The following is a 141,212-nucleotide window of genomic DNA, read 5'->3' as shown; positions in this document are numbered from 1 at the left end:
GCGCGCAGATATAGATACCCCCCTTCCAAATGGCACAATGACGCGCAGCCTATACACATAAGGACAGGGGCTCGCACTATACCCAAAACGGTTCAGCCCCTCCGCCCTTTCGGGTAACCTCTAACAAGCTAGAAAAGGTCTTCATACTGAGCTAAAGCCAGAGCCATTATAGCCCTCATGGTTGCACTGTTGTCCCGGTTATCACTTACAGATAAATCATCAAGTGGCTAAAAAGTCATTTTTATCATTTATTACTTAACATTAATCTAGTCACAGGATCATGGTCACAGAATATAAAACCCAAATGCTATACTTGCCTTAATCCAATTGCTCTTGCTGATCCTGCTGGTCTTACTAGTTGCCAAGGCTCTGATCTTGATCACTGAAGCACTCTTGATCACCACGAATTGCTCACCGACTAATTCCGACCATCGATCACAAACATACGACAACAAACATACACGAAGCAAACAAAGGCTACAATTAGAACAGTACAACAATCATATAAAAATAGTATGAAAAGTTTATAAAAAGATTCTACGCAGCGCTACGATCACACGGACGTAAAGATCACGAAAATCGGAGTTAAAACGGAGAAGATATGGCTTAAACAAGCTAGTGTATTTTCTTTGTATTCTAGATTTGTTTTTCTAAAAGAAAACAGCAAATATGTATGTGTGACATCATGATGAAATCATCAAGCTAGCAAAGATGACATGGCCGGCTGCTACTTCTGAACTGCATGGAGAATTAGTAGGCAGCGCCATATTGTTCGGTACGTATAAACAGATATCATTTTAAATTACAAAGCAAATTGCATATTAACCTTAATCAAGTTAATATTTAACATATAATTAACGTCAACAATCACACATACACTATATATATATATAACCATCACCTACACCCTACGGGTGATTCTTGAAGTAACTGAATACGTACAGAATACCAAATGAAAGAATATAGATTTAAATAATTAAATGGCTAAATCATCGTTAGCTGGAGGTAGGTGATCAGAAGAAAATCGACAATGGATGCAGGCACTAGATAGATCGTGCGTGCTGACCTGCTGCTGTTAGATGCCTTTGCTTGCTCGGACATAGATGATGATCGCACATACACAATAGCAAACTGGAGTTTTCTCCGATCAAGTCTGATGACGAATACATGGTGCCAAGGTAATGTCAACGAGATGAGGACTGGAGAAAGATTTAATTTACTACACTAGAGATTTTCCGAACTAGGGGCTTCTCATATGGTAGTTTTGGTGTGTTCAACCTAAGGGGTTGCTACATATATATATATAGGAAGAAAAACTCTCCACATCTACATCAAATAGCAATATGGTACTAATTGATGATACATCTTCCATCTTTACTAATAGGCCTAAATAAAATTAAAGCCCATTAATAAATAAAGACAAAGGCCTTTGATAGTTGGTGGAAAATAAGAGATTTATTATTTTCGAAATTAATTAATTTTGTGGATAAAATAATTCTAGAAAAGTCCAGAATTATTATTTAAACTATGAAAAATATTCTAAAAGCTCTGAAAATTCGGAGAAAATTCTCAGAGACATTATGGAATATGAGGAACTCAAATAACGTATTTGGACCTCATGATAAGATAATTTGGAGCATCTAAAAATTAGATTTATGCTCATAGAAAAGTGAGAATAGAAGATGGAAAAATTCCCGAAAAGTTTGTAGAGATTGCTTGATGGACGAGGAACTAAAAGAAGTGCTTTGAGTGACAAAGAAAAGATTTTAGGAAGCTCCTAATAAAAAATTGAGCTGAGAAACCAAAGAATTTGGTTATAGATAAAGATAAAGACGTACTGGTCAAGGAAGATCTACTAAACGCATTTTAAAACTTTGCTCACTCAACACATAAAGGAGCAACAAGTCAACATCACATCAAAACATATGCACCAGCATGTATGCACAACAATATTGCTAAGGCTTATGATAAATTTTAATTTAATGAAAATTATTATTTTCCTTATATTTTCGTGAGCACAAAATACAAAACTGAATAAATTTTCATCTATTTTGAAAAGAGCAAATTTTAGGGTGTTACAGCCTACTATTTATAATTATGCATTTTACGAGTTTAAACTTATTTGATCATTTATTTTAGAAAATAATAAAAAGGTAATAAACGATTTTGCATTGGAACCTAAACTATTTCTAAATCCACTCTGTTCTCTTTGCTCCCCATGTCCTTCTATTTTTCCGGTGGGAGGCCTTATGTAGTTGTGTGTACCAGCATCATCTTTTTCTTTTTCTTTTTTCTGATTTGTATCATTTTTCGTTCAGTCAAAGTGACGTTGAAATTCACGTTTTGCAGAAAGTGGTTTATCTTTTTTTTTAGGAATCTGAAGGGGTTTTACTCCCTACAGTTTATTTATTAAAAATGAGAAAAAGTTCTTCTACAAGAAGCAAAAGAAAACAAAAGACTCAAGAAACAAAAAAGGTAATGAAGAAAATCTGCTCTAAGCAGCCAATGATTCCAGGTGATTTATCCATGAGTCAAACTGTGGTTGTTGATCTTGTTTTAGCCTGAACCGAATATGGTTAAGCTCCTTGAAAAAGATTGTGATGTGGTCATCCCTGCTTGTTCCATTTTCTATGAATATCAGTTCATTTCGTGCAGTCCAGATTGCCCAGCATGTCATAATTATTGTCTCCATGAAGAACTAAGAGTTGATCTGGTATTTTAGAGTTGGGATTACGTCTGGGAAGGTGGTCATTAAGGGGATATCCACCCCCATTACATCCCAGCACATTCTTGCAACAATTTAAGAATAGGTGTTGTGTGTTTTCCTCCACCAGGAAACTACAGAGTGCACAGTGGTAGGAGTTGAGATCCATCTTCTTTCTTCTCAAGATGTTTTTGGTGTTGAGTTGTCCTTAAACAGCAACCAGAAGAACACCCTATGTTTGGGTTGTGCTTTACTTTTCCTGATCCATTTGTACACAGGGTGTTTATCAATATGTCCCATCAGGGATCTGTAGACTTTTGTAGACTAAGTATCTGAATTTTCACCACTAGTCCATTTATCAGGTTCATCATTATATTGGTTGGTCTGGTATATAGTAGGTTTTGAATGAACTGGAACTGTATGAATGCTTGTTCTGATAGAGGTAGCTGCATTAGCTGAGTTGTATTTGTAAGGCTGAGAACTTTGGAGGTATTGATATGTATGTTTCTTGCAAAGGAAAACAGTTCAGGGCAGCTTTGGGCCAAAGGAGATCCATTCCAAGGGTCTAGCCAGAAAAGGATGGTGGACCCATTGTTCATTTGAGGTTTTGCTATCTCTTTGAACTAGGAAACAGCTTTAGCACATCAGAAAGAATCATAAAGAAGCTTACAAATTTTTGTACGTATGCTTCTGTTGTCTTAATTTATACTGGTTGGATTCTAAAGTGTTAAATGAAACATTTCACAATCTAAGAATTAGTTGCATGAGTATGTTAGCTTAGGAAGATTTCATCGAATATATTACCTAGAGATGCACATGCCAGCAGTAACGTGGAAACCAGGCGAGGTGCAGTTCACCACCGTTTGCAAGAGAGGCGTCATGCACAGGTGACAAGCGACGCCTGGGGGCGTTTGTGAGGAGTAGGGCTGGATACTGAGCCAGCTTAATTTGTTACAGCTCAGCTCGTTATATTAATGAGCTAAAAACTCAACTTAGATCAGCTTGCTTGGTAACTCGAACTAGCTTCATGAGCTAACTTAATTTTTTTCTTCTTGATGAGGTTATACATACAACAAAAGACAAAGATGAGTACTAATTTGGGAAAAATAAAATAAATAAAAAGACGGATGATTTGATGCTAGTTTGGAAAAATTAAGGAAAAAACATAAGCTAATGCATGTTGTTGTGCGTTGGTTTGCTAGGGAAGGGAGTATTACAAAGCTGCAATTGCAAGACCCTAGCGAGCAGCAAGCGACGAGCGACTTACCGGTGGCTCAGGAAGGAAACAACCGAGCGTGCTTGCGTTATGACTAAGCCTGTGCGGAATGATGGATAGTCTAGGGTCTAGGGGTGAGAGTGTGGAAGTTGAGGGCTAGGGTTTTATCAATGGACCAATGGAGCTCGTTTTGGCTCACAAGCTAGTTTGAACTGATTTGTTAATTAATCGAGCTAAAGTACTTGCTCAGCTTATTTAAAAATTCAAATAAGCTGAGCTCAAGTCGAGCAACTAACGAACGAGTCGAGCGAGCTAATAAGTTATATATATTTTTTTTGTCTAGGCCTAGTGAGCGAGAAGAGCGGTCTCATCTTTATGACGATGGATAATGGCGCCGGCCAGCAGGTGGCACCGTACGTGCTGGACTCTTGGACCTCGAGAAGAAGAAGGTGCAGGCGACGCTGGTCCGCCATGCATGCCGCTGTTGCTTTTGCCATGCTAGGCATGTGGCTTTCATGGCTCTGACACCGATAGACTCGCTTGGTGTCTAACATAATCTCATGTAAAGAAAGCGTGTGCGTTATCAACCTAACTTTTGCACACACAAGAGCAGTGGCGGAGCCAGGATTTCAATCTTGGGTATTCCCACTTCCACAAAGTCAAATCTATAGGCTTAAAATATAGTCAATCGTACTGCGAGTCAGCAACTTTAAACTAATATTTTCTTTTTAGAATATAGACTTCTAAATGAAATGCTAGTTTTTTACATGTTTTGAGCTTAAATGTGCGAAAATACTATATATTATAGCATTATACATTTATATATATAAGTATATATACATATTTACATAAAAGTGTACCAAAATAGTTGGGTATTCCCAGGAATACTCGGGAATACCTCTAGATCCGCCCATGACATAGAGTCATTCTCGTATGTGACTTTTGCGTCATCAACCTTAACTTGCACGCAGAGTCGGTCTCGTATGTAACTTTTGCTCTGTTTTCTGTTATCAGTAGTACTAGCAAATATGCTCGTACGTTGCAACGGAAGAAAAACATCAAATGACCCTAGAAAATGATGACACAATGTTACATATCTATTTATATGTATCCTTTTTATAAAATTTAAAGTCCATAATTTATTTTATTGATAACCATAACATCTATGGTATTAGGTAGTTAATATTTATAATAATATGTAGCTTGAAGACATATTTATTTAATAATAAAAATAGAAATTAGTTAAATCTTATCTCACTCTAATATTACCTCTTAATATACTTCAGTATTATATTAAAACATGAGAAGTTTGATGCTAGCATTATTTTTTATTTAGATTAGGATTGCTATGAAATATGAATCAAGCATCACATTAAATAGGCTACCATAAAATTTTTATAATAATTGGAGCAAGATAACTACAATTTTAATTTTACACTAAAAAGCATTGGCAAACATTTCCAATAAAAAAAAGTATACTAAAATTTGTGATATTTTTGTTTACTGCATGGATCTACATATGTGGAGCTGAACAAAATTTGTTTTATAATTTTTAGATTTTTCTATGAATTACTACGCATTTATCAATTTTCAGCCGATTTTTTTATTTAGATTAGGATTGCTATGAAATATGAATCAAGCATCACATTAAATAGGCTACCATAAAATTTTTATAATAATTGGAGCAAGATAACTACAATTTTAATTTTACACTAAAAAGCATAGGCAAGCATTTTCAACAAAAAAAGTGTACTAAAATTTGTGATATTTTTTCTTTACTGTATGGATCTACATATGTGGAGCTGAACAAAATTTATTTTATAATTTTTAGAATTCTCTATGAATTACTACGCATTTATCAATTTTTAGCCGATTTAAAGAATAAAAGAAAAGTAAATTAGAGATTTTACATTGGGAACTTTAGGAAAATTTTTATTCTTTTTTTTTCTTCGAAATACCGATTCCGGGCTGATTGGGCTGACCGACAGCAGGAGAGGCGATGGACGGGAGTGATAGAAAAGTAATAGGAGATCTTGCATTAGGAACCCTAGAAAGTTTTTTATTTTTTTTTGCTCTTCTACAACGGAGGAGGCGACGGATTGGGTAACTCCAACGGCGACATGAGACGGAAGAAAATATCGGAGGCAGACTGAAATTTTAACTCTTTATAGATAAAAAAATATAGATTTTCTATTATAATAAATTAATAAATAATACTTTACTGTAACTTTTGAATAAACGAACCAGCATAATATCGCTGAACCAAGCAGGGCACGAGGCCGTACGAGGCAGACGCCGCTGGGTCGAAGGGCGCAGACGAGGTGTGGGGCAGCTTGCGCAGATGTACGTGGGCGTCTGCAGCAGCTGCCGCACCGACGCGATGTGCGCGTACGCGCGGGCGCGGCCACGAGCCGGCAGTGTGAGTCTAGCTAGGTACAGCAGCCGGCGGCTCAAGAATGAGGCGGAGCGAAGATATTTGATTCCGATTTGGATTGACACGTTGCTTAAGAGTTCTAACGGGGCTAGGGGCGTTCCATGCATGTTGGAGTTCACGTGAAGAGAAAACAAGCAAGGAAGGATTTTAGAGACGTGGATCTAAAGGATTTCACACCCAGACACAAACTCAGAATTTGCTTCAATATGGACTCGGTACACGTTTAGTATCATCAGATAAATCATTACTTTAGAGTCTTTTTAGGCATAGATAGATTGAGCAGGGACAATGTTTTTGATCCACAAAAAAATGTTGATCTTCACAAGACAAATATTATAAGTTTAGGAGAACATTCCAAATTTAAGGTTTAAAAATCAAAATTTAGATGAATGATATGATATTTTATGAATTATAATATCCGGTGATCTGGTCCGTGTCCAATATCAAGACATTTCAGAAAAAAAAAATGGAATAAACGGTTGTGAGTAGTCTTGAAGTTAATACTTGGTTCGGTCAGGTCAACATGTACGAATATAGTAGTATTAATTAAATAATATTAGTTTAAAATACTTGAAACGAATGGTTCAACACCAAAATTGTCAATAAGTTTTTGAAATTCTGCGATAAAGATGTATGCGGTACTTTCTAAGCTTATGTAGTTATGTGCAAGTCTATGGTGATGGCAACTAAAATCAAAGCATTTACCCATGTCTATGAATAAACATGCTTCATATGAGAAGAGTTATCATAGTTGACCACGCAGCTTGAGGCCCGTTGGCCCAGCCCGAGTACGCCCTGGCCCGACGGCTACCGGACCCGGGCCGGCCCGCCCCGAGGCACCAGGCTATGCCTGGGCTGCCACCATGACCCGTGGCACAGCTCACGCACGGCTCGACGACCCGGTGCTTAATGGCCTAATAAAAAAAATTAACCTGCTAATTCTAAAAAAGTAAAATATAGGCTTACTGGCCCATCCAGCCATCTTGAGTGGCCTAATAAGAAATGTAGCCTGCTATCTGTTGGCCTGCTGTAGCATCATGCACGAGCTTGGCCCGTCGTGCCTTCGGACCGACCCGACAGCCCACGGGCCGTGCCTTGGGCCGTACCCCCGACACGAGGCACGATGATGGCACGACACGATGACACGGTGCGGCACGATGCATGCACAGCACGGCACGGCACACTGTGTCGCCGGGTCGGGCCGGCACGGCCCGATGGCCATCTATATGAAGAGCTCCCTTTTTGAGTCTATGCAATTTGCTTGCGGAGGGGGTGGGGGTTTGTGCCCCCTCTCACCACCTTGCACGCGTCCCTATCTACAATCTCGGTCACTTCATATTTGATTGTCGTACAGCCAAGATGAGCTCATTGATGTAGGGGTGATGACGAGCATTTCCTTCCCGCCTCCTTTCCACGAAGCTCACCATTTCACATATTTGTGTCGAAAAACCAAAAAGGCCTTACCAAAGCTCAGTTCTCTCAACGTCAACGGTGCGGCGGATAAGGGAGGCGAGATATCCGTTCACCCTCACCCCAAACTCTGTCACACCCGGATGTAAAAGAGCATTCGGGTGCCAAATCACATGTGCGCCAGGATCTCAAATTCACACACATGGACCGACATCATCAATGGTACAAAACACAGTGTTCAAACGAATTACATAAATGAGAGTAAAAGAACCATTATTACAAGCCAAATGTTTATCAAAGTGCGGAGGGGAAACATAAACTAAACTGTTCCATAAATAAAGGGAAAACTAAACGCCGACGTAGCAGGACCACCTTGCCACAGGGAGGTCGACGGTAGAACCACACGAGCCTAACAACCAGGAGACTCAGGGTAGTCCTCAGGGAAATCGCAATTGTACTCCTGATCGTCCGAGCAACCTTTAATGATTATAGCAAGGGTGAGCTCATGTCGAACTCAGCAAGCACAGACGGAAAGTAATGACATGCAAAGCTTAAACAAGGTAAAGCTGACTTGGTTTGACTGCGGTAGCATTTTAGTTGATCACTTTCAATTATGACTATTATTAGAACAACCTACTACTACTCATGAGTAGCATACACCCAACCCTTATTAGTGTAAGTAGTAATTAGCATCTTTTAAATGACTATCCTAATAATTATAGAAGTCCAGGGATTAACCCCAATTATTAACACAGGATAGCAATCCTGCCAACACGGAATAGCCATTCCGCCAAAACACGAGGTAGCAACCTCGCCAAGGTCCATCTCCAAGTAACCAGTGAATCCAATTTGCTCATCAAGTGAGGGTCTGGGCCGCTCGTGACCGTGAGCACGGCTGATATATCAGTTTTACACTCTGCAGAGGTGTGCACGTTCACTCCAAGTCGTGATTCCCATTTGCCCGGGGTCGCGACTCCCCAAAACACTTCCAAGGTGAGCAGGCAGGGTCTCACTACGAGACCTTTCACAGGGTCCAACTAATAGGATGCCACTCGCAAGTTTTTGCCGGGGCGCTCGGCAGTCGATACCCATAGCCATGGCGTACCGATCAACCGACAACTTAATATTCATTACCCAAGTTACTTCCTCACGCCTACCCGGAAAGTAACACCCTACTAGTGGAGGTCCTGCTAATTAGTCAAGCCAGAGCCATATAGCTTGGAGCTGCACTGTAAGTCCCAGGGGGCCGCTCCCTGACTAAGTCCTTACGGAGAGCAGAGACGGGTACGCCCGGCAAACCGGACCACCAACGGTACCCGCTCCCCCTGTCACCACCATCATCACGATGCTCGCAAGCATCCAACATCGCTATCACCGCAGTGACCAAAGATTCAGCACAGTTTAAGCATCAAGTTAAGTAGAGAGTAATTCTTGTTTAGACATGTGTATAAGATGAGTAGAGCAGCTAAGCAGACCTAGTATAGCCTAGTCTACCCAAATACATAACCCCAGGTGAGCAAGGAATAATAAGTAACGCTAGTCATGTCCTTAGGGTTTGCATTCATTGGACACATGCATATAAAGTAAATGACATTAATGAGTAGGTTCAAAATGATCAAACGGTGTCTGCACTTGCCTTGATCGACGTCGGGTTGCTCAAACTCCGCGGGATCCTGAACCTCTTCCTTCACGAACGTCTCGTTGGCTAAACGCGACAATCATCAATCATAGGAACAATACATGCAAGCAAACAAACTTAATCAGAAACAGTACACCAAAGCATGCGAAAACAAAAAGCAACTGCACTACTGTATTCTACTCGACGAAACGAAACCATAGCGACCAGAATCACCTAAATCGGAGTTACGATGCAAAAGTTATGACTAAAACAAGTTGAATGGCATTTCTGTAGATAAACTGAACTATTTTTCGTAATTAAAACTAATTAAAACTGAATTAAAACTCATTTTGGATTAAATATATAAATTCTAACCGAACCAGGGGTTAAACTGCGAAAACTAAGGGCATAAACTTAAATATTTTTAAAATAACTGGACTGCGGGTTAATTTTGAATAAGCCCGAGGGCTTTTCTGCAAAAGCAGCAGGGGGCGCGCGGGACCGTGGCCGGCCTGGCCACGTGGCGGCGCGCGGTTGGCCGGTCCATGGCGCGGGCTGTGGACCGGGGGAGGGGCGGCGGTCCACCGGTCCATGGTGGACCGGAGGAGGCGCTGGGGCGGTGAGCCGGGTCCATGGTGGACCGGCCACGCGGGCGCTCAGCCGCGGTCCATCGTGGACCGCGCGCGGGGCAGGCGAGCAGCGGGCTGCGGCGGCGCGGCGAGCAGAGACGGTGGCGCCATGGCCGCCGGCGGCGAGGTAGCGGGCACGGCCCTATGGGGCGAGACGGGGCAAGCCGAGGGCACCACCGGGGTCGGCACGACGCGGCGAGGACGGGGCGCGGCTCACCTTCGCGAACCCGGCAGCACGAGGAGGAGCGCGACGGCGGCGAGCTCCGGCGGCGGCGCGAACTCGGCGAGAGCGGCGGCGCGAGTTAGGGTTTAGGACTTTAGGCGGCTCGGGGTGCGAAGGGGGGGCCCGCGAGGGCGAGTGGCGGCGCTATTTATAGGGCGAGCGAACTTCGGTTCGTGTGCGCGCGGAAACCGAGGCGGCGGCGCCGTCCGTTTCCGAAACGGCCGGAGGTGGAAGAAGACGGTGGGTCCCACTCGCGGGGCCCACGCGTCAGCGGCTGGGGGCGGCAGGCGGGCTGGGGCGCGCGCTGCGCGGGCGAGCTGGGCCGCGGCCCACTCGGTCAAGAGGAGAGGGGCGCGGGGTGCTGGGCCGGAAGTCGGCCCAGGCGGGGGCAGGGGCAGGGGCAGGGGAAGGGGGGAGCGGCTGGGCCGCGCGCGGTCGCGGGCCGAGGGGGAGGCGCTGCCCTTTTTCTTTTTTTTTTTTTTTATTTTCAGAAACAATTTGCGTCTCCTATTTAATTCTTTCTCCAACAAAATAAATACAAGCACCAGCAAACAAATCAAACAAAAATAGATGCAGCGGCATGAATGCATACGAACAAGTTTTCTACCTTATTTTTAATTTTATTTAATTTAATATTTCCCAAAAATTCAAATTGAGCCAAAATTAAATCAAATTTAAACTAAATTTGAAATTCAAAAATTTGGAGTGTTATAAACCTACCCCCCTTAAAAGAATCTCGTCCTCGAGATTAGGATGAACCAGGGAATAACTGAGGGTATTTGGATATTAGATCATCTTCTCTTTCCCAGGTTGCTTCTTCCTCGGAATGGTGTTTCCATTGTACTTTACACATCCTGATAGTTTTACTCCTGGTAATTCTCTCTGCTGTGTCCAGGACTTTGATAGGGCTCTCTTCATAAGTTAGGTCCTCTTGTAGATCCAGTTCCTCTAGTGGCAACTGTTCTTCAGGCACTCTCAAACATTTCTTGAATTGGGAGACATGGAAAACATTGTGCACGTTGGATAAACTAACAGGCAGTTCAAGCTCATAAGCCACTTCTCCTTTCCTCTCCAAAATCTTGAAAGGACCAACATATCTTGGAGCTAGCTTTCCCTTGACATTGAATCTCTTTAGACCTCTCATCGGAGACACTTTCAGGTATACATAATCACCTGCCTGAAATACAAGTTCCCTTCGTCTCACATCAGCATAACTCTTCTGTCTAGACTGAGCTGCCTTCAGAGTTTGTCGGATGAACTGAACTCTTTCTTCGGCTATTCTCAATGAATCAGGGCCGAACACTTGCCTTTCACCAGTCTGGTTCCAGAACAACGGAGTCCTACACTTCCTTCCATACAAGGCTTCAAAAGGAGTCATCTTAAGACTAGTCTGATAACTGTTGTTATAGGAGAACTCAGCGTAGGGCAAGCTAGTATCCCAACTATCTCCATACTGTAAAGCACAAGACCTAAGCATATCTTCTACTATCTGGTTGACTCTCTCTGTCTGACCATCGGACTGAGGGTGATAAGCAGTACTGAATCTGAGCTCGGTTCCCAAAGCATCATGTAACTTCTCCCAAAATTTTGATGTAAACTGTGTACCTCTATCAGACACAATCCTCTTAGGAACTCCATGCAGACACACAATCCGTTCCATATACTTTTCTGCTAACTGATCTCCACGGTAGTTAGTTCTGACCGGTATGAAATGAGCTACCTTGGTCAATCGATCTACTACAACCCATATTGAGTCATAACCTCGTTGAGTTTTCGGCAATCCCACTATGAAGTCCATGCTGATCTCATCCCACTTCCACTCAGGTATCTTCAACGGTTGCAACAACCCTGCTGGCCTCTGATGTTCCGCTTTCACTCTCTGACAGGTGTCACACAATGCCACATATTCACCAATATCTTTCTTCATACCAGGCCACCAATAGTTTTGCTTCAAGTCCTGATACATCTTAGTACCTCCTGGATGAATAGAGTAAGCAGATTCATGGCACTCCTTCAGTATCACATCCTTAATTCTCTGAATATCAGGGACACACAATCGGTCCTTGTGCCAAACAATCTCTTCTTGATCAACTTTGAATCCAGGTGCTCTACCTTCCTCTATCAGCTTAAGTATCTTTTTGATCTCTTCATCCTCTTTCTGACCTTTTCGGATCTCCTGCTCAAGAGTTGGTTCTATGTCCATGGAAGTACCTTGGGTATTAGCAACAAACCCCAAATTGAGATACTCAAATTCCGCCAGTAGTTCCATCGGTAACTCCGTGGCTTCCATCATATTCGCTTGACTTTTTCTACTCAGAGCATCAGCAACTACATTAGCCTTGCCAGGGTGATAATGAATCTCCAGTTCATAGTCCTTGATCAACTCTAACCATCTTCGCTGTCTCAGGTTCAAATCATTCTGAGTGAAGATGTATTTCAGACTCTTGTGATCCGTGTAGATATCACACTTATGACCCAGAATATAGTGTCTCCAGATCTTCAGTGAATGTACCACAGCTGCTAACTCAAGGTCATGAGTTGGATAATTCACCTCATGTTTCTTCAACTGCCTAGATGCATAGGCAATCACCTTTCCCTCTTGCATCAGTACACATCCCAAACCTTGCTTGGAAGCATCACAATAGATAGAAAAGCTTTTAGTCACATCTGGCAAAGTCAAAATTGGTGCAGTAGTCAACCTCTTCTTCAACTCCTCAAAACTAGCCTGACACTGTTCATTCCACTTGAATGGCTTACCCTTCTCTAACAAAGCAGTCATGGGCTTGGCAATACTGGAAAATCCTTCAATGAATCTCCGATAGTAACCGGCCATTCCAAGAAAACTTCTGATCTCTCCAACAGTCTGAGGCGGACTCCACTTAAGAATATCTGCCACATTCTTCGGACTGACAGCAACTCCACCATTTGAAATGACATGACCAAGAAAAGACACTTCCTTCAACCAGAAGTCACACTTACTCAGCTTGGCATAGAGCTGATGTTCCCTCAATTTCTGCAACACAAGTCTCAGGTGTTCCTCATGTTCTTCCTCAGTCTTGGAGTAGATCAAGATATCATCAATAAAGACGACCACGAACTTATCCAAATACTCCATAAAAACTTTATTCATCAGATACATAAAGTAAGCTGGAGCATTCGTCAATCCAAAAGACATAACTGTATACTCATAAAGTCCATATCTGGTGGTGAAAGCAGTCTTTGGAATATCACTAGGTTTAATCCTCAACTGGTGATAACCTGACCTCAGATCTATTTTGGAAAACACACAAGCTCCTTTCAACTGGTCAAACAAGTCCTCTATTCTAGGCAAAGGGTATTTATTCTTAATGGTGACCTCATTCAAAGATCTATAGTCTACACACATCCTCTGTGTCCCATCCTTCTTCTCTACAAAGATAACTGGAGCTCCCCAAGGTGAGGAACTAGGACGGATATAGCCCTTAGACTGTAACTCCCTTAGTTGTTTCTTAAGTTCTTCTAACTCATTAACAGCCATTCTATAAGGTCTCTTAGATATGGGTGCAGTACCAGGTAATAAATCAATAACAAATTCAATCTCACGTTCAGGTGGCATACCTGGCAAATCCTCTGGGAACACATCAGGGAACTCTTTCACAACTCGAATATCTTCTACTGACCCACTGCTCAGATGGTAAACTGTTCCTTCACTACTAGGTGACATAGAAACTCTGACCTCAATTCTGTTCCCACTAGGTGAGGTTAGAGCCACTGTCTTCTCAGCACACTGAATAGTACCCTTAAACTTGGACAACCATCTCATTCCCAATATCATATCTAAACCTTCTGAACCCAACACAATAGGATTGACAGGAAAATCTACTCCCCTTATTTTAATGCTCATTCCCGGACACAAAGTATTAGAATGCATCTTTCCCCCAGGTGATTTAACTATCATGGTGTTTTGCATGGTACAGGTGGCTATACTATGTTTCTCAACAAACTGTGCACTTATAAAAGTATGTGATGCTCCAGTATCAAACAAAACAGTAGCTGGGCAAGAGTTGACAAGAAACATACCAACTACCACATCTGGAGCCTCCTCCGCAGTTTCCAACTTCACATGATTCACCCTTCCATTGTTGTTGTTATTCCTCTGCCTCTGGGGGCACGCATTCGCGTAGTGTCCAAGCTGACCACACTTGAAGCAGGTATTTCCAGTGGGGGCGGGGTTGACATTGGGCTTCATTGGGACAGTGTTGGAGTTCTGGCGAGAGCCTGATGGTGCTGGGGCATTCTGGCGAGGCGCCTGACTAGCGGGGCGCTGCACTTGGTTGTTGTTGTAGCGCTGGCTCGTCTGCTGACTCTGGTTGCTGTCCTTGGTTGCCTGACTGATATGCAGGGCGAGACTGAGGGCCCTGCTGGTTGTTGTAACGGGGACGACTGGCACCAGCCTGCTGCTGAGAGGAATTATACTTCCTCTTCTTGTCTTCCATCTTGCGGCGCTTGCTCTCAAGCACCAATGCCCTGTCCACCATCTCCTGGAAACTGGCATACTTGACATTCGACATCATGTAGGACAGACCATCATTCAAACCTTCCAGGAAGTGGTCTTGCTTGTCTTCATCATTCTCCACTTCATTGGGACAATACCGCGACAACTGAGTGAACTTGTCACGGTACTCACAAACTGTCATGGAGCCCTGCTTCAGAGACAAAAACTCCTTCTTCTTCAGCTTCACCAATCCAGCAGGCACATGATGAGTCTTGAAGGCGACCTTGAACTCATCCCAAGTGATAGTATCCGGGTCCTGATGTGCAAAGCAGTATGAATCCCACCAGTCCTGTGCGGCTCCCTGAAGCTGCCCAGAGCCATACAGAACCTTCTCCCTGTCATTGCACTGAGCAATGACCAGCTGCTTCTCCACTGCCTTAAGCCAATCCTCAGCTTGCATAGGATCAGCTGAGTGGGAGAAGAACGGTGGACGTCCCTTCATGAACTCTCCACGCTTGTCCCTAGGTGGGGCAAACGCGTTGTTACCCCCTTGATGTTGGTTCTGATTCTGGTTTTGGTTCTGCTGCATGTGGTTCATAATATGAGCCATCCCTTGCATCAGTTGAGTCTGCATAGTCATCAACTGCTCTATGGTCATGGGCTGATTCCCAGGAGGAGGAGGGTTGGCATTAGTCCCGCTCTGATCATTGTTGTTGTTGTTGTTGGACTGTCCATTGTTTCCTCCATTGGTGTTGCTCCTGGTGTGGACAGGCATCTGATATATAGAAATAATAAAATCAGATGTAGTTCATATGTGTAAACCTGAGCTGTAATGTAAACTGCAATGCAATAATCTTTCCTCTCAGTATGAACCAGCTGATAATCACTTTCCTTTCTCAGTTGATAATCATAGTACTCACAACAGATGTAATATATAGATACTGAACTGATCATGATAAAGTAAGACTGATAAGATAAAGCGATTATGAAATACGATAAAGCACGAATAAAGGAGACCGATGATAACCCAAACTAACTATCTCAAATAAACTTAATACTTAATCTTGTTCGTGATGCGTTGTGGACATAACCCACAACTCATCGCACTCATTACAAAGAACCAAATCACACCATTAACACAATAATAAATCAAGTTCTCACACAGACCAAGCAAAGCACACTAAGCAAACCACTAAGCAATAGACTCGCATAACTAAGATCGTGCTAACGTTTCTAAGCGTGGCACTATTTATTACTAAGCTGGGAATAGCTCCTATTCTATAGTAGTACGAGCGCTGGCATCCCCATAGGCTGGATCTTCACGAGGCGGAGAGAAAGCAGGCCACTTAGGTGAAGGCGGTGGCACTCCAGTGATCTGAGCCTCCAGCTGCGCTATCCTCTTCCTGGCGTCGTCCAGCTCCTTCCTGACTTGCTTCAGCTCCACTAGTGAATTGTTGAGCTCGGTGTTAGTGACCGCCACCAGCTTGACAGTCCTGTGCACGCGAGGGTCTTGCTCATCAGTGGTGGAAGCAATAGTCATTGCCAACTCTCCACGGCGACGGCGAGGGTAGTAGCGACGCTCATCCTGGCTGATCTCCTCGAAGAAGTGATCACGGTATGCGTAGAAAGCCTGGCGAGCAGCATCATTAATGCCCGCCATCTGGGTAGACCTCTCAGCCACAGCCTCATGTATGGACATGATCCTCAGTGCCCTCAACGTCGGGTTAGGCCTGCCGACGTGTGCCCAGACCTTCCAGTACGCTGGGTAGTCTGGGTGACTCCAGTGCTCACTGCGGTACTCCACTGAGAACATGCCATGTCCCAGCTGCTGGTCAAGGAGACGCTTCAGCTCGCTGTGGAAGAAACACTCTCCACCATCCCTGGTACACACTGTCACAATCCACCCATCATCGGCAGCAAAAAGTCCATCTTGACCTCCAGGTCCTCCAGGTCCACCGGGTCCTCCGGGTCCTCCAGGTCCTCCAGGTGCATCCTCGTCATCATCATCCTCATCATCATCATCCATGTCATCATCACCGAAGGGATCATCTCCTCCAGGTGCCCAGCAAGGCGCTCTTCCATGCACCACCAGAGCTTGAGGTGGTTGCTGTCCTTCATAGGGTTCCGCGTCTTGGAGGTTAGCACCGTCATCAAGATGCTGGTTAGGCTGGAACACGATGTTATCCACGCGACCAGTCAACGAGAACTCCACAGCTTGAACGGGGCGGAAACGGATAACGCTCTTGCGGCAGGTCAGGTGGCGAGTCATCTACTTATGCATAAGATCATAGACATGCAGGAAACGGTTAATAGATCATGACAATGATAGGTAAATGAATAACATAAATGAAGGTAAAAGTGTATGTGTAATGAGGGTGAACCAAGATTATTCAATGGATGGACAATATGAACTTTGGTGGTATTTATGGTAAGATATAAAAGCAAGTAATGAAGGTATAAAGTGAAAACAAGGTAATGAAATTTATTGTCAAGGTAGAAATAAAACATAACTCAAGTAACAAATGAAAAACAAGGAACAAGAAGGTAATGTGAGTAAAATGATATTAAATGACAAGGTATAAAAGAAAGGTTCAAATAACAAGTAGTAAAAGTTGAAACAAAATTATAAATGCAATATGAGAAATAGAAAGCAATAAATGATAACAAGGTAATAAATGCAGGAAGTAAGTGAATAAACCTAGCTGTTATTAAAAGTAAGTAGATAAGGCCAATAGATAAAGTCTAATGAGACAGGTTAGTAAGGTAGTTAATAGATCCAATGGTGTATTCCACCCAAAAGGGACAATCTAAACGGCTGTTTCTAACTAGGCTGCGTGATCCTACGGTCAACACGGCTTTGATACCACTTCTGTCACACCCGGATGTAAAAGAGCATTCGGGTGCCAAATCACATGTGCGCCAGGATCTCAAATTCACACACATGGACCGACATCATCAATGGTACAAAACACAGTGTTCAAACGAATTACATAAATGAGAGTAAAAGAACCATTATTACAAGCCAAATGTTTATCAAAGTGCGGAGGGGAAACATAAACTAAACTGTTCCATAAATAAAGGGAAAACTAAACGCCGACGTAGCAGGACCACCTTGCCACAGGGAGGTCGACGGTAGAACCACACGAGCCTAACAACCAGGAGACTCAGGGTAGTCCTCAGGGAAATCGCAATTGTACTCCTGATCGTCCGAGCAACCTTTAATGATTATAGCAAGGGTGAGCTCATGTCGAACTCAGCAAGCACAGACGGAAAGTAATGACATGCAAAGCTTAAACAAGGTAAAGCTGACTTGGTTTGACTGCGGTAGCATTTTAGTTGATCACTTTCAATTATGACTATTATTAGAACAACCTACTACTACTCATGAGTAGCATACACCCAACCCTTATTAGTGTAAGTAGTAATTAGCATCTTTTAAATGACTATCCTAATAATTATAGAAGTCCAGGGATTAACCCCAATTATTAACACAGGATAGCAATCCTGCCAACACGGAATAGCCATTCCGCCAAAACACGAGGTAGCAACCTCGCCAAGGTCCATCTCCAAGTAACCAGTGAATCCAATTTGCTCATCAAGTGAGGGTCTGGGCCGCTCGTGACCGTGAGCACGGCTGATATATCAGTTTTACACTCTGCAGAGGTGTGCACGTTCACTCCAAGTCGTGATTCCCATTTGCCCGGGGTCGCGACTCCCCAAAACACTTCCAAGGTGAGCAGGCAGGGTCTCACTACGAGACCTTTCACAGGGTCCAACTAATAGGATGCCACTCGCAAGTTTTTGCCGGGGCGCTCGGCAGTCGATACCCATAGCCATGGCGTACCGATCAACCGACAACTTAATATTCATTACCCAAGTTACTTCCTCACGCCTACCCGGAAAGTAACACCCTACTAGTGGAGGTCCTGCTAATTAGTCAAGCCAGAGCCATATAGCTTGGAGCTGCACTGTAAGTCCCAGGGGGCCGCTCCCTGACTAAGTCCTTACGGAGAGCAGAGACGGGTACGCCCGGCAAACCGGACCACCAACGGTACCCGCTCCCCCTGTCACCACCATCATCACGATGCTCGCAAGCATCCAACATCGCTATCACCGCAGTGACCAAAGATTCAGCACAGTTTAAGCATCAAGTTAAGTAGAGAGTAATTCTTGTTTAGACATGTGTATAAGATGAGTAGAGCAGCTAAGCAGACCTAGTATAGCCTAGTCTACCCAAATACATAACCCCAGGTGAGCAAGGAATAATAAGTAACGCTAGTCATGTCCTTAGGGTTTGCATTCATTGGACACATGCATATAAAGTAAATGACATTAATGAGTAGGTTCAAAATGATCAAACGGTGTCTGCACTTGCCTTGATCGACGTCGGGTTGCTCAAACTCCGCGGGATCCTGAACCTCTTCCTTCACGAACGTCTCGTTGGCTAAACGCGACAATCATCAATCATAGGAACAATACATGCAAGCAAACAAACTTAATCAGAAACAGTACACCAAAGCATGCGAAAACAAAAAGCAACTGCACTACTGTATTCTACTCGACGAAACGAAACCATAGCGACCAGAATCACCTAAATCGGAGTTACGATGCAAAAGTTATGACTAAAACAAGTTGAATGGCATTTCTGTAGATAAACTGAACTATTTTTCGTAATTAAAACTAATTAAAACTGAATTAAAACTCATTTTGGATTAAATATATAAATTCTAACCGAACCAGGGGTTAAACTGCGAAAACTAAGGGCATAAACTTAAATATTTTTAAAATAACTGGACTGCGGGTTAATTTTGAATAAGCCCGAGGGCTTTTCTGCAAAAGCAGCAGGGGGCGCGCGGGACCGTGGCCGGCCTGGCCACGTGGCGGCGCGCGGTTGGCCGGTCCATGGCGCGGGCTGTGGACCGGGGGAGGGGCGGCGGTCCACCGGTCCATGGTGGACCGGAGGAGGCGCTGGGGCGGTGAGCCGGGTCCATGGTGGACCGGCCACGCGGGCGCTCAGCCGCGGTCCATCGTGGACCGCGCGCGGGGCAGGCGAGCAGCGGGCTGCGGCGGCGCGGCGAGCAGAGACGGTGGCGCCATGGCCGCCGGCGGCGAGGTAGCGGGCACGGCCCTATGGGGCGAGACGGGGCAAGCCGAGGGCACCACCGGGGTCGGCACGACGCGGCGAGGACGGGGCGCGGCTCACCTTCGCGAACCCGGCAGCACGAGGAGGAGCGCGACGGCGGCGAGCTCCGGCGGCGGCGCGAACTCGGCGAGAGCGGCGGCGCGAGTTAGGGTTTAGGACTTTAGGCGGCTCGGGGTGCGAAGGGGGGGCCCGCGAGGGCGAGTGGCGGCGCTATTTATAGGGCGAGCGAACTTCGGTTCGTGTGCGCGCGGAAACCGAGGCGGCGGCGCCGTCCGTTTCCGAAACGGCCGGAGGTGGAAGAAGACGGTGGGTCCCACTCGCGGGGCCCACGCGTCAGCGGCTGGGGGCGGCAGGCGGGCTGGGGCGCGCGCTGCGCGGGCGAGCTGGGCCGCGGCCCACTCGGTCAAGAGGAGAGGGGCGCGGGGTGCTGGGCCGGAAGTCGGCCCAGGCGGGGGCAGGGGCAGGGGCAGGGGAAGGGGGGAGCGGCTGGGCCGCGCGCGGTCGCGGGCCGAGGGGGAGGCGCTGCCCCTTTTCTTTTTTTTTTTTTTTTTTATTTTCAGAAACAATTTGCGTCTCCTATTTAATTCTTTCTCCAACAAAATAAATACAAGCACCAGCAAACAAATCAAACAAAAATAGATGCAGCGGCATGAATGCATACGAACAAGTTTTCTACCTTATTTTTAATTTTATTTAATTTAATATTTCCCAAAAATTCAAATTGAGCCAAAATTAAATCAAATTTAAACTAAATTTGAAATTCAAAAATTTGGAGTGTTATAAACTCAATAACAATCTACCCCTCACCCCTAACCCTCTCTCCCAACTGTCCTCTCACGAGCATACGCAACGCCCTCACCATGAAGTTCGGCGTGCTCGCTGCAGGCCTAGGTGCCACTTGGCCATTTCGAGCGGCATGCAGACACCTCATTATGAGTTAGCCTTCATCGCTGCAAGAAGGGGTAAGTTCATTAAGCTTCTCACTTGTGGATATGGCTCGAGGCTCAGCACAACCTAGAGGCTCTGATTCATCGAGTGTGTGCTACACCATCAACACCCCACGCCTTTCACCCTTTTTAGGCTATGCAATTTTCTTAGTGAGGGGGCTTGTGCCCTTGCCTACCACCCAATGCAGGATTATTTATTACTCATTAGATAACAAATTACTAGCAATGATTATATAGGTGCAATCAGGTATGGAGTCTAAAACGGTATCCTCACCCTCAATACACAAATTACCCAACCTAGCCATCTCTTGAGTGGTTTCATTACAAGTTTGAACTCATCAGAAACTTCATCTTCTCAATCAGATGACCTGCAACAGAATCAACATATACCACTGAATTCTGTTAGATAAATAGGCAATTTCTATGTCATTTTAATTTCATAAATTAACATTATGATGATGATATATAAAAGATTATTAATCATATAAATCATGATATCAAACATGTTCATAGTAATATGGAACATGTGATCAATTAACATATAGAACATGTGATTATTAAAAGCATGAATGCATAATATATGAAACATAATAACAAGACAAGACATATATCTCATAATAGTGATAAATATGAGACAACATGTGAAACGATAAAACAGAACTACTAAAACACAGATAGACAACTGTATACGAAACGACTTGACCGAACCAAAGAAACAAGTAGATAGAGCTTATATCTTATAGCAGAAGCAGACACAGGATATAAACAGAAATGATATGATTGAACATATGAAACATACTCAGGATAGAACGCGAAACAACATGGATGAACTGCTGAAACATGTATGATCTGGAAGACGAAACACAGGAGAAAGTTAAACATATCATACCCTTCTATGCGCTTCGAGGATCTCGATCCTTGTCTAACTTTCATGATGTAGACGATGAAGATGATCTCTCCACTGGAAAGGAGAAATTCGCCCGCGTCCGTGTGAGGAAGACGAAGACGGCCATCGAAGACGACCACAAACAATAGTGGTGGTTTGGGCAGTCGCGATGACGCTCTCCAAAAACCTAATTACCGATCCTCCGTGCAAGGTCTCGAACAGCAAGGGTTTCGGCGGCACCTGCCCTCTTGCTCCTTCGTGTGCGCAGAGTTACGAGATGGGAATACCTTCTTTGCTATGAAATTATGTTCTGAGTTGTTCTCTCTTGTTGTACCAAAGATATCAGAATCTTCTATTTATCCTTGTGGCTGGAGATGAGTGGAGGAGGGGAAGAGACTCCCTGTTAGCGCTGAGGAGACTGGCATCTGAAGGGTTTTCATGCGGAGTTAAAATTCCCTCAGTTATCTTTCAAAACACCCGCAGATAATAAGTTGAAACTCCCACATAACTAAGTTGAAACTCCCGCACCGCATGCCTACCCTCCAACTCTTGGATTTCCAATTCGATATAACAGATATTGTCCATAATTACACACTGTAGAATTTATTGATTTATTAAATCTAAATGGGTCTAACTGTAACATCCAAAAATTCTCATTCAAAAATCACTCGCATTAAAAATTATTTTCAAAATATAATTTAAAAACTATAAATCATTTGAGCTCTATAGTATCTTCATCTAATTCTTTTCTATCCATTCCAGTTATCTATCTTCAAATATATCCTGCACAATATGGCATCAGCGTCACTTGTCTGCTCATCTCTCTCTCGCTCGCTCGCTCGTTTTGCCTGATACTCGGCAACGGCGCATGCGCCGACCCCACCACCACTGCTGCCGCAGCGCACTCACGCCTGGGCCCCCTCGCCGAGTGCACTCGCTCGCACACGCACCGCGACATGTGGGCCCCACCTCCTGCCTTTTCCTCACTCCTATTTTGATGTATAAAAGATAGCAAGTCACAGTACATAACTTGAGGCTTAATAGGATACTCATATCAACAATTGCAACTTCTTTTTCGAAAGCCTATCTCCAAAAAAACTTTAAAGCTTTGCGTGCTTGGTCTAGAGAAATTTAGGATGGGTGACCGACCCGGCGCACGAGTGAGGACAAAGTGCGCATAAAAGACTGGTGTTAGCCTATGAGGACAGTCTATGTCTTAAAAAAGTTGTCAGATGTAAGTAGGTTCGGCCTCGTGGAGGCGGGACGTTACAGGTTGCCTGCTTCTAAATTTCTCTAAGACAAACACGCTTAACTTTAGAGTTCTTTGGAGATAGGTTTTCGAAAAAAAAGTTGTAACTTGTTGATATCCTATTAAGCCATAGACCAGAATGTTACGGAGCTCTACATGGTGCAGCCTAGCTAAACTTGTACATCAACCAAATAAGGTGTGTGTGTTGTATAAGCAAGGATCGATGTAGTTTGGCTTATTTTCTAGCCAGATTGGGGTTGGAGAAGTGAACTAAACAGGCCCTGCGTGTGGACAATGTAGAGTGATGTCTTCTGCTAGTGCTCTGCTAGGTAGCTAAACAACCTACTATCAGTGTTTTGCCACGTGGTGGCAGTGTAATAATCGTGTTTGATTTATGTTTCGAGAACATGCTGCTTCGATTCGTCGCAAGAACTCACGGACTAGAGATTCGGTACACGAATGTACTGTGAACATTCTGTGCTTCATTGTGTTTTTGAGGAAATTTGTGCTTTGATTGGTTCGAGGAAGAAATTGTGCAGCTTGAATGAGTACTGGGCCATGCCAAATGCTGCCATTTGACTTCAGGTTTCTCTAAAACAAATGGGCCTGTGCAAAACCAAAGGAAAAAGGTTGTGCTGGCTTCGCCGAGATGGGCCAGATTCTGTGCTGGGCGCTAGTGACAGACAAACACCTGTTGCGGCATTGGGACTCAGGAGCCGGGAATTTTACACTGACAGGTACTTGTCTCGGCATTACCGGTTTTTCTTGACAAAACTGTTTGCAATACCATTGGCCACATATCTATTAGAACCAATATTTTTAAAATTTATTTAAAAAAAATGAAACGAATATATGTGGCCAGGCAAATACGTGTGCACACTGCACAGTAACCACGGTGGCATGTCCTCCTCACGTACACCTCAACCAAGCTGGGACGGATCGACGACATTTCCCCCAACGGAAATAAATCCCGACGACGCATGCAAAAACCAACCAAAAACTCAAAACATTATCCTCATCGGCAGCACGGCCATCACCTCAAGAATTCAAGACTCCGTGGGTTCCAATCCAGAGTGATGAGAGTTCCAGGCACACAAGGCGCCCAAAAACCCATCGCATGAATGCCTCGGATCCGGTGGTGCCCGGTCCGGTGAATGGTGACCACGCACCGCCACAAGTCCAGAACAGCTGCTTGAGAAGCTCAGATCATCTCATATACCGCCCGTGATCAGTCAGCCACCAGCTGCTTCCAGCTCGATCGCATATCACACCACGAACGTATAGTACACACATGCACAGGAGGGGAGAGAATGAGATGGACTTGGACGTGCCGCCGGCTCCAGTTCCTGCGATGGATCGAGCTCTCGATCATCTGCATGCATGGTTGGTGCTAGGTCGGATCATTTACACGCGCGTACGTAGTACTACACGCATGCATCACCTCACACTCACAGGCGGATCGATATGCTTTAAGGCCTGATGATCTGTGAATCATCAGTGCAATGAGCACGACGTACCGCCCGATCGTAGGCCCGCCGCCGCCGCCGCCGCCGGCGTGGGCGACCACAATTCCACCTCCTCCGATCGATCATCTCGATTAGTTATTCGATTGTCGTCGTCGGGCGCCTCCGCGCGATATCCGGTGAACAGAAGAGAAAGAAAACCGAGACGATCGACAAGAAGAAGGCCGGGTGCCTGTCGGAGAGCGACGTCTTGCTTTATGGCGGGTTTTGGTTTCGTTCGGTACGTGGAGGTTTTCTAGCGCTTTCAAATGGCACTGAGGCCGACCGATCACCGATCGTGTATGCATGGATTCCGGGCTGTGCCGTCGTCTGTGTGACAACTGACATATGCAAGGTACCACACACATGGAGATGCCGCGGCACTATATTCCGATCCTGTGTGTGTCTGGCTCTTTCCTTGCACGCCTCATCGGTCTCAGACAAGGTCTGGTCCCTCTCCCTCGACGCGTGCGTGTATGCCACTGATATATATACTCTTACACTAGTGCTACACTAGTCCTGATGAGAAAGGGCCTGCAAGGGCACTCCAAATAATCATAGTTTCTATTGACATTAATTATATTGTTATCTAAGTATTTTGTTTATGTGATAATATAATTATTGAAGAGAGAGTAAAAATTATAGAAATCGAGTCTAAGTTAGAAATCTACATGAGCACCAAGACATGAAGAGATGTGATTGGTAGAGAATGGAGAAAGAATTAATATATGTGATTGAATAAATTATTCCATAAAAATTATCTATTGGGACCATAGTTTTTCTATATATAGTGTCTATAAAAATTAATAGGTATAGAAACTGCACGTGATTTTTAGCATTGGGACTACCCTAACTCGCCAGCTGAAATAAAAAACTCTATTTATGGTAAGTTGTTACAAAGGAATTTTACAGGTTATTGGCCGTACATATCTCCATCTCAAAAAAAAAAAAAACTTGTCATTCTTGAAATTTCAAACAGATTAGTTAATGTGGAACTCAAATGATCATGGTAGCTCCATTTAGTGTCGTTTGGCATCGCTCTACCTGACCACTCCTAAAACAACTCCAATGCTGACTCATCCGAAGAAACCACAAATCCTAGTTCCTTATAGGTTTCTGAACATTTTTCGAGCCTTGTGGACTCGGGACAAGCCAAAAATAAGTGCAGTTATTTCGGGCCAAAGAAGTTCTAACCACAACTGTCCCATGGACAAATCGGGTCAGTATTTTTTTAGGTTTGGGCCTAGACGGGCGGCTCACTGTTTTTTAGTTAGAAACAAATAAAATGAAAACTTCGGGTCAGGCATAGGTCGAGAAAACAAAAAAATTAGGCAGCTGGACCTTTGCCTTGGGCTTGTACATGTACAGACTTCATCTTGGGTCATCACTTAGGTTGGACTCTGTTCCAATGACAGTGGTCCCACATCAATGTTTCCTTAGAGTTAATAGGAATCTTCAACATGTGAACGGGTCTATCTAGTGGAATGCTACCCACAAGGTTGAACTCTGGTTGTCGCACCTTTTTCTGGAATTTTCTAGTAAATTTAGAGTACACGTGCGCATTCGGTAGTACTACGTATTTCCCACACATTTGAGGCTGAGCCTCCCAATCTCTTCTTTGCGTGTGTAGCATTTATCAGAGTGTTGTGTCATTATCCCTTGAGCCATTCGGTCATGCATATTGGAGTCTACATCAAGTTGTATTTCCTAATGAACCCCAACATGATACAAGTGTATTGTGATAAAAAAAAACTAAATCTTGTACTCCCTTTATTCTAAATTATAAGACTGTTTTTTTTCTAAATGCACAGCTTTTACTATATACATAATAAAGTAATGTATTTAGAAAAGCTAAAAGGGTCTTACAATTTAAAACGAAAGGAATAGTTATTAACCTAGCTATTTCTTTTCATGCTTGACCAACTTTGCTTTAGGCTTTATATTCCCACTCGTAAAAGCCTGGTACTCTCGTTATCCTCAAAAGAGTGTCATTACGGGGTTCATGTCGGTATTTTTTTAAAGTTTAATTAAGTTTATAGAAAAATTAGTAATATTTATATCTCTAGATAAATTTATTAAAAATATTTAATGATTAATATATTAATATAAATTATATTAGCAATTGTCTACTTCATCCCTCACCTATAAAACTAGGTATTTTACATCTTAAACTATTAAAAATCGTCTAAATAACTTATAAAGCGTTTTTAAAGGTGGTTTCGCTAATGTGACATATTAAAAGATCCACATAACCCCTTAACATATCAAGGGTTGACTAAATAATACCCTTAACTATAAACCAAATATTATAGCCCTTAAAGTATATCTAATAATGTTCAAACAACACTTCCATGATAATCTTTGTAGGGCCATTTGGACATTGTATCCCACCACACTAGCCTAAGCACCCATACATGCACAGAGGGCCATTGGTTGTCTTCCTCTCCCTACTCTTTCTAGGATTATTACACTGACCATTGAACACCACCCTGTCTTCGGCTCCACCTTATGACACTCCTCAACAGCATTGAGTTCATGCACTGTGCCTACATCCTTGTCATTCGACCCCTTCCACATCCTCATCTTGTCTCACTGTCTCCTCCTATAGCTATCTAAGTAACTGAATGACAACCTGATGAAGGATGTGGGAAGAGCCATATGATGAGGGTGTAGGCATGGTTCTTGAGCTCAATGTTATCGACGAGTGTCGAGAGGTGGAGCAACAGACAAGATGACATGTGCTTCTCGTTGGGTGGTGGGTTAGTCTAGAAAGAGTTGGAGGTGGAGGTACAAAATGTGGCATACAAATAAGCATAGGTACTTAGGCCAATATGTCGAGATAGGGTGTCCAAACGAACCTACAAGACCTTCCAAGGGAGTCATTTGAATATTATTGATACTTTAAAGGCTATAATATCTGATTTTATAGTTGAGGGGGTTATGTAGTCGACACTTGATATGTTAGGGGTTATGTAGACTTTTTAATATGTGAAAGCCCAAGTTTGGTTTTGGTAATTAATGACACCAAGTTGCTAATGCCTTGTGTTTAAGTGATTTGAGTTAGGCATAGCAACACATGTGATGAAGGTGCATGGTGGCATGAAAAGGTGGCCACACGATCACAAAGGGATGAAGCATGAAGTGGAGGTCATGGTGATAGACGAGGAGCAAAGTTATCAAGGCAAAGGTATAAACATAGAGTTTTACTTTTGCCGGTCTAAGATGAGTAGAGAAGTGATTGACCGGGTTTAGGATAGATAGCCGACTATCAAGAGGGGAAATCACGGTCATCTCTCTAATCAAGTGCTACTAGGTCCATATCTTGAGCATATGCATTAGGATCTAGTAAAGTGCTAAACTTAACTCCATTTGTGAAAATGTTTGTGAAAAGCTAACACACATTCACTTTGGTGGTAGACACTTGTTGGTGTTAGCACTTTTACAAAGGAGGTGGAGTTCCTAGGGTTGAGAGGGGTTTGGGTTCCTCTCTTTTGAGAAAATTAAGTGTATATTTTCTATTGCGCCGGTGGGAAATTTGGAGAAGTCGCGGGAGTGTTTTCTCTCTTTGAAACACTCACCGGACGCTGGCCTCAGCGTCCGGTGTGCTTGACCCTGCTAGGGTTAAGCACCGGACGCACTCTGAGAGCGTCCGGTGTTAAGCGTCCGGTGTAAGGGGTTTTTGCAACCCTCTCTGCGCACGAGTCCGGTGAGCACCGGACCGTCCGGTGCCCAGCGTCCGGTGAGGTCACGAGTTTGACATCCTCTCTGCGCACGAGTCCGGTGAGCACCGGTCCGTCCGGTGTGGACTTGCAGAGCGTCCGGTGTGTTGCAGGTAGCCGTTAGGATCTGACACGCGAGATTCAAAGAGGACACGTGGCCAACTCCAGTGCACCGAACGCAGGGAGTCGAGCGTCCGGTGCTCACTTAGTAGCGTCCGGTGCCCCCGTTTTCAGCCCAGTGAAATCTGCCAACGGCTAGTTTCTTTGAGGGGCTTATAAATAGTTGGTGGCCGGCTTTGGGGGGTTCTCTCTTGCACATTTGATTACTTGAGACATACATTGAGCTAGAGAACACTCCCTCCACTCATCTCCTTGCTTGATTGCTAATCCTAGTAAGATTGAGTGAGATTCAAGTGCATTGCTTTGAGAGTTGCATTTAGTGGCACTTGATTCTTGAGTTTGCTGCGGATTTCTTGTTACTCTTGGGTGTTTCCCGACGCCCTAGACGGCTTGGAGCAGCGGTGGTGTTGAGCTCGTGATTGGAGATTGTTTCGAGCCTCACCAAGTGATTTGTGAGGGGTTCTTGAGCCTTCCCCGCGGGAGATCGCAATTGGCTACTCTAGTGGATTGCTCGTGGCTTGGAGGATCCCCATCTTGTGAGTGGATGTGCGGCACCCGCTGAGGGTTTGGCTTTGGATTGCCAATTAGCTCGTGATCCATCAAGTGGGTGTATCGCCACAACGAGGAGTAGCTTGCCAGGAAGCAAGTGAACCTCGGAAAAAAAAATCTTGTGTCATCTCTTGCCGAGGTCTCTCTTGTAATTGTGTACGTGATTGATTGGATATATCTCATCTCTACAATGTCGGTATAACAATCACTCTCCTCTCTTTACATACTTGCTTACCTTGCTAGTTGTGTAGATTGTTTAGCTTAGTTCTCTTGTTGTTGTGCTTTAGTGTTTAGCCTTGTACTAGACTTGTATAGGTGGCTTGCATAGCTTAGTTGTGCTAGTGCTAAAATAGCTTCGCCTTTTGTTTTACTAACTCACTTGCTTAGTGAAGTTTGTAGAAATTTTAAATAGGCTATTCACCTCCCCCCCCCTTCTAGCCATTTGGACCTTTCAATATGACAAGTGAGCAAAACCACCTTTAAAACCGCATCAGAAGGTTATTTAGACAATTTAGTTTAAGAGATAGAGTACCTAGTTTTATAGGTGAGGGGTAAAGTAGACAATCATCCATAGTTGAGAGGGTGATGTAGACTTTTTTCCATAAATTCTAATATTTTCTTATATATATTTGGTCAAAGTTAAAAATACTTACTTTTCAGGAGATGAAAGTAACACTTTTTGGTAAGACAGGGATTATGTCTAAGGGTTTCCACGCTAAATTGCAAAGAAGTGTCCATGTTGACCAGGAGGCATTAACTTGATGTCTTCCTTTCTGTCAGTGAGCCCGGTTCCGATGAGGCCATCTTTTGCTGGGTCACCGACCTAATCCTCTTCAACTGTCACTACTTTCCAAACTTGATTGACCACCATGATAATCTTTTTTTTTTCCATCAGTGATAGTAGTATTATGGTATTCCAAAAAGCTACCACACGTGTCCCTGCAGGGACCGTCGGGTCAGCAAAGCCAACAAGAAATGGTGCCCTCCCATCCGCAGCAATCATGCATATCGCCTTTAATTTGTGGCCTTGTGGGCGAGAACACGATGAGATGAGATAGGGCGACCATCATGCTTTCAATCAGTTGAGGTGGTGGGCTGGTGGCGGCATGGAGACGGCCGGCCGGCCGGAGAGAAGAGAAAGAACGGCCGGCCGGCGTATCCACAAGACTAGCTAGCTAGCTACACAAGTTCAGAAAAGACATTGGTGGAAGAATGGTGCTGATCTTTAGTTTACCTGTCAATCGATGGGTCTCAACCGCCGGCCCATTCAGCCGGTCGATGGAGCAATTGGCGCCTCCACTTGGTCGAGCGATAGCGATCGCGATGCGATGAAGGCGTAGGTCGATGTGATGCATGGCCCAATACTATTTGCATTGCATTGCTTGCTGCCTGATGTCGGTGTCATATTCCTGTTTGCTTAAGTTTATCATCTAAATCTACTGCTAGTAGTATTTTTTTTATATTAATAAATTAATAAATAATATCTTTAACTATGTCTTTTTAATCAAACGAGCAGGAACGCCAAAATTTTACTTTACTGGGGGAGTTGGGCTAGCGGTGTTCGTTGGGCGTTCCGCGTTTGGAGCTCGCTGCGCAGCAGCATTGTTTGAATTGATTCGTACCTATACCGTATACGTACGGTGTACGTGCCCAAGTTGAGGACGCGACCAACGACGATGACATGCGCCACCGCCGACGAGCGGCATCTCGGTGGCTTGTTGCCAAGGCTGGGCGGGCAGCCAAGTTTGAAATCTCCAGTACGTACGTATAGTTGTGCACCCAGTAGTGAGGGCCTCTTTCATTAACCACTGTTTGTTGGCTTCGGCACACCCAGTATTATATGAGTCGTCCCACCGAGTATACTCCGATGAGCAGATTCTAGTTCACACATTTGGTACTGACCCAATTTGGACGGTTACTCGCTTTTTTGGATTTAACTGATGATTTAGCACGGTTACTCGCTTTTTTGATTTAACTGATGATTTAGCGTTGCTATTCTTTTATTAGTAGATGATGGTCGATAGCGAGTCACCTATCATGAATTCCTCTATGTCAGCTTGGTTTTTGGGAGGTCAACATTATAGGGCTGATTTTGTCAACTTAGGGATTTGTTGTTGGCTCATTCTTTTGGAGATGCTCATGCAGCTGATCATGGGGCTGTGGTAACTTTGTCAATCTTGAGATACACTATAGTTTAGTCTTTCGTAGATGCTCATGGAGCTAAATCTTAAGATATACTGGCTTAGTCTTTCAGAGATAGTTACATAGATAAGCACTACTGGAATCGGGCGCTTTGCCTAGTAGGAGTGTAGGACACTCGGCAAACAGCAAAAAAAAAACACTCAACAAACCGTTTGCCGAGTGCCACACTTGGCAAAACCGAGACGACAAAAAAGTTGACGGCAAAGTAGCCTTTGCCGAATGTATCACATTGCCTAGTGCTAGACACTAAATAATGGGCTGATTTGCCGAGTGTCAGAGTTTGCCTAGTGTTTGGCACTAGGCAAACCATCGATTTGTCATGGGCTTCCCTTTACCGAGGGCGACACTCGGCAACCCGTTCCTTTGCCGAGCGCCCGATAGTTAGCACTAGGCAAAGCGTGCGACAGCAAAGAATGTATCTCCGGTAGTGAGAATTTGTACTGTGTAATTTAATAAAAATATATAAAATGCTCTCTGTTACTTTCCATAAAGGATATCAAACCTTACTTTCCATAACAAGACGCATGCTCAGTAGTTGGATATTTTTTGGGAGGTAAAGGTAGACTTGGTAGTCAGACTCATAGCTTTTTTTTAACAATATTGCGCTAGCTGTTATTTCTTATCCAAGTCGTGTGTACGTTGTTTGCGATATACAGTCAGATGATTTTGACAGACAGTAACAGCTCTACTATATATGACTGCATCCGATACACGGCTCACCGTCTCTGATCACAAATAAATATAGCTACCAGTATATATATACAGCTGTGCGTTCGTGTGGCGCATTCAGATGGTTGAAACTTGAAAGGCTGGAGTCATTCGCAGATAGACGATAAAAATAGATACATCAATTGATGTACAGTGCTGCGCAAGGGAACAAGGAGCAGCAAATTGGGATCAATTCATCCCTTGGACTGATGCATGGTGCAGTGTGTGCCATGCATGCAGGGCTGGCTCTATAATTTTAAGAGCCCTTGGGCAGGTAGGAAGGCAAGGACTCGTTCAACTATTTTTTATATTAAAATTACTGTATATAGTCTAGATAATAAAAATTACTTTACAATATATATTTAATTCATAAAACATAACAATACTTTGTTCTTCTTGTTTTTTCTTTCTTATTTGAGTACCTGACAAATGCTTTTTAGGCAATATCTAATATATTCAGATAACTACATTGAATTATAAATTTATAATGCTAGGCCCTAGCACTATACGAGCATAACAAATACACAAAATGAATAAGAAAAAATTGAAAATACTAATATATATATATATATATATATATATATATATATATATATATATATATATATATATATATATATATATATATATATATATATATATATATATATATATATAGAGAGAGAGAGAGAGAGAGAGATGTTAGTCATTTTTATATATGTAATCAAACTTGAAATTATTTGATTTTTCTTAAAGAGCAAGAAGTGTACTATTTTGGGATGAAGGATATGAAGGAAGTACCAATCTTCATTTTCTTTTCTTTTTATTTGCGTGTGCGCGCGCTTTATGTTTTGCTGACAGTTAAGCAGTCCCATAAAATTCCCTGCTAGCTAATGATGAACAGGACGTGTAAACTAACACGATACGTGCATGGATGGAGCCCATGCTGCACGTACTGACGTACCTAATCCCAATCATACGCTTGCTCGTAATTCGCCGCCTCATCATGTTCCTTTTCGTTCCAACTGCGGCTAGATAGACTCTTCAATCTTCTCCTAACATGCTAATAACACCATCCACCACTAGATCCTAGCTAGTAATTCCAACGACCAATATGCGAGCTGCTGCCTGCTATAGCTTTATTCTGCCAGCAGTTTCATCATCATATATCATGCATGGCAGCTAGTCGTTTTAGCTGCAATTTGGATGCAGCAATGCGCGTGCGTTTGAGCCTCGCACACGGCTCTCTCTCATCCGCTTTCCGCTGTGTGCAGGCAAAACAGCTGACGTCCTGACGCGAACACATACACCCGCCGAGCAATCCCCTGTGCCGTTGTGCGTGCACCGCGCGGCACTTCAATTCCTCGCACGCCGCCATCCCCATCAGCTCCCTCGGAGGGGCCCGAACAAAACGAACGAATGCCCGGACGCAAACCTGGAGCGGCCTGCAGGGGGGGAGAGCCGTGTGCGTGGCTCCGGCCTCCATCTGCCCGGCCGCGTCAACGTCGTCGTGGACGGGTCTCGATCCAGAGCGCATGCAAGCCATTGGAAGGATGGTGCAGCCAGCTCATCACCCTGCATGCGATCCATCGACTGATCGATCGATCCTCTCTGCAGGTCCAACCACATCCGGCCGGAAGCATCTCGATTCGGCGGGCTACAAATACCGCGCCGCCTCCTCGCCTCTTGGTCGCACCATATCCTATTGATCGATCGCAGCTCGATCAGTCAGAGCCTTGCTTGCAGACACGAAGAACTTCGTTCTGGCCGGCCAGTTGTTGATCGAGCGAGCTGTGTGATGGCCTCTTCCGCCGCTCCCATGAAGACGTTGGTTCTGGCGGCGGCGATGCTGCTACTGCTGGTGCACGGGGGAGTCGCCGGCGGCGGCAACTTCTACCAGGACGTGGACATCACGTGGGGCGACGGCCGTGGCAAGATCCTGAACAACGGGCAGCTCCTGACGCTGTCCATGGACAGGTCCTCCGGGTCGGGGTTCCAGTCCAAGTCCCAGTACCTCTACGGCCGCTTCGACATGCAGCTGAAGCTGGTGCCAGGCAACTCCGCCGGCACCGTCACCACCTTCTACCTCTCCTCGCAGGGCAGCGCCCACGACGAGATCGACTTCGAGTTCCTCGGCAACGCGAGCGGAGAGCCCTACACGGTGCACACCAACGTGTACAGCCAGGGGAAAGGCGGGCGGGAGCAGCAGTTCCGGATGTGGTTCGACCCCACCGCGGACTTCCACGCCTACTCGGTGCTCTGGAACCCTTCCCACATCGTCTTCTACGTCGACGGCGTCCCCATCCGCGAGTTCCGCCGCCGAAACGACGGCGCGGTGCCGTTCCCGACGTCGCAGCCGATGCGGGTGTACGCCAGCGTGTGGGACGCCGAGGAGTGGGCCACGCAGGGCGGGCGTGTCAAGACGGACTGGTCCAAGGCGCCCTTCGTCGCGTCGTACCAGGGGTACGCCGCCGCCGGCTGCACCGCGCCCGACGCCGCCGCGTGCGCCAGGTCCAACGGCGCCTGGATGTCGCAGGAGCTCGACAGCGCCGCGCAGGGGCAGCTCCGCCGGGCGCAGGCCAGCTACATGATCTACAACTACTGCACCGATAAGTACCGCTTCCCGCAGGGACCGCCGCCCGAGTGCTCGTCGCCGGCCAAGTAGAGTATAGCTAGAATCGCGCGTATACAATTCGATCGATCGGTTGGTTACATTGTTATACGACGTACGGCATAAGTTCGGCGGATATACATATATACGTAGACGCCGTGTGCATGATGACTTGTCATGTAATGTATTGTATGTACGTGCAGTGTACATGTACGTAAATATATATATAGTTTAACGGGAAAAATGGCCGTGTTACATTACACCGACCTAATGACGACTTTGTTGGACTGACGACTGCGTCAAAGCCGTCAACACGGCAACGTTCGTTTGTCAAAAGGAGCTTTTAAAGATGCCAGAATCTTGTGGACGTTCAGCTTTGACAAGGGCACGATTTTAGGTCGCTACGGAGCCGAAGTGTCAAAACCGTGCACTGGAAACCACCCTGAGCACAGCACACGTAGAGCAGAATCCAGCTTTGGCACCGTGGAGACTTACAGACAAAGGCAACAAGGTGCATCGCCGCCGTTTGCCCTGGGCACTCCGCGTTTGGGCCGGCCGTTGCCTCATCTGGGCTCATAATGGGCTGAATGTCTGAAATGTCTACGCACGCGTAGCGCCCATTCTCGATTTCATCTGAGCTGGGCTGCATTCCCTTTTAACGACGATGTGGCCTACTTTCAACACCGATTTGGCCCGACGAGAAGCCCAATACGAGCATCTGGCATGGCTCAATACTCATTCAAGTTGCAGGATTTCTTCTTCAAACCAATTCAAGCACAAATTTCCAAAAAAGGAAAAGAACAATGATGCACAAATTATGCCCCAGTTCATCCATGTACGGAAGCTCCGTTCCGCGAGTTCTAATCTAGTCTAGGAACAGAAATCACCACACGATTATTACACTGCCACCACGTGCGAAAACACTAGTAGTAGTAGGTTGTTTAGCTAGCTAGCAGAATGACTGGAGCTAGCTCACGATCTGCCGATGGGGATGGCGCACTCGGGCGGGAACTCGTGCGGGAACCGCCTCCGGTCAGCGCAGTAGTCGTACACCATGTAGTTCATGCGCACCCAGCTGAGCGTCATCCAGCTCCACCAGTCCATCCGCTGCGCCATCCACGCCGCCGCCCTCCGCCGCCGCCCACTGCCCGCCACCGCCGTCGTCGGGCACCGCACCCGCCCACCATTACCACCACCTCCATCCTCCTCATCCTCCCAGACGCAGGCGTTGGTGACGTTGTACCGGCGGTAGGTGGCGACGAAAGGCGCGCGGTTCCAGTCGGTCCTGACGCGGCCGCCCTGCGTGGCCCAGTCCTCGGCGTCCCAGATGCTAGCGAACACCCGCACCGGCTGCCGCGCCGGGAACGGCACCCCCGCCGCGGCGTTGTTGGCGAAGACACGGATCGGGACGCCGTCGACGTAGAGGATGATGCTGTGCGGGTTCCACAGGATGGTGTAGGTGTGGAAGCCCCGCGTGGGGTCGAACCACAGCGCGAACTGCTGCTCCCGCTCCCCACGCCCGTCGCTGAAGATGTTGGTGTGCAGCAGGTATGGCTCCCCGCTCGCGTTCCCCAGGAACTCGAAGTCCACCTCGTCATGTCGCGCGCCGCCCGTGCAAATCTGCGACGCGGCAGTATACTCTGGCTTGTAATGTAATGTATGCGTATAGCAAAGAAAATTTCAGAATGTATGTGACTAGTAAAGAAAATTTCAGAATGTACAAATCTAGCGAATTCTAGTCGTCGTGGAATTTTAGACATGTTCTGAGTCTTTTTTTTAGACATGTATACTGCCTCTGTCCTAACAAATTCAATTCTTCTAGTTGTCTTAAATTCAAACTTTTTAAACTGAATTTTTAGAAAAAAAAAAAGAGCTAAGGTTTATAGTATTCAATTATTACCATAAATTTATCATAGAATATATTTTTATAATATATTTAATTTATGTCATAGATATTGATGCGATCAAACTTAAAAAAGTTTTTTATGAATTGAAGTTTCTAGAGACAAAGGGAATATCACGTGTATAGTAAAGAAAAATTTCGAGTGCATGTGAGTAGTAAAGAAAAATTCAGAATGTACAAATCTAGCGGATTTTTTTTTTCTTCCAGTAGTGGGATCCAGGGCTCTTTCGGTGAGCCTCATTACAGAACACCAGGAGACATGCATGGAGACGTGCACATACTGTAGTGTACACACGCAGTAATTGTAGCAACACATCTGTCTGTATGACTAGTAGCTACCTCACCCTGTTCATCACAAATGCCAATTGAATTCTCACCAGTTACTGCCAGCATTCACGCACCCCAGCCGTGCAAAAATCCACCGCGGTGACGGTGAACCTCAACCGCGCAACCACCCGATCTACCAAGCTGCAACGAGGCCATCCATCCATCCAGCGCATTTTCCTTCTTCCCCTGCTTGCCTGATCAAAGTTGTAATTTTTTCCACCCCAAGAGCAAAAATCACTCCCAGGAACCCGTGTGGTCCGACACATGGAGTCCTGCCCCAGAGTCCCACTCCCACTGAACAATCTCAGCTCATCTCGAACCAGATTCACAGCACGGCCAATCTTAGCTTAGCCAAGCAATTCCCACTGAACAATCTCGGAGAGTGCAGGAATGGACGGACTCACATAGAAGGAGGTGATGGTGCCGGCGGACTCGCCGGGGACGAGCTTCATCTCGAGGTCGAACTTGCCGAAGAGGTAGCGCTGCTTGGACTGCAGCCGCGCGCCCGTCCGCTCGTCCAGGGACAGCTCCACGGTCCGCCCGCCGTCGCGGAACCGCGCATTTCCCGCGCCCCACACCACGTCGAAGTCCCGGCGGAAGTTGTGCTCGCCGCCTCCCGCCGCCGCCGTCGCCAAGGACAGCGCGACGGAGAGCACGACGGTGACGGCCAGCAGCCGGCGTAGACGGCCACCAGAGACGCGCATGCCTGGAACGACGCAGCGATAGCCGGCAGGGACTACGGACCCGAGAGAGGGGAGATCGATTTGGGGCAGTGTGGTGGTGGATGGATGGATGTGAGCAGCCACTGTGGTGGTGAACTGAGACCAGAAGAACAGGTTGAGGGAGGAAGGAGACGGACCACGCAGGAGAAAGGTAGTGGTGTCAGGTGTGTGTCTTGGGCGCCCGATGGATTTTGAGGGCACGTAGCCGGGCGCTTTCGCCAAATGCCAGGACGAGCCGGCATGCGCGCTCTTTGCTGCGGCAAGGCTTTCCTGTAGCCCAACAACGGCGTGGACTGGACTTGCTTAGATCTCAAAAATTTTTAAATTTTGACATGGTAGTAATTTCGTTTTTATTTGCTAAAAATTATCCAATCATAGAGTAACTAGGTTTAAAAGATCCGTCTCGCGATTTACAGACAAACTGTATAATTAATTTTTGTTTTTATCTATATTTAATACTTAATGCATGTGTCGTAAGATTCGATGTGACAGATAATCTTGAAATTTTTTTTGGTTTTGGGGTAAACTAAGGCCTTGTTTACTTTCATTCTAAAACCCAAATTTTTTCAATATTTACCGTCTCGAATCTTTAAATGCAAGCATGGAATATTAAACATAAACAAAAATAAAAACTAATTGCACAGTTTGGTTGAAATTTACAAGATGAATTTTTTGAGCCTAGTTAGTCCATGGTTAGACAATAATTACCACAAACAAACGAAAGTGCTACAATATCACGAAATTTTTTCCTTCACCAACTAAATACGGCTTAAGGCCTTGTTCAGTTCACGAAATTTTTTGGATTTCGCTACTATAACACTTTCGTTTTTATTTGACAATGATTGTCCAATCATATATTAAGGCCCTGTTTAGTTTCCCACCCAAAATTTTTTCATCCATCCCATCGAATCTTTGGACACATGCATGAAACATTAAATGTAGATAAACAAATAAACTAATTATACAGTTTGGATGAAAATCGCGAGACGAATCTTTTAAGTCTAGTTAGTCCATAATTAGCCTTAAGTGCTACAGTAACTTGTATGTGCTAATGATAGATTAATTATACTTAATAGATTTGTCTTGCAGTTTCCAAACGAGCTATGTAATTTGTTTTTTTATTAGTTTCTAAAAACCCCTCCCGACATTCTTCCGACATATCCGATGTGACTTCTAAAAATTTTTTATCTATAAAAATTTTTTATCTCCAATCTAAACAGTCTAATTAGACTCAAAAGATTCGTTTGGCAAACTATAGATAAACTATATAATTAATTATTTTTTATTTATATTTAATACTTCATGCTAAAATTTGATGTGATAAACTAAATAATAAGACCTACAAGGCCAAAGTGATCCCGTCCCGCCATGGGAATCCTCGAACGACACACGACGGGGGCACAGAACAGAAGGATGGCAATGGGGCAACACAAGGATGGATGGTGCCCGGCAACACGACGTGGCTGCGTAAACTGGCCTGGTCGTGGCCCGCGGCGCCGGCGCCGAGCGTCGTGAACTGTGGCCAGACGCTGCGTGCTTCCGTGAGTTGATGGCACGACGCAGCGGGAGGTAGCGCAGGCGGGAGGCCAGTATCAGTATGTATAAAGAGGGCCGACAAATAGTTCCAAGATATGATAATGTAGTTTAATTGATTAGATTTTTCCTCCGAGACTAAGCTCTATTTTTCTAAATTTATTTTAGTATTTTATGATTTAGTATGTTGACTATTTTTTCCCGTGGTAGATGACCGTGACTGTCAATATTAGGGCGCACATGATAGCTAATGAATACTAAAACCTATCGGCTTGGTATTTTAAAATTGTTCATTCCTGTGGTAGGTGACCACTTTGTCGATAATGCGGTGCATTTGTTGACTCGTGAATAATAAAATCTGTATTTTAAAAAGTGCTCATAGTGGAGTAGAATATGTGTTCGTTTGTAAAAGTGAGTATGCGTGAACATCTACATCTATAACGTGGTGATTAATAATAAAAAGAGGTGATCATCGAATTATAAATGCTAGTCAATACGTTCAGTAAAATATCAATAAGTTTGTGTGTCTACGTCTATAATGAAATATAAGTATTCTAATAGAACCAAAAATTTCAATAGATATATATATGTTTGAATATAGTAGACAAATAAATTTGTATAAATCAAAATATTTATTGTAGTTGTATTATTTCAATTATATTGTCTAGAGGATATTAGTAGACATATATAACAATAATTTATTTATTATACCTTTTAATATAAACATAGACTATTAAACACTATATATATTATAAAAAAAGTTTGGATTATTAGGGGGGCCATGGCCTCTACTAGCTCCCCCTTGGCTCCGCCAGTGCGGGAAGCTCGTGCTCCTTCTAGTCCTTGCGTTGCCGTGGACGTTGGATGGGCGATGGCGGGTGGCCGGTGACAGATACCGGACGTGATCGTAGTGGCTCTGTAGATCTGTATCTGTCCACGGTCGCGCATGAACATCCTTTTATTCACGTACCGTCTCTGCCTGGGTTGTGCCAGCACAGTCCACAACATCGCCATTGAGAGTGCCTGCCTGGGCTAGCTTTGAACGTGTAACTTTTCTTCGAGACTACACTATCTCATGTGTCGTCTCATGGAACTTGAACATCTAGCTCTGTATCATCATTCAACCGGCCCTGTATAGTTACCGAAGTAATCACTGAAATAATGAGCAATTTTCTTCGAGAAGAGAGAAGTACTTCCATGAGTCGCTTGAATGAAATCAAAACAATCTTTGTTAAATAATTAGGCAATTTCTAGATTAAAACAATAATGTAAATTATGACAATCTTAAAAACTAGATTAAATAAAACACGAATACTAGCACATCCAACAACATACTACTACATAGCATGAACAAGATTGCTGATGTAAGCATAGCTCGTACACCACACAGATTAAACAATACGAATGACGACATTATATCACGAGGAATATACCTTTCAATTGTAGATGTAGTCGTTGATGGTGGAGATGCAGACGGAGACCGCGATGAAGTTGGTGATGATAGCGCGAGATTGAGGTTGTCTATGAGCTGCGGATCAGAGGAACGTTACCATTGAAGATGCCATGAGCCTGACGATGATGAAGACAGCATCTCGACGCAACTTCTGTAATACGAGCCATCGTGAAGATCAGAAGCAGCCGCGTGAAAAATGCTTCCTAAAAAACTTAGCCGTCTTCTTAGGATCACAAGACAAAAGATTCTGGAGACCTGCTCGCCCGGTCGTCGGTGCACCCAAGCGATCGGACTGGAGAAACTATGGCGGCAACACAACAGTGAGAAGAGGCAAAACCCAAGTTCAATTGAATATATATTGGCATGGCTGATAGGATGCATATTTAGTCTCGTCCAACCGACCTCATGTCGCAATCACGATCTAAATCACTTAGGACTCTACAAACTTGAAGGCCAAAAACAAAAAAAATCAAAATCGCAAAAGGAGATGTTGCTCCTACAAGGTAGGGAGCCAGATTTTAGCAAACCGTTCACACGGGTGTCGTTCACTCGCACCATGTGCCCTATATGCCTCGTCCAACCATCCTTGTGTCGCAATCACGATCTAAATCGTTTAGGACTCTGCAAACTTGAAGACCAAGAAATAAAAAACAATCTAAATTGCTTAGGACTCTACACTCCTACAAGGTGGGGAGCCAGATTTTCGCAAACCATTCACGCAGTTGCCACGCACTCGCACCGTGCACATGGCCTGGCAAGGCGAGTGAGTGTGTGTAGGCTTTCCCTTCTCCTCTTCACACTTGACTTGAGGAAGTGGAGAAGACTTCCATATTTAAGTATGGCTACTTCCACTTCCACCAAGTAAGATCGGACTAAAGACTTCCTCCTCATCCCCTCTTTACACACATGAATGGACCTTTGAGATTTATTAGAAATTTCTGAATTTTTTATATGGGCCTAGCCGAACTAAAATTCCAACAATCTTAACATTACTGCTTACCATTAGAGGTTTCTAACATAGCATCTACATCAATTGTCATGAGATTGCTAGAAACAAAGATAAAATTCTAAGACCAACAAAAAAACATCTGATTGATAAACATCGTGATGTGCCAATAATGAGCCTACTAGTAACAACTTTTAGATCTATTTTGTATTTAAAAATTACTCACCCTCTATTATACAAGTACACAAAAAACCCATAGATATACAACTAAATTATCAACATCTCATGTTTTTGGTCTATAAATATTAGTGTATTCAATATGGATTGAAGCAATTTTAGGCCCAAATAAAAATCCAAACAAAAGACAAACTTGCCACTCACTAATTAGCTAGTTAGGTTGTTAAATTGCTTAATTTTCCATTAAGGCATATATAGTCTAAAAAGGCATACATGCACATCATTGAGTTTGCCTACCAATTACATAAGCCATTTCTCGCAACATGATGTTTAAAAATTATGCATGCATGGATGGGGTTAAAAGAATGGTACACAGAGCATCAATCCAAGTACTTTTATAATTCGGGATAGATTTTAAACCTTCTATGCATGTTCTTCTCCTATGCTAGTAGTAGATTCCAATGGATAATTTTTAGGCGATATTTTTTAGTAAGATTAAAAAAGGCCATATTGGAACACACTTTAACAAAGTCATTAGCATTATTGATGACACATATATACTATCATTGCCTGTAGCAATGCACGGACATATTTGCCTAGTAATGTAAAAAAGTTGAAAACCCAAAATCTGGTTCTATAATGTCACAAAAAGTGATGTAACAGTAGTTTATATTGTAGGTAAAGACATATGAAAAACTCCATGTAGGTGCAATACAACCAATGAAAATATTCATAGACTAATTGATAAATTTATCCCAACTAAACAGGGATTATAGAAATCTATTCATCTTCTAGCCATAATTATTTTTAATTTGGGCCAGGGCCAATCTGTGACCAAGTGAACGGAGCTAAACCGTATACTTCTCCTTATGTTTGTAATAAGGCCTTGTTTAGTTTGCAAAATTTTTGGATTTTGGCTACTGTAGCACTTTCGTTTTTATTTGACAAATCTTGTCCAATCATAGAGTAATTAGGCTCAAAAGATTCATCTCACAAATTACAGGTAAACTGTGCAATTAGTTTTTATTTTTTTCTATATTTAATGCTTCATGCATACGACCAAAGATTCGATATGACGGGGAATCTTAAAAAATTTTGCGAACTAAACAAGGCCTAAAAAAATCATTTGGACCGGTTATAATCTTGGGCCTGGAGTCTGGAGCATTGTGTTCATCATTTTGGGCTGGCAATGATTGTTGGGGGAGATCCCAACAAATTTTGGGCTGGTTATGATTGTTGGGCTTCGTTGGGCTGGGTTGGACATTGTTTTATCCTGGATTCCTGGTTCAACACGTATTACATTTTTTTTTTGCGGAGCTATGCTTTCCTCCCGATATCGCAGTTGTACAGCCCAATGCCATTCTCACGGTCGTTCATTAGTTTTCGATCCAGCGAACGATCCGACAGCTATACACGTCGGTCGCCCACCATCCTCCCTCCCTCCCACTTTATTTTCCCTCTCCCCTTGACGTCATCATAAAAAAAGTAAAATATTTATTTCAAAGCACTATAACTTTTGAATGATGTATTTATTTTTAATTCCGTCTACACCGGTGTGTTCAACGTGACGAGGCGAACAAAACTAGACCCCACTTCTATATGTTTTGAAGATTTTTATTTTTCTAGTAGTAATTTATGTATATTAACTTATAACATATAAGTTATATTGCTAACTTATTCTGTTAAGTTATGCTGCTAACCTATTCTGCTAAGTTGTATTATATAACTTTTGTTTGTGTATGGTACCTAACTTAGATCATTAACTTATTCTTTAGAGTTATGTATGTAACTTGTTTTTTCATGTGTATGCTACCTAATTTATTTGATTAATTTACTGTACAGAGTTATGTATGTAACTTATGTTTTCATGTGTTTGCTATCTAACTTATTTGATTAACTTATTATTCATAGTTATATTTGTGTTTTTATGTGTATGTTAGATAGCCATCGTATGTTTTCAATTGACTTATGTTTTTTCTTGTTATCAACTTTGTTTTTTACTTGTTATTTTAAATATTAAAATATTTTGCAGATATTTCAAGTGAATACAAATATACTCGATGTCATAATTATAGAGATGTTGAGAATATCATACTTGCAGAAGTTATGAAAGTTATTATATATATGTTTTTTTGCAAGTTTTCATCATATTATGGAATTTCTTTTGTAGTATAGATTGTAAAAGTTACTTTTATTTCATCTCCCACCCCTTTTAAACCCTTGTCCCGTACCCCCGAACGATTAGTTTCTGAAAAGAAAAAAATGTTGATGAAACATATATAAATAATTCTCATAACTCTCAAAGTTTCAATTACGTATATGTTTTAGTTTGCAAAAAATAAAAAGTAATGTTGTATAACTTTGCATGTTTAATTTATTCCTTAAAGTTATGTTTGGTACCTCAGCTAGTGTAAGTTATGTGTGCACTTTTCAAAAAAATATTGACGTGCGTGTGCGTGAGAGTGCAAAAGAGAAAATTGGTTGCGCGTCGGACGTGCTAAAAGAAAATAAGGCCCACGTGAACGTCTGTTTGAAAAGAGAAAGAGAATGGAACGTCATAGTACTATCCTAAAATGGTATTAGGCGGGATTGATTGTTTCCTAAAAGGGAAATATGATTGGTCGGAAAATTGTTCGCTGAAATCAGTTTGACTGAACGTTCGCAAAATAGTGGTGTCGAGTTGTACAGTTCCGATGCGAAGTGGTTGTCCAAAATTTCGATCGTCATCGTATTGGTACGAACCAAAGAGGTCGCGAGATACAAATATGCTGGTGTGAGATTTTGGCAGATCAGAAAATTTTTTTGATTTCGATATTGTAGCACTTCGTTTTTATTTTAGAAACATTGTTCAATTATAGAGTAAATAGACTTAAAAGATTCATCTCACGATTTACACACAAACTGTACAATTATTTTTTGTTTTTCATCTATATTTAATGCTCCATGCATATGCCGCAAAATTCGATGTGATGGAGGAGTGAACTAAACAAGGCCTTAGTTCACCCCGAAAACTAAAAACTTTTCAAGATTTTCGTCACATCGAATCTTGCGGCACATGCATGAAGCATTAAATATAAATGAAAACAAAAACTAATTTTACAGTTTGCCTATAAATCGCGAGATAGATTGTGGCACTTTTGTTTGTTTGTGGTAAATATTGTCCGATCATAGATTAATTAGGTTAAAAGATTCATCTCACGATTTACCGATAAACTATGTAAATCATAGACTAATTAGGTTAAAAGATTCATCTCACGATTTGCCGATAAACTATGTAATTAGTTTTTTGTTGTCTAAATTTAATACTCTATACATGTGTTGTAATATTCGATGTAACGAAAAATTTTAAAATTTGTTGGAAACTAACAAGGCCTTTGAAGAATTGGGAAATCGGTCGTGGGAGGTCATGGGTGATGGGTCCCTCCCCGTCTGACTCCACCCACTCCTCTGGTTTTCCGTGGGTGCAGGCGGCTAGTCTGCTCCATGAAGAAGGCTCTGACGAAAACGCGTCTGGTTCACGGGGGAAACCGAGGATGACACCAGTTTTGCCCTACCACGGTCTAGTCATCACCCGTCAGCAGTCAGCTTATATAAAAAATACTCTTATTACAGGGATCATGAATGTTGGTCCTCTCCTGTCGTAATCCCCAGTCTCTCCTTTGATTATTGCACCCAACCTGCAACGCATGGATGTCTGCTTCCTCGGTTAAAATAAAATAACCAACCAAATCCGGATAATTCCTCCGGTTCCAGGGCCCTAGCCTGACGCAAGAGTCCAGTTTTACAGGGTGTCCGTGTCTGTCCCTGTCCATGTCCGTGCGCCCGTGTCCAAGGGTACCCAGCTGGCTGTAACTCAGCTGCCCCGCACTCAAGAGTCTCAGACTCGGATGGAGATGTGAGAAGAGAACACATGCGAATCGTGTTCGAAAGCACAGCACACCCCCACGCAGATTTGAAAAGAAACGAACTCGATCGTTACTATTGGAAAACTTGTAGTAAGGTTGTACATCCGGTGTTGCAGAAAAACAAATGAAAGAATAATGCGAGATGCGTGCTACATTTACATTGTGCCAACGCCGATGGCAAAACCATACATTATTCGCCAGACCAGAGACCAGACCACCGATCTCTCTGGTTTCCACCACGGCGAGGTTGAACGACGAGGGATCATGCACGTACGGTGGTTCCGTGTTTGTCCATTCATCCATCGATCCATGCCTGCATCCTCACCGGAGCTTGCACTCGGCGGGCACCCCCTGCGGGAACCGCTTGGCGTCGGTGCAGTAGTTGTAGATCATGAACTTCCTCTGCACCCAGCGCATGCGGCGGTAGCTCATGTCACTAAGCTGCTGGTTCCACCAGCTGCCAGGGCCTCCGCGCCGTCCCCCCGTCGCCGCCGCCGCCATGGTTCCCACAGGGCACTGCTGCTTCCCATTCGCCCACACACACGCGTCAGCGCTGAACCCACGGAACGACGCGACGAACGGCGCCTGCGTCCAGTCCGCCTTGACGCGGCCGCCCTGCGTGGCCCAGTCGTCGGCGTTCCAGAGACTCGCGTACAGCCGCATCGGCTGCGTCCGCGGGAACCCCACCCCGCGGGCCTCATGGTTCTTGAAGTCGCGGATCGGGGTGCCGTCCACGGCGAAGATCACGTGCTGCGGGTTCCACACCACGGAGTAGGTGTGGAAGTCCTTGGTGGGGTCGAACCAGAGGCGGAACTGCTGCTCGCGCTGGCCCTGGCCGCCGGTGAACACGTTGGTGTGCAGCGTGTAGGGCTCGCCGGAGACGTTGCCGAGGAACTCGAAGTCGATCTCGTCGTGGGTGGGGCCTTGCGAGGAGAGGTAGAAGGTGGTGACGGTGCCGGCCGAGTTGCCTGGCACCAGCTTGATCTGCATGTCGATCTTGCCGAAGAGGTACTCGGACTTGGACTGGAAGCCGGAGCCGGAGGTCCTGTCCAGGGTTAGGTCCAGCCCGCGCCCGCCGTCCACCACCTTGCCACGGCCTTGCCCCCAGGTCATCTCCGTGTCCTTGTAGAAGTTGCCGCCGTGTGCGACGGCCGCTAGGCACGCCACCGCCACGAACGCAACAAGCGCGGTCGACCTCATCTTCTTGTTCTTGTTGGCAGCTCTACTAGCTCGTGTTTGTGGCTGCCGGAGCTCTAGCTAGTGACACAGTGGGGTCTGTGTAGTGTGTGGGAACTGGGAAGGAACTTGAACACTTGAGAGATGTTTCGATCTGGTGTGTGAGTGGGTTGGGACGGCAATGGAGTGGGGTGGTATTTATACGGGAGCGCCGGGGGGCGGTTCCTTAGCCGTGGCACTGTGGGAGCCAGCTAGCCAGGCAGGCAGGCAGGCAGCAGGTGGTGAACCAACGGGCGAGTGGCGGGCGGCTCCGGCGCTCGGGTGGGCTGGCAGAGTGAATGCGGGTAGATTTGGGACACGACACGGCTGGCCGCACCCTGGATCCAGTGGAGGAGGAGGCTGCCTGCCCGCGCGTACGTCCACGCCGGTGGGGGCCGCGCGGGCGCGGGGCGCCTTTACTTGCCCCACGCGCCGCGCGCGGACGCGTCCACCCCGACCCCGGCGGCATCCGCGAAAGGGGTGGTAGCCTAGGCTGGCAAGTTGTGGTGGGGTGCCTGCCGTGCCGGGAGCCGGGTGCCGAGTGCCGGGCGGGGGAAAGCGCGCGTGCAGCTTTTTGCGCTGCTTTCCTCTGCGTGCTCCGGTCGCGCACAGTGGCGCTCGCTGCTTTACAGTGAGGCGCCGGCTGGAGGTGGGCAGGCACGCAGGGGCAGGGGCAAGGGCAAGGGCACCGCTGCTTGCCGTGCCCCGCTCGTGCTGCCCGTCTGCTAGTGCCAGCCCGCGGCGAGATCCGGCCGTGGCATGTGCCAAGGACGTGCGCGCAGGTCTGGGATTCGCGGAAGGTTCGTCCGGCTGCCGGCTCGGTTGCCCTTGCCTTGCACCCGTGGCCCGGGGGAGAAGGGACGCGGCGGCTGGCCGGCCTGGCCACCACTTTGCCGGCCTTCCCGTCCATGGCATTGGATTCGAGTGGTACGTGCGTACTTGCATGCTGCAGGTGCAGCCAGGGCAGGGGTGTCCACGTCCACGGACCACTGACCACGGTAAACGGCTAAACGCATGCAGTGCCGCTGGTGTCTGGTGAGGGAGTGGTTTGAGACGAAAGTCGTTCGATCCGCCATTACCATGAGAGTTGAACGTACCGGCGGTGGCGGTTGGTAGCGACGGAAGCCCATACACCGATACACGTACTACAGAGGCAGAGGCTGTGTAACTGTCTGGAGCTGGAGTGCTTAGGCCCTGTTTAGTTCCCAACTCGAAATTCTTTTCATTCATCTCATCGAATCTTTGAACACATGCATGGAATATTAAATGTAGATAAAAAATAAACTAATTACACAGTTTGGTTGAAAATCATGAGACGAATTTTAAACCTAGTTAGTTCATTATAAATACACTAGCGGCCCTTTAACTTGTCAGCATGTGCAACTTTGGTCCATGAACTTGCAAACCCGAAAAAGTGACATCTGAACTTGTCCGTCTGTGCCACTTTGGTCCATGAACTTGCAAACGCGAAAAAGTGCCCCCTAAACTTATCGACATGTGCCACCTTCGTCCATGAACATGCAAATACGAAAATACACACCAGCTGCATGGCACTGTTCTGCCACGTGGCCGCCTCTAGTAGGCCATGCATGGCACTGTTTATGGTGTTGACATCAGCTGGGTGCCATGCATGGCCTACCAGAGGCGGCCACGTGGCAGAACAGTGCCATGCAGCTGGTGTTATTTTCGTATTTGCATGTTCATGGACCAAGGTGGCACAGGTCGACAAGTTTAGGGGGCACTTTTTCGCGTTTGCAAGTTCATTGACCAAAGTGGCACAGGCGGACAAGTTCAGGGGTCATTTTTTCGGGTTTGCAAGTTCATGGACCAAAGTGGCACAGGCTGACAAGTTAAAGGACCGCCAATGTATTTTACTCTAGCCTTAAGTGCTACAGTAACCCACATGTGTTAATGACAGATTAATTATGCTTAATAGATTTGTCTTTCAGTTTTAGACGAACTATGTAATTTGTTTTTTTATTAGTTTCTAAAAACCTCTTCCGACGTCCTTTCGATACATGTTTGAGATTTTTCCTCCCTCCGACATGCTGTCGTTAGGTACACCTATACAGGTGTGCTGATTTGGTCTACTCTTTACAAACCAGCACGGCCGCTTTTGGACATATGTCGAGATCGAGTCAAGGTGCTGTCAGGTTACAAGGAATTTTGAACACAAAAGGATGTTTGTTACTGTGTTTATCCCCATTTGACCGATCCAGCGGTAGGGCTAGGGGGGCTCTAGCCCCCCCTACCGCTGCTGGACCAGTAGAGTTCTTAGTATTTTCTTTTTAATTTTAAGCACAAATGTATAAGTTAAGGTGGGCTGGGGCTTTTACTTTTTATGAGTTATTTTGTGAATTTCATTCCTGATTGATGTTTTCAATATAAAACTACTTCGAGCTATTATATTTTTATATTATAATGGGTTATAGTAGAGCTAAGTCGACGTAGCACTTTTGTTCAGCCCCCCTAAATTTTTTTCTGGCTTCATCCCTGAGCCCAAGTGCTTTCTCACATAATGTGCTAGTGTGACTTGATGCAATGTCATCAAGCAAAAATTACAGCCCCGTTTGTCAAGTACAAGAACTAAAGAATTGCAGGACCAACAAACTTGTACTCAAATAAACTTAAGATCCTCGGGCTATCGTATGCTATTTGTTCGTCATTACTAGAGATACAAATTACTATGAATAATGCTGTGCAATTTGGATGACTAGGAACAATCATATCTTCAAAGGTATACCTGCCTCGGTATGAGAATGCAAGAACCTGCTCTCTGGAACTAGAGCTTAGTTCACCGAATCAAGAGGAAATATCTCATCAGATTTCAGGAATGGAAAGCAAACTTCTCTTGAGAGCTAATTTTATCCCTGTACTTGTACTCTAGTTTTCTGTTGTTCCTTTTAGATTAAACTGTTTTCCTCTGCACTTGTACTGTACCTTTTTCTATTAGTATATTTCCAGCATTGGGACAAAACCTCTCCTGTTTTTTTTTATTTAAAAGAGAGAGATTCAAATTACACATCCATTTGTTTAATCATGGCAGAATTCTCATCTTGGTCCTTTTCAAGTATTGCAAAAGGCTAAATTTAGTCCTTAAATTGCCATTTCGGTTCTTAAAGTTTTCGTTTGGCCTTAGTTTTATCACTGAACTATCAAAATGACCAATATCGTACTTAAACTTTGTATTTTTGACATAACTTCCTTCTATAAACTCTATCTCACTTTGTTATATCGGATTGTATTGATTGAGAGTACTTCTTCATGCTTGTTATGGTATTAGTGAGGTCTGTTGCTAACAGTTTTATATGAGTAAATTTGGTAAAAAAATACAATATTAACTATTAATTCAATTGAGATAATGTAAATATTATAATATCCAATCAGACAAAGTATTAAAAAACTTTGGATCATTCTTGTACTTAGCTTGTTTATGGTCCAATATGGTCTCAGCCGTGGTTTCAGTACAAAATAGTCAACATAGAGTATGACATGCAAACATGCACGCCAACCATTCGCATAAACAACTGGAGTTCGTGGAGTACCTCTTTAGGTGCTCTCACAACTCTATCTTTTTTCTCGAACTGAGTGCGTGGAGCTGAAACCGTTTGGCTAAAAAACGTGGAGCAGAGCAGTCCCAAACACACCCTAAAATACAGATGAAATCATGAAGACTACTCCCTCTGTCCCAAAATGAGTGTCGTTTTAGATTTTTGTGCCACAAGTTTGACTCAATTTGTAGAAAATATATGCAATATTTATATCTCTAAATAAATTTGTTAAAAAACTAGACTTAAAGATCTTTCCAATGATACTGATTATGTACTATAAATACTAATATTTTTTACTATATATTTAGTTAAAGTTATTTCTCGGGAAGCGAAAACGACACTTATTTTGGGACGGAGGGAGTAGGTGCAAACGTGCACGTAAAGGCTAATACTAGCATAAGAAAAAAAAATATCAATTATATGTCTACAATGAGAACAAAACTTGACGGCATGTTGTGGTTAGGGTACTCCGGACTCGATTAAGTATCTACTAGTGCATTAATCCATGCTCTCGCACAGGTTAGAATTTTAGGAAATATTACTTAGCTATTATTTAATATATATGATAAATAAATTTAGATTTTGTTCTTATTTATTTTGTAACATATAGATACTCACAGTTTACTTTCCAAAAAAATTTCATAATGATAAGGAAGGGGATTTATGGAAGCATTGTGTATTTTAATTTATATCTTTCATAATGGTAGATGTGAGTAATTTGGATATAAAGTTTGAGGGTTATTTGAAATTACCTTTCATAATAGTAAAGATGGGTAATTTAGATGCAATCTTATGGGGTTATTTGGATTTGTGTTTTATAATGATAAAGGTGTATAATTTAGATGCAAATTTAGGGTTATTTGAGTTATCTAATTTATATACAAATCTAGGGGATTATTCTGAATTATCTTGCGTATTGGCAGTGATGGATAGAGTTTATTCATAATAATGGCAGTGGTGAGTTCTTTTTATTCTAAATTACAATAGATCAATGGCTATTGTCGATGATGATGATTCAAGTCTAGCAAATTAAAGGCTAGATGCATGTGTTTTGTTTATTGTGAGAATTTTTAGAATTTATCTTTTTTTTTCTTCTAGCATATTTGGTGGGAACTAACGTGGTGTCTTTATTTGACCCTCTAATTAGTAATAACCTCTCCGTTCTAAATTATAAGTCGTTTTGATTTTCTTTGGTATGTCTAGATTTATAGTAAAATCTATATATCAAAATAAATCGATTTATAATTTAGAACAAAGGCAATAGTAGGATTAGACATGAGAAATTGTGAATAGATGGAACTGTGATGGTCGATCTCCTCAATCTTTAAACCGCATCATGATGAGATGAATATGATAGACCAGTTGAATATCTAGAATGTTCAACGAATATGTATAGATTGCAACTATGTTGTGCGCTTGAGGAGTGTCAATTACACCATGGCACACTAGAGTATTCTCCTCCTTTCAAATCGTATAATAAAATCTAAAATCTAGAATTGCTAAAATATACCGTAACAAACAAATGTAGCCGTGCTGGGTTTCGTAATAAGGACTTAATAGAGTGATAACGTGGAACCATGGGCGCACCATTCTGCTGCGCAGCGCGCTGCCACGTCCAATACAATAGAACAACTCCAATCAAACACCTGCGGTACTGGACAGCCACATTGGCATCATCACGGGACACGTACAGTACGTTGGGCGTCGGCATCGAAGGAGGAGCAACGGGGGACATGGCATTGGCATTGCGCCGCAGCAGGTGCCAGCTGCGCTCATCATACTCGGTGCATTGCATGTAGGAGTAGTACTACGCACTGCTGCCTGCCTACTACCTCCTTCGGTCCTCCAATCTACTGTAACGGTAGAGTACCACTGCAGCATTTAAGCTGCGCCCATGCTCCTGGATTCGAATCGATGGAGCGGGGATCGTATTGTATGCTTGCACATCACAGCTGGCGCCTGTCGGCCTTGTCCAGGCGCGCCGCACCGCGCACTGGTGCCAGCCAGACCGGCGTCCCCGGCGTCCGGCTGGCCCGGGCCAGCAGGTCGTCTGGAAGAGCGCCGCGCAGGCAGGCAGGCGGACAGGCAACCCGGCCGGGACCGCGAGCGCGAGCTGCCCTGCCCTGCCCAGCCCTGCCCCAGGCATGGAGGCCATGCGTGCCCGTCTGCCGTGCGCGGTGACCACGCAGCGCAGCGGCCTCGTCCAATTCGCGGGCGCGCGACGCGTCCTACATACTACACGGCTAGCCTAGCCCGCCTCGTACTGGGCTCGCACGGACAGAGTGCTCTCTGTTCTGCGTGCGACCGAAAACGTTGGAGAGGAGGACACTGGAGCAATGACATGAACTGCGTGCTTGCACCGTGTCATTGCCGTGTCATCCGTGCGACAGCTAGCCATTATCGTTGGACCCAGAATGCTGCATGCCCAGGCCAACCCTACACGAATCTGCCAAAATATCTCGTTTGGGCTGAATTGCACAGGTCATCTAGCTAGACCAGGCAAGATATTTACATCTCTGATTAGCCGTGTGAGATGCCCACGCATCACATCCAGTGGTAATAATTGGAGACAAACAAATATCAGCTTTCATCGCCTAATAACGGCTAGCTGTTTGTTTACCCCGGTTTACATATCGAGTTTATAGGCATGAAAGAAATTAAAAGAAAAAGGCTGGAAATAAGCTAGTCCAAAACAGCCTGTAGATGTGGCATGGAGCACACAGACTGAGAAAGGGCCCTACATGGTTCATACGAATACGGGAAGATGGACATTGACGAGCCCGAGCAAGAGAGTTTCGGGGGACTATTTTCGTGTTTCTTTCGGACATGCTTATTTGAAGTACAGAATCCACTTGTCAACTGTGCTGCAACACAAAGAGAAACAACAAGCCTTATCCAAAATACTAGTGGTACCGTATATATAATATAATAATAAAAATACAAAAGCATATCTTATTCGTTTTCTCCAGATTACCAGTTACTGCACCCTTTTTTTTTTTTGCTTTTTTTGAGCAACATAGTTTTTTTTTTGCTTGCAACACAGTTTTTTTTAGAGCAGATGCAAAACCGATTTGGTGCACCAGGACTCTAGAGGAGGATGGCATTGGGCCACAGTCCGGTCCATTATGAAGGCTACATTTGCCGCAAACAGCATTTGTGGAGAGAAAAATTGTTGACTAGACGCTTTGCCCCGTGTGTCTAGCAAAGTAGGGATCGCAGGCAGCATAGTGGGCCTGAAGAATGCGTTGGACAAGGAAGGCCGCCTCACTATTTCCCTTTGAGCTCCAGGCCGCTCAAGAAGCCTCCACCATCACCATGTGACCTGGGCCAACTTTGCGTAGGGTAGTGCCCCTTAACGGCGACGGCTGGGCCCAAAGAATCACAAGACGTCGGGTGGGCTGTGGGCTTCGTGTAGGCTCGCCCAAACATGTCAAAGAGGTCCTTCTTCCCTTCCCATATGGCCATATGGGGGTCGAAACTGAAGCTTTGGGTTTAACTGCGAGTCTGGGACTGGGAGCGACCAACAATAACCATGGCAGCAGCAATTGCCGAAGCTCAACAACAAGGAGAGGAGACGACGTCAGTAGATTCGGCACAACCATCAACCATGTCGGCTTCTCCCGGCCCACGCGTCGTCGTCTACCAACCCAGTGTCCTACATGGGACGCCCTGCACCAAGGTGTGTCGTCGTCAGAGCCAACAGTGAACGTCTACACTAGCTCTGCAGCTAGGATCGCGACGTTACCTGCCCGTTCCACCACGCACACATATATGCACATATACGCAACGTGCGCTCTTCCTCTCTCTCGGCGCTCGGCGACAAGCCGCTCAACTGTTCCGGCCATCACCGTCGTCCCACCAATACATCCTCACACGCGCTGCCGCAGTGCCGCCACCAGGCTGCTGGATCGATCATCATCTTCCCCCGGCCCGCATGCAGCTAGCTCCAGACGCCGGCCAGCCGCCGGTAGGGTACACCGTGTCCAGTTGCGGCAGCAGCATCAGGCCAAAGCTAGCTAGCTAGCTTAGCTCTCGTTCGTCGTCGACGCATGCGGTAAGGTAAACTCTCTCCAGTTACAGCTAGCGTACTCGTACAGCACGCGCAGTGTACGTCGCGCGCCGAACAGACTTATGTCGCCCGCCGCGCCGGCCGGGCCTAAGTGTGTGTGCATGCCGCGCCGCCGAGCTGTACGGAATCCGGCCGGGCGTGAAACTATTGCACCACAGCGGCGGTAACTGTTGTCGAGCAATGAGCACGCACCCAGTCCAGGCGTCAGGAATCAGCCACGAGCCATCAGGTAGGGTTCCGGTGTTTCACTAGCTAGCCGCGCGCGGGTGAAGAAGAAGCCGAAGCCGGCCGGTCGATGGCGAGTTTGGTTTGGTGTGGGTGTGGCCCAAGGAGGATCGACGACAGAGGCGCGAGAAACAGGGGCACGGACAGACGACGGACGGTGAGCAGAGTGCATGAGCAGTGAGCAAGTGGCCATGGTGGGCTATCATTGGCGTGTACTTGCACAGTGCCGGCGCATCCAGATCTACTGGAGCCACCGCTGTCCCGTCCCCGGCCGGGCAGAGCGCGGCGCTCGCCGCTCCGTACCGTACCGGTACCGCTCTCCTCCTTTTCCACAATTCCACTCGCCGGACGACATGAGAGCAGGGCAGCAAAGCGAACAATGAGCATGCTTGCCCAAGGCACACCAAGCCCCGAACGAAATCAAGGTCTCAGCTGAAAACACACCTCTGATCTTCAAGTGCAGAGCGTACCCAAACCTCTCACCGTTTGGAGGGCACGAATTGATTTTTACCTTGCACCCTTGAAAACGGCGGGGCATCCAGTACCAGCAGTCCCTGAAACGGAAAGTGCAGCACTGGTCCTGCTGCCGATCCTGGCTCTGGGCTGCGGCCTGCCTGCCGCTCCATGGGACGAACGACGAAGGCCGGACCGGACGAGGCGCCCTCTGAAAATTATTATTATTATTATTTTTTGGCAGCAAACATTCAAAATGCGAGAGCAGAGGAAGGGCAGGCTCACGTGTCGGATACCCGCGCCCGGCGGAACGGAACAGAACGGCACGGGACGGATACCCGCGCCCACACTGCCACCATCACCGTCTCGCTCGCCTGCCATGACTGCCAAGCGGGGCCGGGCCGGGCCGTGGCTGCCCGCCGAAGCAGTGTCTGCGGCTGGGCGCTAATCGCGCCCACCACACGAGCCAGCACACGCCCACGCTCTGCTCTCTGCTCTGATCTTTTTTTTGTGGGACGGGGGCATTCATTCATTCCCTCGGCTGCGTTGCGGCCGCGCGCACGAGCTCCGTCCGATCTCAGGCGCCATGTCCATGTTGCCAGCCAAATTTTAAAAAGGTGGTGGGGTTCCCATCTTGCCCACAAGCGATTTGTATTGATGGGATGTCCAGAACAGTAATCTCCCACCCCATCCTTCTTAAATGCGTGCTAAGCACAAGCAGGAGTAGATTACTCGCTTGAAACAGGGGTCTCTGTCTCTGCTCGCCAACCCATGCAGCCATGCTGCGATTCTCGCCTTTCTTTAGACAAAAATATAAATAAATAAATAAACAAACAAACAACCAAACTGCGTTCCTCGTCTGACACATGGCCCCACAGTGCCACAACTAAACTGTCAGTGCCCCTGTGTACTGTACTGTACTGTACTGATGCCACTCTCATCTCATCTCCCTCGGCGACAAGCCGCACGCGGGTGGCTTCACCGGCGGAGCAGCGCAGCTGACGTGGGTCCACTCTCCCAGGCCCCCCACTGCCTCATCTCCTCGCCACGAGGCCCCATCGCCGGGAGATCGGCTCACCGCCCCCACTGCTGGAAGAGCTAGCCTATAGCCTAGGAGTAGCCTGCTGCCGCTCCACTCTACGAGTCTCCACCGCTATTATTACCCCTACTACCGCTTGATTACAAATCGTGAACGCTTGTGGTGGCAGCAGCGGCCACCGGCAGCGCGACCCACACCCGGCAGCAACACCGCGTGCGGCTCACTGGCTCCCGCCTCGACCTCGATCGGTCATCGCCAGCGAAGCTTCGCCTTAGCCGGGCCTGCGCTGCGAGAGGAGGAGGAGGCGATGGAGCGGACGCGGCGGCTCCTGCTGTCGGACTACGACGGCGCGATCGAGTCGCCGCTGCCGTCGCCGCCGCCGCCGTCCTCGGCCACGCCGTTCCGTCCCGGGGTGGCCGTCGTGGTCGGCATCCTCACCAGCGTCTTCTCCATCACGTTCCTCCTCCTGCTCTACGCCAAGCACTGCAAGCGCAGCGCCGCGGAGTCGTCGGGGCCCTACGGGAGCGCCGGCGGCTCCGGGTCCTCTGGCGCCGGTGGCGCGGGCGGCGGGGACCGGAGGAACTCCGGCGTCGACCGCGCCGTCGTCGAGTCCCTGCCCGTGTTCCGCTTCGGCGCGCTGCGTGGGCAGAAGGAAGGACTCGAGTGCGCCGTCTGCCTTGGCCGGTTCGAGCCCACCGAGGCTCTCCGGCTGCTGCCCAAGTGCCGCCACGGATTCCACGTCGAGTGCGTCGACACCTGGCTCGACGCGCACTCCACCTGCCCGCTCTGCCGCTCTCGCGTCGACCCGGAGGATGTCCTCCTCCTCCCGGAGCCGCCCAAGCCGTCTACCACGGGACCCCCTGACCCGCCAGAGACGAAGGTGGCGGCGGCCAAAGAGTCAGCTCCGGCTCCGCCTCCTGCTCCAGCTCCAACGCCCGTGCAGTCTGGGCGGAGGATCTCTGGCCGGCACTCGACGGGTTCCGTGCGCGCGCCCGGGCGCGTCGGCCCGGCCTCGCGACGTTCGGCCGACGGCGGCGTCGCGGTCGGGTGCTTCGACGGCGCCGCCAAGGCGCGCAAGGACCGGGTTCTGCTGGTGGAGCCGGCGGCCATGGTGGCGGAACCTGACCCGGTGGCGCTCGACCGGCGGTTCGGGCACCGCATCCTGGTGAGCACCGCGGGCGGTTGCGAGGGCGAGACAGCGCCCGCGGCGCAGCAGCGTTGGAGCGACCTGCGTCCGTCCGACCTCATGTTCGTCCGCGCCGAGTTCCTCGTCACGGAGGCCGGCCGCTACTCCTGCTCCGCGGCCGTCGTCAACTCCGGCGGTAACGCCAGGAGCGCCATCGGCGTGCGGAGCCTGTCGGAGCTGGCGGCCGGGGTACGCCGCCTCCCGCCCATCCGCGCCGGCGCGTGCGAGGGCGAGCCACGAGCCGCTGGCGGTGGCGCACGGCGGTGGCCCGGGTCGAGCTGGTGGGCGCCGCGTGGGGCCACGCCCGGGCGTAACGGCCCTATCGCCTAGGCCTGCGTGGCTCGGGACCCCACGTTGCAGCCGGGAGAAGAAAGTTTTTCCGCCGTCGACGTCGTTCATGCCAGATGCCACGCAATTGCACAGATCAGTAAAGCGGCGGGGCGGGGCGGCTGGCCGCTCTCCGTGGTCGCCGGCGCGTCACGTGATGGGCAGCGTGGGAATTATGTATTGGCGGGGAGGGGCCCTCCCTACTTTCGTCCGGGGCCACGCCGGCCGGCCTCGGAAGCCGCGCCGGAGAGCGAGGAGGAGGCGCGGAAGGGATGTCGCTTTCGCGGGAATCTCGAGGCGGGATGTGTTGGTCCTGCTGGCTGGTAGTGTACGTGCGGCGCGGATTGGCTGCGTCCCGCTCGTCCCGCCCCGCAGATGCCGCCGCGGGCATCGAGGCTTGGCCGCGCCGCGGATCCCCTGCGGCCGGGCCGGACGGGAGGCGCGGCGATCGGTCGAGCGCTGTGCCGCTGTGTGCCGTGCCGTGCGCCTGTGGCCGTGTCCCGTGCGTGCGTGCGGCTGCGCTTGCGCAGGTGAGGAATTGGCGCCTTGCGTCGGCCGGGTCGGGGGTTAGGGAACCATACGAAAGCTGAAGCGTGCTTTGTGTAGTTGTACTGCTGCCTGCGAAAAAGTTCTTTTGTCTCGCTGTGCATGAGGAGGAAGAAAAGTGCCTCGGCCTTTTGGTGTACTACTACTGTACTACTACAATGTGTAGGTGACTTGGCCAACGAGCTGCATGGCATGCGTGCGAGCACATGAGCATGTCAAGCAGCGCAACTGCACCACCAGCAGGCATCTCGCTTTTGTTCCTTCCGGCGTTGTCTAGCGAGCAGATGGTAACGTACGTACGTACCCGCGGCGTGGGCGGAGCGTTCGGCGGCCGCACGCTTGCCTCCTGCGCCGGCCGCACGCCGTCGTGGCCTCGTGCTCTCCGTGCCGCGCATCAGTCACCCACCGCCTGTCCCCCATCCCATGCCGCCGTGCCCGTGCCACGGCCGGCCCCCAACGGCTATGTCACCGTATCACACACGGGTGCGCCGCTTCGAATACTCCCGCGGGACGACGACCATGATTGCTTGCTGCTGCCGTCGTGTGGCGTGGCCCGCGCGCGCACGTTCTCGCGTTAAATTTTGCCTTGTGCACTTCTGCTGCCTCTCCCCTGCCGCATTGAAGGGAAATTTCTCGCCCTTTTCAGCGCCTGCCTGCCTGCCCCTCTGTGCGTGCGTGGGCGAGCCTGACACGGCCGCGATCAGTTCGCTGTACATGGCGCAGCTCGAGCTCTCTCTCGGTGGGGCGCCGTAGCCTGTGTGGCCTGTGGCTGTGGGTCTGGGGATCACTGATCCCCGTCGTGCGTTGTACTGTGCCCGGGCGTACGTTCTAGTATACGGAGTACGTACTCCGTATGTCTCGCTGCGGTTTCTGTAGCCGTGAGCCTGCACTGCTGCACCCTGCAGCAGCAGGGACGTGTACGCCCATGATCCCACCGTGGGCGTGGCAGGCGCCTTCCCTTTTTGGCCTCACTCGCCGCCCGGACCAGGACGCCAGAGCGTAGTCGCGAGCTCCGCATCCATGACTCCCCTCGTGACACGCGGTGCGGTGCGTCTTGCGAACAGAACCGGCAGGCATCGACGCGGCAGGCGGGATCTCAGCTCTCCGGTGGCCAAGTCCGGCCACGGCTGGACCTCTCCATTCTCGGCCGCTCCGCTTTTTTGGTCGTGGGCTCGGACACGGTCCCGACACGGCTGCCGTCCTCGTGACACGCCCTCATGATCGCGGCTCCGATACGGTATCCCAAGAAGCGGCCACATACCACTAGCGGGCGGCTTTTCGAAAAGCAACGATGCCGCTTTCTGGGACAGGGAAACCACGAACCCAGGCCTCGCAGGAACCACTATACATTCTGCTACTCCTACTGCTAGTACACGGCGCTGGACTGCTACTGCTAGTGCTGCCGACATGATTCTCGTGACATGCAATCAATCCCGTTCTGCGTCGCCGTACGATGTGCTCGTTCCGTCGTTCGTTCGTGCGCGCACCGATATTTTTCCTTTGTTTTGTGTCGAATGTACTCCACCCTGTTTTGTTTGGTACCGTTACAGGTCAGAACGGGGACCGTGGAGCAGAGAGACGGCAACGGGTACTTCACAACGAAACTTCCTAATTCCTATCCCAGCCAAGCTAGCACCCTCGGCCTCGCCATTTCCTCCCTGATGAAATCCAAATTTCCCGCAATGAAGTTCAATTTCGTTCATGTAGACGGTTGGCAAAACAGCCCTGGGATCGGGGACTGATCAAACATGGGTAAAGCCAAAAACCTGGTAGGCTTTTTATCGTGTTATATGTGAGTTTGTTAATGGATAAAAAAGCTTGATCCAACATGTTTGCGAGCGGCGTCGGAGAGTGTACTACTCAAACTCGTAGAACCATAGAGATTGAAAACATGATCTATCATATGAACTCACTCATATCTGCCAACAATGCCTCACTGTTTTGATAGACATGTCTCTATTCAGTGGCTGTATGTAAAACAAGTTAACATGCATGCTCATCCAAAATTTAAACCTAGCTTACTCCCCCTCCTCCATCTAATCATACTGCAGCGGAGGCCCAATAGATACACATAACCCGTATGGACATGATGAGTTTTAACACGAAACACTAGTAACAGTCATATTTTAAATCCTACGAATTTGGGTCTATATAAAACCTAGCGGGTCTAGTATGTCTGTTCCCATGTCAATCTTGGAGAAGGTTCATACGGCCTATCACCATTCACACCTTAACTTACTGTCTCACCCAGCACAGCACAGTATTTGCAAGCTTGTACTCCTTCTGTCTCTGAAATCTGAATTCCTAAAATCTATGTAATTTTTTTTAAAGTTTAATCAATTTTATAAAAAAACATCAATATATATAACATAAAATGAATATATTTTATAGAAATATATTTTATAATAAATCTAACTCTAAATTAAAGCTGAATATGGCAGTACTGCCGTGGGTGGTGGTGGTGGTAGGACCGACAGTAGCATGTAATGTATCACGTCCCAGTGCTCCCATGCATGCAAGTTCCTTTCAAGTTTCAACGACCGGGGTTTGGCTAGTAGACCGACACGCGTCGTTTTCGTCGTCAATCTGGCGACGGGATGGTTGAGGACTTGAGGTTGAGGCGCTCTCTCTCTCTCTCTCTCTCTCTCTCTCTCTCTCTCTCTCTCTCTGACTCTCTGACCGATCGATGGCGACGCGGAGGACCACCGACGGCGACGTTCCGAGGTGGGCACGCATGCCCAGGCTCATCAGCCGCCAGCCCGGCCGGCCGGCCCACCCCACCGGCCCACTCAGTTGCAATGCCAATGCGTGCGCAGCGTTGTACTGCAGGTGATGAGGTGAGCTCGCATAGTCGCATGCATGAGTGACACACAGCAATACAGCATGGCTCAGCAATGAGCAAGACGTCGAGCATCGCATAATGCAGGGAAGGAAGCTAGGTGAGATTCGCGACGTGATTAGCGGCACTGTTACGCCGTCGTGCCAGGGAGGTACAGTACGTGCTGCAGTGTTTAGAGTGACGCCAGCTCGGCGAACGGGCCGCCACGGCATTGACCGCCCAATAGGGATCCAATCCTCCAGACCCCGTCGGTTTCAAATCATGTCAATAATTCGTCCGTGCTAGTAGCACGAATGAAGCGACGTGTGATGTCTGATGATGATGGAGCCGGGAGCCGTAGTTTCAGTCTGAATCAGACGACAAAGCACCGGGGGATATACATAATGCTACTGTGCTGTCCGAACTCTGTTTCGTCATTACAGTACTCGAAGAGATGCAATCTCGATCGTTCAGTTCATGTGCTGCTTGCCTTCGTCATCCCCTACGTTACTACGTAACCCCAGTTTAACTACTACGGACATCCATCGATTAGTTTCTGGCTGACATGAACTGATTTTTTGTTCGGAACTTGTCGGACGCAGCATGATTTTCAGAACCACCGTCGCCACTCAACACATGATATTCTGCAGTGCCATCTCGGAAGTCTGAGGCAGGCACATTGCTCCCAACTTTGACGCCACGCACGCACGTGTAGTACGAACGAACACATTGAGTAGTGTATGTAGGTTTAGGCTAGGGAAACATGGCGCGTGTTCATTCAATGGTCTGTAGTCAACAAGTGACGCATCATTGTTTCATTGGTTGCCAGCTATATTTCTTCTGAAATCGGTGAGTGATGAGAGCTACGACTACGAGTAGTAGCTGTAACACCGACGTGATAAAACAATTGTAGTGAATTCTCTTTTAAAAAGATTTTTTGTTACGTCAATACTAGTACTAAGGCCCTGTTTAGTTTCCCACCTAAATTTTTTTCATCCATCTCATCGAATCTTTGGACACATGCATGAAACATTAAATATAGATAAAAAAATAAACTAATTACACAGTTTAGTTGAGAATCGCGAGACGAATCTTTTAAGCCTAGTTACTCCATGATTAGCCTTAAGTGCTACAGTAACCCACATATGCTAATGACATATTAATTATGCTTAATAAATTTGTCTTGAAGTTTCCTGACGAGCTATATAATTTGTTTTTTTATTAGTTTCTAAAAAACCCTCCCGACATCCTTCCGACATATTCGATGTGACACCTAAATAATTTTCATTGCCAATCTAAACAGGCCCTAACTATCGAAGTGAAGGCAGGAGATGGCTAACTGTAGCAAACGATCTGTGCAATAACAGAGGCCCTGTTTAGTTCTTGGGCCATTTTACAGAATGATCAAGATTCTCTGGCATATTGATCTTTACGTCACATGCAAGAAATATTAAATATAGCCAAAAAATAATTAATTATATAGTTTATCTATAATTTACGAGATAAATTTTTTAAACCTAGTTAGTAAGTGATTGAATAATAATTACCGAATCTAAACGAAAATGCTAAAGTAATCATTTTGCAAAAAATTTCGCAACCAAATATAAAATCTCCAAAGTTTTACATCTGAATTCAATGAGCCTGCTTTGGTTACGTACAGTTGTAGTAGCGCCACAAAGTTATTGGCAGCTGTTTGTTGGTTGGCCGGTGACATTCATTCAAACATGCATGATTCTCTTAGTTCCCTATCTAAAAATTTTTCATCCATCACATCGAATCTTTGGACACATGCATGAAACATTAAATATAGATAAAAAAATAAACTAATTACACAGTTTAGTTGAGAATCGCGAGACAAATCTTTTAAGCCTAGTTACTCCATGATTAGCCTTAAGTGCTACAGTAACCCACATATGCTAATGACAGATTAATTATGCTTAATAAATTTGTCTTGCAGTTTCCTGACGAGTTATGTAATTTGTTTTTTTATTAGTTTCTAAAAACCCATCCCGACATCCTTCCGACACATTCGATGTGACACCCAAAAAAATTTTATCCCAGGCCCGTTTAGTTCACCACCCAAAAATTTTTCATCCATCCCATCAAATCTTTGGACACATGCATGAAACATTAAATGTAGATAAAAAAATAAACTAATTACATAGTTTAGTTAAGAATCGCGAGACGAATCTTTTAAGCCTAGTTACTCCATGATTAGCCTTAAGTGCTACAGTAACCCACATATGCTAATGACAGATTAATTATGCTTAATAAATTTGTCTTGCAGTTTCCTGACGAGCTATGTAATTTGTTTTTTAATTAGTTTCTAAAAACCCCTCCCGACATCCTTCCGACACATCCGATGTGACACCCAAAAAATTTTCATCCCCAATCTAAACAGGCCCGCAATCGATCTTCGGCGCCACATGCACCTGCGTCGTTGGAGCATCGGTGGGTAAACAAGCAACCTGTTGGCCTCAACATTCGTGAAACCAGCTGCACCTCTCAGTGTCAGGCAGCGATGATCTTGACGATCAAGCCACTGAAATCGATAGCCTAAAAAGAGCTGCCTAGCAGACAGAGGTACCTGGGCGTGAAAGCAAAGAACTAACTGCTGATTGATACTGCTGCTGATCCATAATCATGGAGGCAGCCAGTAAACGGTCAGTGCAAACTATTTTGAGCCAATTCAGGCCATTGTTTTTTTTTCACCTTTTTTTGGAGAGGGGAAGAATCAGGCCATCTATGAAGACAGTGAGCTTCCTAGCCCACATAGGAAGCTCAGTTCTTATTAATAGGACCCAACTAGTCTTGTACCTTACCTTAGTAGAGGCTTAAATCCCAATATAGTAGCGCTACTGTTTTGGGCGGGCCTTTTGGCCTCCGGGCCAAAACTCAGAGGCACGCGGCACACCACGACGCAATTCGGTCGGGAAGAGCGTGCGGCCGCAAGCAACCGGAGCGAGCCTGACTGAGCGCCCTCCTGCAATAACTCTTTACCTTCACTGACAATTCATAAAAGAAAAAAAAATTCATTGATGTATAGCAATACAGCATGAAAATGTATATACTGCAATCAATTTGTTTCATTAATATAGTATCCTACTAAAGGTACCATTTGACCTGATGTGAAAAAGTTATAAAATCACTCAAACACCATCAGAACACCGGTGATCTAAACAAAAAGGTTAAAACTTTTAATTTTACTGGTAAATAATTTAAACTGAGATATGGGAGTAGGACACTATTCCTTTTTCCTCTTAATAGACTAAACATAATCTGCAAATATATTTTTTCAATAATATAGAGATACAAAAATTATAGGTACCACACCTCGAAGGATCTTGGTATAGAAAATAACTATGGTTAACATAGAAAGTGTAATAGCAAAATTACATAGCACGAGAAATTGAGGACCTATTTAGAGATATATTCCATTCTAAGCGTGTTTGTAGATCTAGTGCTAAAAAAAAGAATTAGTGTATCTCATTGATTCTATTAGGCTTAGCTCATATAGTAGCTGTCATGACTTGAAAAAATAAATCAAATGCGGACTGCAAATAAGTGAAATTGGAGTACCTTAGTACCAGAACAACGGCAAACCCTATGGTGAACGGAGGAGATCAGGACAACCTCTAGGTAGTGCTTCTGCTTTTTGTGCCGATTGTGCTGCCATTGGAACTCGTGATGTGTGGCCACACCGGGACTATCTCCTGGGTGGCGGCTGCTTGCACTGACGACGCGTCGCCTCGTCGTCGCGCCACCGTGGGGGCTCCGCTTGCCGGTCACAAATCCAATTCCACGGTCGTTCACCAATAACGAATCCAGCGAATCATCAGCTACTCCCGCAACTTTCCTTATTTAGAAATGATAATTTCCGCAACTTTTCATTTTTAGAAGGTGACTAAGTTATACATATATGTTATAGAATATAACTTATTTCTATAAATTATACTAACAACTTGGTATAACACTTTGCAAAACTTATCACCATATGACTTCTACCATATAACTTACAACTTATGCCAACACTTTGAAGCACAAAAGTTATAAAACATTTTTTAATTTTTCTTTTGCCTTTTTTTTTTCTCTTTTTATTTTTTATATAAGTCTATCAATTTTTTCTTTTTATATATGTTGTCAACCCTTATTTTATTTGGGCGATCGTTCACTTAGATTTGATGTAACAAAGGTTCAAACTACCTCCTCTTCTAGCATGTTTTTCCATAACCACCGCTGATGTCATATAAAAATAAAACATTTATTTTAAAATACTAGATGTAAATTTTATAATTATTAACTTTCTGCACGTAACTTTTATATCTAACTTTTTGTACACAACTTTTATATCTAACTTTCTACATGTAACTAGTAGATATTAACTTATAATTATTATCTTTTATGTCTAACTTTTTGCAAAACTGTTTGATTTATTATATTTTGTGCTTAACTTGCAGTTATTAACTTATATGTTAAAATTGGTTTAATTAAATTATATGCTTAAGTTTTAATTGTAACTTTTTTGAACGTTCGCTAAATTGTCTTGTCATAAATTATATTGATAAACTTGTTTCATAAAATATTATAGATAAAAGTTGTTCGTATAACTTTATCATGTAGTAAGTTATATGTATAAGTTATGTGTGTAACTTTGTCACAGTGAAGGTATATATTAAAGTCATGTATATAAGTTATACGTAAAAGTTTGTTCCATAAATTTTACGTAAAAGTTGTGAGTACAATTATTCAAAAAAGAAAAGTAGCGATTTTTTGACCTAAAATAGAAAACTTTCCAAAAATAGAAAATTGCGGGATTTCTTTTTTTGTCAAAAAAGAAAAGTCGTGGGGGCTGTCTGATCGTTCGCCAGATTCAAATCTAATGAACGTTCGCTATTTAGTGAGTCCGCTTGCCGGTGCTGCGCCACATCGGGAGAGGGAGAGAGGCGACGTACCTGGAGCGCCACCTATGCCCTAGCTTGCCTCGTGCCCACGCGCTGGCAGAGGGAGAGGAGTGAGGAATGAGAGAGATGAGACAGAAGAGGGAGAGGCCATGGGCCAGTGGCGTTGCCGTGTGCTTCTGCAGAAGTCGGGAGGAAAAGAGTGGGAGGAGAAGAGAAGAGACGAAGAGAAAGAGAGGAGGAAGATTTTTTTTTACTAGGGCAGTAGATAGGTGAGGATTAATTCTAGAGCATTAATCACGCAATCGAACGGCTGAGGAGATTTAGAGCGACATGCAGCTAAGTGCTCGGCAATCGGTTCCCCGTATAGGTGAATTGGACAGGAAAGATCTAGAACCACCCAATTTGAGTACTAGCAGAATATTATTTTAGGAGGAAAAAAAAGTCTAGAATGACACACCGATACGCTCTGTGTGCCATGGCATGCGCAGGACCAGTATGCCACCGAATGCGGGCCGCCACCGAATGCCACCGCTCTTCCGGCCGCCACCAAATGCCACGCAAGGGCAACGCACACACGCACTGACGCACCACATGGTCTTGATTAGTTTACCATGAAATTCAAAAAACTTTTTAAGATTTTCGTCACATTAAATCTTATGGCACATACATAAAGTATTAAATATAGATAAAAATAAAAAACTAATTACACAGTCTATCTACAATTTACGAAACGAATCTTTTAAATCTAGTTAGTCTATAATTGAACAATAATTGACAAATACAAACAAAAATAATTGTCAAATACAAACAAAAATACTATAATATTAAAATCCAAAATCTTTTCACGACTAAACAAGACAAGTTTTTTTTTACTAGTATCAAGACAAGTTGAAGCCCCCGCGAAAAGAACCCATCCGTCCATCTTGCGCCTGCGCTCCAAAAAGCCGAAGCACCACATCACAGGTCACACGGAGACGGGGACGCAGGATCGGCACCCCCCATCTCCCTCCACACACCTTTCCCTCCACCGAGAGTCCACTCTCTCTACTCGCTGCTAGCAGCTCCGGACGCCTCCTCCGCCGCCGCCGCCGCCAATAATGGGCTCAGCTTCGTCAGGTGAGAAACAACCAAGCTCAACGTACTGGTCGATCGATCAGGCAGGCCATTGTTACCATTTACCTGCAGGTCCGATCCGTGCATGACATGATTCGACGACATGGGCAGATGATCTCCGGGAGCACCTGCTGGACGTGGACGGCGGCGCGGCGGCGGCGGCGGCGGAGCCCAAGATACGGGTGCGCGGGCTGCGGCGCCGCGCCGAGTCCGCCGACGCCGCCACCGGCGAGGAGATCCTCCGGGGCGTCCACCTGGACGTGCCGCGCGGGGTCGTCATGGGCGTCATCGGGCCCAGCGGCAGCGGCAAGTCCACGCTGCTCCGCGCGCTCAACCGCCTCTGGGAGCCCGCGCCCGGCGCCGTGCTCCTCGACGGCGCCGACATCTGCGCCATCGACGTCCTCACCCTGCGCCGCAAGGTCGGCATGCTCTTCCAGACCCCCGCCATGTTCGACGGTACGTACATCGACAAAGTTGAATAAAGCTCGTATTTTTTTTATATACTGCATAGAGAAACAGGGATAAAACTCGGAATCAGTTTGTTCATGTTGCCAATGCTCGATCAAATCGATCAATTGATTGATGGAACTAGAACACAAGGTTCGATCGGTTAATTGCCTGCATAATGCATATAATAATACTAGGGAAAAAAATATCACAATTTGGCATTTGCTAAGCACATGGAAGTGTCCAACTGTGATAAGCTACACAAGCTGACATTTCTGGATTGAAAAGGTCAACGAGTCCCCGGTGATAAGCACCGTACCGTTCTGTACTCAGATAACATGGACGTGCATGATAAATAAACTATATATGTGCCATCACTATGAGCACACCACGATTTTCTTTTCATTTCACATTAGTGCAGACGTGCAGTAGTGCTTGGCTTCTACATCCTGAGATGCACAAATAATAACCATCCTTCAGTTGACAGAGGATGCGTGATGATGGCGAACCAGCTAACCTTTAAAGAAAGCTCCAACCGTTGAAAAATTTAAGTGGGATGCCATTCACTTTTTTTTAAAAAAACTTTGATAGTACTAGTACACAACTAGTTTATCAATAGAGAACCAACTTGTAGTTTTGATAGAGCACGAAATATTTTAGGATTGCTGAAGATCTGGTCTAGTGTATTGCCAGGATGTAAGGTAGGTTTGTCTCTTTCAAATATATATATACAACGGTAAATTGTGCCATAGCATTAACCAAGGCTAGCCTAGCAAACAATCGATTGCTTAACGAAGAGACAGCAAAAGCAATTAACTTTGTGAAATCGTCACAAACTTCAATTGACAAAGCAAGATCTGGGTACAATTTAAATGGACCAATGTCTAGTCGCGTTTAATGATGGAGGTGGGTAAGTTATATATAGATTTAGAGGCTACTTTACATTCACAGTGGCACAAGTGGTTACAACATGTTTGGTTTGCGGCTAACTTTATTGCTACATCACATGTTAGTCACGTCATATAACTTGCGAGGTAGTTGTTTGATATATTATCTGCAACTACATTACGCCACACTTTGCTAGTAACCTACCACACACGTCGTTGACTCGATTTTTTGTCAGACCTTGCACAAGTGTTATTTCCATTTTATGCCATGCTTTATGTAGGTGCAGCAATTTCAGTAAGGTTATGTGTGGCGAGATTAATTAGGCACATCATGCCATAACTTTTTAGTAAACATAAAAGATTCAATGACTGTTGTTGCTGATGTTTACAATCCACTGAATGAATGGTCTGATGTTTCTGAATTTCGTTTATTTTTTTTAGAATATATTTTTTCACCATGTCTCTTAAATTTTGAGTAAAGATAAAATTTAGTTGACTGATTCAAAGCTTCCTCTCACTTGAATTTTTCTGTCCAATCTAAGGATGGCACTATGTCCTTCTTCTCGAACGTTAAGAAGACTACAATGTGGGTTTAGGATTCAGGGTTCGAGGGCTTACCTAAGTCTATTCAGCTTAGAGGGATCATCGGGGGAGGTCACTAGCCCGATGGTGGTGGCGGATTTGGTGTGGTGTGAAGCTGTCGACCGGGTAGTGGGGGAAGGAGGTTGGGTGGGGGCAAGAGCAGAGGTGTCATGGTGATAGCCCGACAAAGCCACAAGTTAGGTTGATGATGGTTGTAGGTGTTAATGCACTGTAGGAGCTAGACGGTGGCAATGGAAGAGCTCAACTAGAGATAAAAGATGTGAAAGTGGCATAATAGATGATTTAGCGTCAGATCGTGTTGGATAGCGGCAGATCCAGCGGTTGCGGAAGAGGGGGAGGGTCCGTCAGAACTGGGTGGGGCAGCGAGGGTGAGTTGTGCTATCGAGGATGAGTTGTGCTATCGAGGATAGGTCAGGATGGTGCGCGCCGAGGAAGAAGAACAAATATGTAAGGGTGAAAGAGAGAGAATTGACCTGAATCCATCATTTTTCAGATCTAAGGATAAAAAAAGAGTCATGTGCTGATTGCCCTTAAAACAATCAGCCTCAACAGACTAAAAAATTTGACTGTGTGTGTGAGCAAGGAGTTGAAACAAAGTCAGCTCTATCAGTGGCCTCTTCGAAGCTGATTTTTCTGATTTTTTTTCTGCGTGCTTTTGGCAGGAACCGTGGCTGACAACGTACGATATGGGCCACAGTTGCGCGGCAAGAAGCTCACTGAAGCCGAAGTGAAGAACCTGCTGAGCCTGGCCGATCTGGACCCTGCTCTGTGCTCCAAGCCGGCGTCCGAGCTGTCGGTCGGACAGGCACAGCGCGTCGCCTTGGCACGGACCCTCGCCAACGACCCCGAGGCACGTGCACCGTCGCCTCTCATGCATGCTTCGTCTTCCTGACGATGTCCTCCACCATGGCCGGCTTGCTGACATCGATCGGATCGGTTGCTGCAGGTGCTCCTGCTGGATGAGCCGACGAGCGCGCTGGACCCGATCTCGACACAGAACATCGAGGAGGCCATCGTGCGGCTGAAGAAGACGAGGGGGCTCACCACGGTGATCGTCTCCCACAGCGTGAAGCAGATCCAGCGGATCGCCGACCTGGTGTGCCTCGTCGTCGCCGGCGAGATCGTGGAGGTGCTCGCGCCGTCAGAGCTGTCCGATGCCAAGCACCCGATGGCCAGGCGTTTCTTGGAGCTCAGCAGCTAAAGCCTGGTTGCAGCTTCGTTCAGGTTCCATCACCTCAGATGCTTTCTAGCTGTTCCGGATTGGAAAGGATCGGACGTGGTTATCTTTCCAATCTTTTCTGATGTTCTACTTTGTTTTCCTGTATACAATCTGTTAAAGTAGCTTCTGACAGCTAAAAAGTGTATGCAAGACAAACATGTTCTTGGCGGATTTGTTTTGTTTTTTTTTCTTGTCAACTGTTACTACTAGTAATTAGTACTAATCTCCAAACTCTAGTATTTCCAACAGTGCCAAAAAAATAATCCAAAATATAGTTTTCCAACCTTTTCAATTAATATTGGAAAGGGAAAATAACTCATTACTAATAATTTTCAATAGTTTACTCTAAAATAAAAACGCAGCCTCACTTGTAAATTTTTAATTTCCTTGCCACCTGTTGGACAGGGGTCTAAAAAGAGACATTGCTCTCCAGAATTTTTTTTCTCAGTCTGAAACATTGTTTTTATTTATTTCTACATACTCCCTCCATCCTAAATTGTAAGTCATTCCAAAAATCTTGGAGAGTCAATTTTTTCAAAGTTTGACCAAATTTAAATGATAAAATAATTATTATTATGATACCAACTAAATATTATTAGATTCTTCTTTAATTATATTTTCATAGTATACTCACTTTACGTTACAAATCTTAGTATTTCACTCTATAATTTTAGTCAAACGTGAAAATGCTTTGACTCTCCAAGTTTCTTGGAATGACTTACAATTTGGGATGGAGGGAGTAGAAAACCCACTTGCAGGAATGCCAGGCGAGTCTAGCATAGATTCTAAATCCAAAACCATTCACGGTTGCAATTAGCCCGCATGCAAGCACACACCTTCAAATAGTTGATGGGCGGCCCTTAAGCATTGTCTGAGATCTCCACTAAGGTCATGACTGCAGATGCTCTAATCTCTTTAGTTTAGTCATAGGCCTTCGCCTCGTTCGATCTGTAGTTTAGGCAAGGCAACCTCCAAATGGTTGCCGTAGAAGAAGCTAAATCACATACTACATTATACATGTCAAAATCTTAGGAAGAAACCGTACATATTGTATCGGTTAAAACCAAATAAACACTGCTATGTTCTCCTCATAAAGAACAGGTTCATCAAGAATGATCAAATCAGCAATATGCCAATGACACACATCTCCATTTGTTCGAGTGATCACAAGAAGCAACGATGGACCAACAAACAAGAAAGCAACAATCCAAACACCCCCGCCAAAATTCAAACCACAACTCGGCCTTCCCTCCAAAAATTCAAATCAGCTCGCCCGGGGGCTGTCCATGACGGTCTCGAACGCCCCCACCAGCGCCTTCACCTTGCTCTTCCGCTTCTCCATCAGCTCCCTCTTGGCCTCCTCGATCACGTCGTTGCTCCGCGCCACCTCCTTCTTCTTCGGCTGCTCCTCCTCCGACCGCTTCTCCATGGCCGTCTTCACCTTGCGCCCCTTGAACGCCAGCGCCGACGCCGCTGACCCCTCGGGGATCGTCGCCTGCTTCGATGGCGCGCTCTTCTTTGCCGCGCCCGCCGGCGTCGTCGGCGCCGACGCGCTCTGCTGCTGCGTATCCATCACCTCCTTCCCCTTGCTGATGGCTTCTGCCACCGGCGTCACGGGCTCCGACGCGCTCACCTGTTTAGGCACTGCCTCCACGTCGTCGTCGTCGTCGTTGGCCGCTTCTCTAAGTGGCGTCGTCGGAGCTGACACGCTCGATCCGGCAGTCACTTTTGACTCGTCGACCACCTCCTCGTGCTTCTGCAAAGGCGTGGGATCAGCTGCTTCCTTTGATTCTTCAGACATCACGCTCGTTTCCTCCTTGGGTTCTTCAGAGATCACGCTGGTTTCCTGTTTTGGTTCATCAGAGATCACGTTCGCCTCCGAGTTCTCAGTCACCTCTGCTTGCTGGCTCTCCTCGATGACCTTTTCTTCCACCGTGCTGGTTGTCGGCTCGTCTTCTCCCTCATGTGCTGCCGCCTCCTTCGCCGCGGCTTCTTCTCCAACGACGGCCGGCGAACCATCATCTGCGTGCTTCTGGGCCTCCGTTTCTGTCTGCACAGCCTCGCTGCTCTGCGGCCTGTCTTCATGCAGCTCCAGCTTCTCCGCCTTCACCTCCTCAGCCTCCACCTGTATGATCTTCTCCTCCACGGCGACGTCCTCCTCCTCCGCTTTTCCCTTCGGCTGTCCTGCGCCGACCTGCTCCTTGTGATACCTCACCGGCACGGTCGTGATGTCAGTACTGACAGCCTCCTGCGACGTCGGGACGTCCTGTTCGTTCTGGTCAGCAGCTTCGGAGTCCAACAGCACAGGATCCTCTACTTCCACGGGAGTCACGGCAGGCGACGGCTCGGCGGGCGTCTCCGGCTGCTGGCTCTGCTCCTCGACGGGCTGTGCTCTCGCCGTCTGGTCTTTGGCCCTGGCGGAGGTGGCACCAGCGCCGCCCTTGCTTCCGGACGCCGAGGTCGCCGCCTCCTCCTTGCTCTTCTTGCTGCGGGACCTGCTGCTGGCCTTGAACGCGTTGGACGCCCTCTGCATCAGCTGCCTCGGCGACACCGCGGCCCACCGCGACGAGGATGTCGACGCCGCCACCGGCGCTTTGGCCTTGGCCTTGTCCTTGGGCGTGATCGGCCGCGGCGCGCTCACAGGCTGCACCGGGGCCTTGTCCTTCTTGGGCGTGATCGGCCGCGGCCCGCCCACAGGCTGCGCGGGGGCCTTGTCCTTGGGCGTGATCGGCCGGGACGCGCCCACCGGCTGCGCCGGGGCCTTATCGGCAGACCGCTTCGCCGTGGCGGCAGTGCCCTTGGAGCCGCCGGCACCGGCGGCCGTGGCGGAGGACGACGAAGAGGGGGAGGGCGACGCCAGCGAGGAAGACGACGAGGAGCTGTGCATCGACGAGCTCACGGTGGGGCGGAGGAAGGACGGCATCGGCTTGTCGGACGCCGCCGCCGCCGCCGCCGTGGCGGCGGCGGCGGACGGGCGCGACGGGTCGGAGCTGCGTGGGCTCGACGGGGGCCTGCCAGTGCCGGTCCCGCTCCTGCTTCTTGGGCGCGCGCCGTCGCTCGACCGCAGCGACGGCCGCGTGGCCATGGGCGGCTTCCGCTGCATCGCAACACAGAGCAGAGAGATTTGTCAATTGTTTTGCCGGTACAAGACGTGATTTGGGAGATTTATATTTCCAAAGCTCCGATTTGTATCTGATTGACCTTGAAATGTTTAGACAACATGTATGCCATGTTTGCATTCTGTGACAAACACTCCTGCCACGTTGCGGTGACAATTGATGTTTTCTCATTTTTTTTATCATAAAAAAAACAATTTTGATCTCATTCCCATTTGTATTACAACACGGTCAAAACATTCAACTCAAGTGCAAGTTGTTTTTTTTTTACTATGGAACTATGTGTTTATGTCAAACAAAGCTCGTCTCAAAATGAAAAAAAAAACCGTTAAACAAAGCAGAACAAGCAGGCAGTCAAATTCTTCTTTTGTAGTAGTTTTTTTTTTCACAAAAAAACCCACATCTTTTACAGTTTTCTCCAATGACAAATATGCAGGGAAATTCTTTTAGTTATGTCAGCAAAAATAAAACATGAAGAGGGAGCAAAAGAAAATTGATGAATGAATCTAATGAAAAGCTAGACACTCAAATCACATAGCATGTGGCAACGCATCAGAGATGAACCAAGGTCTATTCTCCATGGAACTAGATGCCTTGGACGAGCCAAGGACGACGACAGCAAACGTACCTGGAACCTAATGCGGTGAATTCATGCATGGCTGCTTTCTCAACCACAGGAACAATGAATTGGAATAGCATATCATGGTCTTGTTTGCGTGTCTCAAAACCAAGAGGGGTGGAGAAACCGTCGTACCTTTGCAAGCAGGAAATGGCCAGGAATGGCGTGTTGTGGCGCAGTGGGAGGAGGAGGGGATGGGAGAAGACGAAGACGAAGAAGGCAGCAGCAAGATGAGAAAAAGCCGGGCAACAGAAGAGCCCCATGTTTGCAAACAGAACCTGTCAAATAGTTGGCACTTGGCATGGCAGCTGTTACTAGTTGACACCTGGTGAAGGATCCATCTGTCATGGGTGTCGCTCGCTCTCCGTTTGGCTATTTTTGCAGTGGTCAGACCTTTTCATGGTTGGTCCAAAATTAACCTAAAATAAACTAAGACAGCATGCCATGTATTAATGACTAGTATATATTAATATTATATGTGGGCTAATGAACTAGTAAAATAGGTAACCTGGAAAAACATTATTGGTTGCCTATTTGTAACCTTATTAGTTGTGATGTTTCAAACATATTTATTTCTATGATGAGAAATTGCTCAAAAACGTGTCCTTTCTGGACCAAATTCGATGATCCAAGGATCAAGGTAGCAGGAAACTTTTTATGGGCAAAGACCCATCTGTGGGATAATGAACTGGTAAAATAGAGTAACCTGGAAAACATTATTAGGTACCCAAATTTTCTCAAAAAACGCGTGCTTTCTAGACCACATCAACTGCATACCATTGGAGTTGAGGCTAGATTCGATGATCCAAGGATCAAATTTAGCAGGAAGCCTTGATGAGCAAAGACCAACCTGTTTATAGCATTATAAGTTGCGAAATTCAGGTTTGAATCAGAACATTGGGTCCTATGGCAATGGGGGATTCAACTAGCTAGTAGGCGTCGTTTGGATGCAAAGTTTTTTTTTTGGAGTTTTAGAAAAAACACTATAGTTTGTAAAATGCTTTGGTTTTGTACCAAGAAGTTTATAGTTTTGAAAACCATAATAGTATCACTAAAACGCCTAAATAAATCAGTTACATACCTTAAACTAAACAATTCTATGATCAAATAGAAAATAGCACAAATGTTTTTGACACCAAATGAGCACATTATAAGAAATATTTTATGTTGTGCCTAACGATACTAATTTGATTTCATCAATCTTGGTTCTTTTTTTCTATAAATCCCGTCAAACTTAAAAAAATGTTTGACTTAATATAACCCTAAGAATTTGATGTATTCAGGGACAGATGAAGTAGTGTTTTTAAAATTCATCAAAGAAAAAAACTATTCTCTACACAGTCCCTTTTTAATACTCCAGGTCTCCAGCATATACAAATACAAACATGGTGTAATAAGCCGTCTTCAACAGTTTTCCCACGTACTAGGCTCAACATAGGCCGTTTGGCCCGGTATCTTTTTTTTTTTTTTTGAGAAACGTTTGGGCCGGTACCATTGCTCTCGGCAAAGCGGAGGCCCCGCGCACTCGGTGGGGTCCGGGCTGTCTCTCTCGACTGGGCTTCCTTGTTGGCACGGCAGGCTGCCCAAACGCACGACCACCGGGAGGGGCAGCAGACCAGCAGTAGCACAGGCGCAGGCGCAGGCGCAGCGCAGTCGTTGACTCCACCCAATCATGCACGCACGGTGTCCGGCGGCGCGGCGCGATCCGCCGGTCCCCGTACCCGTACCCGCAAGCTGGAGTACGCCTGCTTTTGATCTGGCAGGCAGGACCGGAAGGAAAGACGCACTACTGCCTACTGGACTCCACCGGGTTGGCCCTGGCCGTGGCTAGCTACCCACCGGCAAGTACGACGACTCCATCAAGCACCGGCACCGCTGCCTGCTCTGCCCTGGCCTCTGGGTCCATCCCATTCCCATCCATGCATTGCCACCGGACGGACGGACGGACGATACGATACGATACGCCGTCGTCGCCTCGCCGAGCATGCACCAGCTGATTGATGCCGCGGCCCGCCGCAACAGCCGACCTCGAGAGAATGCACGCGATTCCACCCGCGCGCAGGTGCGTCGCGCGTTCCCGCTCCTCGGCACGCGCCCCATTGCCACGTCCGGCACCGGCCTGCGGGATCGGTGATCTGGTCTCCTGGCATCCCAGATAGGGAGCCCGGCCTGTAATCTTTCTGGCTGGTGTAGTTTATTGCCACCACCGAGGTCGAACGCACCGGACGCGACAGAAATTGCAGCGATCATGCCCCTGAATCCAAGCTTATCAAAAATCAAATCAGAGGGATTTAGGTAAGAAGATCCGGAACATAAAACTCGTAGAATCGTAGACTTCATTGATCAGGATCGTGCAATCAGTCAGATCCCTTAATTATCATAAAAAACGCAAAAAAGAAAAAAAAATGTACATGCTAAAATTGCAGATTTTGACAACTATGCCTGAAACCGGACGCGTTCTGCTGTCAAGCAACAAAAACCATTTTGCACCATTCAGCTCGAAGCAAAGTCGTCGTCGCCATGCCATGCTTGCATTGCATGCTTCAATCCCCAGGCCACGCACGACCCGCGGTCTCCATTGAATATTCGATTCGACACCAGCTAATGGCTTGGTAGTTCGGTTAAAGCAGCGAGCGAGCAAAGCACAGATGCCGTTACATGATTGGCCTCCAACCAACGGAACGGAACGGACGGACGGTCGCCAGGTGCCGATCCACACACGCTCATCATCCATCCATCCATCCATCCATCATGCTCGTCTAGTGGAGTCGCCACAATCATTATATCTCTGCGTGCAACGGCTGTGGCACTGCCATCCATGTCCCTCCCTTACCTGCACTTCATCAGAGAGGCTTTGCAACTGCCCATCATGCACACACACACACACACACACGGCATGTCAAAAACCACCTGAAATTTGCTGAAAAACTCGGAGAATCAGTCGACAACGACCGAGAGTGGATGGATGTCGAACAGAAAGATCAACATAATGCAACAAGACTGTAGCATAGCTTTCCTGGCAGGGAAGGAAGGGAGGGAGGATCGGACATCGGAGCGGGCGGGGGGTCCAATTCGGCGGCCAATTCCTTGCAAAAGCTGGTGTGCAGCTGCCAGGTTCTTGTGTTTTTTGAGAAGAGAAGGCAAGCAATCATGGCCACCAAGCACTAGATGCCCGCCTTTCGCCAAAGGAAAGCACAAACGCAGGCGCAATACGCCACAGGATATGACAAAGACGGGGGAGGCAAGGCGACAGGTAGCTTTCTTTGGCGCCGAAGGAGGAGGATTTTGCAGAGTTCGAACAAATTCTCCAGTCACGCATGCAAGGGAGCATGGATCATAAAGAAAACAGAACCTAGTTAAATGCATGTTAGGGTTCATCAAGGACGATGTTGCAGCCACTAACTATGCATATGCATATATACAACTATAACAAAGTGCATGCCATCATCCGGCACTCGGTTTAGTTGCCACGCAATTGAAGCTTCTCTGTCTTTCTTTATCTCTTGATGTATTATTCGATTTTTTTTTATTTAACAGTTTGACACGTAGTATGTCCGAATAAACGCAGCAAGAGAACAAACAAGTGCACGCGCGTACAGCAGACACGCGTGGAATGGAGCTCCCCCGTTTGGCGCCGTCCGTTACTTTATTACAAAGTGGATCCATGCACTTTTGTGAGGCTGTATGTTTCTTTTGCTTGTTTGTTTGTTGTATATGTACTAGATAATTGTCGAGAATTAAGAACAGGGTACCGTTGCTGATTTGGTCTGGCACCTGTCCCGGTATTGTCCATGAGCTAACTACTCCGATCCATGATTCTTTTTTAAACAACTGCCATAGCAACTCATGTTCACCAGGCCTGTTGTTTCAAGTTCATTTCAACCTAACCCCTGTTTCTTTCTTTAAAGGAAAAACCTAACCCTATCTTTTCGGTGCCTACTTAACACTATTGATACGTTTTGATTAGGAAGCTTGTGCATATGTTAGTCTGTCATTCCAACAGCTGAAAAAGGTTCTAATCGAATCGAGCCCGCCAATGTTGTTTAAGCACCCCTTTGCAGTTGGTAGTTGGTACTTGGGGTTGTGCCGGCTCCTAGGTCAAAAATGGCAAAGAGAAGGACTTGGTCTGGTCACAAGACCAGCAATCACCAAATATAAGCACCCTTGAAGTAGACAAAATAATCACAAAAAGACACTGTCAAGCAAACTTTTTTTTTTTGCGAGGTCAATAGTAAGGCAATGTTCGTACCATGAAAACTGTCTCTTTTATTTTGACAGGCATTGGTCACCAGAGTCTAATAGATTCTAGAGGCAAGATTAGGACTTGAACAAGCCATGCATCTATTTCATTTGAGAAAGAAGTTGCAGCTCATCTCGTGTTAACTCTTACCTACTTATCTTTAATTCCAAGACTAACAGGAAATATATCCCATCTACATTGAACAGTGAGATGGATTTCACACCTTATTATTAGTTGGCCAATACTCACGACATTATGCCTCTCTGTTTTTAACCATGTACCGACTGTGAAATAATTAATAGTCTTTGATTTGTTTTGCAACTCTTAAACTTCAACAAATACTCTTCATGTTTTAAATTGTAAGTCTTTTTAGTTATTTCTAGATTTTTTTAGAACACGTGTATTTCATCAAAGTTTTTTCAAAATTCATATCTATTATTATGTATTTAGATATAATATATATCTAAATATATAACAAAAAAACTATGTAATTAGGAATGACAAAATGATATACAATTTGGAAAGGAGGGAGCGATTCATATTACAATCTCAACTACCATCTACCAAAGCCATTCAATTTTGAACCTAGGATGGTTTTCCAGTAAAGTACTCCGTTCAAATTATATTTCATTTTTAACTTTTTAGTGTAGAGCTTTTTGCCATACATTTAGGTATATATATGGTATATGTAACAAAAACAATGTAAAAAAACAACACAACTTATAATTTACAAAAAAAAATGCTACTCTCTGTTTTTTGAGACAGTTTTTAATTAATGCATAGCGAGCTCCAAATGGCCGGCATCCTTTTCCTACTCTTGCTTTCGAATCTTTTGTGATGGAGCCGTCTAAAAAATTTGAGAGATGGACAATGATGAATGGATGAATGTAAGGGCACTCCAAAAGGACGGAAAACGATGGATTGGCCAAGAAAGCTACTTGTACTATCATCGTTCATCAAAACACAATTATAAACTCAATCTTTTTCTTAGACAACTATGTTTTTTATTTCTTATAGACAACTATTTAGAGATGACTAGGTTAATGCCCGTACGTTGTTACGGGTTTTAAAATCCACATACTCTATGTTTCTTCATTGTTATTTTATTTTTTCTGTCTATATTCTTCCTTTTTCATTTCTTTTCAGTTTTTGTTTTTCGATTTTATTTTATTTTCTGTCCTTTCCTTATAATTTTACCTTTTATTTTTCTTTTTCTTTTGGTTTTATTTTTATTGTTCTTCCTTGCTTCTATTTGTTTTTCTTTTTTCTTTTCAAATTTTCTATGTTTCTTCATTCTTCTTTTATATTTTATTTCCTTTTAATCTTATTGTTATCCTTATTTAAATTATTCATTAATTTTATTTGCTCTATGCACTTTTTATCATTTGTTAATTATGTTTATTTTTATATTTTTTTCTTAGTAATTTTATTTTTTATTTTTATTTTCTATATATATGTGATATTTATGTAGTATATATTTAGTGTTCTATATTGTGTTATGCCATGTTTACGTAATATATATGTGATGTTTTATGATGTTTCTTACGGTGTTCACTTAGTATACATGTAATCTATAATAGATGTGATGTTCTATAATATATTTAATGATGTTCTATGATATATATAATGATGTTAATATTCTATAAATATATTTACGATATTTAAAAAGTAACCCTTTGACATTATTTGAAAATTTTCTCCATTTTGTGTTTTTTTTCTTATGCTTTTTACTCTAGATTTTTTATTATTTTTATCTATGTCATGTATTTATGTATTTTTATGTATATTGTAATATCAGTTTCATAAACCTAAAACCAAAATACTATTCTTCTAAATCGATAATATTTTTTTACAAAGACAGAACATTGTCTGTTGAATCTAGAATGTTGTTTCTACTTAATAAAAGAGAATATTTTATCTTTATAAGATAAATATTTATTAATAAAATTTTATCTAAATATATCCATGTGTGATCTTGTTTTGAAGGATTTGTTATAAGAAATTTAATGGTGCAATCAGAATTTAATTTATATCTCTAGTTTAGGAGTTATGACTTTTTTTAATTCTCTAAAACAATTTTGCATGCATAGGTGAGTGGGGCCTAGGTTGATGGGATAACGTGTCATCGTGCAGTAAAAAAGACCACCAAAGGGATGAAAGTTGTGGATGAGTCCTCTCCATAATTTTTAGTTGTAGAGATAAATATTAATTAATAAAATTTTATCTAAATATATCCATGTGTGATCTTGTTTTGAAGGATTTGTTATGAGAAATTTAATGGTGCAATCGGAATTTAATTTATATCTTCGGTTTAAAAGTTATGACTTTTTAAAATTCGCTAAAACAATTTTGCATGCATGAGTGAGTGGGGCCTAGGTTGATGGGATAACCTATCATGGCTAAAAGGGATGGGAGTTGTGGCTTCACCATACATGTGGTAGATGAGTCCTTTTCATAATTTTTAGTTTTAAAGATTTGGTTCCCCTTGTTAAATTTTAGCCTCTGATTAAAAAAATTTAAAATATTAATTTAGTTCGACTAGCCACTCAAGAATTGCTAAAATAATTTTAGCTAACAAATATTAGTAAGGAGAACTAAACAGATGCTTGTGAGTTTATAATCTAGAAACACACTTTTTTTATATTGTTTTTAACGAACCTAAAAACACACTTTATAATCAGAGGAAGTATCTTTCAAAAATGAAATTCCAAACGGATAAGCCACAGAGAAATCCTCGCTTGATAGCTCCGCTGATTCGTTTCTTCGGACGTAGAAGAGACAGCGGCGCCGCTGAAGTTTCCGACCGGCGGCAGCGGCAGGCGTTTAACCCGTGTGCGGCGTGTCCCTTGCCGACCCGGACAACCAGGTCCTGCACGAATCACGGCGCAGTCCTAACGGTTCCGATCCATCCGCGCCCGCGTGCGCGTGAGCCTCGCCCCGCGGTCACGGGCGCACCAATCGCGAGTCCACGACGACGACGCGTGCGCGCCGCGCCCCAGTCAGCGCCGCCACGTCGAGTCGGAGCCGCCCCCGTTAACCTTCTGAGAGATCACGCGTCTCCCTCCCTGCGAACCCGACCCGCTAACGCCGCTAAATAAATCCGCCTGGGATCTGCCCAAATCCCCTCCGTTTGCTTGCCGTCTTCTCTGGCTCCCATTCCATTTCCGCGAGGAGACGAGGAGGGGAGGGAGGCACGACGCCGCCGCCGCCGCCGCCGCCGCTTCCGCTTCGACTTCGGCTTCGGTTTCCACGAGGTACGGGGGGCATCGATGGCGATGAGCCGATGATGGGTGGAGGGTGCCTTTGATTTGATGTGGGGGTGGCCAGGTGGGGGAGGCAGTACAGGAGTTCTAGAGGTTGGGGTGGAATCCTCTGATCATTTCCTTGTTCGGTATGTTTGAATTTGGGGATTTTGGAATCAAAAGGCCGTACAGACCTTGGTTGCGTACTGCTGCTATTTGGTGTGGTTTAGTTGCACTTTTGGATTGGCGTACTGGGTTGCGATTTATTTGTTCTTTTTTTTCGCTTTTCATTCACATCATCAGTCCGGTGCACTTGTTTGATTTGTCGATGGATGTCCGGAGGTTTTCTCTCCGGAAATCGGAACTAATACCCATGTCTCAGAGTTCAGAGGTACAGTTGCGGGTTCAGAGGTAGAGTTGCTGAATGAATTTTCGTGGTCACCGTCCTCTTCAATTGTTCAGAGGTAGTGCCATACAGTATATCGCAACGTCTTTCCATTCGACGCATCCGTGGGTGTTCATTCAGAGACTAGTTTTTTCTTTTTTTAAAAAAAAAAAGTTACTGTTTTGGGAACATGAAAGCATCGGATGCTAGATAGGCGAATGATGTTTCCACGCGCTATCATGATCAATGGGCCAAGTGTTTTATTTGTTAGTATGTGGTCCCAAGAAATGGCTCTCGTTCTGCCTATACGGTATCACTATCTACCTGTGATTTGTATGGGCCTCTCGGTCCTTGTCTGATACTGATGCGGTAATTTGATCACCGGGGTACTATAGCATACGGGTAACCTTCCCTTGTCCGTTTTTGCTGTGGACACAACTTTATTTTGTCCTTTAACCTTTTGCTCTTAAAGGTGAATGAAGATCAGATATGGGAAGATACTGAGCTTACTATATATTGCTACAATGCGCTAAGTATGTAGGATCACGTGTTATAATGGTAAATGTAGCTCTCATAGTGTGACGGTGGATGTTCTGAACCAGCCGTAGGTAGCATTGCCTTCTCTACGTTTACTTTTCTGAACTGTGCTGTGCTTCTTCATTTTCTGTGTTTGTCTTGCATGTGTCTATTCATGTCGTCCTTTTCCTATTCGTTGTCACTAACCATTACCAAATTTGTGCTGCAGAGTTCTAGCAAAAGTCTTCTGGACTGTTCATTTTCCTGCATTTTGGTATGGACGAATCCTCCTGTAGATCCACTACTCCAGTTGGGTTTCTTAGAAGAGGTTCTGGCATTTCCTTGAGAAATCAAAGCAACGAGGATAGGCCAAGCCAATACAACAAGCAGCCAGGGAAGAGTTCAAATCTCAATCCTGTAAAATCACGGTTCACTGAAAATAAAGAGAAGCCAAGGTATTTTCAAGGGCCGTTTCATTCTTCAGGCTCCAGGGCCTCATCTGTAAGCTCTTCAAAAGCTCCTGTTAGAAAATATTGTGATGAGAGACAAAAACGGCCCTTTTTGGCAGAGACAGACATTGCTGAAAGCAGTAACAGAAGAACCGAGGTTAGATGCCTACAACGTGGCAAGAAAGCTTCTGTATTTGGCGATGGGCATCCATACATGCAGAAGGGTACATCAGAAGCTTCATCATCCTCAACAACTACTGAAGAAAGCTTGCCAGAAGAGCATGATCTTGGAGTTTTAGATGTTTCTGGTTCTTCAGGGAATTCTGCACATGCAGTTAATTCCAGAAATACTGCATTGAGTGCTATGGCACATAGGCAAAAGGATAAAGAAGAATTGAATTCAGGTAGTCATCAAGGTGCTTCCACTTTTGTTCGTCGACGTACTTTACCTCAAAGTTTTACCACTGGTGTCAAGTCATCAACTGCCCCTAGCACTAACATTACTGGAGCACAGAGACGTGGTCTAAAAAATCTTGGTTGCACTTCAATATCTGATGTTCTGCCTTCAGGATGTTCTTCATCTGATTCTGTCCGTGATAGGAGGGTCGAAGTTACAAAGAAGAGAACTTCTGATGCAGAAAGTTCTTCAAGATCAAGGGGAATAAGTGAACAATCTAATTTAAGTCAGCCACGTGCTAGTTATCCGGGTAGTACTGGTCCTAGAGCTAGAGCTGTTGAACAATTAGCTTCTCAACAAATAGCAAGGACCAATAGCAGAAGTATTCAGGATCCTACAGATTCGATAAGGACTAGACGACCTTTTACTCTGCGTGCCAGGGAGAGGATGATACCAGGTGAAAGAGAGGACAGCGTATTTGCTCTGCATGAGACTGTTGCAAGCGTTCATCCAGAATGTGGTCATTTTCACACAGATGGTGCTCCCCCAGAGAGATTAGGAAGACCCTTTTATGCAGAATTACCTCATGCTATTTATTCATCTAATCGTCAAGGCTCAAGTAGTCAGACAGCAAGGAGAAGATCTACGTCTCGTACTGAGGAAAGCCCTCAACGGATGTTCCATGGTATGTTTGGGGAGAGAGACGGCTACAGGCACGTAAGCATGGAAGGTATTGCACAGGTTGGTTTCTGTTAACTTATTTAATACATGTTCTGAGTTGTTAAATTTTCATTTATGATGTGAACACACTGTAGTGTGGTTGTAGGGCATCCAGTTATGAAACAGGGTTCAAACACCGGGTCTCACAACAAAAGGACCCTAACTGAATTATGCCAATTTGAGTGTGTTCCAGGGCTGTCCGGCCTTCAGACCCTTTTCTCAATCCTGTGTTGAGCTTCTCTTCTTAATGCAATACCTCCGGGGAGGTCTTCCCATAGCGGTCAAGTTTTTTTTTTTAAAAAAAATCATTTGCGATGAAATTGATCGAGCTACGTACAATATAAAGGATACTGATTTTTTGTCCGACGAAGTAGTAATTGTGATGTTTGCCATGTTTTCTGTATGTAGGCATTGCTAGCATTGGATAGGATTGAACATGATGATGAATTGACTTATGAGGTTTGTCCTTTTATCTTGATGTCCATTTTTTTCTCCTTTTACCAAACTTTTGCACTGAAATATATTCTGAATAAAAAAAATGGCAGCAACTGCTGGTGCTAGAAACTAATCTGCTCTTAAGCGGCCTTGATTTGCACGATCAGCACGAAGATTTGAGATTGGATATCGACAATATGTCATATGAGGTATTACTTTCAACATGTTTGCTCCATTATTATTGTTCGAATTAAATATCCTTGGGGCTTGGGAAAAGCTTATGTTTAGTTCTTTGATATGTAATTTGTCTCTTTTGTTTTTTCTTGTTCAGGAACTACTTGCTTTAGAAGATCATATTGGCTCAGTGAGTACTGCCCTTACTGAAGAGCAATTTGCCAAGTGTGTAAACCAAAGTGTGTATGAAGCAAGAAATTCTGGTAGAGATGTGAACAAGATTGCAGCAGATGATGTGAAATGTAGCATATGTCAGGTATTGTTTTTACTCCAGTATTTCAATGTTCAATTACTGTTCTGAATTCTGAGGAAGAATTGGCAGTGTAATTTTAACTTTTGATGATATGCTTCATATGTTCAACTCATTTCGTGGGGGAAAGAAAGGGACTGCATTAGTGCCTTGCCTGACAAACGAATAAGGCATAGGCTAACTGGAAGGGGGACAATGTAGTGATGAATTGGAATTACTAAGGGTGCACACAAGCCAAGGAAATAAAAGTGTACTGATGTTGTGGTCTTGTGGAAAGTTGCACATAGAACTCATAGCTTCAGGTTTTCAACACCCTCAACCAAACATACACGTTTTTAAACCTGTAGTGTCTGTTCCAACAATGTATCTCCATGTTGTTTGCCTTTTGAAATGTCATATTCCCAGCAATTACCTGTTTAAATAAACTTCTATCTCCTGGACACTGATGATTATTGTTCTGCAGCCTGCATTCTGACTGACACTGACTTGATGTTCCAGGAGGAATACATTGAAGGTGAAGAGATTGGTACAATGCAATGTGAACATCAGTACCATGTGTGCTGTATTCACGAATGGCTTAGACAGAAGAACTGGTGTCCAATATGCAAAGCTTCAGCTATACCTTCAGAGATGAACAAGGGAGACGCATGAATCTTGGCTCAGACTTGTAAATAGCATGGATTTATGATTAGAATGATGCTGACGCAGTTCACCTCAATCTGTGGATATGATAGACCCTCTATCTCTCCCTGGAACCCCAGCAATCTTTTGTTACTGCATCTTTCATCTTCTTAGCACACCCTTGTGAAATATGAGCCCTGCTTGACAGTAGTATGGTCAGAAACTCGAAAATAATGGGGTTCTCCTTGAGAAATCTCTCCGGATAATAAATAGGAAATGGTTCTCCTTGATTGAGATGTTGAGTTACATAATTTATCCAAGTATGTTGGCATAAAAAACATTCCTGCTTTACTGGAGAAGTGTGTTGGCTTAAAAACATTCCTGCTTTACTGGAGAAATTCTCATGGATTGTACAGGTGCTGTAACTTGCGATGAATAGAATGGAGAAATATGTCCTCTCAAACTAATCTATAGATGCTGATGCTGAGAAAATGTTCTGTGCAGCACTTTTCTTGTTTTCCACTTTGCTTGTCCTAACTGCTGGCGACAGACTATCTCCTCTTGTCTTCCTACTTTTTTTAGTATCATTATGGACAAGGAGATGTTTCCATTGATCCTTTCTGTTTGACCTGGGTATGTCATAACTGATGATCATGCACTGCACAACTGCTAGGTTATTGATACTTGAAGATGTAAGTGCAGCGGATGAAGTGATCTGCAGCTTGTGTTTTATCATTCCTCTTCTAAAGCTATCACATCCCGTGCTGTACTCTGTTTCCATAACTCGATTACTCGCAACAGCTCTAGAAGAATATACACCACCACGTTTCAGGGTCCATCCTAGTCAACAGCACAAGCTCGCTGTGGGCTACAAATGAACTGGAAAGACAACGAAGAAGGAAAAATATGCCTCCAGCCTCCAGGTGAGCTCATCATCCCTCTTTTGTGCAAGTTAGTTGTTGGGCTGATTCATTGCATCACCCACACCCCTATGGCCCAAGAATGCATTATACATTGCATCACCCACATATTTTTCAACCATTTTTTTTTTCTTTTGGCTGTGATGTATAAATTTGTTTGTGCATTTGAATTTTGATATGCGGCATGGTGAATATATGATTTTTCCCAATGATAAAGGCTCGTGTTATTTGAGATGGATTCTTCTTCAGTTTGTTTCAGATAGTTTATAACAAATAAAAAGCTACAGTTATCTGTCGAGTGATTTATATAGGTCGGTCAGGACTGAATTCCTGTGTTTCTATTCATTGGTGTTAGAATTTTAGTCTACATACATCTTTTTGTTAGCCTGTGTTTTTCCTTTATTTTCTTTTCAGAAATCCACTTCGACTTTTAGATTGGCCAAGACACGCTGCCCTAAAAAGATACTTATACTTTCCTGTGAAATGGAAGGGGAAGCAGAGAAGAGAAAGGGTCAGATAGGAACAGATTGCATAGTGACCTGTGAAATGGAGAGACGCCTGCGCTTAGCGACTTGTGGTCATGCTCCTGGGTGATGACGTGGCTTTGCAAAATTGTAGAAAAATCTGCTAGGGGGAATCCTCTATTTAGGTATAGTATATATGAGATTGTGAATCTGGAGAATTGTCCCTATCAATGTTTCATGATAATGTTCCAAATATGCTCCTATATTCCCCAATCATAATAAGAAAATAAATGGACATGGTTCTTAGGACAGTGGACAGTTATCAAGATACTTTTCTTAGGACAAGGAACAGTTCGAGGAACAAACAATTATTTCATGACAATTTATGGCAGATATCATATGTTTGCAGCCATTCAGGTTGGTCTTATCTAGACATGCTATCATTCAAAAAAAAAGCACAATAAATTCCAACTATCTAAGATCTTGTTTTTAGGATCTTCTGTACAGAGTACTCCTACATTAGCTTCATATTATCCACTGTCATAAGTGATGATTCATAAAGTTCACCAGTGTCCTTTTCAGATGTACCTGTAGATTTTTAGTACACAAAGCACGGCTCATACCCAATTAGCCACATTTTCATGACATTTTCCTATTACGGCTTCATGTAACCATGGCATGGACATCGATGTCACAAAGTAAAGCAAACTAATCTTTAGTCATGTGCTTTGGTTGCAATATTTGCCCCCACGAGAGCTCAGGAAAGTTAATAGAAGCATTTCAGTTCAGCACATGAGCAGGTACAGTCGAGCTGAAGCAGAGAGACAGGTACTTGCTTGTAGCTTTATGCAAAAAAGAGCAGGCCATTATCAGATTGATCGGCCTGTCCCTGCATGCCATATGTTGCAGCAACATCGTCTGGGTTGATTCTTTGGGATGCTTTAGGGGTCCATGAGTACAAATGTTAATGACAAGTCGTCCTTTTTCTTGCACCAAATCCTGTTGCCATTAGGTGCTGCCGTGCTGGACGCCTGGATGGGGATGTGCACTAGATGAGCGACATTCAGATAAATTTGGGGGCATTCTGTTAGCTTCGCTGAAAAGTCGTGGCTAAAAGTACTGTTCGCTGATTTGTTATGAGAGAATAACACTGCTGAATGCTGACAGCCTGACACTGACAGATTAAGCAGATAAAGATTCAGCAGATAAGCTCAAGCGAATAGGGTAGCATGGAAAATAGGAGCTCAGTTTGGTAGCTTCAACTTTTCAGTGCTATGATGCCTGTTGTTGGCACTTTATCTTGGTCAAGTCGCCAGAAGGCCAGAAGTGTTTTATATAAAAAGAATGTCAAGTGATCTTTTTTTCACAACCTCGGCAAAAACATGTGTAGAAAATTGCTAGAATTTGTGCTTGTACTTCTCTTCCTGTTTTAACTGATAAACCTAAGCTTGAGGTCAAAATGATCATGATGTATTGATGTATGCTCTGGCAGCTTGATATTGTTTCCATAATCTACGTGGTTGGATACTTGGATCATCTCGAGTCTGGACAGTGAATTTTGTGGATTCTATTAATGCCTGAATTAAATTGGTTCTGCATTTCTGTGTTGGACTGAAAACTTGTTCACCCTTAAATCAGTTGGGATGATAAGCAGTTTAATTTTAAGTTGCGATAGCTGATTTTAACTTCAGAAAGTGACTGCCCATTTTCACCAAATAAGGCAAGGAATGCATTCCAAAGGAACGCCACTGGCTTGAATAATGTAAACCTAGAAAAGCAGCAGTGTGTGGCAGGCAGGAGGAATTGTACTCCAGAACCACATATTCTGCACTATTATTTTTCTTGTGTGGTTGACTTTGTTGCTATCATTTTCATTGTTTGAGCTAGTAGGGGAGCCGAGCTAAGACTAAGAGCATGTCTGCCATTACTCCACACACAATTCTCTTCTACATTCAGTTTCTTAAAGCAGACAGATTTAGCAAAAAGAAGTTTTTCATGCAGTCTGAGATAAAGGAGATTGTATAGGTTTTAATGCTCTTTATTATTATGACTAAAAATGAAACGGTCAAGTATTTATGGTGATGTGAATTGATGTTTGAGGCCACCTGAAATGTCTGGCTAGATTCATAGAACTTGTGTCCATCACTCCAGCTGAACATGTTTCGTTGTTGGTACTAAACATAGTATGTGGCATCATATAACTATATTCAATAGCCACGCCGAAATGCTTATATCACACTCATATTGGTGTGCACTTGTACAAGGGTCTGTTGGACCGTTCTGAATGTTCATGTTCTATATAGACTGTATATTGCTAATCTTGGAGATATATATATTCCCATGGAGAAATTCTATACTTTTTTTTCATTTTATTAATGACCAGCAAGGTTTGGCCATAGCAGTTATTGCGTACCAATAGTGTACCTCTTTGAGATGCAGGACGCCCTCTGATGTACTCCTATGCATATTTTTCATTGCAGGAACATGAAAAGGACTAGCATCAGAGTATGGGCGAGAAATACAGTGACCATGAACAGAAAAGTGACATAAACTTGATTGTGAGGTCTCCACTGTGCCATGCGATGCACATTTACTGGTTACTGGTTAGGCATAGATTTCAGTGAATAACACGGGTCAGCGAGATTAATGCTGGTCAGAGAGATAAGATCAAGGTTACCCATGCTGCAAATTGCAGGTTTCTGGTATGCGTCCCTTGATGGTAAGCTCCAGAACATCTCTTTTTTGTTTGTTTGGAGGAAGAATAACTTCAGTTGGTTGGGAAACAGCAAATTCGGCGGCTGTTTCTGACCAAGAAAGGGACCTTGCGATTGTGCCAGCCCAACACATCAAGTTACGCATTCCGAATTCGAGCCAACGGCTTGAAAGTTCAGTACTTGACGTGGAAAAGCAGAGTTTTCTGGCCGCATGTTTCAGCAATTCCGTGTCACCGAATCACATGTTTGGGCACCTTTTTTTTTTCTCGTTTCCATTGCCTTGTTGTTCCATTTTTTGTTCTCACGATAGAAACCTGTCAAGAGGACAAACACTAAAAACAGAGGCTGTCCTCTCCATCAGAACAGGCATCAACAGCACCATAGATCACACTATTCATTGTCAGCAGCTACCCTAATCTCTGCTAGCTTGCTCCATCCACTGAAAGCATCACATGGTCTCTGAACTGCGTGCTAGCACACACACACAGCTCATGCCGGCTGTATTTATGAGGACTTGGACAATACATGTTCTGGCTGTCATCAGCCTGGATCCGCCATGAGCATGAGCATAGGATACAATGTACACACGCGAGCGGGTCACACTCGCTCAACCTCATTCATGTTTCTCGTGACTGATCAGCAACTCTCAAAAGAAAAGCAAGCAATGGCATGTACTTGGACGAACTGTAGCATTCATTCATTTACATGGATGTAAGTATGGTAGGGCGTGAACTGAAAATATCCTAGGATGTACGTATGGAGCTCCCTCTTGTTGTTACATGGTTTCAATTACTGCTACTACACAATAATAATCAAGAAAAGAATCGGCGGATCAACAAATTAATATACTAGTACACTGTGACTGTGACTGTGAACTGTGATGGATCATGGATGGCCTTTACTGATGGACATGAACATTCTTTCTCAACCCCCAACTACGGTACTACCCAACCCAATGTCCCTCCCAATGTATTACGAGCTAACCAGCGAGCTAGTTGACCTTGGTGCAGACGCGGCGGATCTCGCCGTCAGCGGCGGTCTTGACGCCGACGCGTCCGAGCTTAGCCATGGCGGCGACGAAGGCGTCGAAGAAAGCCGTCTGGTTGGCGGCGAAGTAGTTGACGGTGGCGCGGGACCGGCGGTCGGCGAAGAGCACCTGGTCGGAGGCCAGCAGGCCCTTCATCTGCTGCAGCGTCTGGTAGTAGCCGTTGTCGAACTTGCGCGGCGTGACGGCGTCCAGCATCGCGAACGCCGACGGGGTGTAGTTGAGCGGGCACGTCTGCCGCATCTGCCGCAGGAAGTTGAGGTTCATCGGCGGGCCGGCGCTGTTGCGGCCGCCCTTGAACGTGTACAGCCGCCGCACGAACTTGTCGCAGTGCGTCACGCCGATCGTGTGCCCACCTGCATGCGTTTGTTTGGCTGGATCAGTCGGGATCAGCGCTGCAGCTCAGTGACACTGTGGCTCGCAGCTGGCAGCGTCAGCGGCGGATCGCCAGCCGTGGTCGCTGACTGTGGCAGTGGACAGTTGCAGGGTTTTTACTGCTAGTGCTAGTGCTATGACCGTGACGTGACTGTGCGTGGTGATCTCGTCAGTGCAGTGGTCACGAGAGTAGCAGCAACAGCGAGCCATGGGGAGTCCTCCACGGGACCATGCCCTTGCCCTGCCCCTGCGCGCGAGGAAGCTGGGGAAGGGAGGGACCGGGCGCACCCGGAGCCAGGCTGGAAAGGACATGCGTTTCTACGAGCAGCAGCAGCAGCAAATGTGATCGAGCAGCAGGGAAAGGGAGTGAGCGGAGGCGGAATGATGAGCCGCGTCCGGCGTCGCGACCGCAACCGCATGCAGCTGCCGGCCAACCAAACCGGAACCAGTCGGGGCGCCGCTTTCGACTCCGGACGTACCTGAGAGGGCGATCATGTCGGTCTGCGTGAGGCCGTTGGCGGCGAAGAGCTTGTTGAGCTGGTCGAGGTCGAAGCCGGCGCCGGGGAGGCTGTGCTTCACCACGGCGCGAGTGCCCACCTTGCCGTCCAGCCGCCCCAGCTCCACCTGGTAGTACGGCCCGCCCGTCTGCATCACCAATTCCAACCATATCGGTAAGTGCTGTAGTAAAAATTCTTTTTTTTTTATTATTGCCTACGCGTACGTGTACACGAAGAGCTGCAGCGCCTTGCGACGGAGTACTACTCTACGTAGTAAAGTACTCCGACGCGGTACTAGCAGCACACGTCCGTGCCGTGTGTGTGTGTGCGCCAGAAATGACTCCGAGCATCAGAAACTTCGGCCGAGTTGCTCGGCACAATAACTGATGGCCGTGCCCGTGTATACGGAATACTCCTACTCCGTGTATACGTGCACCGGTCTGTCCGTCCAGGCACTGCAGGACTGCACGGCCCGGCGGATTAGGTGTCGGGCGCTCGTATCTGTCGACGCCGTACCGGCTCATTTACGCCGCCAAACCGTGTCTGCTTTCGCGTCAGAGAAGAATTCAAAGGCACGGGCACGCGCTGACGCAGCAGCGAGCCAGCGAGGAGCAGTAACGCCGGCGCTCGGTCCCGTCGTCCAAGCCGGGCGTCGCATCTCCTCTTCGCGCCATGCCTTGCCCCTTGCCCTTGCCCTTGCCCTGGAGTCTGGACCGCGCGTGCTGTTGCTCCGAGTGATGAATGAGCCGGGGACAGCAGAATTCCGACAGGGTGCAGTACCAGGACACGGCAGGACCACACCACCGAAACCCAATCCCCCCTTTTTTAGCGCCAAACCGGACACAAATTTTTCTTTTTTCTTTTTTCTTTCTTTCTGGAATCCCCATCCCCTACTCTCTGCACTCTGCAGCCAGCTCAAACTTGATCAATGGCTCGCGCTGATACTAAAACTCCTAGCCTAAACTCGCCTCTCCAAACTCCACTCTCCAGCTCCGGCTCCAGGAGAAGCAGGGGAGGAAGACGACAGGGGGGCCTGGCTGGACATGACACGCGCGGACGGACTGGGATGATTGCGGCACAGCTCAGAGTCAGTGTTGGCTGCCGCTGTGGCCTGCGGCGGAGGAGTCGTTCGCCTCGGCCATGAGCGCGCGGGACATGTCAGCCTCATCATAGCTGTCGCCCGGACAAGCCCGAGGCGCGCCGGAAAGAAACCACTCCAAAACACTACTAGCATCGTTGATTAATTACTACTAGTTTATTACGATGGTGCGCTAATGGCGTAGGGTTTAAGCGTAACGTAAGCCCCCCGAGTCGCTAATCCAGTAATCCCCCATCGACCAAAGTGGCATAACCACTTCTTTTTCTGGAACGAAACGGCTCGCCGGGTTTCCATTTCCCATCACCCCCATCCTCTCTGTTCGTCTGTGGCGCCGAAAGTGACGTGAACAGAGACGACAGCGCCAACGAATTCTCTCTCTACCGGAGTTGGGGGCGTGCGTGTGTAGCTGCGGCCTGCAGCTTGGAATCTTGGATGGATGGGAGGCCTGAAGAAGAAGAAGTAGAGTACCTGGGAGACGACGTCGCGGGCGGCGAGGGCGAGGATGTCGGCGCAGGAGACCTTGTAGGCGCACTTGGGGTCGGCGTCGACGGCGGCCTTGGCGCGGGTGACGAGGTCCAGCGCGTCCGGTGACAGCGTCGTGTCGGCGCCCGCGCTGTGCTCGTCGTCGGGGCCCGACAGCAGCACGGACGCGTCGCAGCCCTGGGAATCGGAATGAACCAGAAGAACAAGGGTCAGGCAGGGACGGGGCACGTCAATCGATCCACTGGATCCTTGCGCATATGGTGAGTGACGGATATGAAATGGAATGGACCGGAGCGCGCGTACCCTGACAAAGCAGTCGTGGAAGAAGAGGCGGAGCGTGCCCGGCGCCGCGTTGAAGGTCTCCTGCAGCTTCTGGGTGACGGCGCCGCGCACCAGCGTCTCCACGTTGGGGCACGTCGAAGCGTAGTAGCTCTGGCTCAGCTGCGCTTGCGCCGCCGCCGCCGCGGACCACGACGCAGCCAACGCTATGACGACCGCGGCGACCACGCTCCGCCGCCACGAAGGCGACGACCTCCTCGACCTCATTGCGGAAGCCCACAGCTTATACCTTTGCTAACCTCCCCTCTCTCTCTCTCTCTCTCTCTCTCTCTCTACCTCTACCAGACTACTACTACCACTACCACCTCACCTATCTGTCTGGCGTTAATTGCCCGCTCGCCGCCGTCGCAGCTGCTCTTCCTCTCGTTCGCTGCTCTCTCTCCCCTTCCGTCCTCTGTGCGCGTGTGGAGCTAACACTGGGTGCTTGCTTTAAGTGAGGAGAGAGAGGCTGGCGCTTATATAGATGAGCTAGCTGGGCCTCGGCACGAGGTGATCGAGCTTGCTCACGGCTTGGCCCTGCGGCTGCGGGCTTGCCCGCCTTTGCCGGGGGAGACGATGACAAGCAGCAAGCGAAACGGGGAGGTTACTTGCGATGCGATGATGGGGAGGGACGGACGGACACGGGGGAATATCAGCATCCCGAGGACACGCACACTACCATCCCATCCCATCCCATCCCGAGGTAAACAAACGCGCGCGCGCGGCCAACTAGCACCGGGCTGGCCTTCCTCCTCCCCTGCTCCTCGCTCACGTTCTCAGTTCTCACTGTCACTGCTTCGTCCTCCGCTTCGTTCTAGAGAGGTGTAGAAACGTGGAGAGACGACGTACTCACGTAATAAGCAAATAAATTACAGACGCAGGTGTACAGACATCCATGTACATGCTCGCACTCATGACCAGCCTCCAATCCGTTAAACTACATTACGGCCAGCACCGTTAAAAACCTTGACCCCTGTCGTCTCGGCAGCTTGCGCGCACTGCAGTCTGTAGCCTGTCGCAGCTAGTACCAGCAAGCATCTCCAGATCCAGTTCTCCTCCATACTGATAGATTCAATCAGCTCGTCTCGGCACTCGTCACGTTTTTTTTGTTTTCCTTCGAGCACTGTCCGAGACGGGAGTACATCCGGCGAGAAGGTCGCCGGCGGTTTATAGATAGAAAACCCAGGACATGGCATGTGGGTGCACCGTGCACACCCCTGACCCCTGCTGGCATGCTGGTTGCTGCATGCATCGGCAACGCTACAGGGACGTCGCGTCGCGTCGCGTCTACTACTAGATACAGCACGGCGCGGGCGCGCGACCGCGACGATGGGCTGGGCCCGCGAGGCGCCGGGAGAGGAAGAGGCTCGTGGTCGTGGCGAGCGCTAGCGGCCGCGGCCACGGCCAGCGCCCAAGGATGGATGGCGACGGGGAGCCGAGGAAGCAAAGCGGCAGCCGAGCCGCGGAGAGTCAAAAGGAAGGAGCGCGCGCGCCGCGCTCTCTTTTTGTTTTGTTTGCGCGGATATAATATTCCCGAAAGATTGCCGGGGTTTTCTTTAATGTTTCCACTACCAAAAGCGCCCGTTGTGGCTCAACACGAAGCAAAGCGACGTTTTCTTTCTTTCTTTCTTTCTTTTCTGCTCATTTTTGCCGTTTTCTGAGGGCTTCCGATGATGCTTGCTAACCGCCGCTCCGGGCCGGGCGCGAACGCAAGGCATAATCCGTGTCCGTGGTGGTGCTGCCGAAAGAGGGCATGGAATGGAGATGACGTTCGAGAATTCTTCAGAGCAGGGGAGGGTACTATCTTTCTCGCTTTAACTGCGGAATAAACCGGCTTTCTATTCCGGAGTTAGGACATCGATGCACGATGCCTGGATGCGTGTATCGTTGTCCTTTTGGAAATGGAAACGGTGTACTCGTATGCAATCCTGTACAATCACAGCGGCAGGAAGGATCGCAATGTGTGCCTACCGCTGCCAAAAAATCAGCAGCTCTGGAGGTTCCGGTTGGTCACTGTTCTGTAGGAGTACTTGGTAACTGAATCTGCCCCGTGTGTTAGGACGACGGAGAAGCAAGCCATCGCAAATGACCAGATGCCCATGCTTCTTCCTCTTCTTCCACGTTTCTGAGTCAGTTCGAACTTGGACAGGAAAGGATTGGTCCTACGCGTGCTGGATCGCCCTTGTCCCTTTCCCCTTCGCCCCTTCCACTTGCTGTGTCCTTACGAGCTTAGGTCGGTTGTAAATTAGGCCGGTCGCCTCCTACCGTCCTACGCGTGCTGGATTGCCGCGTCTGGAACCGGAATGTCATCACCCCTCATCTGTTATCGTCTCCAGAAGTACTGAGGCCCAGGAGGGGAAGTCGGGCCAGGCCCAAGAACATCAGGCTGGCCGGCCCAGAGTGGGCTTGCGTGCGATGCGTGCCGTCTAGTGAGGAGTAGATAAGGAGAGGGAGAGTCTGGGGGAAACATCATCATTCATGTAAAAAAACCAGATACGGAACTTGTGTTCCTCTCTTGTAACCGGACCTCTCTAGCCGGCGATCTATCGTTACTCTTCGTGGAGAGGTTGTTAACAATCTGGTATCAAAGCCGTCGAGCCGGGGCACCGGCGAACCCTGGATCCTTCGGCACCCACCCACGAGCACTTCACCCGATTCCAGAGGGCAAGGGGAGCCATGGATCCGGTCGTCTCCAAGGCGCTCGAGGAATTGCTGAAGAAGATGGACAACTACGATGCTCGTTCCGCCGAGCGCTGGGGGCGCTTGGAGAAGCGAGTCGATGACGCGGAGGCTTCCCTCCGGGAGCGCGAGGTCGCCGTCGACTCCCGACTCACCTCGTTGGAGGGTCTCGTGTCTGCTCAGTACACCGCCGCCGCGGTCGCCGACAACTGGGGTTCCCATTTCGAAGTTCGGCTGGAAGAGCTGGACCAGCGGATGGGGGCTCTCGAATTGATCCGGCTGGCTGAGATCCACGACGAGCGTGATGACAGGGTGGAGGATCTGGAGGGAGCGGTCGGGGTTCTGCAGTCCTGGCGGCAAGAGATCGAGGGCCACGTCGATGATCTTCGCTTCGACCTCCGGCGCTTCTCCAGGGAACTGGAGGTGCATCCGCAGCGACATCCGCTGCCGAAGCACCGTGAGTCGGCCGCCGCCGCGTACTCTGGCGGAGCCACGGTCGACTGGCCCAACGGGCCGCGTTGAGATGACTACACGGGAGAGGGGCTACGGATCGGTGACGACCGTAGCTCCAAACCCGGCCAATGGTACGTATTCATCCCCTAATTCAGTTCCAGTTCATTTGTACCATCCGCCTCTTCATCCCCCTATTCCATCCCTTACACAGCCGAACGCCACACCCAATTCCCCAAATCCTCACCCACTTCACTCCAATTCCGTACCAATTTACCCTCCACCTCAATCCCACCCGCTGCCTCCACCAGCCTACGAATTTCCCTCCCACCACCACCCACCCATGGGCCAATTACCCAAAATGCCTTTTCCTAAATTCGACGGTGACAACCCCCAATTGTGGATAACCCAAGCCCAAAACTACTTTGAGATGTATTGTGTCGATCAGTCAGTCTGGATCAAATGTGCCACAATGCAATTTACTGGTGCCGCCAAGCGCTGGCTCCAATCCATAGAGCGCCAGCTTCCTGCGGTAGATTGGGCCAAGTTTTGTCGGCTGATTCATGAGCGCTTTAGCCGTGATCAGCATGAGCTTCTTCTCCGCCAACTCTTCCACATCAAACAGACTGGTTCCGTTCAGGAATATGTGGATCAATTCATAGCCCTCATTGAAAACCTTTCAGCCTACACGACCAACCCGGACCTTCTCTCTTACATTACACATTTCGTGGATGGTCTTCATGATGATATTCGTGCAGTTCTTCTTGTTCAACGTCCGCAAACATTGGATGCTGCCTGCACTTTGGCCTTGTTGCAGGAAGAGGCGGCGGATCTGGGTCAACACAAGGACATTAAGAAGAATGATGGCTTTCCCTCGTTCAAGCCTCCGGCTGCCAAGACTGCGGGGCTTCCTCCTCCTCCGCCTAAGCCGGGTGTCTCTCAGCCTGCGGAGGTCAGGAAGGCTTCGGATGACAAACGTCCACCAGGTCGCCCGCCGATGGATGAGCGTCTGCAGTCTCTTCGCTCCTACCGCCGGGCCCGAGGGTTGTGCATCCCCTGTGCAGAGAAATGGCATCCTGGTCATAAGTGTGCTCCAGTGTTGCAGTTACATGCTTTGCAGGAAGTGTGGAACCTCTGTCAGGATGAGTTTGATGACTGTGAATCCCAACCTGTTGATGATTTGGAGAGTCCTTCCCAGCTGTTCATGGTACTTGCTTCTGCATCCTCTTCGGAACATTCCACTGCTCAATCTCTACAGTTGCAGGGCACTATTGGTGGTCAGGCTGTTACCATACTTGTGGATTCGGGCAGTACCCATTCTTTCATCAGTTCATCTGTGGCTCAGCACTTGTCAGGCCTGCGACCCCTTCAGAAGCCAGTTTCTGTCCAAGTCGCCAATGGCGTCCGAATTACCTGTGACACTGAAATACCTATGGCGGAATGGTCAGTCCAGCAGCACAAGTTCCACTCCACGTTGAAAGTCCTTGATATTGGCTCCTATGATATGATTGTCGGCATGGACTGGTTACAGGCCTTTTCACCCATGAAGATTGATTGGCAAGCCAAATGGATGCTCATTCCCTATGGATCAACTCATATCTCCTTACAGGGCATACTGCCGGACAGTTCTTGCTCGGTGCTCAAACTCTACAGCATCACTTCGGAAGTACCTGCACCGGATGTCGAGCCACGACATCCTCAGTTGCAACTGTTGCTCGATGAGTTCTCCCACCTGTTTACAGGGCCCACTGCGCTGCCGCGTAGGCGTCCCTGCGACCATACCATTCCTCTGGTGCCGGGCGCCCAACCTGTTTCTGTGCGCCCCTACCGTTACGCCCCTGCCCTGAAAACAGAGATTGAGAAACAGGTGTCAGAGATGCTGCAGCAGGGCTTAATTCGCCCCAGTACCAGTCCTTTCTCTTCCCCGGTGTTGCTGGTACGCAAGAAGGACAACACTTGGCGGTTCTGCGTCGATTACAGGATGCTGAATGCGTTGACACTTAAAAGCAAATTCCCTATTCCCGTAATCGATGAACTATTGGATGAACTGTCTGGGGCCTCTTGGTTTTCTACTCTTGACCTCCGGGCGGGGTTTAACCAGATCCGGCTGGCGCCTGGCGAGGAGTTCAAAACCGCATTTCAAACCCATTGGGGGCATTTTGAGTTCAATGTCATGGCCTTTGGTCTCACGGGGGCTCCGAATACATTTCAAGGGGCCATGAATTCGACCCTACGTCCGGTGCTGCGCATATGTGCGTTGGTGTTCTTCGATGACATCCTTATTTACAGCCGTACCTTTGAGGAACATCTCGAACACCTCCGCCAAGTGTTCTCTCTGCTCTCTCAGGATCAGTGGCAGCCGAAGCTTTCTAAGTGCAAGTTTGCCCAACAGCGTATTTCTTACCTCGGCCATGTGGTTAGCGGACAGGGCGTGGCTACTGATCCCTCCAAAATAGAGGCCATCCGAGCGTGGCCAGTGCCTGCAGACGTCAAGCAACTACGCAGCTTCCTGGGTCTCGCAGGGTATTATCGCAAGTTTGTGCAACATTTTGCCATCATCGCTCGCCCCCTTACTGATCTGCTGAAGAAAGGTACCTTGTTTGTCTGGACAGTTGACCACTCTACAGCTTTCACCACGTTACAGCAAGCTCTGGTGTCTGCCCCCGTGCTCGCCCTACCGGATTTCTCCAAACAATTCATGATTCAAACTGATGCTAGTGAAGCCGGCGTGGGCGCCGTTCTGCTTCAAGATGGGCACCCACTTGCTTTCATCAGCAAGGCGCTGGGTCCTCGCACTCGTGGCATGTCCACTTATGAGAAGGAATACTTGGCTATACTGGTGGCTCTCGAGCAGTGGCGCTCTTACTTGCAGCATGGTGAGTTTGTCATATTCACGGATCAGAGGAGTCTCATGCATGTTACAGACCAGCGGCTACATACTCCATGGCAGTTGAAGTTGTACACCAAATTAGTGGGCCTGCAGTACCGCATCGTGTACAAACCCGGTACTTCTAACCTGGCTGCTGACGCTCTCTCTCGCCATCCTGATCCACCAGCCCGCCTCAACGCACTTTCGTCTTCCCAACCATCCTGGTTGCTGGAGGTGATCAGTGGGTACAATGATGACCAGTCAGCACAGAAACTTCTTCAGGAGCTCGCGGTAACACCTGATGCTCACCCACCCTTTTCTCTGGTTGACGGTATTCTTCGAGTGAAAGGTCGCATATGGCTGGGGAATAATCCGGGGCTTCAGCAACGTGTTATGGCCGCGTTCCACAGCAGTGCCCTGGGCGGACATTCTGGTTTCCCTGTCACCTTCAGTCGCCTCAAAAAATTATTCGCCTGGCGCGGTATGAAATCAGCAGTCAAGCAGTTTGTAGCTTCCTGTACCACTTGTGCTCAAGCAAAGCCGGATCGGGCACGATACCCAGGACTTCTGTCTCCGCTGCCGGTTCCCACTGAATCTTGGCAGATGATTTCTATGGATTTCATCGAAGGGCTGCCTCGCTCTGGTGCTGCCAATTGCTTACTGGTGGTTGTTGATAGATTCAGCAAATTTGCTCATTTCATCCCTCTGTCGCACCCCTTTTCTGCCCAACAAGTTGCTCAGGTGTTCCTTGATTCGGTGTACCGCCTTCATGGCTTGCCCACTCATATTGTTTCTGACAGAGATCGGGTATTCACCAGCAAGTTCTGGAGCGAACTCTTCAAACTGGCACAGACTCAGCTTTGTATGAGTTCGGCATATCATCCTCAGTCTGATGGCCAGACCGAACGCGTCAATCAATGCTTGGAAACTTACCTCCGCTGCTTTGTACACTCTTGCCCGCGACAATGGTTAAAATGGATTCCTCTGGCCGAATATTGGTACAACACGAGCTACCACTCCTCCCTTCGCCGGACTCCGTTCGAGGTATTGTATGGCCACCCTCCTCGCCATTTTGGGATTTCCGCCTCGACTGCCTCACCTGTTGTTGATGTGGAAACAATGCTGTCCGAGCGTGCAACTATGGAGGCGTCTGTCCGACACCATCTGCACCGTGCCCAACAGAGAATGAAGTCGCAGGCGGATAAGCGTCGTTCAGAACGCTCCTTCTCGGTTGGCGACTTCGTCTTCCTCAAGCTCCAGCCTTATGTACAGGCGTCGCTCGCGCCGCGGGCCCACCAGAAGCTCTCCTTCCGCTACTTCGGCCCGTACAAGGTGCTGGCACGTGTTGGGCAGGTCGCCTACAAACTGGAGTTGCCGGCTTCTTCTTCCGTACATCCGGTGTTCCATGTCTCCCTCCTCAAGCCGGCGTCCTCGACAAAACATCCCGTCTCCAGCCAACTTCCGGATGTCGACGACGACCTGCAGTTTCCGGAGGCTATCCTGCAGCACCGTGTTCACCGTCGCGACATCGACATCGTTCCCCAGGTCTTCGTCAAGTGGTCCGGCCTCGACTCCACCCTCGCCACTTGGGAAGATGAAGAGGCCCTTCGCCAACGTTTTCCGGCTGCTCCGGCATGGGGACATGCCGGTACCCAAGGAGGGGGGGATGTCATCACCCCTCATCTGTTATCGTCTCCAGAAGTACTGAGGCCCAGGAGGGGAAGTCGGGCCAGGCCCAAGAACATCAGGCTGGCCGGCCCAGAGTGGGCTTGCGTGCGATGCGTGCCGTCCAGTGAGGAGTAGATAAGGAGAGGGAGAGTCTGGGGGAAACATCATCATTCATGTAAAAAACCAGATACGGAACTTGTGTTCCTCTCTTGTAACCGGACCTCTCTGGCCGGCGATCTATCGTTACTCTTCGTGGAGAGGTTGTTAACACGGAACCCCCTGGGCCCTGCAGCTGCAGGCCACAAATGCTTAGGCCTTGTTCAGTTTTCAAAAATTTTCAAGATTCCCTATCACATCGTATCTTGCGGCACATGCATGAAGCATGAAATATAGACGAAAACAAAAATTAATTACGCAGTTTACCTGTAAATCGCGAGATGAATCTTTTGATCCTAGTTAGTCTATGATTGGATAATATTTGACACAAACAAACGAAAGTGCTACAGTAGCAAGATCCAAAAATTTTCTCAAACTAAACAAGGCCTTACTACTGGAAAAAAAAAGGTTAGTGCTTGGAATGTAGGAGTAGGAAGAAAGGGAGAGGCACACACCGACACACAAGCGTTTCCAAGTGGGGAGAAAGCGCAGCGCAGGGCCCTGCACTAGCCCGATGATCTCCAGCGCTAAGTAACCACGACAAACGATATAAAAAATTCAGCTTAATGTTTCAATCATCCCTGTTCCTGTCTGATTCGAACGTTGGGCCTGTGGTTGGTGCTTAACGAGCGGCAAGCTTTTACCAACACACGAGTGGTTCATCGTCTTGTGGAATTGTGCTCCACGATGGCATGATCTGTGACTGTACTGTACCCTACTACTTGCGACCTGCGAGGAGGTCGATGAGCATCATGGTCGTATCAGGTTCAGACACATCGGTTCGACTTGTCTCGGATCTCCGAATGAAAAAGATTCCTGCACGCGCGTGTGAACTCAACAAACCTCCCAAAGTGTCAAAGCCATAATACACCTTCAGCGCCAAGGCAGAAGTATACATCCGCTTCCCTTTCCAAACCATCATTTCTGTGCGGTTATTTTCGTTTCATGCTACGGTCTCGCAGGAATGTGCTTCATCAATCATTCATGCTTGCTACGTTGGCCGCCCAGTCTGATGCAAAAAGAGCAGATGACTCATCCACATTCCGTAGCAACACGTGTGAGCTTTCGAGGCCCGTGAGTGGTCCGGACACAGAAGCAGAAACGTATCCGCTTTGCAAAAGCCTGACACTGACAGGAACGGGAAAAACAGCTGCAGGTGTTGCTTGCCGACCCAGAACAGGTAAACGCCGAAGATGATTGCTTGGTTGCCGGCAGGAGCTCGATCACGGTTGTCCGACCGCGATTATCTTATCGGTAAGCGTGTCTGACAGTACAAAAGATAGATAAAAAAACTAACAAAGCGCCCGCGGCACCGTGATGGTAATCCGCACTGACGTAGCTTCAACGGCAAAGTCCGACCGGCGACCCATGATTGATTGAGTTACCGAACCGGTCGACGATGATGATTACACGCTCCCAGCTCACACCCGCTCACAGCCACGGACAGCAGCGCCGGCCACGAGCCCACAACGGCTTTGGCGGATGGCGACCCTGTGCGTCGTCGCCTCGCCATGCAGCTAGGGGCGTCGGATCCAGAAGAGCACGGCGCTCCCGGCTCCCATGTGGCGATCGAGAAGGTCTGCCAACAGATCCACGTACCGAACTCTGGCTTGCGAACACGACGCGCGCGATGGCAACGTTTTCATGTGCGAATACCAGCCGCCATGCACGGTGCCGTGCAGCGGTGGACCGTGGGCCGCAGAGGAGGAAGACGCGATCGAGTACACGCCTGGCGTCGTCGGTCTCTCTCGGCGGCGTACGCGCGCATGTGAGCTAGCCGCACTGGGGTTGGGGGGTTTCCGGAGACGACGGCGGCACGTGAACTTCCTTCCCGGCGTCCCGCCGAGAGAGGAGAGAGCCGTGACGTAGCGTCGGAGTACGACGTGCGCGGTGAGGCTGCGCGAATGCATGTGCGCGCCTGGATGGCACGCAGTCACGCACGTACCCTGTATGGCTCAAAGCAAGTTCATACGGGTGACATATGCTCTTTTCTATTCATTCACATATTCCCTCCTAATGAAAACAATAGCAGACATATGTTCTTGGAGTTCTCTTCGTCCAAGTAGAAATAAAACACTGATTCGTTGTAAGAGGGAAAGACTGTGAAAGTAATAGTCGCTTGTCAAAAAAGCAACAGCTGAAAGTACTCTTTACTGATTTATTGTAAGCTTAAAAAAAGCAATAACTGAAAAATATTATTTGCTAATTTGTTATAAGCTCAAAAGATTCGTCTCATGATTTTATAACTAAACTGTGTAATTAGTTTTTTTATCTATATTTAATTTAATGTTATGTAAATGTCCAAAGATTTGATGAGATAAGTTAAAAGTTTTTAGCTGGCGAACTTATAGAGTAAGCACTAGCACGAAGAAGATACAACACTAGAGTTGGAAAGAGAGATTAGGCTTTGTTTAGTTTCTAAATTTTTTTATTTGTACTATCGTATTTTCGTTTTTATTTGGCAATTATTATCCAATCATGGATTAACTAGTTTCAAAAGATTTATCTCGCGATTTATGGACAAACTATGTAATTAGTTTTTTTAAACAAGGTCTTAGTTCTGATTTTTTTTGATACGGTAGCATTTTTATTTTTATTTTACAAATATTACCCAATTATAGACTAATTAGGTTTAAAAGATTCACCTCATAATTTATAGGCAAACTGTATAATTAATTTTTATTTTCATCTGTATTTAATACTTTATGTACGTGTCGCAAGATTTGATGTGACAGGTAATCTTGAAAAGTTTTTGTTTTTTTTTTTTTGTCAACTTTACGGCTAGGCAGAGGTGATAGCGCAGTTGTGGCGGGTGAAGTCGTTTTCCGGCGGGCGATCAATGTAGGGGCTGGCGCCTGCCTGCCTGCCTGTATGCCGCCCGGCCGGGTTGACCAGTGGGGCACGCAAACGCAAGGACAAGGCAAGGCCAGCCGGCGCAGCACTGGCACGCATGCAGCTGGACGACGTGCTGATCCCGGGGCGCGCGCGCACGCGACGCGAGTACGCGACGGCCCAAGGTTTCGGCTCGGCTCTGGCACGGGTACGTCACGGCCGGAGAGGTGCTGCGGCGCCACGTCTTGACGTACCCGATCTCGGTCGGCCCACCGTGGCGCCCGCCGCGCCGCCTGGATGCATATGGCCGGCCGTGCGCCGCGAGCCAAGGAGAAAGGCGGCGAATGGGCCGTGTGATGCGCGGGGGGAGCTTCGGTGGCGGGCCACCGCCATCGGTGACCGGACCCCGGCCGTCGTCTTCGCAGCGGATTCCCTCGCGCCGCCGGTGCCTTGCCGATGGCCGTATCCATCCATCTATCTATCTATCGATCGATATCCGTGGGCCTTTTCTGGATTCTCGCGCGCCCACCGAGGAACGTTCTTCTCTCTGCAGAGATTTGCCACTCGCGCGCGCACTCGATCGTGTCGGGAGATGGCAGTTGCGCCGCTGCGGGGGCACGGTGCTGCAGCTCTGTACGTACAGTATGCAGGGTGCAGCAGCAGCACGGGTGCACTGTTGGGCCTGTGAGCTTCGGTTTGGTGCAGGTGCTGCTTGTGGACATACTACGATGGAACAAACCGATAACGACGTCGCAAGAGAGAGGCATCGCGTAGGACGGCAGAAACTGCTCAGCTATCGTCGCGTCCGTCCGCAATGCGCCGCCGTGCACGGGCCACGCTAGCTACCCGTGAACCATCGACCACGAGCACAGTTCCGACGTTAGGGCCTATCTGTCTTGGAGCCCTGCTGTAATCAGAATCAGGGCGACGACGGTCCTGTATCTGCTGTGACCTAACCGAAGCTCACAGCGCGTGGCCCTTGGGTTGCTCTGCTCGCTGCTGTCATCCGCCCAATCGTTGTTCATGATTTCAGGTCCGTGTACGGCACTTTCTTCTCCAGCAAATCCAGTTCCTTGTCCCTGTCGCGGCGGCCAAACCCAGGGATGATGCATGCAGATGCACATGCACATGCACGCGCGGCCAACGGCCTCGTGGCCGTGCAGTGCAGTGCAGTGCATATCCCGGCCTGTCCGTTCGTCATCGCCCTAGCTCTGAATTATTTGGACTTGCATTCACAGGCGACCTCTCTGAACGCAATGACACGCCTGAACAGAACGTTATGCTGGTGTATAGTAGCACATCAATAGCTAAGCGTCGCTGACGCATTTTTTTTAATTTAGACATGATCTACGCACATTGCAGCACGGCACACCGGGGGCGTCGTTGCGTGTATGTTTGGATGAGCGTCTAGCGGCGCACGCTGGAGTTACAAAAAAACAAAAACAAGCAAAAAAAAAAAAACGTGTTGGCAGTGTAGACTGTAGAGGAGCACCGAACGCGGGCAAATGACAACCGAACTGCCGCTTTGTATTGGCCGGTGGAGGCGGCTCGCGTCCGCGTGCTCAAAAGGACCGGCTTGTTTATACTTATTATCTAAAAAGTCATCTCTACTATAATTGAAATCTTCTCCAGACAAATCCCACCAACAAGATCAACGACTCACAACACATGTCATACAGATTAGACGGCCTAGATTAGAAGTATGATCACGACCTTACATCACATCTCTACTCTTTGGAGGACCGCGTCGGGCTGGCCTCAAGCGCTAATTCTCCCCGCGATCCGGCTCACCGTAGTTCTTCCCGGCCAAGAAGCGGAGGCCCTCGTCGCGCAAGGACGAGTCGCCGCGACCCGAGACGCAGCATGAGAGCCCCGGCGGCGCCAAGGGGTCCCTAGAGGGCTACCTCGCCCGTTCGCTTTCCACCCGTGCCGCGGCGGCGGCATCGGTGCTCCCCGTGAGGTCGCCATGCGGGGGGGACCCGGGCGCCAGGCGGAGCCTCTCGGCCGCAATGGATGTCGATGTCGGTTCCTCGGCTCTGGTGGTGGCGGTGGTAGGTGACGGGGCAGACTTTGATCTCAAGAGGAGCACGGCGGACTTCTTGTCCCATTCTTGGCCCGACGCAGTAGACCGGCGGCGTGGGGCGGTCCGGCACGCACAGCCCGTCCCTGAGCGCCCACATCGCACGCGGCTCCAGCGACTCGAAGGAGTTGATGAGGATGCCGCGGGCTTCCGGCATCCGGGCAGCCACGCCGATGATGCCCTTGCACGCCTCGCCGTCGTCCGCCAGCCCCTGCGCCAGGTCCGCAACCGTGAACGGAGGAGCGCCCGGGAACGACAGGACGGCGGAGTTCCCGAGCGCCGCGAAGCTGGTGCCCACTCTGGCGCGCATGGCGGGGAGGCCGAGGAAGCAGGCGAGGCCGGCGGTGCCCGAGGGGAAGAAGAAGTAGGCGGGCAGGCCAAGCTCGGCGGCGACGTCGAGCGCGTCGGCGCAGAACATGTCGAGGACGATTGCCTGGACGCAGCGCGACGACGACGACGACGACGACAGCGCGCGAAGGAAGTCGCGGAGCGGCGCATTCGTGGCGCGGAGGAAGCGGAGCATCCGGGCCAAGGGGACATCAGGCTCGGCGTCGTTGGAGGCCGCCGGCGGCGGCGGTGGCGGGGAAAGCACGTGCAAGGCGACAGAGGCGTTGGAGGCCTTGGCGCGCGCGACCGTGGAGGCGAAGCCGTTGGCGTAGACGGGCGGCTCGAAGACCGCGATGGCGACGTCGACCTGGTCTCCGCCGTGGCGGAGGAACGCCTTGGCCAGCTCGAGCATCGGCGCGAGGTGGCCGACGCCGACGCCCGGATACAGCACCACCGTCTTCTTCTCCATGGCTCGCCCGGCTGACGACGTACTCAACTGCTAGCTGGGCACCAGCGGCACTGCCCGGCCGCGTCTTTCTGGAAAGTTGCTGCTAGCCACTAGAGTAATCTTGTTGCTCGAGTGCTATCCTGCTTTTGACGGGTGACTGTGATTACAGCGAGCAGTGGGGGATGAAACAGAAGCGGAGTGCGACCCAGTCATTCTTGATTCCTTGTGACAATGACTGTGTCAAGAAGCAGCGAGTTGCCCATTGTGGTGGTTTGGAAGCTCTAAAGGTTGGACCAAGATACACTATCTTTCCATCCTTAGCGTCATCATTTAATAAGTGATTCATGAGTTTCAACTCTTAGTTTGGTTCTTTGCAGGAGTTAGATGATAATGTAGCTTCCATGAAACAATGCATCAATCACCATGGTGGGTCAGAGGCTGTGGAGGTTTGGTTATGCCTTAACAAGTCAAATCTGGAACCGTTTCTTTATTTTTCTTTTTTTTCCCTTTTGAACTTCTCATTATGTTCTTTTCAACAGGAATCTTTTGAGGGGGAACAATGATCTAGATCATCTGAAACTTCTGAACAGGAGTATTTTAATTTCTCTTTAGCCTTATGTATAATTTAGTGTTTACTTGTCTTCTTGGCATTGCGTGATAGACTGGTGCCTGATTTTGTTAGGCATTTTTTGTTTTATTATTCCTTTAATCGATCTCTACAATTTTGTTTTTCTTGCTTGTTTGTCCAATAAGGCAGGTATACATCTACACTAACTACAATTGTTACCAAAGTTACAAGACAAATGATGGGCATTTGTAGATCAGCTGTGTTTCTCAACTTTTCTACATAGCATTTGTTAAAATCAAATATATGTTCCCAAATGAAGTACTGTAATTTTCATATAGACTTTTTTGTTAGTGGGGTAGGTTTGTTTTTTAGTTTTATGATTTTTTTAGTTTTATAATTTTTTTCTAATGTCACCGTAGCGTTAGCACGGGTAATATACTAGTAGTTTAAAGTATTAATCGTTAATTTATTATTAAAAAACACAGTTAAATAGTAGTTTAGTAGATAAGCTATGCTCCAAGGAACGCCCGTGATCACGATTCACAGCCAGCACACAGGGCACGCAATCGGCTTCTTTGTCTCCATCGGCGGCCTTCAGCGATCGGTCAGTGTTTGGAATCTCGGATATTACGTACTCCACTCCTTATGTTGTCGATGGCACGCAACGCAATGCTGGCTGTGTAGATTCGTGTTGGAACTCATCGCGCTCGTTCAGGAATCAGGAGAGGCACGGGTGTGACTGGCGACTTTGCGAGTGAGGTGAGGTGTCTGGCGACAATGAGCACCGGCCCATCAGTTGTTGAAATAGCTCCTCGACAATGGCCCAACGGACGATTCCCGAAGTACTACTTGGCAGATAGGCTTTCCTTGCCGGGCCGATGGACGACGGGGCTGGACTCTCACACGACCAGAGTCGTAGCGACAGCCCAACGCGTCCATGGGCCTTTGTCGAAGGAGTTCACTGGGCCGTAGTGCCAACGTTAATTAAGCTAAAAAAAAGGGAGTTAACGGGCCGGGGCTCGACAAAAGCAAGCAAACAGCGGCCCACCTGCGATTGCCTTAACGTATAGCGTTATAAAAAAAAAAGAGGATGATGCGTGGAATGGAACACGTGCGCACGGGCGAGTGAACTAGAGGAACGCAGGATCACGCTGATCGTGCTGTTAGCTCTTATGTTACGTACAGGCTAGGACACAAGTAGTTAGTTAGCTAGGGCTCGCTTCATCACAATCATCAGGGCAGAACATGCATGCACGTTGCTTATGCGCCAATCAAATTCTATTAACTTTAATCAAGTTTGTAGAAAATTATTATATATTATATAATATTCTAAAAAATATATTTCATAATTAACTCAATGATACTTAGTGATTGTTTGATAGTCGGTTTTATGAAAACATTAAGAACCCTTATTAAAACTCATTTCGGCCTAACTACTACCACGCGCTAGATCTTCGTTTGGATAGCATAACAAAATCAGGTGGACGTAAATCTGAGTCTCCGTAAAACTCAAAAACTACGTTTTATTAAAATCGGCTCCAACTCGTTTTTAGCAAAACCAGTGTCAAAACATTGTGCTCACACACACATGGCGCAGGCGAACTGGTTCTCTGACCCAGCTAATCAATGATCCCACCAGCCCATCAACAGTTTTAGGGGAAAAATATTTTTGTAACTTTTTTTAAGTTACAAAGTTATACTCACAACTTTTACGTATAACTTTTTGTGCAAAACTAATCACCATAACTTTTACGTAAAAAAAGGTTAGATATATTTTTTTTCCTAACAGAACTTTTATGATGTTCTCTGCCACATCAACGAATTTTCATATTAAAATTCAATCTATATGTGGAGAAACACAAATAACAAATCCTGTTAAAGAATAACTATAGATCAACTGAAATAGTTAGATGAAGTAAATTGAACCAAATATTAGTTTAGACCTTATATGAACGTAGGCTAAATTTGGGGAGAGTAATTTGGACTTTTTTCCAAAAGGAAAAGATGGTGGAGTGGAATGGAACACTTGCGCATGGCCGAGTGGATGACTTGGACTCTGGAGGAACGCAGTATCACGATGATCGTGCTGTGTTACGTACAGGGGACAGCTAGCTAGTTAGTTATTCAACAACAAAGTTAGTTAGTTTAGCTAGCGCTTCATCACAATCATGAGGCCACCAGAACATGCACGTCGTCAGCACGTGGCATAGCCTGAGAGGCGTTCTCGGTCTCATATTATTTTGTGTTGATTTGTTACGAGACCCAGTTCTAGATGACATTTAGTTACTCACAAACACGAGCGCACGTATATATATATATATATACACACACACACACACAAGTGCTATTCTACACCTTAGGTGTAGAATACTATTCCACACCACAATGTTATACTGAGCAAAATTCAGTATCGCTCGTATTCGTGTTTCAGTATTTCGTAGTCCTGAGTGTTGGACAAGTTGATACTGAACACTCTCCAGTACTGCTCAGTATTTTTTCTACTCAGTTTTGACTTGCGGTGTAGAATAATATTCTACACATAGGTTGTAGAATAGCGCTACCGTATATATATATATATATATATATATATATATATATCACAATAATATATCACATCAACAGACGGTATTCTATATTCTTTATTTCTCACAATAATAACCCAATAAAATCAGTATAGTTATTAACCTTCTGTTGATGTGATATAATGGTTGCTGCCTGCTGGCTGCACAACGAAATGCGGTACAAGGCGGCTCAGCATTTGCTTAATCCGCTGTCTAATAATAGCCACAAGCACAGCAAAGGATAGCAGTTCAGTTCGGTACTACTACTACTGAAGCGACACACACTCACTAGTAGTAGCTGACAATGACAGGCCATTGGCACGTCCATGGAGAGATCCGATCAAAATTGTGTAGTGGAGCGCGCGCATATGCATTATATTATTGTGCAGGGTGCACTTGCAAGATTAGGTTTGGAAACAGTGCAGATTGATCATCTGATGCCGATATGGCGCAAGGGGCGGGCCTTATATATATCGATCGATCAATGCAACACATTAGCACGGTGGTGGTGAAGATGATGCCGCGCCGCGCGTTCTTAGTGCTAATAATGGTGCGTGGTGACACTGCTGACACATACGTACCAATTATCGATCAGCACCGGAGGAACGGTGTGCCGAGTCCACGTGCAACGGAGCAACGTATCAGCATTGTCCACGGCAAAAGCAGATGGGGCTGGCTATGATCATGACGACAACAACTGACTCCTTAGATTAAGGTTTGATATGGTTTCCGGTAGAAGAAAAACAGTGAAGTGCTTGTGTAGCAGCTATAGTGAGCATATATCATCTGTCTCAAGCAAGATAGTATTTAACCTGGATGGATAGCGGTGAATGAAGTGAGGTAGCTAGTGACCATCTTTACTCTCATCCCTAATTAGCCGTGTTTGGCGGTTGCTCTGGCTCCGGCTCCGGAAGACGGAGTAGAGATAGAAATATCCAAAGCGTGGCTTCATTTATTTAGGTCGCATGGTCATAACAGCTCTGGCGCTCTCTTTCACCATTCCTAGCTAGGAGCACTACTCTTCCTGTTCGGCCATTTGGTGTGGCTCTGGGCCTCTGGCTGATAGAGCTAAAGTGGCACCAGACGAAGACCTAAGTGACTAGCATGCAAAAATATTTCTTCCATCCTAAAATATACGATAAGTATGTATTTCAAATTCAAACTTCGACTAATAATTAATCTAATCAAACAAAAATGTTATACTACAAAACTGTTTACATTGAATTTGTATTTAGAAATATTTTTTAATGATCAAGCTTTTGTTGTCATAAATAATATATTATAAGAGAAATTTCCAGGTTAAAGTGTGATTTTGAAGAGCACACTGAGCTAAACCATGACCTATATTTTAGGACAGATTGAATAATTATTGATAAAGCACCAATTAAATCATTGACGCAGGTAGTTTACAGGGACTACTCACACTAGTTGCACCGTTGGTATATGAGGATTGTAGAGCACACTACTGATTCTACGCAGCCACTTTGGTAGCATATATAACTCTCTCTTAGATAGACTTGTCCTGTGTCTACCAACTTGTTTTGTACATCAACTTGAGAGAGCGGTACACTTTTATGACTATTGACTCGATCACCTTTCAACCTCACGAAGGCTACCGAAAACTTCTCTCTCTTTTTTTTTCTCCAAAGTAGAAAATTGTAGAATTATTAGACCAAGTAATCCATAAATCACCAATTAAATCATTGATGCAAGTAGTTCACAGGGACTACTCTCTAGTTGCGCCTCTTGGCGTTGGTACAAGGTTTTTGTGCTTCCTCCATCCCAAACTGTAAGTGTCGACGAAAGCTGGTCGGCAGTCTACCTTGGGGTATACCCACGGTAGTAGTTTATCGGTAGACAGTGCGCAAACTACGAACTCGATGGTGACGCAAGACACGGACAAGCTTTTTATCCAGGTTCGGCCGCCGAGTTGGCGTAATACCTACGTTCTGCGTCTGGTTGTATTGAATTGTGTTGAGAGATAATCTGTCCTAGGGGGGTCCCTTGCCCCTCCTTATATAGTCTGGAGGGCAGGTTACAGATCTGGAAACTAATCCTAGTCGGTTACAATTACCATGGATAATTCGATATCAATTCCTATTCTAACCGACTAGAATCCTGCTTGATCTCCACATCTTGTTTCCTTGCGCGAAACTCCAGGTTGTCGGATCAAGCCTTGAACTCGTCTCGTAATGGGCCAAGCCTCCTGGCCGAAGTCTAGCCGTAAGGGTATAGGGGTTTATACCCCCACAGCTAGTCCCCGAGCACCATGTATTGTGATGTAACACGCCGTCTTGAGCTTCTTCGATCAGTGAGACTTGACGTCTTCAATAAGTGGGAAAGTCGCCCAAACAGTTGCAACGGTTCTTTGACCAACTCAAAAGACAGTTGATCAACATTGACATCGAAGAAGCGAGTTGTTCGAAGAATGCGTGGTGCTCTAAATTAAAAAAGATTTCTTTCCTGGTGAAGTGTGCCCACTTTACTTTTTTGAAAGGTATAAACATCAAAAAAGCAAGCATATTCACCGCAAGGTGAAGTGTGCCCACTTAGTCCCCGAGCCTGGTAGTAGGTGACGTAGGCACGTGGTGCCAGGGTCAAAATAAAAGTCCTCAAAGAAATTCTGTAACTGAGATGCATCGCCAGATGCATCGTACCGATGTAGTCCCCGAGCTTGCTGGAAGGCGAAGTATGAGCCTTGTAGCAAGGTCTAAAAAATTGAATTTACCAGTCCGTCTGCAATTGAATAGACTAATCGACCAGTCCCCGGGTGTATAATAGTATGACGACCAGTCCCCAAGCACCAAGTGCGCTCCTTAGAATTCTGCGTTACTATACTGTACGACCAGTCCCCGAGCATCGAGTGCTCGGTGGTCGGTGCAGTCTTTGAAGTTCCGAGCTGATAGACTGGGCGACCAGTCCCCGAGCGTCAAGTGCTGGGTGGTCGGTGCAGTCCTTGAAGTTCCGAGCTAATAGACTGGGCGACCAGTCCCCGAGCGTCGAGTGCTCGGTGGTCGGTGCAGTCCTTGAAGTTCCGAGCTGATAGACTGGGCGACCAGTCCCCGAGCGTCGAGTGCTCGGTGGTCGGTGCAGTCCTTGAAGTTCCGAGCTGATAGACTGGGCGACCAGTCCCCGAGCGTCAAGTGCTCGGTGGTCGGTGCAGTCTTCGGATTGTTGAATTGGTGGGCTGGTCGACCAGTCCCCGAGCGTATAGTGCTCGGTGGTCGGTACAGTCCCAAAACTCTCAAATTGGTGAGCTGGTCGAACAGTCCCCGAGCGTATAGTGCTCGGTGGTCGGCACAGTCCCCGAGCACGGCGTAGGGACCGGTGGACAAGTCCCCGAGCGTGGTTGGGAACGTAAACGTGCTCGGTGGTCGGCACAGTCTTCGAGCACAGCATAGAGAGTAGTCGACAAGTCGCTGAGCGTGGTTGGGAACGTAAACGTGCTCGGTGGTCGGAGCAGTCTCCGGGCACAGCGTAGGGAATAGTCGACGAGTCTCCAAGCGTAGCTTGTCGACTGGGCCAAACTCCTGAAAAATAAATATAAAGAATTGGTAGTACATGATGTATAAATAACATTTAGAAAAAAAAATCAGTACTAAGATAAGTTTTAGATTTTTTGTTATAAAATTAGCACGAGTAGTTAATTCATCCTAGAGCTTGTACCAGCTCTGGTCTAGCCAACAATCAGCATGAGGTGCGGAACCTAGGCACGCGTAGGATTGTCAGCCACGTCAGAGAGCTACTGCCGACCATCCGGAACGCAGAGGGCGGATCTCGTGCACGTGTAGGTAGGAGTCGGAGACAGTACCGACTCTGGAAAGCTCGTGTAGGAGAAAAAACTAGTCGGCTAAAAAAGTTGTTTTGAAGGATAATAAAAAATATTATGCCAAAAATAAATAAAATATTAGAAGTGTACTTATCTTTGGACGAAAGTCTGGTCGGTGGTGACAGAATTATGTGGCCCTCGAGCTTTTTGACTTGCTGTCATGACGGTGGTCGCGGTTGTCGTAGCGCTGTTCTTCGCGGCGATCATCATTGCGACGTGGCAGGAGCAAGTAAGTCGAGAAGCTCGCTAGGCAGTTCGGAGGATCATGTTTGAGAGCTTCGATGGGTCGCTTCATGGCTTGATAGATCGACGAGTTTGTCATGAGCTGCACCAAGACGTCACGTCGCCGTGGAAGTTATCAAGCAGCTGGACGCGTATGAGCTTGCATCCTTGGTCAGGCTGCATGTGTGCATACCCCCTACATGCAATTGGCCTTGCATGATACTGTAGATCGGATGTGGCCTCCGTATACTTGCTTGCATGTAGATTAGATTTTGTTCCATGTATACGGAGTCATCACGCAGGTACGATCGAGTTGGGACAGAAACATTGGACTCGAACTTGTTAGATGGAATTGGAGTCCAACTCGGTCGTAGTGTAGATGATATCGCCGACAAAGTGGTCCTCGAGCAGGCTGCCGCCGGAATCATCGTGGTCGATGTTGATGAAGAAGTGATTGACGTAGATCGGATCTACGCCTCCTCTGCGGTCATGGCGGTGAAGCTGTTGAAGGCGACGATGAACGTGAAGCCGCCCACCATGGCCACGAAGTCGGGGATGATGGCCATCTTGTTCGTCTGGGAAGTTGTACGCACACCCCCTACCTGGCGCGCCACTGTCGACGAAAGCTGGTCGGCAGTCTACCTTGGGGTATACCCACGGTAGTAGTTTATCGGTAGACGGTGCGCAAACTACGAACTCGATGGTGACGCAAGACACGGACAAGCTTTTTATCCAGGTTCGGCCGCCGAGTTGGCGTAATACCTACGTCCTGCGTCTGGTTGTATTGAATTGTGTTGAGAGATAATCTGTCTAGGGGGGTCCCTTGCCCCTCCTTATATAGTCTGGAGGGCAGGGTTACAGATCTGGAAACTAATCCTAGTCGGTTACAATTGCCATGGATAATTCGATATCAATTCCTATTCTAACCGACTAGAATCCTGCTTGATCTCCACATCTTGTTTCCTTGCGCGAAACTCCAGGTTGTCGGATCAAGCCTTGAACTCGTCTCGTAATGGGCCAAGCCTCCTGGCCGAAGTCTAGCCGTAAGGGTATAGGGGTTTATACCCCCACAGTAAGTCATTCCAAGAATTTTAGAGAGTTAAACTAACTTAAGTTTGATCAAAATTATAAAAAAAATTATAAAGTTTTATGGCATCAAATAGAGATATACTATAAAAATATAATTAATGATACCATCTTGAAATAACTTATAATTTGGATGAAGGGAGTACAAACTATATTTCTAAGACACACTGGGCGCTTCTGTCGTAGCCGCTTTGGTTTAGTAGCCTAAGGGCAGTCCCAATGGCAATTAAGAGGCAGTTTCTATCTCTATTAATTACCTTGCCACCTCATCATTTTGCTGACATGACACTGGAATAAATAAAGGGAGAGAAGGAAAAACAGAGAAATGATTTCTTGTTCAGGGAACGACGTCTACGCAAGGCACGAGGCACATCGACACCGGCTCGTTCGCGTTGGGGAGAAACGACCGATGTCTTGGTCATCAATGGCGGATCTCATGCTCCGCCGCCGCCGGCCTTCATTCTCCCGCGCTCGGCCTAGAAGGCGCTCGCCGACCTCAGCTCGCTCTCCATCAACAGCGACCGCTCCAACTCCGCCTCCTCCGCCGACCTCCCCGCCGCCGCCACCCCCGCCGACGAGGACTCCGTGTTCTCCTCCATCGGCCGCCGCAGCACCGCCTACCGCTCGCTCCGGAGCATCCGCGAGATCGACCTACTGCCCGACGACGCCGTCGCGAACCTCCGCGCCATCGCGTCCCGCATGGCCGCCGCCGGGTACGGCCGCGAGTGTGCGCAGGTGTACGCCTCCGTCCGCAAGCCCGCCGTCGACGCCTCCCTGCGCCGGCTCGGCGTCGAGCGCCTCAGCATCGGCGACGTCCAACGCCTCGAGTGGGACGCGCTCGAGGCCAAGATCCGCCGGTGGATCCGCGCCGCCCGCGCCGCCGTCCGCGGCGTCTTCGCCAGCGAGCGCCGCCTCTGCTTCCACATCTTCCACGACCTTCCCATCTCCAGCGCCACCATCTCCGCCGCCTCAGCGCCCGCCACGCACGACACCCCCTTCGCTGAGGCCGTCAAGGGCGCCGCGCTGTAGCTCTTCGGCTTCGCCGAGGCCATCAGCATCGGCCGCCGCTCCCCTGAGAAGCTCTTCAAGATCATAGACCTCCACGACGCGCTGTTATTTGTTTGCTGTTATGTGCTGCCGCTATCTGTTTTAGGTACACATCTGTTCATGCTAGTTCATCTATGTTTACTGTTATGTCCTGCAGAGATATGGTGACTGAAGTCATGTGCGGCTGATGACTGCTGGAGCTCAAGGTATTTTGCGTGTGGAGTGCTGGTGACCTGGTTTCTGGAGTTTATGCTTGTTTGATTCTGGACTGTTGCGTGACCTGATGCAAATATGGCTTCTGGATGATGCCATTTTATTATTATTTTGCTATATGCATTGTCTGAACTTTAGTTCTTTGTTTATCAACTATATGTGATTTCTGTTACCTTTATTCCTAAACTATTGTAATCGTTGGGCATTATGTTTGCTGGTACTATATATGATGTGCAATCAGATGATGAGATCATGTATATTGTTTGATGATGAGATCGTAAACTGCCCTTACAGTAGGCTACATGGTTGCTTGCCATAGTTGATCTATTGTATTTTTGTGTTAAATTTAAGTTATCTCTTGTATATTAATTATTGTAAAAACTGTGGGTTGGAGAAGATAGTTTCTATAGCTAATTAATTGTTCTATTTGTCTCTTGGAAACTGAGTCAAGAAACTGCCCATTAGGACTGCCCTAACTCTTTCTTAGATAGCCTTGTCGACCAGCTTGTTTTCTACACCAACTTGAGAGAGTGGTACACTTGCATGACTATTGACTTAGTCACCTTGCAACATCACGAAGACTTAAAACTTCTCTCTCTCTCTCTCTCTCTCTCAAGTAGGAAATTGTAAAGTTTATTAGACCAAATTTAAAAAGGTGTAAATAATGAAATATTGTGCATTTATTTACTAACCAAACAAGATATCATAAGCTCCAGTGGAGCACTCAATGCTATTGCTAGGTAGGGCCTCTGCCATACTTTCATTTTGGTGCATCATCATTATTTTCTGAGCTTGTGCATCCTGATTTCATCTAGTGTGTTTTTTCCCTTATGTCTCCACCATGAATCGAGCCTTACAGAGCTCTATTGGTTTACTTGTGTTACACTTTAATTTGCATGCATCCTCCACCATGCACTGACCAGCGCTCTAGGGCATTCAAGGTTTTAGACACTTGGGAGTTGGATATATCATGTACACTGCCCTCGGAGAACTGTTTGCGATGCATGGCTTCCCAACATCTTTTGGTCTTATTTGGATGCACCCATCTTACGAAAGTTGATTAGAGTAAAATTTAGTTTAATTTTTACCTCAATCTACTTCGACACATATAGATTGATGATGCAGATACCTACGAATACATCCAAACAAATCCCGAGAGGTAGCAGATTCTTCAAAGTAGCCAAAATTTTCAGCAGCCAATATATCTTAGAAAACATTCTTTGGGACAAAAAGCTGTCCGGCGATACCGCCAAAGACATGAAGCCACTGAATCAACTTATTATAAATTACAGCCATCATAGACTTGTATATACTCTTATATACTGTAGTATATGTGGTACATATACTGATATACATATATGTATCATGATGTGAACCGGCCAGCAAGGCTAACCGACTAACTACACCACAGCTGCTCGATCGCTAGTTCGGGAACCGGCAGTCGCGGCGTATCTCGCCGGTGGCCGCCGTCTTGGCTCCGATCCTGCCGAGCTTGGTGATCGCCGCGACGAAGTCGGTGAAGAAGGCGCCCTGGTTGGACACGTAGTTGTCGACGGCACTGCGGGATCTCTGGTCGCTGTACAGCACCTGGTCGGAGCCCAGCAGCCCCCTGCCGCCCTGCAGGTTCCGGTAGAAGGCGTTGTCGAAGCTCACCGGCGTGGGGTCGAAGAACGCGAAGCCGCTGTTGGGGTTGGAGCCGCAGGTGCCGCGCAGCTGCGACGCCAGGCCCTGGTCCATGCTCGGGTCGCTACCGATCCTGTACTGGAAGAAGGGGCAGTCCGCCGCGCCGAGGGTGTGCGCACCTGCAGGTGGATTGCATTGGCAAGGTCAGGATCGATCAGGTTGGCAATTGCGAGACGAGCAGCCGCCGGCGGTGCCGTTTACCTAGGAGGGCGATCATTTCAGCCTGGGAGAAGCCGAGGCCGGAGAAGAAGGCGTTGAGCTGGTCGAGGTTGAAGTTGACGCTCGGCAGCCGGACGCTGTCTCTGGTCGACACCCTGCCGTCAAACCGGCCGAGCTCCACCTGGTAGTACGGCCCGCCACTCTGCAACCGATGCATGCAGAAAGTTAGTTGCATCATGCACACTTGCACAGCATATATATGCAACTGATGACAAAGATTTCTTTTTGAACAAAGTACCAACGACTGACAACATATATGCATGCTTGTAGAAGGTGTATATGTAACATGGAAGCATGCATGGAAGATGACGAATAGCGCACGTACGTACCAGGTAGACGGCTTCTCTGGCGGCGAGGGCGATGATGTCCGCGCACGACACCTTGTACTGGCACTGCTGGTTGCTGTCCACGGCGGCCTTGGCGCTCAGAATGGCCTGGAACCCATCCGGCTTGAGCGACTGGTTGGCGGAGTTCCGCCACTCGTCGTCGCCGGTCGAGTTCACGATCATGATCGACGCGTCGCAGCCCTGCATCATTCAGACGATCGACGTTCGGTCGTTGATCAGTGGATGGCGCACACGACGGTTGAGCTCGGTCGATCGATCGGCTGCACGCGCTATTGCGCTGCTTGCGAGAGGAGAGGATGGAGTCTGGGCGTACCATGACGGCGCAGTCGTGGAAGAAGAGCCTGAGCGCGGCGGGCGCGGCGATCTGGGACTGCGCCATGGACTGCCTGACGGAGCCCCGGACGATGGACTCGAGGTTGGGGCAGGTGCTGGCGTAGTAGTCCGTCCTCAGCTGCGCGACGGCGGCGGGCGGCGGCAGGAGCGCCGCGGACACGACGACGGCGACAAACAAGACCAGCCTAAGCCTCGCCATCGATGAACGAATGATACACACGATTCTCTCTCTCTCTCTGTCTCTCTCGGCAGCTTGGCTTTCAAATTCAAGCTGTTGTTTGTTTTGCGTGTGCGTCTTTCTAAGAGCGTGGCAGCTGGCTGCAGGTAGTTATATTTCGTTCGATCGAGGCTGGTCGAAAGCGATATGCATGGCGCGCGTTAGAACGGAGGTTGCATGGGATTTATAGGCGGCCGCGCCGGCCGGCCGGGCGCAATGGCTCGTGGCTTCGTCGTCCTTTCCAACTGCCAATTCGATCAGCATGATTGAGGTAGACCAAATGTTGTTATTCCCTCTCTGTTTTTTTTAATTACAAAACCCACTATAGTCAATTAGTCATAGACGCCCATATACGTACAATCACCCTACACATATGAACACACTCAGCCTACCATGTTTGTTATATAGTAAGGTTAACCCAAACTCCCAAAATACTCCCACTAAAGACATAGAGACCTCCGTTTCAAAAAAAGACATAGAGACGTGTCTGGGACAGTGAGATCTTGTGGTAACTTTGCCAATCTCAAGTTCTCCAGCTCATTCTTTCAGTTTAGTTGGAATTGCAAAAGAAGTAGAAGAATAAGTGCAAGCCAGCTATGATATAATAAATATATATGGTAGAGCAAAATGATGACTGACAAAGTCATGACTAAAAGTATTGTTCGCTGATTTGTTTTGAGAGAAAAACAATATTAGAGGCCAGAGGAACAAAAATATCATTATAGTAAGCAAAGATTGAAATTATATATTTGCATAAAAATATTTTAATTCATGTAAAAAAATTTAAGTTACATCTTTTTAAAAAATAAATAAAAAATAATAGTGACAAAATACAATTCATGTAAAAATATTTAAGTCACATATTTTAAAAATAAAAAAATAGTGATAAAATACGATTAGATGAAGTATAAATTTATGACAAAAATCAACATGCATGGACGAACATATAGGTTCTTCTACCAGCAGCATGTACGGTTGCACGGCCCCTACACTAGTTCAAAATATAAAATTTATTTGGCACAATTCAACTTCACTAATAAAGCTGTTTTTTTTAAAATATATTCATGACCAACTTTTTAGGTGAAGCTGAGCTGTTTTAGAAAAAGTGTTTGGTAAAATATCTTCACCAACTACTTTATGCATAGATGATAGAGAGACATGAGAGAGAGAGAGAAAGAGCTATAATAAGTTACTTTTTTTAGCTTCATCCCAATTTATGTCTTTGTGAGAGGAGAAAGAAAATAACTTCACTCATAAAATTGTTTTAGAAATAAATGTTTGGCAAAAAAAAAAGCTCACAAGAATTTATAAAGCTGTTATGAGCTGTAGTACCAAACAGGTCCATAGCTATTGATAGCCACCAAACTTTGTATAAGGGAATATAATTGTGATTGCTAGAAGACATGAGGTCTCCAATATTTTAATTTGCTCAAAAATCGTAACGCGCGGTCTAAAATAATCACAATTCTAGACACGCGCTCCACATACGCGCGCGGCAACCTCGTACGAACAGAACAATACTTAGGGCCTGTTTAGTTCACCACTCAAAAAAATTTTATCCATCCCATCGAATCTTTGTACACATAAGTCTAGTTAGTTCATGATTAGCCTTAAGTGCTACAGTAACCCACATGTGCTAATGACAGATTAATTATGCTTAATAGATTTGTCTTGCAGTTTCCCGACGAGCTATGTAATTTGTTTTTTTATTAGTTTCTAAAACTCCTCCCGACATCCTTCCGACATATCCGATGTGACATCTAAAAATTTTTCATCTCCAATCTAAATAGGGCCTGCTAGTGATGGAACAGAATTAGGCCCTGTTTATATTAGAGATGAAAATTTTTTTAGTGTCACATCGGATATGTCGGAAGGATGTTGGCAGATGTTTTTAGAAATTAATAAAAAAATAAATTATATAACTCGTTTGGAAACTACAAGATAAATCTATTAAGTATAATTAATCTATCATTAACACATGTGGATTACTGTAGCACTTAAGGCTAATCATAAACTAACTATGCTTAAAAGATTCGTCTCGCGATTTTCAACCAAACTGTATAATTAGTTTATTTTTTATCTACATTTAATATTCTATATATGTGTACAAAGATTCGATGGGATGGATAAACAAGGCCTTATTGAAGGCTCGCTCTCATGATCTCATCAGTCATCACTGACCGAGTCCTCCATAGGGTCACCACACCGTCGTCACGTAGTTTTCCTGACGACTGACCAGGAGCGTCGTTGGAATCCTGTGATGACTGTGTGTGATGAGTCGTCTCCCGACAGTGTGCCACAGCGGCAGTTTGTTCGGATGCGAGGCCGTTCCAGAGTCCAGAAGGTGATGACGACTCGCTCACACTGAAGCAGTCACCGTCGGATCGGGACTGCGATGGCCCTGTGCACGACCTCACGCCGGGTCGGTCGTCGCCGCGCCGGGGACGACTGTGATGATTTTGCATACACATAAACATAACGCATACTATACGTACGTAATATACAAACAATATATTTCTCCCTCCACGTACACACTCAATCAAAATTCAAGAGATCGAACCAGTGTGCATTCCGGCACATGTGGTTTAGTTTGCTCGGCTCAAGTTGCATTGTGTTTGTTCCAAATTGAAGCCCATTGGCAATTAGTCATCACCGGCCGGAATTGCGCGTGATTTGTTCACAGTGTATAATTTTTTTTGGTTATTCTTGAAGTACATGATTTGTTCGAGATGTACTATAGCTTTCCTGTTCAACTAGTATAAATTTTTGTTCCACCAGAACAAACTTGAGATTATTTCAGATAACTAATAATCATCAATTGATAGCTAGACAGTCTATCTAGAAGTACAAGTGCTTAGAATTTATAGCAATTTTTTGTGAACAATTTATAGCAATTATTTGGGTCTAATCCTTGATTACTTCTTTCAAAACATAGATGAGTGAGGGGGTGGTCGGCCCACCTTGAGCTTACTTAGAGCAACTTCAGCCCAAGTCCCTAAACTAAGTCCTTAAACTTTTATTTACAAGCTATGATAAAAAAAAGTAGGGGCTCAAATTAAGACCCAACTCCAATGGAAAAAACAGACCAAGTCCTTATCTCACATATTCTTGTCTTGATTTATGGGTGGGGAGAGGAAAGTGGGTGGGATCCACTAGATATGGGGGTTCTAGATGTGAGGGGCTGAAACTATAATTTGGGAGGGCATAGAAAATGGGAGCCCAAGTAAGAGGTGGGTTGAAGTTGATTTTTTTGAATCAAGTCCCTAGATTTAGAATAGGGAATTGTTTATGAGGTGGATTGGAGTTGCTCTTAATCTGTTAGATTATGGAAAGCAATATTCTAGCTTCATTTAGACCACCTTATTTGTTATATAAAGTTACAACTACTTAAAAAAAACCCAAAACTCACACAAGTTTTAGCTCACAACCTTTTATTTTTGAAAAATCTGTATGTTACCCGGGCATTCTTTTTGTTTGCGTCACTCGAATTTATGGTCGTTCGATGTTTTCCTTGAGCTGATCTAGTTTGTCCATCTTTCTTTACTCTTTGCTTTGTGGGTCCTTTTTGTGAGCTGCCACTCTTTGGATTTTTGGGAACCACACCCATTAACTGCAACTCTTTGCACCGTGTGGTGTTACTCTCCTTATTTCTCACACTCTTAGATTCTTACAGTCTCTGATTATAATATTTACATTGATTTTATCGGTGTAAATTTCTTGTATCACTGGTGTAAATATGGTTTCTTTATCGGCTCTATGTAATTTGTTTGTAATATTTGTTTTCAGTTTGAATTTCTTTCAATTTGCCTTCCATAAAAATAATCTGTCATTTGTATTTTGCTGCAATCTGGAATGTGTATGTTTTCTTTGTTTTTCAATTTGAATTTCTTCCTATTTGCCTTTAATAGAAAAAATTGCCACATTTTATTTGATTTTTTATTTGTCTTTCTTTCAATTTGTTTTTGGTAGAATTAATTTTGGTATTTTTTGAATTTTTATTCAGTTTTTTCCTCCTTTCTTTTTTATGCGGTCCCTTTGATATAGATCTTGTAACATTAATTTCGGGTATTTGATTGTCTTCTGTCACCCGTTTTTTACTTTATGTGAGATTCGAGTGTTTTAAAAGCTTCTGTCATGGCGACAGTACAATGGCCCATGTTAAAAAAAACAATTCTAAAATTAATCAGCTATCCATAGGCACAAAGAAGCACAATGGATCTGTTTCAAGGATCCGACACACTTGGAGGTGCACCGGAACAATCGTGCCAAGTGCCAAAGCCAGTGTGTCCCCTAGAATTGGACATGCAAAAAAGAGTTTTTGTCTCTATTTGTCAAAAACTCTTTTGCAAACCATGATCTTTAGCCCCAAATTAGACTTGTCAAAACAAGCCCTTAGGCAGTACAAGTGGGGCATCGAAGTGGGGGTTAAGCCTCTCTCTGGATGGTGCAACGATCTTTCAATTTATACAAAGTCAAATAATTTGCAGAATATGTGTACCGACAATGAAGCATGAATTTAAATAGTGGACTATAGCCGCGCTATAGCGCTGCTTATAGCTTGTGGAGAGAGCCAACACTAAACTATTGCTATTTTTCCGCTATGTCACCTATTACTGATATATTGCACTTTAGTGTCACTAAGTCGCTTAGCTGTAGCTTTAAAAGAGTGCCACTATTTCGGTTTTACCTATAAAGAGTAACAATTTAGTTATTATCTACTAGCCTTTTGTTGCCAAGTTGTTATTTTGAAAAAAAAAATTGAGCACTTGAGTTCATGAATCAATAATGCCATATTAAAAGTAATGTTCTCTAGACTCTTAGATCCTTGGAAACATATTTGTGTTTATAAATTTTTATGATTCTTATGTTTTTTATGAACCGATTACTCTTATTTTTTCATGGCTTCTTTGAAACCCGCTATATGTCATATAGTTTTGATATAGCTGTGCTATAGCTTTATAGCTTCTGAGAAGAAGATGCCGTCATTTATTATAGCCCGTAATTTTAAACCTTGCAATGAAGACCACGGTTGTGCTTTAGACAAAATGTAAATGAGCTAGAAGACGAAGGCCATGCATAAAGAATGGTTGCTTGAGATGGCAACATTGAAAAGAACACACAAGGCCACATGGCCCACATGAGGAGCTCGTATTATACACACATCAGCTCCCTTAATCAAAGCCATGATGAGCTTATTGTAAATTTGTAATTGTACAGTCATTGTAGACTACTAGTAGCACTGTACTGAGGTCAATTAATGTAGTAATGTACGATGGTGTCAAGTGCCAACCTGCCGGCGAGGTTAACTAGCTAGTAGTAACTAGTTCGGGAACCGGCAGTCCCGGCGTATCTCGCCGCCGGTGGCGGGCGTCTTGACCCCTATCCTCCCGAGCTTTGTCATCGCCGCCACGAAGTCGGCGAAGAAGGCGCCCTGGTTGGACGCGTAGTAGTTGACCGTGCCGCGGGACCTCGTGTCGGAGTAGAGCACCTGATCGGAGCCCAGGAGCCCCTTGCCGCCCTGCAGGTTCCGGTAGAAGGCGTTGTCGAAGCCCACCGGCGACGGGTCGAGGAAGGCGAAGGCGTTGGGGTCGGAGCTGCAGGTGTCTTTCAGCTGCGACGCGAAGCCGGGGTCCATGGTCGCGTCGCTGCCGATCCTGTACTGGAAGAAGGGGCAGTCCGCGGCGCCGAGGGTGTGGGCGCCTGAATAATTCACGCACAAGGCAAGTATGGCGTACGTGGTCAGGCTGGCATCTCATGTCGACGACGACGTGCATGGCACACAGAGTGCAGGACAATTATTCAAGCGAGAGTGAGGTGGATTGTGACGTGTACGTGAGCAGTAGTCGTCGTCGTTTACCTGACAGCGCGACCATTTCAGCCTGGGAGAAGCCGAGGCCGGAGAAGAAGGCGTTGAGCTGGTCGAGGTTGAAGTTGGCATGCGGCAGCACGACGCCGTCCCTGGTGGACACCCGGCCGTCGTACCGTCCCAACTCCACCTCGTAGTACGGCCCGCCGCTCTGATGAGAAACCAATGCATGCGTGTAACTGAAAATGGTATTGTCTCTGGCGGCAGTGCATTTTTGCATATAGTATATGGGTGATTTCTCTGTCGATCGGTAGCACGCAATACCTGGTAGACGGATTCTCTGGCTGCGATGGCCATGATGTCGGCGCAGGAAACCTTGTACTGGCATTGCGGGTCGCTGTCCACGGCGGCCTTGGCGTTCAGGATGGTCTGAAACCCCTCCGGCTTGAGCGACTGGTTGTCGCTGTTCCGCCACTCGTCGTCGCCGTTGGAGTTCACGATCATGATCGACGCGTCGCAGCCCTGTCGTACAAAACATACCCCGGCCGGCCGGCTGGATCAGATCCTGGCCGTGTCCGGCGAGTAGTATAACGTATATTACGACGTACCCTGACGGCGCAATCGTGGAAGAAGAGCCTGAGCGCGGCGGGCGCGGAGATGGGTGACTGCGCCATGGACTGCTTCACGGAGCTCCGGACGATGACCTCCAGGTTAGGGCAGGTGCTGGCATAGTAGTCTGTCTTCAGCTCGGCGACGGCAGACGGCGGCATGAGACCCGCGGACGCGACGAGGGCGGCCACGACGACGACGAAGCTCAACCGACCACTCGCCATCGATCGACCAAGGGTTGCTTACCGAAGGATGTTGCGTGAGTGCTCCAAAAGTGTGGGGTTTTCAGGCTGTGGCTAGCTGCAGCTGGTAGTTTCGTTCAAATCGAGGTCAGTCTGAAAGCGATGGTGCATCTGGAATGGAGGCTCTCCATCTGCATGGGGTTTATATAGCACGGGGGCGTACTACCGCGTGGCTTTCCTTGACCTTTTTAACTGGCAATTGGACCAACTTGAGGTAGATACGATGGTTGGAGTTTGATCCAAGTGATATGCATGTTCGTATAGTTTAGCAGATGATACCCGCGTGATGAAATGACACCTCAATTTATTTACAGGGGTGCATGTAGTAGGGTCGGTGTTAGGATGCTGCAGCCCTAATCCAGCCTGCAGGAAACATCCATGTATCTTCATGTCTCAAGTGGTGTGTATATTACAAAGTCAGCCCATGTAGTTCCAAATTAGCTCAGACAATACTCTACACCAGAGAGTGTAGAGTACATTGGCCTATAGGCTATAGCTCTAGCTCCGGTCCAACTCTATTCCTGGATCCGCTCCGGATTAGCCGTCAAGAATAATTCTGAAGGCATCCATTCTTCAGCTACAGTCACACGCTAAATAGCTGTTTAATTCCTTCGAACTTCAGGTTCAGGAACCAGGCAGGATTATTGCGTACTAATAATCGCGTCACTCTTTCTCAGACCCCAGACCAGAAAATATGTAGCTTATTATATAAGTAAATTCGTGCTGATTCAGACATTGAGATGTGTACAAAAATTTTCTATCAGTATGTCAATCTGTCACAAGCTGTGTCCATGAAAATAATATAATTCAGAAACCAGTATCTTAGAGGGTGTTTGGGACTGCTCCACAAACTCCATCATGGAGCAGCTCTAAAAAAACTAGAGTTTGTGGAGTACCTCTTTAGGTGCTCTCACAACTCCATTTTTCCTTGAACCGAGTGCGTAGAGCTGAAACCGTTTGACTAAAAAACATGAAGCAGAGCTGAAAAACATGGAGCAGAGCAGTCTCAAACATCCCATTGCTATATTACAACTAGAGGGCACCGACAGAATTTCCACAAAATTTGTTGCAAGGCAGCACGCTGGAAGCAAAAAGAAAAAAAATACCACAAATTATCAAAAAATCAGAAAGATCTTGATCCCAATTTGTTATACTTTAATAATCAGTGACAATAAACGGTCATTGGATTCATTCCATTTTCTAACCATGCCATTATGATAAATAATTTAAGTATCACCCTAAATTTGCATAAAACACTTTAATTTTATATATAAATTACTAACACTAGTCCATCAACCCACGCTCCCGCACGGATTAGAACTTTAGAAGATATAAGTATTAAGTAATGTTTAATAATCCTTTTGCTTCAGTTGATAAGATGACATTTTGTCGTTTTCTAGATATATTATTTTTACTATGTATCATCTTAGTGTATAGCAAAAGCTATCTATTTAGAAAACTCAAAACGTCTTATAGTTTGAAATAGAGAGAGTATATCTGGCTAATAAAAAATTACTTATATTAAATTATATGTTTTCTATTGTTTATTTTCTAACATAAGAGACATAATATATATTCATATTTTTCCTTTTCATGACACCTCTATATATTTTAAATATAAATTACTTTGAATCTTTACCTTGCTCTTGTTGCATAATGTATATAATTACTTTGAAACTTACCATTAATCATGGATTCATGGTGACTCTTGTTGCATCTTATGAAGTCATGAATTTAAATTTTGATTTTTCAAATTTTATTGTTATCTGTTGCTTTGCATTTTTCTCTCCTCAAGTAAAGTTAAAACTCTTGTGTTTATTGTATCTTTCATTAACTCTCCATTCTATACTTTTTAAAATAAGTATTTTAGGTCATAGAGTATGTTCTTAAGTACTATTGTTATGTTCTTAAGTACTACAATAGCATAAGTCATTATTTGAAACATGCATCGTATCACTTTAAATGAGTTATAGAGCTTGAAGTGAGATCTTGGACCAGGTAACAGAGCTAATCTCAAGAGAAATTTAATATTTAAATCTTACCACGATTAACTTTTTGCTCTAAATTATTCTTAAAGGGCCAGAAAAATATAGCCACCAGTGGTCTCCCACACTTCTCAAGATGATTGAATTTTCCTATCAAGATTAAATTTCCTGTTATGGTTATACTATCAATACAGACATGTCACACATTTTAGTTAGAATACATAAATACATCTAAAGTAACAATCTATATAAATTATATGTTGTGGTTACTAATGTGGTTTTAAGAATTTTTATTTTTTGAAACCTTATCATGAATGCTGCAAGAATTTTTATGGATAGCTACAAGTAACAACTAAATCTACATCCAAATTGCACATTCATCTCTTAAAATTACCCTCTTCATCTCAACTTTTTTTCTTGGAGCATTCACTAGTAGAGAAATAACCTTTCATCCATGGCCAAAAGTTTTTAGTCCTGGTATAAAATTGCAACCGTGACCAAATGGAGGACTCAATCTCCCTTTAGCCACGGTTGTAACGGAAACCAATGCGTGTCAGCGTGGGAAGCTTTAGTCTCGGTTTGAGACACAAACTGAACTATCTATTTTAGACACGAACCCGAACTATGTAGAAGATGAGGATTATGCAGACATTCTTGGCTGGATAGGCGGAGGAGAAAGAGCAGGGGAAGAAATTGAAACCAACGAGGGTTTTAGGGTTATATATGAATCGTACTAGAATTGTTCTTTAGACAGGGTTGACACCAGCAAAACTTATACGTGTTGGGTGGTGAATGGTTGCTGACCATGTCTGATGTCCTGTTGGGCATCACGTTGGCACATGCATGGTGATGATGAAATGTGTTAGTGATGTTAAACAACTCATGGAGGCTACTTGAAGAGCTGATTTATGATGAGGTCCTGCGGTTCTCTTCAATACTAGTAGTATCATGCTGCTAAGTGCTAACTTCTCTTTTGTCAAAAAAAAGTGCTAACTTCTCAAGTTTTTTCAGAAAATTATAGCAGAATTTAAATGGATCAGAGAAATCCATCAGTGCAAACTAACCGATTTATCTTCTGATTTACAAACCTGGCAACATATATAGTTGAATCTCCTTGATAGTCCTTGCCTCGAGCTGCGTGCATACTGCAAAACTCGGAAGGTCACACGCTGAATATCATCAGAAAATATTTTGCTCTGAAAGGGTTCTTCAGACTTTGAGAGTCGTTAGACCTCGATTTCTCTTTCTAAATGTACTAATAAACTAAGCAGATATGCGCAAGTATAATAGAGGAGAGAATCAAGAACCCACAGTTTTATCGTCTCACACCGAGGTCATGAGCTGTGATCAAACCATGGATACCAACATCAGTCTCACTCTCACATTGACCAATTGTGTAAACAAGAGGTTAATTAATGGGTGATAGCGCGGGGATGCCACACGCCCCCTCTTGTCTTCTATATAAACCCACGCTGTCATCGCTTTCAAACCACCTCGAGCTCATGCAGCTTAACGGCTTTAGCTAATTTAAGAGAGATTAGTAAACAAACAGCAGCCTTAAGAGCGAGCCTAGTGGCAGTACCATGAGGCGCCTCCAGCTCCTGGCCGCCGTCTTCCTGCTCGCGTTCACGCCGATGGCGGCGGCCAAGCCGCAGCTGAGGCCGGACTACTACGCCGGCGTCTGCCCGAACCTCGAGAGCATTGTCCGCGGCGCCGTGCAGCAGTCCGTGGCGCTCTCGCCGCTCTCCGCCCCGGCCACGCTCCGCCTCTTCTTCCACGACTGCGCCGTCCGGGTACGTGCCATTAATCATTATAGGAGCATTACTGATGCTGCCGATCGTCAGAGCTTGGGATCGTTGATTCGCCACTCTTGTGATCTGTGAATTAAGGGCTGCGACGCGTCGGTGATGCTGATCAACCCTGCCGGCGACGACGAGTGGCGGAGCCTCGACGGCATGACGCTGAAGCTGGAGGGCTTCAGCACGGTGATGAACGCCAAGGCGGCGGTGGACAGCGACCCGCAGTGCCGGAACAGGGTGTCCTGCGCCGACATCCTCGCCCTCGCCGCCAGGGATTCCGTGTTCCTGGTAAGTGCGCGAACGGCGAACACCAAGTCATGCACCACGCATGCTGCTCTGCTCCTCGATTGCTTTCGTTCTCGATCGAGCTGATCGTGACTGTCGTCTCTCTCGCGTGAACACACGTACGTACGGCCGCCGCAGAGCGGAGGGCCAGACTACACGGTGGAGCTGGGCAGGTTCGACGGCAGGGTGTCGACTTGCGGCAGCGTCGTGGTTCCCCATGGCTCGTTCGACCTCGACCAGCTCAACGCCTTCTTCTCCGGCCTCGGCCTCAACCAGACCGACATGATCGCGCTCTCAGGTACAAATATCCACGCGCACGTGTGCATGCATATATATACAAATGTGTCAGCTGCTAGCTAGTGGAACACGCCAAGAGCATGCATGCATGCATGCTGCCGTGTTTAGTTTACTACTACTACTACTACTACTAGGAGCATCCTGCACCATTGCAGTAATGCATGCTCGTCGCTAACGGCCGTTCTTGCAATAATGCAAGCAGGGGGTCACACGATCGGCGCGGCGTCGTGCGGCTTCTTCGCGTACCGGGTGGGCGAGGATCCGGCCATGGACCCGGGGCTCGCGCAGGAGCTCCTCGGCCGCTGCCCCGGGGACGGGCCGGCGGCAGGGTTCGCGTTCCTGGACAGCACGACGCCGCTGCGGTTCGACAACGAGTACTACCGGAACCTGCGCGGCGGGATGGGGGTCCTGGCCTCCGACCAGGTGCTGTACGCCGACCCGAGGTCCCGCGGCGACGTCGAGCGCTACGCGGCGGACCAGGACGCCTTCTTCGGCGACTTCGCCGCCGCCATGACAAGGCTCGGCAGGGTCGGGGTCCGCACGGCGGCCGACGGCGAGATACGCTGCGACTGCAGGTTCCCCAACTGATGGCATGCATTGGATCTTGTGTTGCTTCTGTGACGTCACTCGTGGACGTGGCGCGACTAGGTGTGACGTGTCTGTACTTGTTGCATTGTTGTTGACTGGATTGACTGGAGGTTCAGAAATCAGAAGGCCGCGTGTCTTTTGGACCCAGGATAGATCTTCTGGGCCCGGTGGGCTGCAAGTTGGGTGTGAAGGTCCAGGTGTCCGTTGACAGAAAATGTAAGGAAGGCTGGCGGTTGGCCCATACCAGCCCATCTAAATTTACTAGGAATAGGAATACTTTGTGTGTATATCGTCTTGTGTTCTACTTCTACGTATGATCCAGCTGAATCATCCTTCTTGTGTTGTATTGTATGATCCAGCTGAAACCGACTCGGGTGCTCAAAAGAAGCTGAATCTTGTGCTGAGTAGCTCTTGTTCACCCTAGGCTTGCAAAATCTTAAGTTGGATGTAGTGCTAATCAGTGCTATCTTGTTGCTTACCATTTTGCCTAGTGTTGTGCCTTTGCGTGAAATTTTAATTAGGCCAATTACCTCCGGCCATCTAGCGACAATAAATCCTTATAGGTGATATCAGAGCCAAGCCTCCAACTAAATCCTTACAGTAAACTATGGCTAGCAACAATGTCAGCAAGCCCCCACACTTTGATGGCAATAGAAGGATGTGTGCACATCTAATCTAAAGGCTATGGGGAGGAAGATTTGGGAGGGGGATTACTAAGGGATACTTTGTATTGCTTGACTTGAAAGCTCCAATCCCAAGTGAGGAACAAAAGTTCCAACTGAATGATCAAGCACTCAATTGCATATATGAGACACTTGATCCCAAGGTTTGGAAGATGTTAGAGGAAGCATATGACGGTACCTCCACCATAAAGGATGCTAGGTTGTACCTCTTTAAGGACAAACATGCTAAGTTCAAGATGTTTGAAGGTGGAAACGAGCCAGCTAGAGATGTGTTCCACCGCCTTAATGTCATAGTCAATGAGTTAAGGGCACTTGGCACAAGGTATGGATGATGAGGATTTCTCACATAAGTTCTTGCGGTGCCTCCCTTCCAAGTTCAAGAACCATCGTCACCATGGTATTGAGAAATGGAGTAAAGGACTTCATTCCCACATAAGCCTTGGGAGAACCATTGTCACCGTGATATCGAGAGAGGGGCTAAAGGACTTCACTCCCACGCAAGCGTTGGGAGAGATCATGACTCATGACACCTTTTGACCAAGAGGAGAGTGATCAGCAAGAGGAGAAGTAAAAGAAGAAGAGCATAGCATTCAAGACAAAATCATCAAGATCAAGAAGAAGATTGAGGAGTGATGATGATGAGAGCAACGTGTTCTTCTTTTAATGTCACGTGTTCTCCTATCCTCCTCTCTCTTATTTCATCTTGTAATAGTAGCACCAGCTAGTTAGAGCCGACCCTCATCTGCAGGGAGTGGGAGAGAAAGAGGAGATGTGGACCTTACATACAAGCCCCACATGTCGGTCCATGTGAATACAAAGTTAGCAAGTCACATTGTCACGTTAGCAGAGAATAGCACAATACCTGTTTGGGCTCGAATGCCACCTAAACACAAGTTAAGTTTAAGGATATGAAAATGGTAATTTATTAGAGCATCTTCAAGGATTTGGCAAATAACATTCTATCCATATTTTTTTTAGCAAAATAAGAAAAAAAAACCCTTCTCTAACAGTTTGACATCTCAATTCCTCATCTTTTTTAACTTGGCATATCTCTCTGTCTAGCGCGCAAATATGCGCATGGACTCCGTACTTAGCATCGGTCTTTCTTCTCATACTTAACAGAGCTCTTCCTTCGCTTAGCGGGGCTCTTTGTTTACGTTAGCGGGTTTTGGGGTTTTTAGAAACAAAATTTGTCAAGCTGTTGCAGTTGTGATCTTTTTTCTTCCTATATTATTTTGGGAGTTGACAAGGAAACAAATTTTGCCAAACGGTTGAAAATGCTCTTAGTTGGCAACTTAGATGACATCCGACGTTGGGAACTTAGATGACACCCGACGCCAAAGTCTAAAGACTTCAAAATAATAATTTATGAGTTAGAGCACAAAAATATATAACATGCCAAATTAAGAATCTGTCATAAATTTTACTACAAGTAATAATGCTTCACGCGTGTGAAAAATCACTGACCAGGCAAAAAAAACACATGGCAACATCAATTTGAGTACCACTCCCAATTTATGTTTTCATGCCCCAAGCCCGAAGGAAATCCGAAAACGCAAGAAAAAGTACCGGACGGCGCCGTGCCATGCAGCCTTGTTCAGACATCAGAGCAACTTGAGCTAGAGAACGAAGGAGCGCTCAAAAGATCTCTCCCCCTCCAGAAGCTCGAATTTCACCATCCACTCCAATTCGGCCAAGTGGCGTCTTGGCCATCTCAAGATAAGCCCTCCTCTCCTACCACCGGCGCCTCTTCTTCTCTTCCTCTTCCTACTCCGCAATCACCAATCAGGAGAGAAGTGAAGCTAGCATTCAACAAAGGAAGAAGCGAGCGAGCTGACAAAATCGACTGACCATCCATCCATGGCTCTGGCGCCGGCGCCTCTCCAGTGCTTCCTCACGGGCAGCAGCAGACCGGTGTGCACGGCGACGCCGCCCAAGCACGCGAGGAGGCCGTCGAGGATCTCGTGCAAGGCGTCCGGCGACGACAAGGACAAGGTCCCGTCGGGAGGGAATGATCTTGGGGTCAAGCTCGGGAAGCTGGCCATGGTCGCGCTGGCCGCCGGCGTGCTGGCGCTCGGCCCCGTCGACGGCGCCTTGGCGGCCAAGTCCGGCGGCAGGGTCGGCGGGCAGGCCTTCCGGTCCGCGCCACGATCGTCCGGCCCTCGGATAAACAACTCCAGGTAATCTTTAGCGCCTTCTAGAGTGATCTGAATTGTATGTTATCTGTCGGAGCTCATGGATCTTTCGCCAAAGTTCAGTTCTACTTGTGTTCAGTTCAGAGCTCAGATTAGATGACGTCTTCCTCCCACCGACTACGAGCTCTGAATGTCTGAAACTCTGAATTATTGTGAAGATGGATATATAGCTTTTGATCGTCCTTCTTGATGGTTTCAGTTTGTTTTCAATCATTTGCAAGAATCTAGAGTAGCACGACACAGGCGACTGAAATCAGTTGTGACATGAATCCATGCGTGCTGCGTCTGCTGATGCAAAAATGTTATCATGCATGTGTGGCATGCGCAGGACGAACATCTACATCAACCCGCCGGTGGCGCCGCCTCTGGGCGGATACGGCTACGGGAGCCCGTTCTTCGGCGGCTACGGCTACGGGTGGTCGCCGTTCAGCTTCTTCGCGCCCGGGCCGAGCGTCGCCGTCGGGGTCGGCGGCGGCTTCGACACGCTCGTCCTCTTCTTGGTGCTGGGCGCCGTCGTCGGAGCTGTCAGGCGGTTTCTCAACAGGAACAACGATGATTACGACGACTACTGATTATCAAAGCTAGATGATGTAGCGAATGTCATCCTTCACCTTCATGTGTAATATATGGCGAGATTTTTTTTTTCGTGTGGAATCCTAGGAACAGAGTGTACTGATGCATCAGGAAGTGTATGTAATAATTTTGTTCAGTGAAATGTAATGAGAATAACATCTATAGTTAGGGACAGTTGCAAACAGCCAAATACTCTAAGCATCGATCGAGCCATCGACTACACTGTGTGTGTAACAGGAACATGGAGTTAAAGTTGGCGTCGACAAAGTTTAACTTCCGTCACATCGAATATTTGGACACATATATGGAGTACTAAATATAGATTATTTATAAATAACACAGCTAGAGAGTAATTTGCGAGACAAATCTTTTAAGCCTAATTAATCCATGATTGGACACTAACTGTCAAATAAGACGAAAATATTACAGTACCTGTTAAACTTTAATACCCTAACCAAACACCCTCTAATGCTTAGGGTGAAAGTAGCACTGGTAATTTCAGATCCGAACCAAATTCAAATTTCGAGGAAATAGAGAAAAAATTTAATATCCATATAGATACAGATAATTTAATCCCATCATATTATGATACAAGACAAGATACGGAATCAGCAAAACCCGATGAATATGGATTATCCACAAATTTTATGGATTATTTGATGTTTAAAATAGGAATAGAAAATTTCACTCCTCACAAAGAACTGATATACAAGGTTTGGGTGGTTGACCACATCAGCGATCTGTCATAAACCAGAGTAGCTTTGGGTGGTTGACCACATCAGCCATTTGTCATAAATCGGAGTAGCACCACGACCTCTTCATACTATCTTGGTGAGGGCATTTGTGTGGCACAGTAGAAGTATCGTGGCCGCGTGGGTGTGGAGATGCACTCGGGAAAGCTAGTGGCAGTGGCCTTCGTGAGGAGTGTGGCGTGGGGTCGTGACTTGTGGGGGTGGAATCGGTGGCATGGCCGTGTGGGTGGACTCTAGGAAAACCAGTGGCAATGTCCATTGTGGAAAGGGCAGCGTAGGGCCATGGCTCGTGGGGGTGAAACTGAAAGTTTGAATTTACCGAATCGAGAAGTCAGGGGTAGAGGGCTCAAGAGGTCAAGCCTTAGAAGCCATTTTCTAGATGGAAACAGGAACGTGGAGCTATACTTTATAAAGTTGGATGTCTGATTTTCTCTCCATAGCTATCGATAATGAGTTGAGTGACCTAGAATTGATATCCTCAGGAGGAATGCCCATGAGCACCCCTGGCCTTGCAAATATTGATAACAAATTGACCTCCTAACAATGAAACCAATTCTCGTGTCATCAGTGGTCCCATCGTTGTTGTCGTCGAAGTCATATTAGGTAACAAACTCTCATGCAAACATTAGTGATGATTTTGTGAATAGATTTGTTTGAAATAAATATAAACAAACTAAACCTGAAAAAATGCTTAACTATAAATGATGGATGAGGCCATCTCAGCTCCTTGCTACCGGCGGCGATGTCGTGGAGGAAGGAGGCCTTGAGGCGGTGGTGGTGAGGTGCTTGGCAGTGGCTTGGAACCTAGAATCGGTGGTTGCCATCTCCTAATCTAATGTGCTACTCACTCTATCCTAATATAAATCCATTCCTAAAATCATATGAAGTCAAACTATTTTTAGTTTAAGTTGAACCAATTTTGTATGAAAAGAATGAGGGCATGTTTAATTCGGATCCATATTAGCACTAAAGTCAGCATCTAAAATTATTACTAGTGGATCTAAACAGACCTGCTAATAAACATGCTAATTACTAGTTGGAGCTACTAACTATTAGTGTCGTTAGCTGCTTTGGAGCTGATAATAATAGGTGCTAACATACACCTTTGACTCACTATACGACAACCTATTAGCATGAGGATCCAAACAACTCCTATTAAAAGATAGGAGCTTATTTTTAATGCTAATGAATCCAAACATGCCCTAACAACGTCATTTTCTTAAACACGCAAAAGGCTTGCACGTCTTTGTACTAAGGTTGAGAAAATTTCATACAACACGGCTGCGCCTAGAGGGTCAATAAGTTGTACATGATCGGATCCTCCCCCTAGCAACGTCGTCATTGACACCAAATAAACATATGATGAAAATATATGCCATGATGTATTTAGTGTTACTAATCCCGTGTCATAAATATTGGTGCCTTGTTCCGTAATTTAATTTGGTCAAATATGAAAATTTGACTTAAAATGATTTGAAAAGTTGATTTATTTGAAACGAGAGAACATTTGAAAAAACAATCTTTGAACACACATGACTTTCTTACTCAAAATGGCATTGCTGGGAAGTTTCAATTGGCGAATGGTTTCATCTATACCAACTACCAATGTCCCACTAATGTCCACACGGTGGACAAAGAAACAGACCACCAAAAAAATTAAGAAGAGTACACACGAACAATAATTAAGAACTACATAATCAAGTACTTTGTGTACACGTTAGTTCAGCTCTGACGTGAACATGCACATTTTTAGCACGTAAACAAAAATCGTGGTTGTTCTCTCAAAAAAAAAAACCGTGGAAAAGACCCACGCACAGGCGACAAAGGCGACGAAACGACGACCCCTGTGCGTTCAGCAGAGCAGCCAGCACCCAGCAGGTAGCGCAAGAAGATAAATATACACTTCGATCTTATCCTTCCAGAAACTAAAAGCTTGGCCATGGCTATGGCTAAAAAGGGAGCAAGCAGCCTTCTCCTACTCAGCCTCTCCTCCTACCTCCTCTGTGTTGCCCATGCCGCCACCTCGCTTAGCTTCAGCTACAACTTCTCCGACGCCGGCGTCCTAACCGGCGCCGACCTCACGTACATGTCCAACGCCACTGCCGCCAGCGATCGGATCGACCTGACCAAGGACACGACCTGGAGCACCGGCCGGGTGGCGTACGGGCAGCCCGTGCCGCTGTGGGACAACAGCAGCACCGGCAATTCCATGGTCGCCAGCTTCACCTCCAACTTCACCTTCGCCATCACGCCACACAACAGCACTTTCGGCCAGGGCGACGGCATGGCGTTCTTCGTGGCGCCGTACCCGCCGTCTCTGCCGCAGGACTCCAACGGCGGCTTCCTGGGGCTCTTCAACAACCCCAACAACACGGCCAACGCCTACTTCCCGCCGACCGTCGCCGTGGAGTTCGACGCGTTCAGGAACACCTGGGACCCGGAGAGCACCGTGAACCACGTCGGCGTCGACGTCAACAGCATCGTCTCCGCCGCGTACGCGGCGCTGCCGGACGCGAGCTTCAACGGGACCATGTCGGCGTGGGTCAGGTACGACGCCAGCGCGAGCACGCTCTCGGCGACGCTGCGGTTCGACCACCTGCCGGAGCTCGGCCTCTACAACGTCAGCGCCACCGTCGACTTCAAGGAAGCCGGGCTGCCGCAGCAAGCGGCGGTCGGGTTCTCCGGAGCCACCGGAGATTTCGTCGAGCGGCATCAGATCCTTTCGTGGTCGTTCGAGTCCGCTCTCGTCAGCGTCGCCGCCGGTGACAACACGACCGGCAAGTGCCTCTCCCTGTTTTTAGCTTTGTTATTATATTTCTCCTCTTATGTGATCTGTGAACATAAGTGTGTACTGCTGCTTCGCCGAAATCAAATGCATAAAAAATTAAATAAATCTGTGAACGAGATGTTTATCTTGGATCGATGATTTGTGCACTCTCACTGTATATGCATAGTGTTGTTGAAAAACCACTGGGGAAATATGTACGCTCATATGCCAATGACGTGTGTTTTATAAGCTTCTGCATTGGCTGTTGTATTTATGTATGCATCTTTAAATGACAGGAACCAAAACATCAAACATAGGCCTAATAGCCGGACTGGCATGTACTGGGATCTTCATACTACTCATTGTAGCAGCGTGGCTCAGCTACAACAAATACCTGAAACAAAGGGGCGCCAAACAAACACAAGAACCACCTCAAAACACAGAGACTCCCCTCCACCTCGATGGAGAAATGGACGACGAGTTCGAGATGGGGGCCGGGCCTCGGAGATTCACCTACAACCAGCTGTCACAGGCGACGCGAGGTTTCTCCGACGAGGAGAAGCTCGGCGAGGGTGGCTTCGGATCAGTCTACCGTGGGTACCTGCAGGATCAAGGTCTCCATGTGGCCATCAAGAAGGTCTCCAAGACGTCGAAGCAGGGGAGGCGAGAGTACGTCTCCGAGGTCACCATCATAAGCCGCCTCAGGCACCGTAACCTCGTGCAGCTCGTCGGGTGGTGCCATGACGCCGACGAGCTCCTGCTCGTCTACGAGCTCATGAGCAATGGCAGCCTTGACAAGCATCTCTATAGCACAGACAACATTCTTACATGGCAAGTCAGGTAAGAACTTGATCAGTCAGCTTGTGTTTAACTAACAGTTTATGCATGCTTGTCAGATATTACAAGTTCAGTTTTCATTTTTGGGCGTGGATGATCGGATCGATCGGGTACGACATTATCCTTGGCATGGGGTCTGCGCTCCTGTACCTTCACCAGGAATGGGAGCAGTGCGTGGTGCACAGGGACATGAAGCCGAGCAACGTGATGCTGGACTCGTCGTTCAACGCCAAGCTAGGGGACTTCGGCCTGGCGCGCCTCGTCAACCACAGCCGCGCCGCGCACACCACCTGGCTCGCCGGCACCATGGGCTACATGGACCCAGAGTGCGTGGTCACCAGCCGCGCCAGCGTCCAGTCCGACGTCTACAGCTTCGGCGTCGTCCTCCTCGAGGTCGCCTGCGGCAGGAAGCCCGTCGTACTGGAGGAGGAAGACGAGAGCAGAGTGCTGCTCGTGCAGTGGGTCTGGGATCTGTACGGGAGGGGCGAGCTCCTCGACGCGGCGGACCCCCGGCTGAACGACGGCGGCGGCGGCGGTGGGTTCCAGCCGCTGGAGATGGAGCGGGTGCTATGCGTGGGGCTGTGGTGCGTGCATCCGGACTACGCGTCCCGGGCATCGATCCGGCAGGCCATGAGCGTGCTCCAGTTCGAGGCGCCATTGCCGGAGCTCCCGCTGGAGATGCCGGTGGCGACGTATGGGCCGCCTGTTGCCAGGGGTCACAATTGGTCAAGCACCACGTCGTCGTCCGCAAGTGCCAACACCGGAGGCCACTCGTCGACTAGTGACCGGACGGCGGAACACTCGTTAGGCTCGTCGGACAAGAGCAGCACCCATGGCCTTTTGTCACTTCCAAGTTCCAACACGAGGAGTGCGACGAAATAAGGAGTTTTTCGGTGTATGATACTGTGAGAAGAGAAATATGTAAATTGCGTATGGAACAGGGTTGATCCTGGACACTGAATGCCTGACCTGTAAAGTTCTAGGATGTTGCCTATAGCAAGTTCGCCTAATTTAGTGACTGAAACTGGTATGGCCAATTGGAGGATACTATTTCATCGATGGCCTTTAGAGTTTACACCGAGACTTGTCCTAAATTAACCCTATCGGTTTCCTTGTTTAGATGTCAAATTTTTTTAAATTTCGCTACCGTAGCATTTTCGTTTGTTTATAACAAATATTTTCTAATTATAAACTAACTAGAGTCAAAAGATTTGTCTCACAATTTACAGACAAACTATATAATTATTTTTATTTTCGTTTATATTTAATGCTTTATATATGTGTCGTAAGATTTGATGTGACGGAGAATCTTGAAAACTTTTTGGTTTTGAGGTGAACTAAACAAGACCTAAATAGTCCAATTTGGATTGGCTAGCTAGCCGATGCGTAGCTCGTCTGTATGTCGAAAAAGCTAAACAACATCCTATATTGAGTTGAGGTTGGCTAGCAAGTAGCAACTATGATCGACCGCTAACAGGTATATCTTCAAAGAAAAAAAAATCATATTTCTTTTCTTTTTAAAATACTCATCCCTATAAACACGCGTACACAAATCTTACTCCTACGAGCATCTCCGATGGACTGAGTCAGCAGATCTCGAGATTTACGAAGTTACCATAGGCGCCTCGCTGTCAACGGCGATGTCACCTACCACTGAAACCATAACGCCGCTATATCCTAAAATAAATCTAATAAAATGCAAGCACCCATACCAAGTCGAATACTTGAAACCGGGTGGGCGGGTTCCACCACAAGAAACTTAACCAACTGAACTCCCTTTTATCAAAACCAGCTATAATTTTACTAATTTCTTTGCACTTAAAGTATAACCAATCTAGTATGTTCATTAAGCATCACAACGCATCATCATGCATCGTACTAAATCTAAGGGGATGATGATAAGTTCTTACCTCAAATGCAGATGTGGCACAAAGATAATCACAATCAACATCTTGATTTTCCCCACCGATCCACCTCAAAGCATGCTAGGGCATAAGCATGTTGTGAATCTTCTCAAGAAATGGATGGGCTAAAGGTTTGATGATGTTTTTAGAAATTGATGGGCCAAAGGTTTGATGGTGTTTTTAGGATTGCTCGGATCAATCTTTGCACTAGATTAATTTGCTTTCCTCTCCGCGGAGTCGTAAAAAATATGTTAGCACTAGATGCGACCAACACACCAGTAAGAGCTAGAACGTATTTAGGCTGCACACGGCCTAGATAAAACAACAAAGGTCTTGTTTAGTCACCCTGAAAATAAAAAAGTTTTCAAGATTCTCTGTCACATCGAATCTTGTGGCACATGCATGAAACATTAAATATAGACGAAAACAAAAACTAATTACACAGTTTAGCTGTAAAATCACGAGACGAATCTGTTAGTCTATGATTGCAAACGAATATGTTACAGTACCGAAAACTTTTTACTTTTCAGAACTAAACAAGGCCCGCGGTAAATCCAAATGACAAGACAGATCGAGAAATCAAGTTGGTTTAGAGTTAAGAAAAAAAAAGCTAAATCCAAGTATCACTGCCTTGAAGCATGCTATATGAATATGATTGAACTTACCTGCTACACCAAGATTGAGCCAGCAACGAAAGTTTTTTTTTTGGAAAAGTATAGTGATGATTTACCGTTTATATTTCCACAATGTGCATTACATCGTGATCACACATCCAACACTTCTTTAACAGGTTATATTCAAAGGGCTTCAGCCACGTACCTCGAATTCACATGTTATTTTCAGAGGAGCGTATTAGCTCCGCTTTTGGATCCCAGCATAATGAGTAAACCAAGGACATCCTATCTTCGATGAGTAAGAGATTAGAGACAATTGCTTTAGAAGTTTCTAATAAAGAATGTAAACATATTTACTGTTTACTTTATAGTCCTGGTCAATGTGTGTGACCATGGTTTGTTTTTTCTTTTTAAT

At 46.5% G+C, this 141,212-nt stretch overlaps 14 protein-coding genes across 16 annotated transcripts; 7 read left to right on the top strand and 7 right to left on the bottom strand.

The window, feature by feature from the left end:
- Positions 33,161-34,588, top strand: LOC8063814 (xyloglucan endotransglucosylase/hydrolase protein 24). Its single transcript, XM_002438890.2, has one exon. It carries the CDS (start codon positions 33,511-33,513, stop codon positions 34,375-34,377), a length of 867 nt encoding a protein of 288 aa, XP_002438935.1. The 5' UTR covers positions 33,161-33,510; the 3' UTR covers positions 34,378-34,588.
- LOC8063813 (xyloglucan endotransglucosylase/hydrolase protein 22) lies at positions 35,076-37,498 on the bottom strand. Its single transcript, XM_002437474.2, has 2 exons — positions 36,958-37,498; positions 35,076-35,943 (listed from the first exon to the last, which is right to left on the bottom strand). The coding sequence occupies exons 1-2, from the start codon at positions 37,255-37,257 to the stop codon at positions 35,296-35,298; spliced, it is 948 nt and encodes a 315-aa protein (XP_002437519.1). The 5' UTR covers positions 37,258-37,498; the 3' UTR covers positions 35,076-35,295.
- LOC8065132 (xyloglucan endotransglucosylase/hydrolase protein 22) lies at positions 45,336-46,657 on the bottom strand. Its single transcript, XM_002437473.2, has one exon. The coding sequence runs from the start codon at positions 46,487-46,489 to the stop codon at positions 45,611-45,613; it is 879 nt and encodes a 292-aa protein (XP_002437518.1). The 5' UTR covers positions 46,490-46,657; the 3' UTR covers positions 45,336-45,610.
- LOC8065131 (RING-H2 finger protein ATL43) lies at positions 55,701-58,042 on the top strand. Its single transcript, XM_002438889.2, has one exon. The coding sequence runs from the start codon at positions 56,149-56,151 to the stop codon at positions 57,355-57,357; it is 1,209 nt and encodes a 402-aa protein (XP_002438934.1). The 5' UTR covers positions 55,701-56,148; the 3' UTR covers positions 57,358-58,042.
- LOC8063812 (protein STAR1) lies at positions 66,537-70,085 on the top strand. The gene is made up of 4 exons (XM_002438888.2): positions 66,537-66,735; positions 66,844-67,188; positions 69,332-69,519; positions 69,616-70,085. The coding sequence occupies exons 1-4, from the start codon at positions 66,717-66,719 to the stop codon at positions 69,868-69,870; spliced, it is 807 nt and encodes a 268-aa protein (XP_002438933.1). The 5' UTR covers positions 66,537-66,716; the 3' UTR covers positions 69,871-70,085.
- LOC8065130 (microtubule-associated protein futsch) lies at positions 70,940-73,986 on the bottom strand. 2 transcript variants are annotated; one of them, XM_021448981.1, is made up of 2 exons: positions 73,759-73,986; positions 70,940-72,985 (listed from the first exon to the last, which is right to left on the bottom strand). In XM_021448981.1, the coding sequence occupies exons 1-2, from the start codon at positions 73,969-73,971 to the stop codon at positions 71,153-71,155; spliced, it is 2,046 nt and encodes a 681-aa protein (XP_021304656.1). In that variant the 5' UTR covers positions 73,972-73,986; the 3' UTR covers positions 70,940-71,152. The 2 variants fall into 2 exon arrangements, with proteins under 2 accessions (XP_021304656.1, XP_002437517.1); XM_002437472.2 differs by lacking the exon at positions 73,759-73,986 and adding an exon at positions 73,633-73,729.
- LOC8063811 lies at positions 80,972-85,406 on the top strand. 2 transcript variants are annotated; one of them, XM_002438887.2, is made up of 6 exons: positions 80,972-81,117; positions 82,236-83,593; positions 83,981-84,031; positions 84,118-84,216; positions 84,339-84,497; positions 84,990-85,406. In XM_002438887.2, exons 2-6 carry the CDS (start codon positions 82,283-82,285, stop codon positions 85,140-85,142), a joined length of 1,773 nt encoding a protein of 590 aa, XP_002438932.1. In that variant the 5' UTR covers positions 80,972-81,117; positions 82,236-82,282; the 3' UTR covers positions 85,143-85,406. The 2 variants fall into 2 exon arrangements, with proteins under 2 accessions (XP_002438932.1, XP_021304437.1); XM_021448762.1 differs by lacking the exon at positions 80,972-81,117 and adding an exon at positions 81,488-81,569.
- LOC8063810 (peroxidase 16) lies at positions 89,862-93,705 on the bottom strand. The gene is made up of 4 exons (XM_002437471.2): positions 93,013-93,705; positions 92,695-92,886; positions 91,110-91,275; positions 89,862-90,611 (listed from the first exon to the last, which is right to left on the bottom strand). Exons 1-4 carry the CDS (start codon positions 93,253-93,255, stop codon positions 90,202-90,204), a joined length of 1,011 nt encoding a protein of 336 aa, XP_002437516.1. The 5' UTR covers positions 93,256-93,705; the 3' UTR covers positions 89,862-90,201.
- LOC8065129 (UDP-glycosyltransferase 88B1) lies at positions 105,289-106,603 on the bottom strand. Its single transcript, XM_002437470.2, has one exon. The coding sequence runs from the start codon at positions 106,555-106,557 to the stop codon at positions 105,574-105,576; it is 984 nt and encodes a 327-aa protein (XP_002437515.2). The 5' UTR covers positions 106,558-106,603; the 3' UTR covers positions 105,289-105,573.
- Positions 117,279-119,013, bottom strand: LOC8063808 (peroxidase 45). The gene is made up of 4 exons (XM_002437469.2): positions 118,625-119,013; positions 118,294-118,491; positions 117,947-118,106; positions 117,279-117,864 (listed from the first exon to the last, which is right to left on the bottom strand). The coding sequence occupies exons 1-4, from the start codon at positions 118,841-118,843 to the stop codon at positions 117,485-117,487; spliced, it is 957 nt and encodes a 318-aa protein (XP_002437514.1). The 5' UTR covers positions 118,844-119,013; the 3' UTR covers positions 117,279-117,484.
- On the bottom strand, positions 123,937-125,631 carry LOC8065128 (peroxidase 45). The gene is made up of 4 exons (XM_002437468.2): positions 125,276-125,631; positions 124,992-125,189; positions 124,719-124,878; positions 123,937-124,561 (listed from the first exon to the last, which is right to left on the bottom strand). Exons 1-4 carry the CDS (start codon positions 125,498-125,500, stop codon positions 124,182-124,184), a joined length of 963 nt encoding a protein of 320 aa, XP_002437513.1. The 5' UTR covers positions 125,501-125,631; the 3' UTR covers positions 123,937-124,181.
- LOC8065127 (peroxidase 16) lies at positions 129,087-130,472 on the top strand. The gene is made up of 4 exons (XM_002438885.1): positions 129,087-129,296; positions 129,393-129,590; positions 129,726-129,885; positions 130,087-130,472. Exons 1-4 carry the CDS (start codon positions 129,087-129,089, stop codon positions 130,470-130,472), a joined length of 954 nt encoding a protein of 317 aa, XP_002438930.1.
- On the top strand, positions 132,800-134,121 carry LOC8065126. Its single transcript, XM_002438884.2, has 2 exons — positions 132,800-133,335; positions 133,679-134,121. The coding sequence occupies exons 1-2, from the start codon at positions 133,016-133,018 to the stop codon at positions 133,920-133,922; spliced, it is 564 nt and encodes a 187-aa protein (XP_002438929.1). The 5' UTR covers positions 132,800-133,015; the 3' UTR covers positions 133,923-134,121.
- Positions 136,541-139,398, top strand: LOC8065125 (L-type lectin-domain containing receptor kinase IX.1). Its single transcript, XM_002438883.2, has 3 exons — positions 136,541-137,452; positions 137,739-138,282; positions 138,390-139,398. The coding sequence occupies exons 1-3, from the start codon at positions 136,615-136,617 to the stop codon at positions 139,159-139,161; spliced, it is 2,154 nt and encodes a 717-aa protein (XP_002438928.2). The 5' UTR covers positions 136,541-136,614; the 3' UTR covers positions 139,162-139,398.

This window comes from Sorghum bicolor, chromosome 10 (genome assembly GCF_000003195.3).
Source record: "Sorghum bicolor cultivar BTx623 chromosome 10, Sorghum_bicolor_NCBIv3, whole genome shotgun sequence".
NCBI classification, from domain to species: domain Eukaryota; kingdom Viridiplantae; phylum Streptophyta; class Magnoliopsida; order Poales; family Poaceae; genus Sorghum; species Sorghum bicolor.
This window is presented reverse-complemented; position numbering and strand designations above follow the sequence as displayed.

Coding starts and splice junctions, on each gene's coding strand:
- LOC8063814 (XM_002438890.2), top strand. CDS start 33,511: ATGGCCTCTTCCGCCGCTCCCATGAAGACGTTGGTTCTGGCGGCGGCG.
- LOC8063813 (XM_002437474.2), bottom strand. CDS start 37,257: ATGCGCGTCTCTGGTGGCCGTCTACGCCGGCTGCTGGCCGTCACCGTC. Junction 35,944..36,957: donor GCACCATCACCTCCTTCTAT/GTGAGTCCGTCC, acceptor GCCGCGTCGCAG/ATTTGCACGGGCGGCGCGCG.
- LOC8065132 (XM_002437473.2), bottom strand. CDS start 46,489: ATGAGGTCGACCGCGCTTGTTGCGTTCGTGGCGGTGGCGTGCCTAGCG.
- LOC8065131 (XM_002438889.2), top strand. CDS start 56,149: ATGGAGCGGACGCGGCGGCTCCTGCTGTCGGACTACGACGGCGCGATC.
- LOC8063812 (XM_002438888.2), top strand. Junction 67,189..69,331: donor GACCCCCGCCATGTTCGACG/GTACGTACATCG, acceptor TGCTTTTGGCAG/GAACCGTGGCTGACAACGTA. Junction 69,520..69,615: donor CCCTCGCCAACGACCCCGAG/GCACGTGCACCG, acceptor CGGTTGCTGCAG/GTGCTCCTGCTGGATGAGCC.
- LOC8065130 (XM_021448981.1), bottom strand. CDS start 73,971: ATGACAGATGGATCCTTCACCAGGTGTCAACTAGTAACAGCTGCCATG. Junction 72,986..73,758: donor GCCATTTCCTGCTTGCAAAG/GTACGACGGTTT, acceptor GTTGCGATGCAG/CGGAAGCCGCCCATGGCCAC.
- LOC8063811 (XM_002438887.2), top strand. CDS start 82,283: ATGGACGAATCCTCCTGTAGATCCACTACTCCAGTTGGGTTTCTTAGA. Junction 83,594..83,980: donor GCATGGAAGGTATTGCACAG/GTTGGTTTCTGT, acceptor TTCTGTATGTAG/GCATTGCTAGCATTGGATAG. Junction 84,032..84,117: donor ATGATGAATTGACTTATGAG/GTTTGTCCTTTT, acceptor AAAAAATGGCAG/CAACTGCTGGTGCTAGAAAC.
- LOC8063810 (XM_002437471.2), bottom strand. CDS start 93,255: ATGAGGTCGAGGAGGTCGTCGCCTTCGTGGCGGCGGAGCGTGGTCGCC. Junction 92,887..93,012: donor TCCACGACTGCTTTGTCAGG/GTACGCGCGCTC, acceptor TCCGATTCCCAG/GGCTGCGACGCGTCCGTGCT. Junction 90,612..91,109: donor CGACATGATCGCCCTCTCAG/GTACGTCCGGAG, acceptor AAACGCATGCAG/GTGGGCACACGATCGGCGTG.
- LOC8065129 (XM_002437470.2), bottom strand. CDS start 106,557: ATGGAGAAGAAGACGGTGGTGCTGTATCCGGGCGTCGGCGTCGGCCAC.
- LOC8063808 (XM_002437469.2), bottom strand. CDS start 118,843: ATGGCGAGGCTTAGGCTGGTCTTGTTTGTCGCCGTCGTCGTGTCCGCG. Junction 118,492..118,624: donor TCCACGACTGCGCCGTCATG/GTACGCCCAGAC, acceptor TGAATGATGCAG/GGCTGCGACGCGTCGATCAT. Junction 118,107..118,293: donor CCAGAGAAGCCGTCTACCTG/GTACGTACGTGC, acceptor CATCGGTTGCAG/AGTGGCGGGCCGTACTACCA.
- LOC8065128 (XM_002437468.2), bottom strand. CDS start 125,500: ATGGCGAGTGGTCGGTTGAGCTTCGTCGTCGTCGTGGCCGCCCTCGTC. Junction 124,879..124,991: donor CCAGAGAATCCGTCTACCAG/GTATTGCGTGCT, acceptor GTTTCTCATCAG/AGCGGCGGGCCGTACTACGA. Junction 124,562..124,718: donor TGAAATGGTCGCGCTGTCAG/GTAAACGACGAC, acceptor TGAATTATTCAG/GCGCCCACACCCTCGGCGCC.
- LOC8065127 (XM_002438885.1), top strand. CDS start 129,087: ATGAGGCGCCTCCAGCTCCTGGCCGCCGTCTTCCTGCTCGCGTTCACG. Junction 129,297..129,392: donor TCCACGACTGCGCCGTCCGG/GTACGTGCCATT, acceptor CTGTGAATTAAG/GGCTGCGACGCGTCGGTGAT. Junction 129,886..130,086: donor CGACATGATCGCGCTCTCAG/GTACAAATATCC, acceptor TAATGCAAGCAG/GGGGTCACACGATCGGCGCG.
- LOC8065126 (XM_002438884.2), top strand. CDS start 133,016: ATGGCTCTGGCGCCGGCGCCTCTCCAGTGCTTCCTCACGGGCAGCAGC. Junction 133,336..133,678: donor CCTCGGATAAACAACTCCAG/GTAATCTTTAGC, acceptor TGGCATGCGCAG/GACGAACATCTACATCAACC.
- LOC8065125 (XM_002438883.2), top strand. CDS start 136,615: ATGGCTATGGCTAAAAAGGGAGCAAGCAGCCTTCTCCTACTCAGCCTC. Junction 137,453..137,738: donor CGCCGGTGACAACACGACCG/GCAAGTGCCTCT, acceptor TTTAAATGACAG/GAACCAAAACATCAAACATA. Junction 138,283..138,389: donor ATTCTTACATGGCAAGTCAG/GTAAGAACTTGA, acceptor CGGATCGATCGG/GTACGACATTATCCTTGGCA.